Source organism: Papaver somniferum, unplaced genomic scaffold (genome assembly GCF_003573695.1).
Source record: "Papaver somniferum cultivar HN1 unplaced genomic scaffold, ASM357369v1 unplaced-scaffold_10, whole genome shotgun sequence".
NCBI lineage: Eukaryota > Viridiplantae > Streptophyta > Magnoliopsida > Ranunculales > Papaveraceae > Papaver > Papaver somniferum.
The window spans coordinates 6,815,374-6,923,919 of record NW_020618825.1 but is presented as its reverse complement, the minus strand read 5'-3'; the positions used below and the strand labels follow the sequence as shown (position 1 = coordinate 6,923,919).

General features: G+C 32.9%; 3 protein-coding genes and 2 long non-coding RNA genes across 7 annotated transcripts; 3 read left to right on the top strand and 2 right to left on the bottom strand.

Moving 5' to 3' along the window:
* The first annotated feature begins 3,842 nt into the window (after positions 1-3,842).
* LOC113326241 lies at positions 3,843-5,379 on the top strand. Its single transcript, XM_026574006.1, has 2 exons — positions 3,843-4,257; positions 4,643-5,379. The coding sequence occupies exons 1-2, from the start codon at positions 3,843-3,845 to the stop codon at positions 5,377-5,379; spliced, it is 1,152 nt and encodes a 383-aa protein (XP_026429791.1).
* Positions 5,380-29,779: 24,400 nt separating this feature from the next.
* LOC113326240 lies at positions 29,780-30,656 on the bottom strand. The gene is made up of 4 exons (XM_026574005.1): positions 30,534-30,656; positions 30,274-30,444; positions 29,953-30,051; positions 29,780-29,819 (listed from the first exon to the last, which is right to left on the bottom strand). Exons 1-4 carry the CDS (start codon positions 30,605-30,607, stop codon positions 29,780-29,782), a joined length of 384 nt encoding a protein of 127 aa, XP_026429790.1. The 5' UTR covers positions 30,608-30,656.
* Positions 30,657-31,459: 803 nt separating this feature from the next.
* Positions 31,460-32,020, bottom strand: LOC113326708. Its single transcript, XR_003348492.1, has 3 exons — positions 31,857-32,020; positions 31,695-31,772; positions 31,460-31,560 (listed from the first exon to the last, which is right to left on the bottom strand). It is a non-coding gene; the product is annotated as an uncharacterized LOC113326708 (long non-coding RNA).
* A 13,511-nt stretch (positions 32,021-45,531) lies between these two features.
* LOC113326608 (peroxidase 62-like) lies at positions 45,532-50,195 on the top strand. 3 transcript variants are annotated; one of them, XM_026574305.1, is made up of 7 exons: positions 45,532-45,667; positions 45,815-45,917; positions 45,989-46,827; positions 46,937-47,757; positions 49,314-49,430; positions 49,522-49,717; positions 49,882-50,195. In XM_026574305.1, the coding sequence occupies exons 4-7, from the start codon at positions 47,705-47,707 to the stop codon at positions 49,972-49,974; spliced, it is 459 nt and encodes a 152-aa protein (XP_026430090.1). In that variant the 5' UTR covers positions 45,532-45,667; positions 45,815-45,917; positions 45,989-46,827; positions 46,937-47,704; the 3' UTR covers positions 49,975-50,195. The 3 variants fall into 3 exon arrangements, 1 of the variants encoding a protein (XP_026430090.1); XR_003348415.1 differs by lacking the exon at positions 49,522-49,717 and having other exon boundaries at positions 45,989-47,757; XR_003348416.1 differs by lacking the exon at positions 49,522-49,717 and having other exon boundaries at positions 45,989-47,757; positions 49,818-50,195.
* A 10,918-nt stretch (positions 50,196-61,113) lies between these two features.
* Positions 61,114-61,680, top strand: LOC113326750. The gene is made up of 3 exons (XR_003348523.1): positions 61,114-61,238; positions 61,432-61,480; positions 61,651-61,680. It is a non-coding gene; the product is annotated as an uncharacterized LOC113326750 (long non-coding RNA).
* Positions 61,681-108,546: the final 46,866 nt, after the last annotated feature.

Here is a 108,546-nt window from a genome sequence, read left to right as displayed (position 1 = left end):
TTTATGACTGTGATTATGATTTTCTTAGGTTTTTCTGCTTGAGTGGTTATGCAATTCTGAAGTTAATCAAATAATTCTGATTCATGATAAATTGTAATGGTTTATTCTTCCATTTAAATGTGAAGCAATTTTTGTGTAAGTCTCTCGTTGAATAAAGAAAATGGTTTGGAAAGGTTGTACAGTCTTTTATCTGAAGCTCATTAGAATTGCAAAATGAAATTTATCCTAAAATCAGAATTGGGTTATCTGTAAGGGATTGTGTTTCCAAGGCAAGAATAAATTTTTTTAGTGAATACACATACTATTTATTTGAGCATTGAAAGTTTCAGTAATTTCCTTCCAGATGTATAGGTCCAATATAGTAGTGTGTTGCACTTGTATTTTGGAATAACTGTGGTGACGTGCATAAGCAAGTTGAGCATGGAAGATTTTTCCATAGGTCCGGCGGACACAAGCTTTGGTCATGAAAATGTAATCTCGGCGCACACAGAAAAAGTGTGATACCGTAGAGTTGTTCTTTTTCTGATCAAGGCTAGTATATAATCACCACCAACTATCTCAATTTATTAACATGTTTTATTTTTATAATTCACTTGATGCAGCAGTTGCAGCTTAAAGATAACAACATAACCCTAACCAGCGTATAACTACTACAACGAAGTAGGTGGGTACTCATTCGATTCAACCTCCCGGACTCAACGCCTATTAAAGGTATGTATTTACTGCAGAATATATTTTTCTTCAAATTTACTCATGGGAAGTAAAGAAAATGATTGTTGAATGCTATTTATAGGGAGTTATGCGACACCCTCTCTTCCATTTAAGAAGGTCACAGTGGACGAGGTAGAAAAACAAGAAAACTTCATTCCGTGGTTGGTTGAAAAGGTATGGCTTCTATCTGATGCGAAACATAAATGGTCATTATATTCATGAATAGTAGTAAGATTTAAACATAAATGCAACAAAATGTGAATCAACATGGAGATTCCCCTTTGCCTCGTTCTTTATTCTATGTTTTCATATTATTTTGTTTTCAAGGCTCTGCTTTGGTGATTTCCATATTCGAGTTCTTATCTAAGATAAGGTTATGTAACATTAAAGGTAAACACCAGGCTCAATTCTTAAAAATGTGTTTCCAAAAGTGCCACCCTAAACCCAAATCTACCAAAAGTGTCACTATATGACATTTCTGCCCCTGATATTAGAGGACCCTTAATTGTTTAATATTATTTCCAACTTTCAAAACTTAAAGTAAGTGTTTTTTCGTGTGGTTTTCAGTGCAAAGGTCCTGATGAAAATGTCAGGACACTCTACTGGACCCTAGCATATTTTTAAAAAATCTTATTTTTTGAAATGAAAATTTGGAAATCACATTTTTTTAATGGTATTTAAGTGTTTAGGGTCCCTAGACAGGGTCTGGACTCCGGACAGGACCTTTTTGGACCCACTCTAGTTTTCTAATAGAAAAAAATATTAAAATAAGATAATTTTTGTTAATATTTTGTTGTCAAGTTCCAGGACCCTTTAACTGGATTCTTGGATTATTAATAAAATAATCTTGTTAATGGAATTAAATAAGATTTGAAAGTTCTGGACCCTTGGAAGTAGGTGAGGACCTTAGTTTAAGGACCTTTTAAGTTGACCACCTAGGCGCCATGTAAGCGCCATGTAGATGACAAGTAGAACGAACGAGGTGAGGACCTTTTCTACCAGGGTCAGGACCTAATAATTATAAGTCGGGACCCTACGCAAAAGACCTTTCTCAACTCGACCACGTAGGTACCATGTAGGTGACAACGGGGATGAACGAAGTGATAACATTTTTACTAGGGTCAAGACCATCTAAGCCGGGACCCTAACGCTTCACCTTCCTTACACCCCCGTTACACCCCTCTTTTCCTTACATAACCCACCCAAGTTCATTCTTTTTTTTTTAGCGGTTCATCTTCTTCTTCCTTCTTTCATCTTTTTTTTTTTTTCATGGCAGCTGCTACACGATGAAAGCAAATCATCCAACTAAGATAGAGAAGGAATGATCTATAGGTGAGCTTAACTTTTAGCTCTTTCAAATTCGATATTAAATTTGGGTTAATTTCAATTTCAAACTCAAAGTTAGGGTTCTTAAATATGTATTGGGGATTCGAATCCATGTTTATTTATATGGTTTACAGTGAAATGAGGTATGGGTTATCTTTAATTTTGTGGTTTGGTTACTTAATTTATATAGGGTTCATGATATATGATGATCTTATAACTGATAGTATGTTATGTTTTGTGAAATGCAGTTGTTAATTTGTCGTCACCATAATGATAAGCAAAGCCGTTCTCATCCACTACGATGGAGAATAGGTGCACAAAGAAGGTAATGATAACTACAAAGGTATGACACATCTTTCAGGGGTACCTGATAAGTACACATTTGAGGATGTGAAGAAGGCAGCAATGGATGTTCTAGGTTTCTTGCACCAACCTTGTTTTAATGTGTATGGCCTCATAGATGTCCCGGAAACCGCATTTAAGCAAAGGATTAAGATTGTTAGGAATTGATTGGTAATTCACTTTTTGCTTAAGAAGCTTATATTGTATATAACTGATAGTATGTTTTGTGAAATGCAGTTGCTTTTAGAAACCTAAATTGTCGTCGCCATAATGATAAGCAAAGCTGTTCTCATCCACTGCAATGGTGAATGGGTGCACAAAACAGGTAATGATGACTACAAAGGTATGACACATCTTGTGGGGGTACCTGATAAGTACACTTTTGAGGATGTGAAGAAGAGAGCAATGAATGTTTTAGGTTTCGTGCACAAACCTTGTTTTGATGTGTATGGCCTCATAGATGTCCCGAGAACCTCATTTAAGCAAAGGATTAAGATTGTTAGTGAAGAAATGTTGATTTTTTATGTTGGCCAGACATGTGGAGTCCCAAGCTTTTACACAATCAAATATGGAGAAAAGAAGAAGTAAAAGTAGATATTCCTCCCGTGACTCCCAAAACAACTACTGGAGATTACAACGGATCGAAGATGCTTCCCCACACTCCCTTGACCCCTCTTAACAATATCACGTCGTGTTTCAGTGAGGATTATCAGTCCAAGAATGAAACCATCAAGGGAGATGGTGGTGTTAAAGGTACGTTTATTTGTCCCTCTTGTTATTGTACTTTTGTATTATGTTTTTCCTGACCAAATAGTCACACTAATGTTGAATGTTTTATTTTTTCAGCGAGTACTAGTGGTCCAAAGGCTAGGAGATGTCTTGAACCAGTAATGAGTCCATCAGCCAAGAAACTCCGATGTCTTCATGATGCGACAACAACTCCAGCGCCGGTTCTGGATATTCCTAAACCCCCGAAGGATATGAAGTACAATGATCTATGTATGGGTAACACTTTCAAAAGAAAGGGGGAGCTGAAACTTATACTTGCAATAGCCAAAGTAGAAAGAAATTTTGAGTACAAATCTTTTAAATCCGACAGCCAGAGGTTTATTGCCAAATGCAAAGACAAGACATGCGAGTGGCGTCTGCGAGCAGTTCCCTTAGATTCTTGTGGGTGCTGGAAACTCACAGTTGCAAACGATGTGCATACTTGTGAAAGCAACAAAAGGACTGACCCTGAATTAAGAACCAAAGCGGCCGCTACTGGAATTGCAGAGCTTTTCAAGCACAAATTCAAAGAACTAGATGCGGCATTTACGCCCAAACAACTGGTTAAGGACATAAAAAGGAATTATGGAGTGATTATCAATTACCGGCAGTGATACAGCGCTTGCAAGCGTGGTATTGAGCTGATCAAAGGTAGCCCTGATGAATCGTACCAACACCTCGTTGGTTATAGTCACATGCTTGGTGCTCGTAACAAGGGTACTGTTACCGAGATTGTAACTGATTCAGATGATTCTTTTCTATATTATTTATTTGCTTTTGGAGTATGTATTGAAGGATTCAAAACCTGTTTCAGACCCGCATTTGCGGTTGATGGTACACATCTTACAGGGCCACGCCAAGGAGTTCTACTGTCAGTCGTTGGAATGGATCCCGACGAGTCGATCTATCCTATTGCTTTTGTTGTTGTTGATTCAGAGAATAATGAATCTTGGGAATGGTTTATAAGAAAGTTAGTCGGAGTACTTGGCGATAAGTATGTTATGAATGAAGATGTTGTTGTGGCAACAGACAGGCACCCATCGATCGGTAGAGACATAAGGTTGGCATTTCCTTGTGCTAATCAAGTATACTGCATCCACCATCTTTCAGGTATTTAACAAGACTTTATATACTATAAACACACGAGTTTTGTGTTTAAATAGATTTGATGTTAGTTATCTGAATGGATACAACGTTAACCTTGATTTGTGTTTAGTATAACTTATCAGACTGTAGGTCTTTATGTGTGCGTATCTATATATAGTTATGAAGTCAATGAAAATAGCATCATATTGTATATAATGTCCCAACGGAGGTGGCAGAACAAGTTTTGTAGCATCAATAACATCATATTGCGTATATGTACAGTCCAAACAAGTTTTGTTGTCCACTCTGTTGTATGATACATTTCAGATATATATATATATATATATATATATATATGCATGCTTCATGTTGTACTTATAGGTCAATCCTGTAATGTTTGACCTTGCAGAAAATATCAGACAGACCTACCACAACGCCACGACTTCGGTGGCATTTATAAGAGCTGCAAAAGCGTTTAGCAATGATGAGTATGAACTTGCTATGAGAAACCTAGGTTTAGTGAGCCCCGCTGCTTTAAAATCTGTAGTGGATCTTGGACCGGAAATGTGGGCCAGGGTGAAGGCTAGAACAGGTCGTTTTACTCTCATGACTACAAACGCCTGTGAAACTTTCAATTCAAGAATAGCTGATGTTAAAGGTATTCCAATCTGTCATTTAGTCGATTACATTCGCAGGTTCCTTATGGAATGGTTATGCGAACGTAGACAACTAGCTCGTGATCGGCAAGATCTTTTGAGTCAACATGCACGGGATATAATCAAAGAATTGTGGGCTGTGGAAAAAAGGTTTGTTGCTTGCCATGTCGATGGGGACGAATATGAAGTGGACGAGGGTGACTATGAAGAGCAGCACACCGTCTATCTTGACCGAAGGTCTTGCACGTGCAAAGTGTTTGACTATCAGCATCTTCCGTGTCCCCACGTACTTGCAGTGTGTGAGACATATAAGATAAAAGAAGAAGGCCTTTGTGGGGAATATTATAAAACATCGGTTTGGAGATCTATGTATGAACCTAAAATATATGGTGTGCTGAGCCCAGAAACTTGGGATGTCCCAGCGGAGGTGGAAGAATGGGTGGTGCTTCCTCCAAAAACTACACCGGAAGTTGGTCGTCGGAGCATCTAGAGGAAAAGGTCTGCCATTGATAAACCTAAAAAGAAAAGAGCTTTTTCAAGGTGTCACCAGACAGGGCATTATGCTAACAGCAAACGTTGTCCCAAGGCTTAGAACTGGAGTGATTTTGGTTGCTGACATTGCTTACCTTGTTATGTTTGTTTGAAATAGTTTAGGCGGCATCATTAGTAGAGTGGATTTAGTCATATTTTCATCCTCAGGGTAAATTAGTTTTTCTCAGACTTGATATTAAACCTTAAATTTCGGAAAGTAGGTCTTTTGTAATTGAATTTGGGAATTACCCTTTGAAAAGGAATTCCTTAGTTATCTTATGTTTATTAATTATAAGTTCTACTGGCATGTTTCATGTGAACTGATTACAAGAATCAAAAATCATTTACTACCATGTTGTTTTAGTGATTGGTAGCTAGGTGATGCACTCTTTTAAACGTGCTAATGTTCATTTACTTTTCTTATTGAAACAACGAAAATTATATAGCCATAACTAGGACAACCTAGAAGTAAAAACAGTTCCATCGTACCTAATAAAAAAGACTTCAAATATAAAATAAACTAACCAGACATTATCTTAAACCATTCTTCATCACTTTTCTTTTCAAGTTCTGCGTTCTTGTGCCTTCGGATATCGCTCGTCATTGCACCATTCATCAGCTCAACAAGGGCAAGATCTTGAAACAAACTCTGTCCAAAATTCTCTTCTTTGATCCATACGCCGCTTCAATGATAAGGAATGATACATGACTCCGGGACTGAGATCCTTAACCTGTTGCATTCTTCACGTAACTGGAGATCCTCCTTTACTAACTCAAACCACTCGTTACAGAATTGGCTACCGTTTCTTGTTGTGTAGAAATTAGTTACTACACGCTTAGCAATAGGTTTTTTAGAGTCAACAAACTCATCACCATCCGACGCAACACCATTCCTCCCATATATGGTAGTATATTGATTTCTTGTTCGGGCAGTTGAATTAAGTGAGGTTACGTCAGATTGTTGAGAGGATCCTGCCATTGTTTTCAGATGATTTGAGATAAAAACTTGTAAACAAATGTACCTGATAACAGTGATTTTCCTTACCCTAGAGATTATTAAGCACAAACGAATCTGAATGATGTCCATTTATACTTATGTTGGCAAACATGTAGAATTTAATGCCAACTAAATATAGCTGGCGCCTCTCATGTTCTGCTGGCAGCTTACAGGTTGTGTTACCTTTCAAAAACAAAAGAGATAAGGAAGAAAAAAAAAAGCAAATTTAAAGCTTGTCCCATTCTTGGGTAATGTTTACACACATTGACAACATTCCCTTCAAATCCTCTCATCTGTACCTGAAAAGTGAAAACCAATTTCTTTTCATCACATTAGCCACAGCACCTCCATGCCATAAGGGGACAAACCGTTACCTCTATCACTATTAAAAATTGTGCATAAAAATGGTCCAATAAGGGACAAATTATTGTGGCGGCCTGTAGTTTATTTTAAGTCAAAGCAGGTGGGGGTGTGGGAGTTGGGAAGTAAATGCTTATTCAAATTTCAAAGCAAATGGGTGAGTCATTTAACATAACAAAGAAAAAAATTATAAACAAAAGGAAAATCAAACAACTTAGATATGAGTGAGGTAGGAAGATGCTTTCTCAATCTACAATTCTATACATACATATATATATATATGACATCCAACCCTTACGAGTGATTCCTTACAATTTAAACAACCCACTTCGATCACATGGGTTCAAGATCAGAGAGCAAATCATGTTTGGAAATTTTTTTTTCTAAAATTCCTTCAAAAAGAAGACGTCAAAGCAACCAACAAACAAACAACCTACCAAAACCAGCGGATGAGGGTTCTTCAAGTATGTCTTTAACAAATCTGGATACTTCTGCCAATGGAGTTATGTCCTGTGAGGAATGGTATGACGCGATTGAAGAAGGTCGTAGATTAAGAAAGGAAACAGCTGAGTTGGGTTTTCCAGTTATGCCGTTGCGACCTCTTGGAGATCTATTACACCATACATACAATAATCTGGTCAAATGTGTTAATTCTATAAGAGATGAGAATAAAGCACTTAATAGGAGATTGATTAATCGGAAGAAGTATTCTGCTGTACAGGGGACTAATATGTAACTGGAGTGGTAGTAAAATCAATCATTTTCTCTTGCAGTATTATGGTAAAAAAAAGTTTATTTAGAGCAATGTGTATGAGTGGTAATTTAGTATACCTTTTATCTTCTGTTCAGTCTACTTGGTAGTAACTGAAGTTGTTGTGCAAGTGCAATGCTGCAGGATAGTACTTCAGAGTATAAATTTACGAACAATATCGCAGTTCTCCAAACAACCCATTAGATTACGATGATAGTTATCAGTTTAATATCTAACACCATTAACAACCTTTAATATCCATTGCTACTTTGTTGCTCTCCCTTTGTATTCAGCGAGCTTCATACTGCACAACTGACGACAAACAAAACCATCAGCTTAGGTTTGATCCAGAACAAAACTACCAAAATACATCCCGAATCAGACGAACATACATTTTCATAAAATATAGAAAGGTATTTATCTACCATAATTCAACTTCTTCAACATAGTTTTCTAAAAAAACTAATGCATACATAATGTTCAAAATGTTACCATCTCAAAGGAGTTCAAACACCCATCAAAATTATATTTAGATATCCCTTTGTTAGCAGAAAAACCATAGTATCTTTTCTATAATTCATATATTGGTCAACGCGTAACTATATGCTGGGAAATCAACAATCATCACACAATAAGTATATATAACAATAAGGTATATATACTTCCAATAAGGAAGTATATACATATGCAGGTCTCACAGGAAACTTTCCACTAGTTAGTAGTTACAAAGTTCCTTCCAATAAGGTAACAAGAGGATTACACAGTCCTAGCAACTGCCACTTTTTGCTACGTAAGCATCTACATACTCAGCGGGTTGAGACACTGATGGGGTCATTTAACCCTTAAGTGGAGTTCAGGATCACCAGGCATTAAATCGCTATTATAAAGAGTCACATAAAGAACTCTTCAGGATTTCGACTTCTTTCCTTACATTCTCAACCTGCAAAAACAACAAACAAACAAAAAATATATATCATCAACACCAATCCACAACTTCCATATCAATTTCTCAGCTTCAATTGAAGTCCTTACATTCACTAGCTTCAAATTGGAGTCCTTCAATTTCTTCTCATCTTCAGTTGGGCGTGTTTCCATGTTCCTAACTTAGTTCTCTATTCATCTTCACATTCATTTTATTTCTTTAGGTTCTCAACCTGCAAAATCAACAAAAAAAAAAATCACACCAATACATAACTTTCATATCAAATTAAAGTTCAAGTCATTCAATTTAAGTAACTAACCTAAAAACAAACCGATAAATCCCATATTAAAACCTAACTCCATGCATCTGCATAAAAATACAAAAAACAAATAAAATTGGTTAAAATCAACAAGCCAAACCTAACATCAGTATTATACAAAAGGTAAAAATCACCTAAATCGAATAAAATCAAGTATACCCGATATGAACTGCGACTAAAGATGTTGAGATCCACCTGTAGAAGATCTGAACTGCAACTTAAGCTGTTCGATTTACCGGAAACCAACCAGAAAAAATAATTCTTAAACCCCCATTAAGAAAATCGACCAGTAAGAAATCAAGAAGAGAAAAAAAAAATTGATAAAAACCCTAACTGTACCTGCTGATTTTGTAAAATCAAACATAACTGCTGCACAATTGAGAGATGTTTAAGGTTAATAATCATAATGAAGTTTAATGAGGTTTTGTCATATAGGGGTTAAATGGTTGGTAATGGTGGAGTTCAAAGAAAGGAGGATATATTTTGTCTGGTCTGGTTCTCGTTTGCAAATGAACTGATGAAGAGAGAGGGGATACATCAGGTAAAAGTGATAATTAGGGTTATGGTTTGCTTATATTGGTGGCAACGGTTGTAATTACTGTGAATCTTTAGGGAAAATTCGCGACATTTAGGGTTTCTCCCTAAATCGATGGCCAATAACCATCTATTGTGTCTCATACGGATTAAGAATCCAATGGTTTACATAAACCTATTTTGTTCATACATATCATGAAGTTTGTGTTTCTTTGCTAAATTGTGTTTCTTTGCTAAACTCAATTCGTGTTTTCGGGGTATTAACAACCTTCATTATGACCAAGTATATTAATAAATGTCGTGTATATTTTAGTCCACGTCTAGATATGGATCATATTTCATATTGTCAGATTTCGAATTAATAGAGATGAAATATATCATATTTCAACATCTCGGGTTCAAAGTTTACTAGACTTAAAATAGAGGTTCTCATTTCGATGAACTGAATATGAAATCTATCGGATTTCGACATCTCGGGTTCAAAGATTACTAGAGTTAGACACGAGGTTCTCGTTCGAATTAACTGAGGATGGATTATATGAGTTCTTATCATCCCGGTTTCGTATATTACACGAGTGAGATTGGAGTCTATCACTCGGATGAACTGAGGATGGATCATATGAGTTCTTATCATCCCGGTTTCGTATATTACATGAGTTAGACCCGAGTCTCTCACTCGGATGAACTGAGGATGGATTATACGTATCTACGGACCTTATCATTTTTGCTTGAGTGTTAGCAATCTGCCCTAACGTCGCAGCACTCTCCCGAACATCTCCAGTCGAGCGGTTGCCACCATCTCCATCATTGTTAGAAGCCATGAAACAAGGATCAAACCTTTCTCTGAATCCAATTGACGCAGCGGTAATGATAAGAAATAGTCTTGAATCCACAAGGTGTGTTTTGAATCCACAAAACACTGTTCTGAATCCTGCACACAAGGTATAATCTCAAGAGATTTGTGTTTTGAATCCACAAGAACAACAAATAGAACACTTGAAAATACACAAACAGAAAACTAGTTCCTTTTAAAATAACAATCATCAATAACGTTTTACAAATCAGGATCCTAAGATTAAATACTAGTAGGTAGTTATAGGAAGTTAACACACACATTAGACACACAAGATAAGAAACTGAAACTAGAAACTGAAAATAACTATTAGATATTTTCTGAAAGTTGTAACTGTCAGGTGTGACTATCCTTGTTCTGCATCAGTCTCTCACTCGGATGAACTGAGGATGGATTATACGAGTTCTTATCGTCCCGGGTTCTTATATTCTTGAAAATACACAAACATAAATCCATTTATCCTCCCATATATTGAATTTCATTCTATCACCCATTTCCTAAATACTGTTTTGTTCAACTAAAATTATTCCTTTGTAGATACATTTCCACATCCAAGAGCTAGAGGAAGGGATTTTATCTCTAAAAGCAGAGTTTCTCTGTGTTCCATTTTTTCTACTATGCTTTCAAACAGTTTTATTTTGGTTTTATCTATAAATAGAGGTGTTTCTAGGTAAGAATCTTTCAGGGCTCACTATAACAGAAGGTGAAATTAGGGATTCAAGAGAATCCCCCCAAAAAGGCGAAGAAAAAGATAGTCTTCTTGCAATAGAGATATTATTATCAGATAAAGATGGGGAATCAGTATTTGGTACCGGGTCTGGAGAGTCCGACCCGAATCCGACTTCAAGAGTAGTCATGGGACCCGCATAAGCTTGGTTTTGTTTTTTTTTTTTTTTTTGAAAAGACCACCAGGGAAGGGATAGAAAGCCACAATTAATTTTGACAAATCAAGACAGAACTAGGTTGCATGCAAAACATATCATTCTGCCGCACGTCCTAGGTTAATTAAGACTGAGAGACTAGGAAGAGGTAGAGGAAACTCAGACAGCAAAAGAAGGAGACAAATCAGCAAAAAAAGATTATAGGATCCTGAGATGATCTCTCTCAGGATAGAGATAGAGACGAACTAAGCATGTTGAAAAGAAAAAGAGATTATAGGATATGCATGATGAAAATATGATTTACTATTCGGGAATGATTCGCAGAATTACTAACTAGGTTCTGTTGTATATTTTTACTACCTATGTATTCTATATTGTTTTTAAACTTTAGTGGATTTTTTATACACATTTTTGCTACATGTGTATTCTTAGTTTTTAAATTTCAAGTCACCCAAACCAGTGATCTTTAGCTGACACTAAGCTGCTAACTCCCTTCAAAGAACATGGAGTAGATAAAATATCTAAGCATCAATTTTTAGAAGCAGAGACAAGCCGCTATACATACATAACTGAAGGATCATAACATGATCAACAAAATATAAACAGATATATCCAGGGTATTAGAGTCCATCGCCACTAACTTATATTTAGAACTACAGCTGACATCGTTTTCAACTATACACATCCAAAAAACAGGGACCAACATGCTATCCAGGAATTATACTACAAGATCATATGATTACAGGTTACTGTTCACCACTTGTGCCATTCACCTCTATAAATTGTTTTTTGAATAGCTGCACCGCAAGTTCGCATCGATAACGAGTAGCGAAAGCAGGTTCGACTTCACAAACAGGAATCTTCCTGACCATATGCTCGATAAACTTGAAAGAAAACACCCCACAAGAGTTACTGCATATATAGTATATGGATCAATTCTCCAAATATAAGGTTAAAAATTCAAGGTTAAAAATAGATTTCAAGTAAGACTCACGTATCATTTTTCTTAGGGGTTTTTGAGTCATATCTACACCACCATGGACCGCGGTTGTATGGTTTCTCCAAATAATCACGAATTTGACCGACTTCCGGGTGAATTTTGCTTGAGCGATTGTTACGATTCGGTCTTAGAGAATCATAAATTATAATTGTCTTCTCCTTTACTTGAATGGAGACTGCGACCCAGTGAATATTTTCAATACAAACTACACCATATACGACATCAACCTTATCCCAAGAGGGTAAATGCTCACTAGGTGGTGAACCACGGCGTCCTGCTAACCCTAGTTTGAATCTGTCAACTTGGGAAAAATCACCATTCGCAAAATGTTGTTGTTTCACGAGCAAGGCAGCTCAGTCACAATGTATTCATGCAATAATATAAATAAGTAGAAAATATCCAATCTATTCTGCACAAAAACTTACCGGTAAGTGACTTTCAAAGTATGACCAGGTACCAGTGGATTTGTTAGAAGGATAAGACTTGTGCAAAAGCACCAATGCACTGTCAATAATCTGCAGGAAGACGAATAAACATAAAACTTCTCACAACCCAAATGATGTTCTCATTATTAGATTTAGTCGTCAATATCAAATGATGCAAATGACTCACATTACCGCATAACCAACCAGTTGAACGTAGTAGTAGTTTATACTCAGAGCAAGACAATAATGATGTACCATCACCATTATAGTTATCGCCATTTTCCTTCATACTGTGGTAAATTAAGATCCATTATAAGGCAACACCATGATTGTTAGTTTTCACATATACAACAACACAGAGAAACAAAAAGGTATACTAGGGAGAAGAAACAACAAGACACAGAAACAAAAGGGTATACTAGGGATGAGGCTAACCCGAGGTTTATGAATCTGTTCACATCATCTATATCCTGCTTCGTTATTTGCTGATCCAATGTGTCTTCTTCAAAATAATTCATGACAACAGGCTCTTCGCTTGTCGGAACCTTTTTTGCGTTCTTTTTCGCCACTTTCCCTGTAGGAGTATACGGGGGCAACATGGAAGGTGTAGGGTTTATTTTCCTCTTCGCCCTTCCCTGACCTTTTGTAACATCATCCGAAAGAACGATAATGGGTGCAGAAGGGCCACTGCAGGGTTTATTTTTCTGACGCTTTCTTTTTTTCCCTGTTGAGCTGTTACAAATGTTTTTTACCTACATATCCGACACAGTCAAAAAGTCATACCACGATAGTTTTGTGAAAAAAGTACAAAATATATACGTGCTAATGTAGCAACAAAACTAGAGATGCAACAAATACTTACAACAGCTCGACTCACATCAACTTCCTTATTTGGAGGATTGTACGGATATGGTGGATTTAATTCAATATTGTTGGATCCATTTCCAGGAGTCACATCTGGATTCTGCATTGTCGCACCATCAAAATCTCCTTCTTCGTTATGTCCTCCAGGTGGAGTCCCCTGTTCAAACAACATAAATATCAGTTCAATAAAACTTCGATATCAGAATAGATGTGACATTCTATCTATCTTAATACAATGAATTTCCAATTAACTCACCGTTTTTGTCTTTGACAATGCATTGTACGTCTTGGTTCCACCAATCTTATCCTTTATTGATTTGATCTCGGCAGTTAAACACTCCACATGATTCAACATTGTTTTATGGCTATTACTTACCTGGACACTTAACTCCTCCAACTCACCATTCACTGTACTTTTAAATACCTCCAGTTCACCAATCACTGTCATTTTCAAATCCTCCGTATGACCAATCATTGCATTTTTCACAAAATACTCGAAAGAAGCAATGACTGAAGTTGATTTCCTAGAACAAATAACATCAAGTTGGGAGCGAGGATGTGCCACACGTGCTTCTTCCTCATCCTTCTCAAACAGATCTTTTTCCTCCACCACATTTTCATTCCCTAACAGATCTTCTTCGTCCTCTTCATCATCCATGCTGCTCTTCTCTGGAACCTGTTCATCCACAAAAACATTTTCAGACTCTAACATATCTAATTCCTCACCGTTCTCAAACAGATCTTCGTTTTCCACCACATTTTCATTCTTTAACGAAACTTCTTCTTCGTCATCTACCAAGGGACCTTCACATAACCCCAACATTACCAAACGCTTTGCATCTTCTTTATGCCACATAATGTCATCACACACTTCACCCTGTATTTTATAAAGTCACTCGACCAAATTAACAATGTAGCAAACAAAAAAATAAAGTAACTAAGGTAGTTATTACTTCATACCTTTGACTCCTCCAAAATCGTAAGTAGAGGCTCATGGTGTATTACTAAATCGCATGTAACACTATGCATATGGGGGCGCCAATTTGCAAAAAATAGTCTTGCTTCCAAACTTATCAAGCACTTTCGGCAACACTTCCAGACCCCAAACCTTGGTGAAAAAAGGAAAACCTTTAAAACAACAATCACAAAAAATTAGACAACTAGAAAATATCAACCCAACTGATTCTTACCACCAGGACATGGGCCATTCCTTGACTCTTGTAAGTCACCTCACTTCCAACAGGCTTGTTAGCGTTAATCTGATAATCTAAGGCAGAATTGCTATTATCAATAGTTCTGCTGAACGCTATTTCAGCCCAAGGATAAGAGTTGAAGTCGACGAGGTTATCCACCAGGTACCAGTGATCATGCTCAACTACTTTTTCATCTACCTTTCCCAGGACATACCTGTGGACAACATATAGTAACGACAATTTCACCTTGTCATCAGATTCCAGTGGGACTTTGACAATTTCACATTCAGCATTAAAGTTGCTTGATTGGTGACATTCACGCGATATTTTTTCCTCCTCCTCCTTTTTGCTTGATCGGTGAAATTTCCTCGATTTTTTTTTCCTCCTTTTTGCTACATTTCTTCGATTTTTTTCATCGTCGTCCTCCTCCTCCTCCACTTTTCCAAAGTAATAATTTCAAACGTTTTCCAGTTACTGGTTTTCCTTCATCGGGGAAATGCTTCATCTTAAGGCAGGGCTTCGTGGCGGGACGAGAAAAATTATGGTCTGACTTCCTAAAACTAAGCCCCGAAATCAATGCGACTCTTTCTTTCCGAAGGAGAGTTCCTTTCCACAAACCATTACGCGCATTTCTTCACGGTTACCCTTATCACCTTCATCACCCGTGGAGATCTGACTAGCCAATAAAAAATGAAATAAGGCACTAGACCACGTTTTCATTGGCAGGTGCAGTAAGGGGCCAATTGTAGTTGACATAAATTTCTCTTGCTCGGCAGGAGACAGCAGGTTACGCACCCACTTCAAAACCTTCGGGCTCGAGTATGTTGTTACCTTGCACGTATAAGCCCGGTACCTGGCAGGGTGAACAAACATACTACAACATAGAAATAAATAGTTACACCAATCACAACATACAAGTTCTTAGAATTAAGTATTTGAGAGCGGAAAGCAGCAACATTGAAAAAACATAAATAGTCGTACATTCCAAATAATCCAATAACCACCTGTATTCAAGTTGTAAAAGTGACTCAACGAATGACCGGTCTAGTTTCCGTTTACAAGTATCTTATACCAAATACACCTAGAAAGAACAATGCAGCAACATGGAAAAAATAGGATTCGCATAGAGGCATCTAACTTTCTTTTATATATAAATAACTAAACTATTGTTATTGTTCAAATTTAACTTCTTAAAATAGTGAGCAGATAGGCAGTAGCTTGGGTTTTAGGCTATTAATGCATACATTTCAGCATTTGACAGGGAATGCTCAACGGTGGCACGATTACACTATACCATACAATCATCTATTAGAAGAAGTAGATTCAAAACTATATCTAAAAGTAAGTCTTCAGCTCTTCGAACTTTACTGATTATTATACTCAGGAAATATCTTATGTGAATCTCCAGCAATAAAAAAGAAGTGACCAGACACAGCACATAAAATGAATGGTTAGCCTTAACAGGATAAATGTCACCTATCTACCTTTCAACACCATCTGTAGATACCACTCTTTTGTCCTCAACAGTGGCATCCAACACTGTTTCATCCACATGAATCGCAGATTTCACTTTCCGAGAACACTTCTTCTTCTTCTTCCCTCCTACACCCATAACTTGGAACCTACAAAAATAATATAGTCAGGATTAGTAATAACATAGTAGTAATTCATATTCTTTAGTTACTCAAAGTACACTCCGCACACAAAGTTATAGTGATTAAGAAAAACTAAGTTTTATCTACCTAAAACTACATGCTCATCATGACATTATTATGACATTATAAACAATTCGCAAGTGAGGTTATTAGATTAGTTTGAAACTAAAACTTGTGCAAAAAACAAGTTTCCAAAACTGCCATCATACATTGAATGAATATCATCCATTGGCAGTGTACAATAATACGTATGAGAGTTTTTTTGAAACAATATATCAAGTACCATATGATAGCAAAACCTAAAATGGTACACCCATGAATTAAGTTGTATCAAACAAACACCATCATACCATCCGTGTAAATTTTACCACTATCATGTAACCGGGGAAAGCCTTACTGGCAGTTCCCTTACTGATTGACACCACAGATTGCAGGAAAAGCAATTACAACACCAATGAAAATTTACAGTGGATTACTTATCTGAGATGGTATACATTTAATTTTAACTATATATGATTCTTATTGTCTGATAAATTCTTGACTCAATAAGAATTTTCAGAAAAGTACATGATATATATATATATATCCAATGTTTTTAGGTTGACGTAGATGATAAATTTATCAAAGAAAAAGGTAATAACAAGGGAAAGAAAAAGGCCACCAATTATACTAAGAAAACCAATCGATTCGATGAAGTTGGAATCATACATCAAATCTAATTTACAAAACAATGGGAACAAATTCGATCTCTTGTTAGCAGGTTGGGATGAGAATATGCAGGTAAAAGGAATACACTACTCAGTAGTCTAGTGTAACTTAATTGGGATTTTGGTTCTATCTTAATTATATGTTGATTGGGTTAATATATTTTGTAATTTAAGCCGAGAAATGTCCATATTTAGAGCTAGCAGTGGTTAAATAGTTACTCATACAACATGTTACAACTATCCACAAATTTATGATTTAAAGCTATTGTTGAATCTAAAACAATGAAGCTTTTGGTGGCCATGACAAATCATAGGAAAACAAGGAAGATTACTAATTATGTAATGAATGACGAGTTTTACCTGCACTTAAACTTAGGTGGCACTAGTAAAAAAATCCCTTTTCATCACGGTTTTTTACCGTGACCAAAGATCTACGGTCACGGTATTTCAATTTTGAGAAACCGTGTCCAAAGCCTGCGAGGCCAAAAGTGTTTCCCATTTGGCCACGGTGAGTTTCGTGACCAATTTGTACATTTCACCGTGACCACAATTTCTTTGGTCACGTACTTTTGTTAGACACCGTGACCAATACGCACAATTAGACACGGATATCGTTCTATACCGTGACAAGTTCATGTTTTTAAACCCGGGAAACTAACATACACCGTGTCCAAATTTGATCATTGGTCACGGACAACATTTCATACCGTGACCAATCAGTGTAATGGTCACGGATCAGGAATACCCACCGTGTCTAGTCCAAGTATCCCCCAATGTTGACTACACATTTTTAGATCAATACTGTACCCAGAAAAGTCTTAAAATCCATAACTAACAATAAACTGAGTTTTTATTGAAATTAAAATATTATATCCATGACATAAAATTCAATAAACATATATAGCTTACTGTTAACAAGAATGAACAAGAAAGCATAATGAAATCCCTATTTACAATGCTGGTACCACTTGTAATGTCCAACTTAGACCACCAAAAAAGTCTTAAAAGCCATAACTAACAATAAACTGAGTTTTTATTATATCCATGACATAAAATTCCATAAACATATATAGCTTACTGTTAACAAGAAAGCATAATGAAATCCCTATTTACAATGCTGGTACCACTTGTAATGTCCAACTTAGACCACCAAAAATCTAATCACGGAGATGGAGACAACTCCCAACCTAGGCACTTCCATGTCAGTATTACTGGAAAGCATGCACTGTATTGATCCCAGCTTCACAGGCGAGGTTTATTAATCCAACAAGAAACTCATTGAGATCATAGCAATGAAATACCTTTACGCGAATATAGTTAGTGCGTTTAAGTCTCATGGAGCATCTAAGTCTCTGACACCGCATGTGTGGCATCTCCATTAGCACCTTGGTGTGCCTGAAATTGAATGCATATTGCCTCTTGCATATCCTTACACTTTTCCAGAAGTTCCTGAAACGTAACCAGATTAGTGTGGTTCACTGTTCTATCAGATTTTTAGATCAAACACTACAGCTAAATTATGGGTCTGATATATCAATGACAAAATGAAGGAAACAATTTGTTTGTCGTAAGTTCTGCAGCTTCAGCTATAAACGTAATGCTCAGACCTGTGCCAGTAGTTTTCCATTGCGGATAACCGTTGTAGGTCTAAATCAGATAGCCAGCCATTCACAAGTACTGCAGCCCCAACCACCTGAGAAAATACCAAAATCTATTTTAACTTTAGTTTGTTTAAGTTCTACCGAACACACCTCACTTAAGCACCCAAGTTGACTGTTTTATTCATTCTCTGGTCAAGGGTTGGTAGCTACAATCAATTCAACTAACGAGAACTACAGCCGTCAATAGGAAGTTGATCCATACAATATATTATGGGGACAGTATTTGATGCAGTACATTCAACAAAGACCAAGAGACACACAAGTCAAAAGCTCTTCCGAAATACTGAAATAGTTTCACGGAAGCATTCAAAAACTGGTTTACCTTTATCGGAGGGTACTTCGAGAAGGAAGCATGACCATGGTCCATGGGCCAACTCTACAGCAGTTTATCCCAAATGACCAGATATCAGCTGTGCAAGGTGTATAAACAAAGAAACTTCACAAGTATATAGTGGTTCTTATAGACATATGAGATAAGGGTTTTTCTGTGTATCAGTAGTTTTCATGGAAAAAATCGAGATCTGCCGAGTAAAAACTGTTATACAGTACAGTAAGAGATAAAAACAGCCACTCATTTGAAATCGTATCCACTTCCCGGCTGAAAAACTTCTAAGCCATCCCGTAAAATATGGGAATGTTTTCTAAATTCAATTGTGTACAGCGGTGAAGAATGAAAAAAGGAAAAGGAAGAAACAGAAGATTTTCATTCAGAAAAAACTTGTTAGAAGGAAAAAAAACAACTGACGAGCATGCAGTTCTTACAAAAGTATCCCTTGAGCGTTGCCTGCCACCCTTGTCAAATACACAAGCTGAAACACCGAAATCCCCAATCTTCACTATTCTATCGCTGTCAAGCACAAGCCTGCATAGATGCATTCCTTCAGTTCAATCAATCTCTCCAAATAAATCACAAAGGGAGAACATATGTATCTGTCTCGCTTCTAGTAAAAAGCAATAGATAAAAAACCTTGACGTCATTTCAGTTCAATCAGCATAATGTACTTACGCCATTTAAAGCCATACTATATACGTCACCTCCAGTCTAGTTTAGCTGTGCCTCGCTGAAGCAATCACAATAAACTCTCCAGTGTACCAGAAGGAAGAAACTCAAATCAGTAATGCATGTGGAATATCAATTCAGCCAAATTAATTAGAATTATAATTGATCTGAATTGATAAAAAAAGTAGAGTCGATAATTATAATACAGAACAAGTTAAACATCTAAGAGATAAAGGGTGCATTTGAATTGATTGACTTCCCAAAGATATTATACATTCACATTGAGAAATAATGTAATAGCTAGCATGATATAATCAGTGACCAAGACTCCAAACTTCTCATCTTACCGGCAAGATATTCACCTAATGATCCAGGATTAGAAAAACAAACGAACAACAAAGAAAAATCAAAATAGTATATATATAAAAATTACCTGATCAACAACCTCAGTGATGAAATCCCCAGCTACCTCCCTAGACTCCGCAACTCCTCAGCGATCCAATTCCTATTAGTTTCAGTAGTAGTAATGAAACTAGCATGTGTGAAAATCCTACATTTTGAGGTGCAAAATTCTAAATCACGAGACATGAGTACTTCTCCACATTTTGGTAAGTTTTCAGAAGTAAAAAATAATATGACCTTGGACGGTGGTTAATATTAACCAAAGAAGCATCCAACATGTTAAGCATAATATTTTCCAAGCCACTTAAAACAGTACTTGCCGTTAACCGAAAAATCTTCATCGCTTTTCTTTACCTCGCACAATGTAGTTTGTTTCCACAGGTTTTAAGAATTTAATGGTACAACCATACATGAATATATCCAACATAGATAATGGAAAGGTAATGAAAAGAAAAAAGACTAACCAGGGTTGGTATACCCCCAGCTGGCTACTAGCACATGACCGCTACTAGCACATGACCTTCATTGCCCTTGGTTCTTGATGCTTATGTACCTTGCAGAAAGTAGAGTAAAGGTCAACATCGTAAGTCTATGATGTCCGTTATATAGACAGAGTGTTACTGCCATAACACATTAAACAAGAAGTGGAGATTGAACTTCAATCATAGTCTTAACTGTAGAATCAAAAAAATCAATAAGAAAACACTGAAAAAACTAGAACATCAATGGAGATGACAGAATATGATGAACACTTTCTATTCATTTCAAGAAACCCTTATCTAGCATCAAAATTCTGCTGGTGATTCGAGCTAGTTATAAGATATTCTTGCCAAGGCAGTACAAACGGATTACAGAACATAAATAACAAGTAAACAGAATAAGAACTTAATTATATGTGCAAATAGAATGCCAGAAATGGAAGTAAACGATTTTGAATCTGCCGTAGCACGACAACACACAAAATCCACCCTCCCTTCATAATAACAAGCAGGAGGAGTTACCTGCAACAATAAAGCATGGATGAAAGATAATCAAATTTATGGGCACATTACCAGCTTGTGAAATTACAAACTGAAAACAAATCTAGCTTCTTCGAAACTGTACTGTTAACATACTGAAACTGGTGGGTCTCTTACCAGCTGTTGCTACCATCTTATTGTTCAAAGCAGGGATCAACATATATCCCCTGACCATCATCGCGAAAATAAGAAGTGTCAGAATCGTCGTCCACATAAAGTGAGCTCATATCTACTGCCATATTATCTTCTGGCCGACGATTCTCAGACATTAGCTCATCCTCAGCAATTTCATCGACATCATCATCATCCATATAGTCATTTAAAGGGCACGATATAACAACAGACCACCTTGGATCTCCTTGATCTTCTACATAAAAAACTTGATTAGCTTGGGAAGCTAAAATGAAAGGATCCTTTTTATGCCCTAATCTGTTGAGGTCGACTAGTGTGTAACCAAGTTCATCAGTTTTGACACCATAACCACTGTGTACCCAATCACACAAGAACACGGGTATCTTTACGCAGTGGTAATCAAGAACCCAAATCTCATTTATCACTCCATAATAGCGCGATGTAGCAATCTTTGGGTTACTGTCCTTCGCACTAGCAATGTGCATTCCTGACGCCTCCAGGCTAACCCCACAGTTTTGGTTTACGCCAACATCACGACTTTTAGTGCGATACCGGCATCCATTTATGTCATATCCATTGTACTTTACAACTAAATGACGCGGGCCCTGTGATATCCACCTAAGATATTTAGAGATCTTCTTCTCCTCTGCCATGATTTCATCTTCGTTCTCCAACTCCTTCTCGACCTACATAGTTAATGTTTTAGATTAGAAAGAGATGAAAATAGATGTACGTACTAATCAGGGATAGAAAGAGATGCCCAATTGATTAGAACATAGTTAAACTGCACAAATATACCTAAATGGAAAATTTGAAAAACCACTGAAAATTGATGAAATGATTACCTTTTTGTTCAACCATCGACGGAACGTTTTATTGTGTTCATTTTGCAGCCATACTTCATTTCTAGCTTTCTTTCCATACTGTTGCTTCAATTCGGACATGTGTTGGCTGGCAGTGAGAAAGAAGTTATTAGTTCCACTGACTTGAGTTAATAAACTTGTATGAAAGGAAAAAGAGGAGGACATACTCTATGTAGGGTTTTACTTCTTCAGTATTGTGTAACACAACGAGGTGGGCTTGGGACAATAATACGCCATCTACCACATCCTCCTGAGCACCTTGTAATGGTTTTCCATCTGATATTATACTTGAACCCTCCGAAGAACTAGCTCCAGTATACTTTAAAGGAGGAATACCGATTGTTTCCACGCCAGACAACCAATCGGCAGCAAACTCAACAAATTCCTCTAACTCGTTACAATTTACAATACAACCTTCAGCACGATTTTTATTTCGAATGTATCCCTTCAAAATCTTCATGTACCTCTCAAATGGATACATCCATCGAGTAAAGACTGGTCCACACAATTTCACTTCTCTGACTAGATGCACGGTGAGATGAATCATGATGGTAAAGAATGACGGTGGAAAATACTTCTCAAGTAAGCATAATGTCTCCACCAGGTCCCTTTGTATATTATCCAATTCAACAATATCAATCTTTTTTGCATATTGACTTGAAGAAGGATGACAATCTAATGATGGTATTTCTTACGTTCTTTGGAAGAATCGATCTAACCGCAAGTGGCAAGAATTGCTGCATAAGAACATGGTAGTCATGTGATTTGAGACCAATCAACTTGCTATCTTTTAGCGACACCAGACTGCTAAAATTAGAACAGTACCCTTGTGGAACCTTCAACTCGTACAATGTTTTGCAAAACTTCACCTTCTCTTCTTTCGTCAATGTGTAGCAGGCAGGAGGAAGATACATCCTTTTTCCTGCAACAACAGGTTCTAACTCAGGCCTTATCTTCAAATCATTCAAATCCATGCGAGCTTTATAACCATCTTTCGTTTTTAAAGGATCATTAAGCAATGTCCCTACTAAACTCTCGCACACATTCTTCTCTATATGCATCAGATCAAAATTATGTTGGACAAGATTGTATTTGAAGTATTCAAGCTCTTTTGCCCAAATTGACAATTTCTTCAGATTAGATGAATCCTCGTCCTCAAACTCCGACCTTGTTGATTTTCCCAATGTTCTACCGCCATTACCTTCTTTCCCCATGCATTTTCAATTGACTTCGCCTCTTCAAACCTTTGTAACCCACTCACTGGTTCAGGAGCCACACCGAATTCTTGATTGCCATCAAATGGCTTCATTTGATATCTGTAACGATGGCCAGACGGTAACCATTTTCTATGACCAGTGTATGAAACTTTTTTAGAGTACTTAAGCCATGTGGAGTGTGTATTCACACCACATGTTGCACAAGCATCATATCCACCAACAGTACAGCCACTCAAATTGCCGAGTGCAGGATAGTCACTTATTGTCCACAAAACTACAGCCCTTAATGTGAACCTTTCTTGTTTGTAGGCATCATACGCTTCGACCCCTTCATCAAACAATAATTTCAGATCATCAATAAACGGAGCTAAAAAAACGTCGATGTCATTGCCTGGTTCTTTTGGTCCTTGAATTAACATTGTAAGCATCATGAATTTTCTCTTCATGCATAACGATGGGGGAAGGTTGTAAACCACTGTTAGGATAGGCCAGCAACTATAACTTTTCTTCTTACCACGAAATGGATTCACTCCATCAGCTGACACTCCTAAGCGAATATTTCTAGGATCCTCAGCAAAATCAGGGTATCTTTCATCAATCGCCTTCCATGCTTCAGCATCTGCTGGATGACGCAGCAACCCATCTTTGTTTCTATCACGATCATGCCATATCAATTTTCTTGCTATGTACTTCACCAAAAATAAACGTTTCAGTCGTGGAATGATCGGGAAATACCACAAAACCTTTACAGGCACCCCCTTGCACTCCTTCAATGTTATCTTATCCTTTTTCCATCTTGATTCCCCACATGTTGGGCATACTTCTTTCTTTTCATGATCTTTCCTATATAGTATGCAATCATTAGGACATACATGTATCTTCACATAGTTCAACCCTAACGGATTAATGGATTTCTTAGCTTCATATGTAGAAGAAGGAATTTCATTACCATCAGGAAGCATCTCGTTCTTCAACAAATCTAAAAGCTCACCAAAAAACTTGTCTGATACTCCATGCTTCGCTTTCAAGTTGTACAGCTTGATTATTGCCGACAGCTTGGTAAGTTTCGAGTCTCCTGGAAATAAAGGCTTCTTAGCATCCTCTATTAACTTCTCAAACTTTCTACGATCACCTGGAAAGTCCTCTAGTATCGCGTCGACCATCTTTGTTGCCTCTGCAACATAATCTGGAGCATCATCTATAGTACTGTCTGGAATATCACCCAATGGCCCCTCTTCAAACTCATGTTCTGTAGAAGTATGAGTTTCAAAATTAACAGTACAGCTACTAGCATGAGGAGCATGAAGATTCTCTCCATGTTTAGTCCAACAAGTATAGCTCTGGTCAATACCATAGCGGAACAAATCATATCTTACTTCGCTTTCAGTTTTACGACAATGGTTAACACATATTTCACATGGACAAAAGATTTTCTTTAGTTTCCTTCTCCGTGCATCTTGAGTAGCAACTTTGATAAAATCGTTAACTCCTCTGTATTCGGGTGATAATCTATCCATTCTCATCCAAATTTTGTCCATTCTGAATGCTTGAGCTAATGCCCCTTCTTATCAAGTTTATTCTCGTAGATTCTGTGTAAATGAATGTTGTAGGACAAAACCCTAACAATCACCAAACAAACACCCAAATTAGATAAACAAAATCACAAATATTAAAATTTTAGAAAAGTAAAGCAAACTTTGGGTCACTTTTCTACCTGCGGTCCTTACTCTCCAGGACGTTCTGCACCCAAAATATTTACAAGGGCATCTGTATTAGCTTCACAGACAATTGTACCCTCTTTGATCTGTTTTGAGCAGTCATCCTGTCACAAAACCAAAATTTTGCACACATTACAAATTAGGATAACTACTTACTTTGTACAAACACGAATTTCATCGGTTTTATATTCCCAATTTTCATTTTGGCGTGCAAGTATCCCAATTTTAATTCTCGTGGAGGGGGTGCATCACCTGTTTTCTTTCTTTCCCTTTTCTGAACAACAAATACATTAATATCAGTATGATGCTTATGTTGAATAATACTATGTTTCATCTAAAATCTTATATCAACAGAGAAAAAAACAAAACTGAAGTTAGAAATTTCTGAAGGAGATACCAATCTCTAGTAAAAAACAGAAAAAAAAAATGAGAATCATGTATTCACAAGCTCTCTCAGCAATAAATTTCAACATTTTGCTAGAAAAAAAAAACAAGTTATGAACGCATACCTTAAAAAAATGATGAGTTAGGGGAATGATTAAGAGCTTATGCCTCTTCTTCTCAAGCACATTTAAGGGGATTCACGACCCTACAATAAAGTAGGAAAACCCTAACAATGAGTAAACAAAAACACAAAATTAGATAACCAAAAACTCAAATTTAAAACTTAAGAAAAGTAAATCTAATAAAGGGTTAGAAATAAGTCAGATCTAAAAGAAAAGATGAGTTAGATTGAAGATTTAGAGATTACCTTGTTGACGGAAGTTACAATGGAGACGATTTCACTGTAAAATTAAAAAACCCCAATACTATCACCATACGAATTCGAGTAATTCCAGTACTCGAAACAGGATGTTTCTAAGATGAAGAAATAGGAAACGAATATTAAGTTAAACTAAAATTAGTGGGGAAACTGGGGGGTGCCTTCTAGATTATTCGATCCGCCATTACAGGGTATAACGGGGAGGATTGAGAATACATTAATCACCACGATGAATTCTCTCCTAATAAAAGTAATAAAATAAAATAAATGGAAAGAGAATATAAGTACTATGCAGTTTACAGTAGAACGAGCACGTGTATAAGTATTTCATGGGACATTTTGGCAAAAATAAAAATTCTCACACCATGCACAAAATCCCACTTGTAATCCAAAATATTAAGGCATAAATATTGGTTGAAGAGTAAAGAAGGTCTCCAAACAACAATAAATTTATGGTTGGTTTGTTTTCAGAATTCACTGTTTCTAGGAATTAATAATCCTATGGGATTATAAATTTTGGATTCATGTAAATTTTTTGTGTGTTTGGTAACTCAATAAAAATTCCTAGAATTTATAGATGTGTTTGATAACAGAGAAAGGAAACAATTCCATGGAAAGTGTTTCCATGAAATCAGTTTCCCGGAGGAGGCAAGGAAAGACTTTCCATGGAATTCCACGGAATTGAGTTTAAAAAATACCTTAGTTCACGCTTTTATTGCACCAAATCCCCTAGACTCATAAATTCCACCTTTAAAATTCTACATCCAAACTCATCATTGACTTCAAAAGAAGTTATTAGAATTCGGTCGATTAGGGTGAATCTTAGTCAAAGAGATAAAATAATGTAGCCTCATACTAAAAATGGGGGAAGGAAACCTCTTGATTTCATTAATATGTCAAAATTGAATACATCAATTCCAAATACTTCAAAGATGGGAACAATAAAAATTTACATATATCTTGTTTTATAGATGAAACTGGTATTTGAAATATGGCATGTGAAATAAATTCCTGCCATTTGAATTTGTCTTCTACATTAAGATTAAAATTTCTCGGAGGAGAATAATATGCCCTATTTAATTTTTCTTATTCTTTAAGAGTAAAGTGTCCCAGAAGGGAATAGTATCCCCAAATCATCGCTATCACGATCACTTCTTGTTAGCCATGTACCTTCAGAAAATCATAGAATCATGGCCGCTTTTAAAAAAATACATATCATAATCATATTTACACCCTAAGATCGTTTGAGAAAACAGATGATTTATTTAATAATACTAGTAACTAATGGTTGTACCCGATCAATCTGGAAGATCTGAATAAATCAGATCAATTCCGATAGATTTGGATCAAAATTGAAATAAATCAGGAAGTTTGTATATCAGGAAGAGAAAAATGAGATTAAATCAGCTTACAGGATTTATATGAATGAGAATAGTACTTTGGAAGTGCTTGTTTTATATGGAAAGTTTGGTCAATTGATTGTCTTCCGAAAATAAAGTTCTTCATGTGGAAAATCTTTGCTCGATGCGGTCTGTTAATTCCTTTCTTAAGTTCTATAAGCCTTACATGGATGATAAATGTCCTTTATGCTAAAATGAGGAAGAGTTTGTTATGCATTTATTTATTAGTTAAGTGTCCCATTGCATCTCATATTTGGTTTGGGGTTCTCTGCAACATCTAGTTACTACTGATCTAGATTAGATTGATGAGTTATTTCTTTACTGGCATGATCATACCCTTGGCATATCCCCTTTTGTTATTAGTTGGCCAAGTTATGTGCTATTGTTATGTGGTTCATTTGGAAGTTAAAGTATGATGTAATCTTTCTAGTTGTCATTCTTTTAAAATTGTGTGTATTACTATAAGGCTTGTTAAAAAACAATCTAGCAGACCGACTTACACGTCGGGCTAGAAAATACTATGTCAAGGATATTTGGATCTCCTTTCCTTATTTTTTGGATAGCCTTGTTAGGAAGGAACCATTAACTGAAAGAAGTCTTAATGAACCCTTAATGAACCCTCCGCTTCGTTAAATCTAAGGTAACTTTCTCACCAAAAAAGAAGAAGGAATAAGTCCTTTGAAACCTATCACAGACTCGAAACTTGTGACCCATAATCATCCATGCAATACAAATTTTAAGTAATGTGACCCGAAATCCACTTTCTATCTCAAGCATTTCCTCATAACCCGAAACCTACATTTGAAATACAACATTGTGACATGAAACCTCTCACTTGACCGGAGATATGGTTATTCGAAAGTCATCAAGTGATTCAAAACTTGGACAATATAACCCAAAAAATAAACTTAGCTAGAGAATCTCCAATGCAATGGGCCAAGGTTTTAAAAAAGCATGACATATAGGATTTAATATCTTTTTCACCAAATTTTCATATCCAATGCAAGGATGAAGGTCATATAGAACAATGACATGACTAAGTGGGGGTAAAGTAGAAAGTCTGATCTAGACTTTCTTCATAACCCTGTGTCTTCAGTCTAAAATCTAAATCATCTTTTGTCTCTAAATTTAAATAAAAGGTGTTAATAAGACCTTGAGATTTTTTTCTCTTTTCTCTCTTTCTCTTCCCTTTATAAAAAACAACCCTAGAACCGTTTTGCACAAATTTGTTCCCTTTGGGCTAGATTTGAGCAAAGATTCTTTGTCTTTTCAAGTTTTTGGTAGTAGTAGGTAACTGAATAAGATGCGTTTACATCACTTTTCGTGTTTTTGACATATTTCTTCGCCGTTTTGGGGCGATTTTCTTCGTCGTTATGGGGAGAGTTTTTCAAATTTTAATGGTTGGTTCATGGCTTGCTATTCTCGAATAAAAACATCGACGATTCATTATGACGTCGTTTTCTATCGGCATCTGCGTTCGTGTGGATCGACAAGTTTATTCGAAAAACTACTCCTTTATTTTAGGAGCATCTCTTATCGAAGAAGAATATAATCAGATTAAATGGTCAAAATTTACTTGAGAACATAACATCATCTCTCCCTTATACATAAAAAGAAATTGGATATCATTACGGTTTATTGTTCTTTCTCTTCGCGATATACTTATAGATGTCTTATTTGTATTAGGGTCTTAATTATCTTGCATTTTGATGTTTTTGTTATTCTTGTAAGCGAACATGTAATCCCTATTTTGATTTGTATGTATTGAAATATGTTAATTATCTAAAAAGTCTTATCTTTATTTTGTTTTGCCATTTAGCAATAACTCACACTCAATTCCATGCTCCCAAAATTGAGCACTTTGACCAAAAATATTCTCACTCAATTAGTACATGCCTCACATGTGATCGAAACACATGTTGTCAGAATCTATCTTTGGTTTAAGTAATCACGGAAACCTGTTAAGTTTTCCTTCACACAGATCCCCCTTTTAAAGTTTCTCTCATGCGCAGTGAAGGATATCCTATTCAAAATGAATTATGAGCACCATTTGCATTATAAATTTAGATTAAAATTAAAACAAAAAGAAGAGAGAAGAAAAATGAACACAATATCAGACAGTTAAGACTTAGGAACACCATTTGCATCATAGCTGCACCAATCCTTTAAAGTTCAAACTAAAATAAGGAGCTAGGGAAGACAGTATTTAAAACGTCATTAAATTAATTAATTCAAACTAAACAACAATTTTTTTCTCAATACTTCTTAAGAATTGGTGAAAAACATCAAATTGTTTTCTCATACTTCTCAAGAATTGGTGAAATATAATCCATCCACTCCCTTTTGATTTCATCAATTTCTGTCGTACCATAGTTCATCCCCGACTTAAACATCTGCAGTCAAAGAGTTCAAACACATGTAAGCTCTGTTAAAAACATTTTTAGTATCACATCGTGGAAACATATTGAGCTGCATGAAGAAGTTGAATCACTACCTCCTTAGGGTTCCTCATTGAAGTGTCATAACTTTCTATAATGTGCTTCATATATAGCATCACAAAAATCCACACTCCCAATCTCCTTTTTGTTTAGGGTTGTGCTGCATGTATCAATTCTACGTATTTGAAACATACTCTTTAAGAGTTAACAAAATAATGGTAAAATAATGGTATTAATCTTAAGTTTCTTTTTCTTACCTTCACGTCCACCCAGAATACTTTCTCTTCAGATCTTGACACCTAATTTTCTTAAAGCTTTTGAAACACTGGTGAAGAACAAAGAGATATATTTATTAAAAACTGGATACTAGTTTCACAAATCGTTCAATGGAAGTGCCATGAGTTTAAGCATTTTTCCTTCTATGCATACAAAAAAGTTCAAACCCAAAATCAACTTACGTGCTCATTTGCTCCTCTAGTTTGTATCTACACTTCTCATCCAACGAATTTAAGTAATAAAATACCCCATCGAAAAATACAATTAGTACCCAATGAATTCTACAAAGTGAACAGAGAATAAGTTAGTATATGCAAGTATGCAAAAGCAATGTCAGCAACACCAGATGATATCAAAGAATACCTTAACTATGCTTCAAAAAAAAAACAAGGATACCCTAACTCTAATAGTTTTTTTTACTTGATATGCAAATTAAGGTTAAATTCTGAAGAAAAAAATATATCTAAATTCGAGATGAATAATGCAATGCATCTTCCGCTTACCCTGTATTACAAGGAATAAATATGTATTTTCGACTCGGCACTGAATCTTTCAGTCTATTTAATACACTTTTCACGAGTTCTGTTTTATTGACTGAAAAGTGAACTGCCGCTGGATTCATAAATCCGAACTTGGTTTTGCGTGCATCGCCATCCAATTTTTCATACAAAAATCTAGGAAAAATAAAAACACGAGTTCCAATAGCATACCATTAGCTAGTCAGAAAATTATATTATGAAAGCAACAATCAACAGAGACTTACCGGATGAATAAGACTATAGCATTGTTCGTAAGTTTCTGAGACGTGCAAACAAACTCAATATCTTCTAGTGCCATATGTATAGGCACATCTACAGTTTGACCAAACACATCGCGATGCAACTCAACTTTGATCGCCTGCTTCTGAACACTTCTTTTGCTCTCTTAACAAATTCATCAAATGCATCCAATCTCGTTCGCCCCTGCAATAAAAAAGTTCAAGTACAAGACGACCAACACCTAAAAGAGATATTAAACTACGCTGTAAATGATTTCATAATTGAAAAAAAATAGAGATTAAAATACATTTCCGACAAGGACCACCAAGTGTTTTGGCCATTGAACAACACTTTCACGGGCATCATACACAGTAACAATATCACCAGATGGATATGGAAGTATTGCAGTTTTTATCTCCACAAAATCCACCGACACACGCAAACAATCATCACGCATTTTTTTTCCATGAATCATTTTTGAGTCGCTGTGAATAACATGTCCCAGCGCAACAACCCTGCTGATTTTGTCGTACAATTCACACGGATGGCTCTACATGACAAATATAAAATTATATTTGGAGTTATCTAGTTTCAGATGAGAACGCCATTAGTAGGGGGTCTTTAGATTAAGAAACTTACCCTGTTAGAAGGCGGATGAGGTGGTCCTGTTGGTGGCTGCAGACGTCATATAATAACATATGAATGTCCTGCATAATCAATTAATCTGGTTTGATTTCTAACAAATTAAACAACTCACCTGTGCAACCACTTTTTTTGAGGACAGCATCGAATTAGGTACCTAGATAAATTAAATGAGTAACAAAATCAGGATCAACAAAATAAACTATGATTTATCACCATATCATAATTAGGTACAAGATTCCAAACATTTGAGGATAAAAAATGTAGAAAATAAACCGAATAAAACATCACTTGGGCGGGCGCTTTAAGAGAGGCCGGGATAGATGTACTGTTCAATTCTTGAGACGTCTTTCTAGCATCCAGTTTAGAGCTTTTGGCCCCATTATGTCTCTAAAAAATTGATATCCAACGAAATTTTTTTTATCATTCTCAATATATCCTGATTGGTTACTGCAACTCGATTACGACAAAGGTACTCGTACACAAGAACATAAGTATATGTCTAAAGTTCAATTTTGACAAACCCGAATATTTTGGGCCTTTCCTTTCGGATCGTGAACAGCTTCCCCCCAAGTTTCAGCTAAGTCCTTATCCTCAGCACCCTGAAAAATTTGCAATGCCATTTCCATTAAGGTGTTCAAAAACGATCAAACCAGATTAACCCAATAAACTAAAAAAAACCTCACTAAGGCAGGGACATTTTCTGAGGACATCATAGGTGGCTGAATCGTATCATATTGGGATTTGCCCAATAATTCTTTGAACTGAAGGAATTGTTTCTGCAATTTTCTCTCTGTGTCTAGTGACTGTTCCTCCAATTGTTGTTGGAATTCTTTTCTCAAGTTCTCTTCACTTATTCTTGCTTGTACATCTTTCACTCTTAGTTGCTCTTCCAGTTCTCTGATTTTATTAGATTATCTTTATTTGATGATCCACGCTGTCGAGGAGTGTCAAAATACTGACTATGGGTCACTCTTGTACCTGCAGCCCTTACTCTTCCACCCATGTTCTTCACCCAAAATCTTTACAAGGGAATCTGTCTTACCTTCACAGACAATTGTACCCTCTTTGATCTTTTTCGAGGTCATCCTGTTACAAAAAAAAAATTTGCACACATAAAGAGTTAAACTGGATATCTACTTATTTTAAAATAAACTTGTGTATAATTAAATTGAAGTTGTCTATCTTACAATTGAGCAGCAACTTCACCAATCTCATCAGTCTTACTCCCCATTTTCATTTGGCGTGCAAGTATCCATAATTCTCGTGGAGGGGGTGAATCACTGTACACTTTCCTTCTCTTTTCTGTACAGCAAATACATTAATATCAGTATGATGCTTATGTTGTATAACACTATATTTCATCTAAAAGCTTATGTTGACAGAACACAAAAATTGAAGTTAGAAAACTTTGGAACAGATAGCGAACTCAAGTAAAAAACAGATGGAAAAAAAATAGAATGTATACCGATCTCTCTCAGCAATTAATTTCAACATTTAACTTCACAAATTAAAAAAAAACAAAAAAAAACTTATGAATGCAAACCAGTTTGTCCTTTAATCCAGCATAGGTCCTTCGTCCCATCCTATGCGGATATTTGTGGTGAGCTTGTACCGTTTTGCCAATTTCAGACAACTCCTGAAAATTAAAAATGTATTAGCTCTATATAGTAACAAAATAATTCTCGACCCAATCTTGTTTAGCTCAATTGACATACCTTGCCTTTGTCGCTCAATCTCCGTTTTACAAACTCTTTCCATTCTTCTTGTTCTACAAAACCTCTTAAATCTGAAGGAACATTCTTAAGCTTTTTTCGGCTTTTTTGAATGGGGTAACATGCTTTGCAGCAGTTCGTTTCCTCCATCCTCGCCACAAGTCAGAAAATTGTCTCAATACATCTTTCCTCTTTGATTCGTCGAGATCAAACTTAAACTGGAGGTAAATAAACATCGACTAAGTGATATATATATATATAAAACATTGGTAGGGATTTTAACATTGGGCATTTCATTAATTAATACATACCGTTACGTCCTCCCATAACTTTTTCTTCACTACAGGTGGAACTTCTTTCCAACAGGTATACTTCAGTCCAAGACTTGGACCAACTTCGCTGCCTATGTAACTTGAGAGCAAGCAACCATTTTTACCGGTTGCTTGGTTGGCTTCATCATAAGTAACAGTCCGCCTTTCACCATTAGTATCCCTTAAAAGCTTTGGTAATCTTGTCTTACCCCGCTTTCCTTTATTTGCATCCACGTTATCTTCACTTGAAACTTGAGATAAAAAAAAACGAAAAGAAAAACGAATTGATAAGTGTTTGGCGCGGTACAACCTTAAGGATCTTTATATTGTCAAAATTTTTTGGTCGAATCAACCATGTATACTGCAAGAAAACACTTAAACAACAAACCTGATTGTTCGCTGTGGGAATCTGACTGCTGTTCGCTGTGGGAATCTGAATACTCTTGAAGCCCGCCATCAGACTCTGTGTCTGAAGTATCCATGAAATGAGCTGCAAGAACAGATAATATATACGCTGCTAGGAGCAAAAAATTACAAACATATCCAAGAACAGATAATATCTGAAGTTCGAGATTACTAGTAAAGACAATAACGAAAAATTACAAACATATCCAAGGTGCTATTACTAATGAGAGATCGGCTAGTATTTGCTATTACTAATGAAGTATTTGCTATTACTAATGAAAATAGATTTCTATTCGATTTTAGCATGAAAAAATGTGGTTAACTAATGAGAGACCGACTAGTATTTGCTAAATGAAGCGCTTTCACTATACCAAATATCATAACCATTCAAGCCATTTAAATCTTCCTTTTCTTCTTTAATTGTGGCCAATGCAGAGGTCTCCCTAACACCTGATATCACTAGCCCCTTAGTTAACTTATTCAAATCCTATAAAAACAACTATAAGGAAAGAGATGACGCAATAAATATAAAAGACAACAAATAAAGAAATGCAAAACCAAAGGTAAAGACAACACTTAATCTTTTCTTTCTAAAATATATTGCAAGTGTGAGAATCAGGCAGTATCCCATTATTTGACATTTCATCAAGCACCTTGTATGTAATACCCAATTCACCAGCCCATTGATCAGAGTAGTATAAGATACCGAATTCGGAGAATGACCCCAAAAAAATATAAGAGAATGCTTTAATTTTAGGAGGAGAATACCTTGTAATCAGTTGTTGACGCTTTCACCTTTTAATATATTAGTTACAGGGGAATGGAAGGATTTTGCTTGATTAACATCAGATAGAGAAAACAACTTGCAGTTGGCTTCATGTAATCCCTTCAACACTGCTGCGGTTTCAAACAAGGAAATAATGGAGAGAAAATAGGGAGTGGAGTAGTGTTGATCGTGGGAAACCAAAATTAGCGGTAAATTTGTAATGGGTATATCATAGGCGCGGGTATTAAGCAGTTGCATCAAACATGATTGAATGTAAGCCGTGTCCAATAAAAAATCTCCGTGAGACCTCATCGATCAATAAAATCTTCGGTAGAATTAGCTGAATGGATAAATAGAGATTGATAACAGTGGAGAATGAATTTTGTTTTCGAATTGTTGGCAACATAAACTCTAGGACTTAGGTTTTAGAAACGGCAGCTGTTCTTCGAGGCTAAAACCTTATCTCCTCCCTCTTTCTGATTTTGAACTTCGGTCATATCGAAACCAAGATCCAAAATCCAGAATCATATATCAAAGTGAAGACACGTCTCTAGAGATAGATAAACACGTATTAGGACTTGGCCAAAACGGAGTCTATTAAATAATAGGAATCTAGTGTCTCAGCTAAAATTAATGCCGGGACTAAAGATATAGTGAATAGTCCGGCAATTTTATATCCCTGAGACTAATTTGATTTTGGTCACGTATTTACATAAAACCGTGACAAGGTCAACCGTGACTAAAACCCCTTATTGTACTAGTGTGGACCACGTCAATGCTCTGAACTAGGATTCAAGTAACAACTCCAACTATCTCTGAGCACAGGATCCACAAGTATTACAAAATCTTTAGTATCCGATAAACAAGAATTAGAGAGAAACCCAACATAATACACCCAATTTTAAAACAAATAAATAAAAATTTCTCATTCACAACAAGCTACAGTGATGAAAGTATGAACCCTAATTTAACAAAAAAAAAAAAAAATCTATTCTGAAAAACCGAAGAAATCAAAACTGAAGCTAAATACTATTTTCCATGGAATAAATCGCAAAATTTTTCATTTGTCTTAGTTCTAAATACTCTAACGACGATGAACAGAAAAAATGAGATTTTAAAACCTAAATCATACCTTTTTTTTGTGCTCAGTTACCCTAAATCGTAAGTGAAGTTGATGAAAATATCTGTTTCATAATCTAGTAAACATCAAAATTTCTCAATCCATTGCTCTGCTCTTCTTTTCTCTTTTACAAACCGCACTAAGTTCTTATCTACCTAAAATAACGAAATCGATTAAACTTTCATTTCATACATACCCAAAATTGAATCCTCAATTCAAATTGATAACAAATAATTCTAAACCTTAAATCATACCTCTTTTTTTTCTTCTTTTTTTCTGCTGCTCGTTCGCATTTTGAAGTTGGGTTGATATGTTTGTATCCTGCACTCTCTAGGATCTCCCTTTATCAAAATCTTATTCCCTGATCTCTTCTTCCCTAATCTTTTCTTCAACTAATTTGTATTCTGGACGGAGATACTGCTGAGAAAGAAGAAAAATTTTTGACGAAGAAGAAAATGAAAAGAGGAACTACGAGAATAAGCGGTCGAAGATAACAAAGTCAATTTTTTTTTGACGGAATTAACAAGAGGACGGAGATAACGAAAATCTGCTGAGTTGATAGCTGACTCTGTCGGCTTTTTTTTTGCTGAGGTGGAAGTTGACTCAGTTCAGAGGGTCTGGACCTCTTCTATAAGGGTGGCAGTTTTGGAAGCTTGTTTCCAGGGGGGGCTATTTTTACACATTAAAGTGGTAAACACCATAGTGTTCTCAAGCGGCACAATTCCAAAGAGCATAGCATGAACCAATATGAATTTTTGTTGGATTTTTTTTTTACATTTCTGTTTACTGTTGTATGTGCATCGTATGATAGAATGGACCAATCATAACTTCACCAACAGCTATTTTATTTTTTACTAATTCTAGATTCCTTTCTTTTTCTTGACTTTTTTTTATCTAATGTTGGCTTATTATTCGTTTCTTTTGCATAGCTAGTGAAAGAGAGAAAAACATATTCAGTTTTGTGGCTGTTTGTTATGAGGCTATGTGCAGTAAGATTGATAAAGGGTGTATTATAGTCAAATACGAGAAGGAAAGTAACTATAGATGAACTTGATTTGAGTGTGTGTGGCCATTTGACTCATTTGCTTGAGCTTTATGGCTTGGCAAGTGTGTTGCCAAGCCACAATGTAATTGTATCCTTAACATTTTGTGCAACTGGAAATTTGAGTTAGCAAAAAGAGGGTTTCTGAACTTGGTACTTCTGGAGGTTTTACTTTTCTTTATTCATTCTTTAGGTTTTGTATATATAGATAGTAACGCATTGCTTCTCATTTACATTTCTGTTGAAGATACTTGCCAGAAGTCTCCTACAGGATTTTGTTGACGTTGATGTCTTCCACGATGCGAAGAAGGTCATTGATTTCCTTCAAATCTGGGTAACTCTTGGTGTGCAGAACAAATCCAGGTTGAGGTGTAAAATGTGGTAAGCTTTCCTGATGTCAGCGTGGGTTCTCTTCATCAATTGAGGTGGATTTATTGAAAAATTTCAATTTCTATGAGTTTGGTTTCTTTTTTGGTCTATCTTGATACCATGATCAGCAATACATGAAAATCAAGTCATCATATTCTGTCACTATGTAAGAATTCATTTCTCTAAACATCTCAGTTACCAAAACAAACATGTTAGCCTAGAAGATTATTCTATTGAATTTATAATCATTGGTCTTCATCTCAGTTTGAAATCGCAGTTTATGTGCACAAGTATTACTCCATGTTTTACTTTCCGCAACCTCTATCTTAAAATCCTTAGAAATATTGAATACCACGTACAGAACATATATGACCTGAACTCGTGGTGCAATGGTATCCAGGTATCCAATTAAGAGTTTCTCTGCCAATTTTTTTTTGGTACTTTTTATGAGTTTCTCCTTTTGTTTTTGTCAGGACACAAGACAAGGAGCTTGGATAGGCCTTGCCAAAAAAATGTTGTGGGTCCCTTGAACATAGTAACATTTATGTTATTACGTCAGCACTATTTTGAGCTTCTTCTTTCACTTTTTTTTTGTTTTTTTTTTTTTTGCTATTGTACGTTCAACTTTTCTATCTTCACAGAGATTTCAGTGGAAGCTCATGGTGTGACATCTGAGACAATTCGAGCTTTTCTTGAAACGGAACAAGGGTATACTTCTCCAGTGAAAGAAGACATTGCGACCACAAACTACCACCACTGCAAAGCTCAATTTGATCTCTGCCATTTTTTTATAACCGACCAAAGAATTACGTACTCCGTTACTGCTCCACAACTTATGAGAATATGTGCTAGTATTGGTTCATTTTTCCAAGTCAAGGTAATGTCGTCCCGGAGTCATTTTAACTTCATTTTCATTTCTTTATAGTGTTATTACTGGAAGGATTCTTCGTGTTCATAGTTAATGAACTTCGTTATAGTTGATGTTTCAGAGTGGATATAAAGCATGATTACATGAGTGACTAAATTGCAGGTCACTTTTTGTAGGTTAGCAATAAGGCCTAGTTTGGATGTAAACTTGCTTGAGGTCAGTATGGTTTCTGCACTTCTACTTGTTATAGTGTAAAATATGTCAAGCTTGCTTGATCCTGGAAAGATCTTTTAAATACTTGTTTTTTGTTTCCTGAATCAGGCGTACTGATCCAATGTCCACAGACATGGCTGATATTGATTCTATAATTGTATTTCCATCTCGATATCACTTGGTTTCCATAGCTGCTGTAATTTGCTAGTCGTCCTTGATGTCTAAAGCTCTCCAGATTTCTGTGAATCCTTGTCAGTGGGTTAGTCTCTCTCTCTGGCATGTTTACCCTACTGTCAAAATGAAATTGGATTTATCTAAGTGATTTACTAATCTAACTTAGTAAAATATAGCCCGTGGCATCGAAATATGCTTCATGAAGTTTTGTTTGTTTTACTTTAGAGATTTTGTGGGCTTAGCATGTGGCAGAAGTTGTTGGTGCTAAGATATAAAGCATAGTCCAAGGTTTTATGAAAATATTTGTTCAATTCACTTTTTGTGCTAGTTTGAGTTTGTTTGAGTGGTTAATGTTTTTGTAGGTGACAATTTCACTAGCTAATCATATGAATCTTGTAACTTTTACATGGTTCGTACTATCAACCTGTGGTGCAATGGTAACACGTCTAACTTCAAGTGAGAAGATGCGTGTTCGATTCACTCCAGGTCCAACCATTCGCGCCTTTCATTTTTACTCTCTTTGATTATTTTCAATTATATGGATTTGTAATTCGCGTGTGCAAGTTCTTGGTCAAAAATACATATTGGACGATTAAGTTCATTCTTAAAAATTTAGTCGGTCCTCGGTATTGTTTATTATTGTGATAATTTTCAGTTCGTTGGAAGCAAGGTGTAACCGGTCATAATCTACCTCGCGGGAAGCAAGGTGTAACCGGTTACAAGCTACTTCTGTTAAGCCGAACAAATCTTAACTTTTGTTGAGAATTCTGGTATAACCGGTCATAACCTATGTTATTTAGCTTGTTGTAATTGTCTACAATCTACCTTTGGAAATCAAGGTGTAACCGATCACAAGCTACATCGGTAAGCAAGGTGTAACCGGTTACAAGTTATGTGGTGCTTTCTTGTGTCTTTGTGAGTGACTAAATGTGTTTGTTGTTGACAAATTCGAAAGATAATCATATAATTCTGTAAATTGTACGTGTTTGAATACTAATTCTGGAACTTCGTAAGAAGGATGAATCACACCACTTACCTGTAAGATTCCATGGAAATATTCTAAGAAACCTTAAACACAGACCAATTCGTCAACTTCGAGAAAAAAACTGACAACGAGATCGAATCCTGGCCAGGAACTACTATAAGTCTGAAACTTCTTAAGAACGATGAATCACACCATTTACCAGTAAGATTCCTTGGGAATATTCTCAGAAACCTTAAACACACAAGAATTCGTCAACTTCGAGAAATAAACTGGTTCTGAGATTGAAACCTGGCCAGGAGCGGACTACTATAAGTCAGTAATTTTGTAAGAATGATGAATCACACAATTTACCTGTAAGATTCGATGGGAAAATTCTCAGAAACCTTAAATACACACCAATTCATCAACTTCGAGAAAGAAACTAGCTTCGAGATAGAAACCTGGACAAGAGCGAACTACTATAAGTCTGGAACTTCTTAAGAACGATGAATCACACCATTTACCGGTAAGATTTCATGGGAATATTTTCAGAAACCTTAAACACACATGAATTCGTCAATTTCGAGAAATAAACTGGCTCTGAGAGCGAAACCTGGCCAGGATCGGACTACTATAAGTCTGGAACTTCGTAAGAACGATGAACCACACCATTTACCTGTAAGATTCCATGGGAATATTCTCAGAAACCTTAAACACACACCAATTCATCAACTTCGATAAAGAAACTGGCTCCAAGATCAAAATAGGGTTTATTTAAAGTTTCGGGGAATATTCTGAAAGAATCTTACTTGTAAATGGATGGATTCATCGTTCTCACCAAGTTTTCGACATATTGTAGTCCGCTCACGGCCAGGTTATGCATACAATATGCCAGAATAGGGTTCATTTAAGGTTTCGTGAAATATTCTAACGGAATCTTATAGTAACTTAATAGTTCATTCTCCCATATTGAAGTTCAGATCGACACTGAGCTTCATATTTATCGATTTCAATGATGTATCATGCAAAGTTTGAAGTCATAACCCTCCCGAAGCTTTGTGGTTCATAGTTTTTATGTCGTTATACCATATTTGAATTTCGAATCAACACTGAGTTTTATATTTATCGATTTCGATGATGTATCATGTTAAGTTTGAAGTCAAAACCCTCCCGGAGCTTCTTGGTTCATAGTTTGTATGTCGTTATACCACATTTGAAGTTCGAATCGACACTGATCTTGGATGATATACCATGCTAAGTTTGAAATCAGAAACCTCCCGGAGCTTTGTGGTTCATAGTTTGTATGCCATCATACCATATTTGAAGTTTGAATCAACACTGAGCTTCATATTTATCAATTTCAATGACGTATCATGCTAAGTTTGAAGTCAGAACCCTCATGGAGCTTCTTGGTTCATAGTTTGTATGATGTTATACCACATTTGAAATTCGAATTGACACTGAGCTTCATATTTATCGATTTCGATGATGTATCCTGCTAAGTTTGAAGTCGGAACCCTGCCGGAGCTTCTTGGTTCATAGTTTTTATGCTTCTTGAGTCTACCAGTGTGAACTAAAGCTACTTCATGACTTGTTTGAATAGTTAAAAATGCTTCATGACTTATGTAACTAGTCGAAATTCAAACCGGAAGCACAAAGAGAACAGGAAAAAAAAACATTTGCCTTGATCCGTATGACAATCCCTAGCCAAATCTCTACCGTCCAAAGATATCCCTAATTTGTATGACATTCCGTAACTATATCTCTATCGTTCAATTTTTTTTATACAAAAACCTAAAGATGTTTTCTCCACTCACTTTCCCTTTTCTCTTTTCTTTTTCTCGGGAGGTTCTTCTCTCCAGCTCTGCCTCTATCGAAACCCTTTGATGTAAATTATTCCTAACAAGAAGAAGAAGATCTAATCAGTTGGAGCTACATCTGTTCAATTGGGTCTAATCAGTGAGAGATCGATCTGTTCAATTGGATCTTATGTTTCATTGAAGCCTTCAACTGTGATAGTGATTCTTGAGTTGAAGGATGATTTTCCTTGCTCTTTCTTCTCATGTATTTCCATTTTTACAGTCGTTTGTTTTGCATAGGACTCCTGTATTCTTTCTATCTTTTTTTATCAATAGTTTAAGAGTTTGAAACTTAATTTTTAAGGGGTTTCGGTAAGATTGATGACTATGGAGATCTTGTGTTGTTCATGGTAATAAAATTTTATCTAATCTTTGGTTTTTGAACCTTTTCTGTGGGTTTTAGTTCGTGTTTATGTTGGTATAATTTTTGATGTGTTTTGGGAAATTTTCCTGTTCATTTGCAATTTCGGATTTAAAGCTCAATTAAATTGAATATCCCTTTAATTTCATCATATAACAATGGGGGATTTGGAATGTACACTTTGATATTGCTGCTTTTGGTATCTGGTAACAAAACCGATTCAATTTTTAATTTCAATTTTTCTTCTTCATTTTTGTAATTTAATTTCTTGGGATTGTGGACTTGGGATTTTTGTAGGTCAGAGAAGACTAAGTGCATCAAGTGGACTTGTAGGAATATTGTCGTTCTTGCTTGGTTCAGATCTATTTACATACTTATTGTACTTTTGTTTTGTTTCTTTTTGTTTTAGGATTGCTACTGATTTCTTTTAGATTGATTGTTGTTGGCTTTAGGGATTTGGTTCACATTGCAATTTCCTGGAGAAGATTTGGAGTCGAGAAGGTACTCAGAGATCAAAACTCATACTAGCACCACCTTTTGACATGTTTTTATTTTGTTTATCACTTTATAATAATAAAATTAAATTATTGTTTTGGCTACTGATATTTTGTGGATGCAGGTGGATTTTGGCAATTTCTCTCTGCAATGCAGTTAGGCTATTGATTTTCTGGGTTGTGACAACAGCAAGATAAGTTTCTCTTGGATTTTACTTTGAGCACTCTTAAAGTAGCTTTGAATTATGGATGGAGATTGTTTAATGAAGTTTATGATGAATGATTGTGTTGTGCAGCCATTTGAATTGTGACATCGAAGAGGTGATGATAATGGCAATACAAACATTACACCAAACCAAATGAGGTATATAATAATGAGCATTTAAGGTTGTTAGATTTTTCTTTTTCTTTTTGCTCTTTATGGTTTCAAATCCAGTGAATGACTTTCCTAACTAAGTTTAAACACATTTTACTTGGTTTTGGAAGGAGTTCTGCTTGTTGAATAGCCTGAACTATGGTGCAACACTAAATGGGTATTCTACTAGTAGATCACTAGAGGATATTCTTCTGCTGGATCCCCAAACTGCACCTCTGTTTCAACCACTAAATCTCAGTACAAAGGGTGAATTGGTTTATTGTGTTGATGGTTCCCATCAAATCAACAACCTTCTGCAGCAAGCTCTCCTCCTCATGGGAGTCCTGTACCAGGTCTGTAACAAGAGCCACAGTTAACCAAAGCTCATCTTTTTTATGAAATGCATGGATGAAACTGAAGGGCTGTCAGTAGATACCTTATTTATTAACCATGAGTTGTACTAGCAATGATTTTCCCAATTAGGTTCCTGCTAGTTTTTCTTGAACCATTTCTTATGTATGATAAGTTCTTTTCCTGTAGAACTATAGTCATTTGGAAAAGTTCTATTTTTATTGGTTTTATTGGTTTGGTTGATTTATTGATAAAAAAATAAAATCCATTGATGCAACAACTAGTTGCAAAGAAAGCTACTCCTTGTACTAGTAGCAAATAAGCAAGATGATGATAGTTCAGATAACTCATTAAATATTTGGATTAATTTCAGAAGGTTACATAATAAGTAGCTGGTGTAGTAATTTGAAAGTATCATGAGTTTTTCGCAGATAATTTTGTATGCTAATACTTATCAGCACTTGTTCTAATGTAGGCACAAATAAAGGAACAAGCTGGGTTAGATGAGAATGGTAAGCAACAATTCACTAATCATGAAATCTATGTGATTGTATTACCTACATGCCGACATAAACTTGTAAGAACTATAGGAAATGGTCACTGACCTGCGTTCTAGTTCTGTTTGGATGCATTATGAGAATGTATGTGGTGATTAACAACACTGAGAAGAGTCTAGTGTATTTATATCCATCTTTATATGTATGTTGACTACACCTAACTTCTTACAACAACTGTGCAGGTACAAGAAACACCATCACCTAGTGTTATTCTGATGCCCATACATGATCAAGATTCGAATCCTTGTGATATTACAACTACTCCAGCGAGAGGAACCAGTTCACAATATTAATGAAGAAGTCTTCTTGCACTGAGAACATCGTTTACCTAGGGGTAGAGGTAATTTAGACTGATGATGTTGGAATACCAGTAGATTTGAATCAGGGATAACATCTGTCTATGGCACATGAACTGAATCAGTATTTTTTTACACTTGAATGTCTAGTATGTGTTTCATCCATTCAATTTGGTGAATGATTATTATTGTAAATTGTTGCTGAGTGTATTGTAGTTTCAGAAATAAGAATGGTTATAATTATTTGCGGTCTCAAAATTTGAATTTCAAAATATGGCTGGCTTGAAATTTTCATGTGACCGGTACTGGCATTCCTAGGTGACCGGAACTTGGATTCTCAGGTGACCCGTTTCCAGGCCAGGATCACCTGAAAGTGCCAGTATTTTTTTTATTAAAATCTAACGAATTCCTAACGTTGGAAATGAGTTAGACTATTCTGAAATAACAAGACAAATGTCATCTCCTTATTAGTAGCTTGAACTTTTATGTAAAGAGTTGGTAAAAATTGTAACAATCTCTACATTACAAAGTAAATATAAAGTGTAAATGTCAATAGTTAGGAAAAAAATTATAATGAAACATGTGTGTTACCCTATTTAATTTCTCTAATGGACTAAAAGAGTTAGATAAAATACTAACGCATTATATAACTTCTAATGAGTAACCATTTTTCTGTGTTTGGGAAATTAGCTCTAATTTTTTTGTAACGCTTTTTGTCTATAAGAAAGTCCTTGATTTGGTGTAGTGTTATAATGGTTACTTGTCTGATTAGTAAATAGGTACCCCATATCAACTAAAAGTATAGTACATAGTTGACCCTAGATTTATTAATAAATAAGGTTAATGAGATTTATGTATATATATATATATCTTTCTAGTACTGGAATAGGAGACATCTATTATAAATTTTTTAAGGGCGGCGACATGGGAAGTGAAGAAGTCGAACAATAACCTTTTAAAAGAACTCAGTGGTACTGTAGGCGGTAAGGAATTGATTTAAATTTTTTTGTCTTTCTCTTGTTATTGATCTAGACTTGTATTTATGATCTTTTTCTCTGTGTGATATTTTGGTATGTTTAGGGATTGATAGGCGAAGGAAATCCTACGTAGATTGATCAATTGCTGCTGGTCACGATCTCGAAAAATCCAATGCAAGTTTACTGCGTATTTCATGTTATGGGTAGATATAAAGGGTGTTGATCTGTTTGGTCAAAAAAGACAAAAAAATAAATAAAGAAATCATAATGTGTCTAGATTGTTTGATGTGTATAGACCACGCATGAAATTTTGGCGTTTTATGGTTAATCTCTTGATTTGTATTCATATGCTTTGTTGTGAGATTAATGAGTTGATGATAGCAGATAAATTCTGTTTGAGTAGGACTAGTTTATAGTTAGATAAGTGGTTGTTGTGTGTGTGGATGTGTTATGGTTGCAGTAGTGAAAAGTATCACTACTACATCTATATAATAAACTAAGAAATCATCACGAAGAACGAATATATAATCTTATTAAGTTTCGAGATGTATACAAGGAAGAATAAGATAAAACCCTAGCTTGAAGAAAAAATAATTTTCTCTCTTCTAAAACTCTACTTCAGCCCTCCTAAAAATCTCTCCTCAACACAAGGTTGGTTGGTCCTATATATAGTATTTTTACATAATGGAGGAAAGCTAATAAAGTCCTATTTTCGGCTCTGATGTGCGATCACTCGCACCTATATATTGGATCTTCTTGCACGTGCTCTTGAACTTCGCACTGGCTTCCCACTTTACTCGTGAGTTCATGACGTCATTGGTTCAGTCATCCAGGATACGGAACCTGCGAATTAGACTCGCTCCATTATAATGGTACCCTTTTGCATGATATACACGGGTGCGATATTTAACCCGTACATTTTGCCTCTTCTCTCAGCGATCTTTATTATGGAAAGAGCGATTAGAGAAACTACTCTTATAATCCTCCTCGCATCCTTTATGTGATTTTCCACACCTTATCAACTTTTCATATTCCTTCTAACCAACAAGTTTCCGGATTTTACGCATAACCGTTCACGCGTTCTCACTTTTTCACTTTTTACCGATACATCTCCTCTTCCACCTGGTACAACCGGTTATCTTCTTCCCTATTTAATCTTTTCAAAGGAGATATATTTCTTCTTCTTTAGTCTTTTCTTTTTCACGAAATTTTTTCAGTCGAAATTTTTTCAGTCATCTCCTCTAAATCTTCGTCTTCTTCCTTCCTGCCAGTGTTCAAGCTCCATGGATTCTTCACAAAGGTCTGTTTTATCTCTTCTATTACACTCTTTACTATGTATAGCCTTTGTTGTTAACCATCATTGTTATTCTGTTGTTACCGTTTTTCTTGTATCGCCATTATTCCTCTGCTGCTGTTATTAATATTTCTCATACTTGTGCTGTTGCAGCAACATTTCTTCCTCTGGAACTCGTTTTACCGTCCTAAACCCTAATTTCTCTTCATGATCTAAAGAAGACAAATATGTCAAGAGGAAGCATTCGCATGACAATGTATTAATAAACACCTTACTTCTTAAAATAACATTATTGCCTCTGTTTCTTATATGCCTTGTTATTCGCAGGATGATGCGAGAGAGAAAGAGAAGAAGTCTAGCTTACAATCTCAACCGCAACAACATAACTGATTGGGATCATCAATTTTAGGTTGAGATATTTTCTTCTGCTTTGGGTGGATGGAAAATCAGTGAAGTTTCATGCTCTCAAATTATTGCGAGGAATCTCCCTGCTCAGAATAATGTTGTTACGCGTAATGGTGTTTTGTATTGGATTGTAGGGAAAAATAAATTTCTAGCTTACAATCTCAACCACAACAACATAACTGACGGCGATCATCAATGTAGTTTGATCGACATGCCAGATGAAGAATTAGATGACAGATATATTAAAGTTGGATGTCGTATTCTCGGGGAGTCAGAAGGCTCTATCTGTTATGCGAGAATAAAACTTAGAAACTCTCAATTCATCTCGAGTGTTTGGGTGCTCGATGTGGACAACTGGCAGTTGTTGCACAAGGCCGTTGGATTACCCGATAACTTAGCATAAATGATTACTTCGACTGGTGAGGAAATGCTGGTCTTAGGCATCAGTCCATTAGATCGTGATGTTGTTTTGCTCGGTTGCAAGCAGTACGTCTGGGAATTCAATACTCGAACCAGAAGAGTTAAAGAGCTCTGCTATCCTTCATTTTTCGCAGACAATACTTTAACTGATCGTGATAAAATTATGATGCAAGCGCAGTTTGCGCTGAAGCCGATGTCAACAATACTTCCACAACATTCTTGGATCCAATGAAATCAAGATGATCTCTTTCTTTTTTCTAATGTTCTCAATTCTGCCACTTTTTATCTTCTTTTCCTTGTTTTTGTTCAATAAACTTTCAGACAATTACAACAAATAGTGGGTAATGATTTCATGCAGCATGCACCATTTGAAGATAATATGAATTCTTATTTTATGTCCTTTTGTCAGTTAACTTTTGCTTAATCGATCAAATTTTTTTTTGTGGTCAGTTGTTCGAACGTAGAGACTCATGGAGCTTCGGAAAGCTTATGTGTTTCTCTCACTCCTAAAGCAGCAGCCTGGTTCTGATAATGAACCATTTAGTCTCATTACCGCTCAGGGGATGCCGATGGAGTTTTTATGTCTTATCGAATTTTGCATTGTATGTTTATCATATGTTTGCGCAACTAAAGTACAAAAAAACAAGGATTATCTATAAATATAGGCCATTTTTTCACCCTAGGTTAAAACTCTAGACCACTTTCTTTTTGCATAACAAAACCGGGCCTCCATCCATGTTTCCATCCAAAAAAGTTAGTTAGGTCAATTTGTCGGTCAATTCGATCAATTTCTCCCCAGATGAGATGAGATAATGATGCCGAAATTACTCATGTACCCTTTATAAACGTGTCGTCGTTTTAGTGCTTGATCTATTAGTAGTGTTTCCCGTGAATAACCAACGGCTTAGATTAGATGAGATAGATATAAGACGCGTGTGCGGCAAATGCCACGTATTATTTGACTTGTGCCAATGGAACGTATGGGATTTTATTTGGCTGTGAGTTCTTAGACGTTCATCTCGATGAATATTTGACGGCTACGATTATTTGCACTTTGTAATTAACGATAGAAGGTACATAATCTTATATCAAACACCATTTTCATTTTTTTTTCCTTCTTCTCTCTGTTTTCCTTCCATCCACTCTGTTAGAAGATAGGTATACCTAATAGATCAAAGGAACCGAAGAAGTCTGATAGATTCAGAGGCTAATGTGAAGATGGGTAGAACTAAGAAATCAAATAAACGGCGAAGTAAACCACGAATTGAGAGGTAACTGACAAACCCTAACCCTAGATTTTGTTTCATTCGCATATTATTGTTTATTCCGTGATTTTGAGATAGTTTTGAGATTCAATTTCTAGGGTTTATACAGAAAACATAAACTTCTATGGGTTTTCCAAGGTTTGTCTTTGATTTTAATAAAATGGGTTTGTCTTTGGTTTTAATAGAATTGGTTTTTCTAGGGTTTGTCTTTGATTTTAATAGAATGGTTTTTCTAGGGTTTTTCTTTGATTTTAATAGAATGGTTTTAATAGAATTGGTTTTTCTAGGGTTTGTCTTTGATTTTAATAAAATGGGTTTGTCTTTGATTTTAATAGAATGGTTTTTCTAGGGTTTGTCTTTTGAATTCTAGGCCGATAGTTTATGATCCTAATTTTAACAGTGGTGTTGATTTTAGAAATAGTAGTAAGAGAAGGAAGATTATGGGACAGTTGGTTCACCAAATTATAAGAATGGTTCGAAAGAATTGATGTTGATGATGAGAAGGAATTCTCATTCTTGTTTTCCATGGGGTTTGAGAGGATTAAATAACCTGGCGAATACTTGTTTTATGAATTCTGTGTTTCATACACCTCCTTTAAGGAATTACTTTCTAAATTAATAACTTGATGTGATAGTAACAAAGAGGAATCTGAAGATGGAGAGGGTGAGAGTTTACTTGCCCATATCTGTTTTGTTGTACTGTACCCATATCTGTTTACTTGATGTGATAGTAATCTTCAATTTCTTCTTTTTTGTTGTGCTGTACCCCATATATGTAGGCTTTGCCTGCTTTGTTAAATCTTTAGTTTTCTGCAGCATTATTTTTTTGCTCTTTTACTTTGAAACTGAGTATGTAACTCCTTTATTTTCCTTGTAAAATATATGGCTAAAGGCATTGGTGGGTTGCTAGAGGATGGGTGTTGCCATAACTATGGACCTGAGGGTTCACAGTTTGACCTTTCACCAATTCAATCTGACCGCATACTTGCAGTTGGCTCAATAGAGAGACTAGTATTCTTTGATCACTTCAATAGGTCCATTGTAGCCTCACTGTGGATAGTGAAGATTCGCGAGTGTTGAGTGTGGACAGTGAAGCTGTGCCCACTGTGTGCAATGAATCTCTGAGTACTGTGAATAGTATGGACAGATAACATTCCCAGTTTCTCGTGGTTTGCTATTCTCGTGGTTTATATTGTTCGTAATATAAGATGTCCCTAAGTAGTTCAAATTATATGTACCAAATCTGGTAATGGTGAAAAACTTGAAAAATATAGATTGAAATTATGAACAAGGGAAGCTAGTTTTATGTTAGTGAACTATTGTGTCAAGTATGGGAGACAGCCCTTAGCCCACAGGGTTGTTCCAGTTAATTATTCACTACATGGAGTCAATAAGAGTAGGTCTGCCAAGCTTCAGTCTTATGTATGTTCAGAATCAAGCTGATTCCGGTTTTGATTTTGGTTTCAGTCTTATGTATGTTCTTATTTGTAATGCTTTGGAAATGAATTAGAAATTTCAGTTTCTTGTTTGTTTTTCTAATATGATTTGCTTGTTTCTTGTAGGAATGATGTTCAAGATGACAGGATACCTTTCAGAAGAAGACCAATTCCCAGAGCAGTGCTGGTTATATGTAATGATATATTGTTAAGGTCTGAGTATCTCTATAAACATGTTCCAAGGTGATCATCTTCACTACAACCATTTCCCATTTCAATGCTTAGTTAGGAGTTCTAATTAACTCTTTAGTAAGCATCAGTTAATCATGTCTAGGTTTCTCCCAATATTAGTTCTTGTTCTTGTTGCCTTAGACGCAACTAATGCACAAGGTCTGAAACTGGGATTCTACAAAAAGACATGTCCTAATGTAGAAACCATAGTTCGTAAGACGACTGCTTCATTCTTTTCTCAAAATTCTACTCTCGCCGCTGCGTTATTGAGGATGAATTTCCATGATTGTTTCTTCAAGGTATCTATATTATTTATGGAGTCGTTCAATACAAAATATTAGTGTATACTTGCTTTCGTGGTTAGTTGTGAGTTAATTACCAAGTATATATGTACTACAGTGCTGCGATGGTTCAATTTTAATGAATTCTAACGGTGGTTAATTACCAAAACGGCTAATGCTAGTTATCCAAGACCAATTCCCAGAGCAGTGTTGGTGAATCTTCTCAGCAAGGTGCAAAAGGAAAGGCTCAAGCAGAATCTTCTCCAACAATGTGAAATTACAGTGTCAGATCGGAATGGAAAGAAGAAGAAACCAAAGAATTACATGAAGCTTTGATTCATTTTCTTACTTTTATGTTTGTGGGTTTGTTTATGGATTTAACATGCTGAAAGACAATGTTTAGTGTAGTTTAGTTTCAATTTATGAAACTTTGGATGACTGTAGTATATTTTGAAGAACAAATTATGAATGTTTATATGACTCTGTTGAATCCAATTTTCTTTTCATTACATTTTTAGATTTTTCTTAAACTCATTGCATATTTCTGGCACTTTTCCTTTGAATGTTTCTTTTGTTTCAATTACCAGTAAATCTGAGGCCCATCTGAAGCGTGAAAAGCTTAGGGATTTTACTGACCCGTGGCCAGATTGATGACGTGAACAAATTGATTACGTGGGCAGATTAATGACGTGGACAAGCACACGTGTATGCCAACTCAGCTCCGAGTTACTGTTCCAAATCGGCGAGTTAGACTGCAACTCGACGGGTGGAAATATTCGAAGGGCTCATAAGTCTTTTTACAATACACTAACGGGACAAAAAAGTGGATTACCACCGTTAGCCATTTGGTCAAAAGACTCAAAACTGGTCTACTTTTGTTATGCGGCAAAAAAAAAAAAAAAGGTCTAGAATTGTAACCCTAAAAAAACAACAAGCCTAGATCGGTATTTCACACAAAAAAACAACCACAGCTGTAATTTTTGAAATGAGTGATACACTTTTATAAATATAAAATATCTTGACCTATGTGTGAACACTAAGGTTGGTTAACTAGATCAGAAAACTTTAGACAGTCGGTCTGTAAGGCTATAAAACAACCATGTACTTGTAACATCTTTACGAGTATATAAAAAAAAAAAATCATTCAAGTCCGAGAGTTTTCAATCTGAAGTGTGAGTTCTCTCTTCTATCACTAAACTAGACTCACAAATTCACCTAAATTTCTAATCTAAGATCACAACATTAATATTCTGACGCAGCAACTAAATAACGCAATTGAGTTCAAAATCTAAAGAAGTTCAACATAATACCTGCTCTACAAAAATAAAATAAAATAAAATAAATAACATTGTTTAGGGGCACTTGAATATTTGTGACTGATTCTAGGCATCTCTATGTTGGCTTTTCTTTGGTTCTTCCTTTTTGGGTACTTCTTTCTTTGGTTCTTCTTTCTTCTTTTCTGGTTCTCTTGCTGGCCCAACTAAAACCAATTCTGCATTACAATGTTTCCTCAGTTTGATTACAATATCTACAGGATCAATATCTCCGGTTATTGTCAGTTTCTTCCATGCTTCTTTCGTATCCCATGATATTGAATCAACCCCTGTGAAACTCGAAACAGATTTCATGGCCTTTAGTTTGTGTTTCTCATCAGTGATATCCATCTTCACTACCATCATTTTCTGTTATTACAAATAAAAAACACAATTAAAATTGGAGTACTGATGATCTTAACAGCAGAAAAAACTGAATATCAAACAAATATCGGCGGATTCAAATTCGAATGAATGAATGATAAGTTAGTTTCTATCAGAGTACATCCAACAACTAAAAAAAAAAATCGAAGATATAAATCAAACAAACCATGGATCTTACATTCATTATTCTATTGAGTTAATTTAACCGATGGTAAACAAAATTGTCAGTAGTGGTTGATGCAGGGTGATAAAAGGGAGAAACTAGTTGTATTTTATATTAATAGAAGATTGATTCGAACTACATTATTAATTTATTTTAAGAAAACTCCAAGCAAAATTCGAAATTTGCTATATTTAGGAAATTTTCCCTTTTATTTGTTAGCAAATTCCGGGTGCAGATCCCATGTCCCCTTCCTCCATGTGCCCTCGTGTCCCACTAGTTAGATTTTGACACGTGGCTTCATTTTTTTCCATAATTCAATTATCCTATTTACGGTTAAAGATAATTATGAAAACATAAAAGCATATATACTGTTACCTTTTTTATCTCCCGAACCAAAAATCCAAGCTTGAGGTTCCGAATGAATAACAAAGTTTTTGTATCAAAAAAAAATTTCATTAAAGGGAAACACATCTAATAGGTTAATGATCATCCAATAGTGAGGATGCAATTACAACAGGTATTTTACTGAACTTAGTTATATCATTTTCAAGTCCTTATCGCTGAAATCCTATGTTAGCACTTTAATTTATATGATTAAATTGTAAAACCAAAACTATTAAAAGGAGCTTAAAGTTTATATATTTTTTGATTTTGTAGGGTTTACACAACGGAGCTGAAAGTTTATATATTAAGAGAAGAAGAATGAGAGATGTAGATTTTTGGTTCGGGAGATAAAAAAGGTAACAGTATATATGCTTTTATGTTTTCATAATTATCTTTAACCGTAAATAGGATAATTGAATTATGGAAAAAAAAAGGAAGCCACGTGTCAAAATCTAACTAGTGGGACACGAGGGCACATGTAGGAAGGGGACATGGGATCTGCACCCGCAAATTCCTCCTGGAATATATGCTTAAAAAGGAATATTACATGAGGGTCCAGAAATGGTAAACTGGGGAGACAAATATATACACTGCGGTCGGATCAATACTACTGTTAAAGAAAAATTCTTAATTTTGAAAACTCCTAAACTAACTGATCAGATCGACTCACTAAATATTTGCCCTTAATTTAAGCATATATTCATTCCGTTTCTTTTTAATATGCTGATTTTGTTTTTAGAGAAATTTAAAGAAATTAAGAGAACTAATCATTAAAAATGGTCCTCATGACACTTGTCAATAAAAGAAATGAAATGGTCTCTATGATACTTGTGATCAAAAGAAATAAAGTGAAATGGTCCACATGACACTTGTCATTAAAAGAAGTTAACAGAAAAGTGGTCCCAGAAAATTAAAATAATATTTGACTTTCCCAACTAGAAAACCAGATTATTTTTTGAAACATTTATTTATATAAACCAGCCTATTAAAAAGTAACAAAGGGAATAAAATATATATAAGTAAACAATTGGATTTGTAGTTATCGAATATTACTGATATAACCTAAACTTTCTTAATCTACCCAAAATTAGGAAAGGAAATACCTTGATAACCAAATTATAGCTCTAAATTTTGGTTTACCAGAAACTAGGGAGGACAGTTTCATTTCAAGCGTGGATCCGCCACTGATGAGGGAGTTTCCAGACCGACTGAATATTTAGGTGCTGAGATTTCATAGCATGCATATGCTGAGATTTCATGGCATGCATATGATGACAGGACGGGAAGAAGATTCACATAGGTATGATTAATCAACAAATTGGACAACCAAAATTGAGTTTTGGTCAAAACATACCAAACAAGAAAAAAAGCCTGACGATAGATGCTGGAGGACTTAACCATTGCGACCGCAGGTCCGCAGGGAAGTCACTATGAGCCTATAACTAAACCTCCGGTCATAGATGTCAAGCATACTTCTAGGTTAATAGTTACGAAAAAATGTTTTTATTCTCGTATAATAGTAGCAAGTTAAGCCACATAGTACTCAAAAACTCAAACACGTTGATTAAAAAAAAAACTCAAACACAAAAATTTGATATAATAGGTAAATTGGCATCAGCAATAAAAGCTGCCTGTTTGTACCGATCAAAAATGTTGACAACATTGCTAGCTCTAGATTTGCACATTTTAGGTCTGCAAAGTGTAGTGACTGCTAGGCCTACTCCGAAATCAATAGCCTAAACCGTTATTTCTCCAATAAGTATTAGGGCTTTCATTAGCGCAAGGGCGGCAGTAGCAGTAGTGTCTTTTTCGGTTCTTTGTTCTTCTCATTTGGTTCTCTTTTCTTCCTTGGTTCTTCTGCTGGACCAACTAGTTGTAATTCTGCATGAGAATGCTTTCTTAATTTGGTTACAATATCAACAGGATCAATATTTACAGTTATTTTCAGTTTCTTATGTGCTTCTTGTTAGAAAAAACGGTTTTGTTATACCAAATTTGCATGAACTATGTTTTGATCTCTAGACCTATTGCCCACTAGTTGTTTTTTCATTTGAATAGATAAAACAATAGTCCCATATAGACTAAAATCTAAAGAGTTTTAGACTTAAATACCATAGAATTGGCTAAAAGGGCATGGCCCTTGGGTCAACACACTTTTGTGTGAGAAAGGAAGACCTAGACTAGGGCAAGGTTGCCTTTCCCGTACGCGCGGTTCTTCGCATAGAAGCACGCACGCCGCCGCCCGGTTGGGTGTGGGTTCATTAGATCCTATCTTTTTGCTGAAACTTTTGGTACGTGTTTTCCACACATGTAGAAGAATTTTTTTTGTCTGTACGTGTTTTGTCCAGACTTCTTTGTTTGTAAGTGTTTGTTTTGGCTTCTTTGTCTGTACGTGTTTTGTCCTGGCTCTTTTGGCTGTATGTATTTGGCTTGGCAGAAACACTCTGCTCTATGCCTGACAAAGCAGCATTTCTTGCACTGTTTTTAACCAGACATTACCAGTATTTCTGTCATAAGCATGGGTTTTCCTTCTTGTTTGTAACGATACAAACACTATATGAGACAGTAGTTTTAAGCTCAGAAAAAACACAACACAGAGAAATATCTCTTCTATTCTCCCCCTGTTTTCTGTAAACATCTCTTATCCTGTTTTAAGTTTTGCCAAGCTCTAAGGGTACCCTCATTGTATGCTACATTGAGGGGTACTAACTGTAGTTGTATCCTGGAGGCGACTCGCCAACTGCTGTAGCATCTCAGAGGAGTGGCAGGCGATATTTCCTTTAGGACAGCGTATCGTATACGTGCCTCTACATTTTCTGTGCATCTCCAGCAACATCAGCAACATTGGTTTGAGCTAAGTATCTTCTCATCAGTTACATATTATTTTTATTCAACAATCTAAAGGCAATATCCTCTTTGCTATATTTTTTGTAACAACATGGGAAAGAGTACTGTATACAAACCCCCAAAGTTTAGTGGCAAAGACTTTAAACGATGGCAGTCCAAAATGTTATTCTTCTTAAAAGACAAAAGGCTAGATGAAGTTGCCTTAGAAAGACCCTCAAGAAGGATTCATGACCGTGGTTATGAAGATAGACTGGATAGGTGGACTAGGAAGAATTACATGTGCAAAAACCACATTCTTAAATGTCTGGATGACTCCTTGTACGACTTTTATAATGCAAAGGAGAATTTTACTGCTTTTGATTTATGGGAAGCCCTAGAAGAAAAATATCTTGCAGAGGCTACTGGAAGCAAGAAGTTCTTGGTGGCTAGGTTCCTGGAATATAAGATGACTGATGAAAATCCTGTTGTAGAACAATTCTTCGAACTCCATCTACTTAACAACGAAATTCTTGCTGAAGGCATGAATATTGATGGATCTCTCCAAGTATCTGCAGTGATTGAAAAGCTACCACCCTCATGGAACGAGTACAAGAGGAGGCTGCGACACAAGAATCGCGAAATCACCATGGTGGAGCTGGGGAAAAAGATCCAGGTGGAGGAACTTCTGTGCTGCAAGGACAAGAGCCTGATGTTCAGCAAAGACATGTCCAACAAAGCTCATGTCCTGGACGATAATGCCGCGTAAAAGAAAAGGCACGGAGAATCCAGCAAAAATGGTAAACGAAACAAACAACGTAACTCCAAAGGTAACCATCTTAAACCAAAGGGTGGTGTCTCCAAAAACACCATCAAAGGCGACTGCTATAACTGTGGGAAAACTGGTCATATGGCCAAAGAATGTAGGGCACCTAAAAATACCAAAAATGATCCTAAACAGAAAAATAAGGCAAACATAGTAGATGATTCTGGATATTTTACTGGCATGGTGTCTGAAGTCAACCTTGTCTCTAATGTGCCCAATGTGAGAGACTGGTGGCTTGATTCTGGAGCCACCAGGCATGTCTGTAAGTTCATAAATGCTTTCTCCTCCTATAACAAAGTAGGAGACGATGAGAAATTGTTTACGGGAAACTCCTCTACCTCTAAAGTGGTAGGAAAAGGTAAGGTTGAATTGAAGCTCACTTCAGGAAAAACTCTCGCATTGAATGACGTGTATCACGTCCCGGACATATACAAGAATCTAATCTCAGAAACCATCTTACTTGGGAAAGGTTTTAAATTTGTAGCTGAGTCTAACAAAGTTGTAATCTCTAAGGGTGGTGACTTCGTAGGAAAATGATATGTCACTGAAAACATGATTAAGCTTAGTGTACTTTCTTTGAACTTGAATGATAATGCATCTTCTTCTGCTTATGTTTGTGACTCCTCACATGTTTGGCATGATAGACTAGGACATGTTAATTTCAAATCCGTTGAACGACTTGCTAAATTAGGATGCATTCCTAAAATAAACATTAACAAAGGTCATAAATGTGAAATTTGTGTTGAATCTAAATATGCAAGAAAACCCTTCAACAAAAGGGTTGAAGTAGTACAACTCCCCTAGAATTAATCCACTCGGATTTGGGAGATTTGAAATCAACACCAACTAGAGGTGGTAAAAATGGTACATCACTTTTATAGATGATCACTCAAGATATTGTCAGGTTTATCTTCTTAGAAGTAAATATGAAGCCTTAGACGCTTTCAAATTATATAAACTTGAAGTAGAAAACCAAAGAGGTGTTACTATTAAAACTCTTAGGTCAGACCGAGGCGGTGACTATGTGATACCTATAAGAGAATTCTGCAAACTTAATGGCATCATTCATGAAACTACTACACCTTCTTCACCTGAGTCGAATGGAGTAGCTGAAAGGAAAAACCGAACACTCATAGATATGGTGAACGCTATGTTAGCTAGTTCAGGGCTACCTTCGAACCTGTGGGGGGAACCAATTCTCTCTGCATGTTATATCTTGAACCGAGTTCCATTTAAGAAATCCGAAAAAACTCCATATGAGTTATGGAAAGGAAGACAACCGTCCTATGCATACTTTAAAGTGTGGGGGTGTTTGGCCAAGGTGGCCACTCCTCGTTCCAAGAAAACCAAAATAGGACCTAAAACTGTAGATTGTGTTTTCCTAGGATATCCTGAGCACACTAGTGCTTATAGGTTCATGGTAATTGGTGAGAACACCATAATGGAATCCAGAGATGCAGTGTTTTTCGAACACATTTTCCCTTTAGGGTCTGGACCTCATAAAAGGGTCCGCGATGATCTCTCAGATGTTCCTTCGACTAGTCAACCCCCGTCTCTAGATGCTGAAACCGAACCTAGAAGAAGTAAGAGGGTCAGAACCGAGAAAGGTTTCGGTCCAGATTTTGTGACTCTTACGGTAGAGTCTGAACCCCAAACCTATAAGGAAGCTATGACTTCTCCGGAAGCTCCCTTCTGGGAAGAAGCTTCAATAATGAGTGGGATTCCATTCAACAAAATGAAACTTGGGAGCTTGTAGACTTACCTCCTGGTAGTAAAACCATAGGTTGCAAGTGGGTCTTCAAAAGGAAACTTAGAACAGATGGAACTATAGAAAAACACAAAGCTAGGTTGGTAGCTAAGGGGTAGACAACAGGAAGGATTATTTCTTGATACCTATTCACCGGTCACTAGAATCACTTCTATCCGGATGCTGATTGCTATTGCTTCTATTTATGATTTGCATATACATCAGATGGATGTTAAAACTGCTTTTTTATATGGTGAATTGAATGAAGAAATTTATATGGACCAACCTGAAGGTTTTGTTGTGAAAGGTTTGAAGATAAAGTATGCAAACTGAAAAAATCTTTGTATGGTTTAAAACAAGCACCTAAACAGTGGCATGAAAAATTTAATCATGTAATGATATCTAATGGCTTCAAGGTTAATGAATCTGATAAATGTGTTTACATTAAATCTGTGGATGATTCTCATGTTATTGTGTGCCTATATGTTGATGATATGCTCATATTAGGTAGTAACCTTGATAGTATATAATACCACTAAAAGCATGCTTAACGAAAACTTTGACATGAAAGACTTAGGCCCTGCTGATGTAATCTTAGGGATGAAAATCAGAAAGATGTCTGATGGATATAGTCTTAGTCAATCTCATTATGTTGAAACTGTGCTTAAGAGATTTAATCATAAAATTAAACCTGCAACTACTCCTTATGATCCCAATTGCAAATTGAAAAAGAACAAGGGTGAGGGTATTTATCAACTTGAGTATTCTCGTGTTATTGGCAGTCTTATGTATTTAATGAACTGTACAAGACCTGATATTGCCTATACTGTGAGTAGATTAAGCAGGTACACTTGCAACCCTGGGCAGGATCACTGGAATGCTCTCTACAGAGTTCTACGGTACCTGAGAGGAACTTCAAACTATTGCTTAAGTTTTGGGAAGTATCCTGCTGTGCTAGAAGGGTATTGTGATGCTAACTGGATATCAGACTCAGATGAGTGCAAATCCACTAGTGGGTACATCTTCACACTTGGTGGTGCGTCTGTGTCATGGAAGTCTACCAAACAGACATGTATAGCTCGATCCACCATGGAGTCTGAGTTTATAGCCTTGGAGAAAGCTGGAGAGGAAGCTGAATGGATACGAGGTTTCCTGGGTGGAATTCCACTCTGGCCCAAGCCTGTGTCTTCGATCGCAATCCACTGTGACAGTCAAGCTGCTATTGGATGCGCAAAGAATAGTGTATACAACGGAAAGTCTATACATCTTCGAAGAAGACACAAGACAGTGAAACAACTACTCTCTACTGGCATCATCTCTATAGACTTTGTAAGGTCTAAAGAGAATATTGCAGATCCTTTGACGAAAGGGTTATCTAGAGAGGTAGTTAGATCCACATCGAAGGGGATGGACTCAAGCTCATAGAATAAATCGCCATGAAGGACACTCAACCTTGTGAATGGAGCTCCAAGATCAAGGTTCAATGAGATAACTAATTTTTGGTGATGACGAGAGAGCACTATCTTTGTCCCTCCCTATGGTGTAACCGTATGATAGTGCTGCCTGCATGTTTTAGGATGATCTGTCAAGATCTTAATGAGTTCCATGGCTTTGCTTAAAGCGGAGTGTGGCAGGACACTCTTAATGGACTCACCTATGTGGATGTTGGAAGTGGGGCCGCTTCCTATGAGAATTTGAGCTTTTTCTCTAGAGACATTCATTAAGTCCGGGATTTAGCCCACGCCAAAACGGGCACAACGGCAAGAGCTTGGCAGCTTTCTTTTTCTTTGAGACATCAAAGTGTGGTTGTTATTTCTGAATTGCACTCACTGTTGACGGTTCAAGACATTGTGTTCACCGTAACAATAAGCAGTTCCGGTAACCTCTCACTAAGTTAAGGTTCAATCTCTGGGACACCTTAGCCTAATATTGATGTATTATGTTTTCTCGTATTTCGTCGATATGTTTTATCATTCATGTGGGGGATTGTTAGAAAAAACGGTTTGGTTATACCAAATTTGCATGGACTATGTTTTGATCTCTAGACCTATTGCCCACTAGTTGTTTTTTCATTTGAATAGATAAAACAATAGTCCCACATAGACTAAAATCTAAAGAGTTTTAGACTTAAATACCATAGAATTGGCTAAAAGGGCATGCCCTTGGGTCAACACACTTTTGTGTGAGGGGGGAAGACCTAGACTAGGGAAAGGTTGCCTTTCCCGTACGCGCGGTGCTTCGCACAGAAGCACGCACGCCGTCCGGTCGGGACGGGCCGGGCCGGGCTCGGGTTCGGGTGTGGGTGTGGGTGTGAGTGTGGGTTCATTAGATCCTATCTTTTTGCTGAAACTTTTGGTACGTGTTTTCCACACATGTAGAAGAATCTTTTTTGTCTGTACGTGTTTTGTCCTGACTTCTTTGTTTGTAAGTGCTTGTTTTGGCTTCTTTGTTAGTATGTGTTTTGTCCTGGCTCTTTTGGCTGTATGTATTTGACTTGGCAGAAACACTCTGCTCTATGCCTGACAAAGCAGCATTTCTTGCACTGTTTTTAACCAGACATTACCAGTATTTCTGTCATAAGCATGGGTTTTAAGCTCAGAAAAAAAACACAACACAGAGAAACATCTCTTTTATTCTCCCCCTGTTTTCTGTAAACATCTCTTATCCTGTTTTAAGTTTTGCCAAGCTCTAAGGATACCCTCATTGTATGCTACATTGAGGGGTACTAACTGTAGTTGTATTCTGAAGGCGACTCGCCAACTGCTGTAGCATCTCAGAGGAGTGGCAGGCGATATTTCCTTTAGGATAGCGTATCGTATACGTGCCTCTACATTTTCTGTGCATCTCCAGCAACATTGGTTTGAGCTAAGTATCTTCTCATCAGTTACATATTATTTTTATTCAACACTTCTTTCATATCCCATGATATTGAATCAACCCCTGTGAAACCCTAAACAGATTCCATGGCCTTCAGTTTGTATTTCTCATCGATATCAATCTTCACTACCATTATTTTCTGTTATTACAAAAAAAAAAAAAAAAAAAAAAAAAAAACATATTTAGATTCACATTAAAATGGAAATACTGATGATCTCGTTAACATGTGAATTAACGAATAAGCGAACAGTTACTATCTTTCTTTATTAATTACCTTCATTGTTTTCCTAGGTTTTTTTTATTGATTATGGTCTTGTTGCACACGGAATATATTAAAGGAACGTATAGCCTTAAACCCTTAAACTTTAGACAACTGCATTCCATATAACTCAGCATGTTAGGTTTCTAGCTGGGTTTCCATTTTTGTTTTTTATCCTGTTCCTAAAGTTATGATACTTGGAATCCAAGTCATTTCTTGAAAACTCTCCCTGTAACCGGGGTATTCCCAGCCCAGCAACCCCGTTTACTCTGACACTCAGCCTCCGACCAACCTCTCAACCGCTTCAACAACCTGAATTTAACACTTACCTTCGCAATCCTGTCTCCTGCCTCTTCCGCATAACGGTTAGCGAAACTCATAGACCTGTTATCGCACTCTTGGATCCCAACTAACTTTTTTTTTTTGATCGGTAAATTAAATATATTAAAGAAAGGAAAAGGCTCACAAAAAGTGAACACAAGTATTACAGGAACCGACCAAAAAAGGAAGGAAGAAGACAACAAGCCATATTAATTTTTGCATTTCCTCTACGACGTATCTTCCTGCACCCTTTCTTCCATCCAAAAGAAACTTTGCGTAAGTACTTGAAATATCTTTTTCTTTTTCTCCCCATGGGTTTCCAATGTCATCCCCAACAGCGTGTGTGATGACATGCCTGGCAGAAAAAGAAGTAGAGTACGAACTTGTCAATGTTGACCTTTCCAAAGGAGAACACAAGTTCCCAGCTTATCTCGCCAAAAATGTATGTTTTGTTAGCCGTTATAACTCGCACTGAAACATGATTTAGCTGCGACCGTGCCTTAATGTTGTCCATCGGCACCGGTTTAATTCCATGTAAACAGTCACCCGATACTTGGTCGAAACTTGTTTTTACATGTTCTTTTTCTAATTTCTCAAGTTTTTTTTTGTTTTTCTTTTTGTTACTTGGTTTACAGCCATTTGGTCAGATACCAGTTTTGGAAGATGGATCTGTCACACTTTTTGGTGAGTTTTTAGATTCACTAGCTATCGTCTAAAACATATACTATATAACCAGGTGCATGCTTATACATTCTTTGTATATACTCCAAAAGAATAATGCATGAACCTTAAATTTTTTATAGGAATACTCAAGATCCGATTTACTCATATCAATCAAACTTAAATTTGAGCAGAATCTCGTGCACTTACCCGATACATAGCCCATAAGTACGAATCGGATGCAGATTTATCTAGAAATGGAAACAACGAAGCCTCAGCAATGGTTGGGGTATGGTTAGAAGTGGAATCCAAACAGTTCAACCCTGTTATGAACGCTATCATCTTCGAACAGTTAATAAAGCCATTATTTTATCACCAAACTCCTGATCAATCAGTAATTGATGAAAACCTCGCGAAACTGGTTCCGGTGCTTGATGTTTATGACACTAGGTTGAGCTATTCGAAGTACTTGGTGTTAAGATATGGTCGTGATATCATATATCTTGACATTATTGTGTTGTTATTTGGTTGTAATTGCATATATATTCTTGATGTATATATCCTAGATATTATTAGGTGTATATTTTATTTGCCATATCTAGTTATGTAAAGTTGGATATATCAGGCCATTGCCTATCAATGAAATACAGAGAATTATTCTCACGTCTACATTAGAATCTCTATGCTCATGTTTATCATGGCATCAGAGCTAGGAAAGATCTGAGAACCAGTTTCCGCTACAATACAACCCAGAGAAAATACAACCCAAAGAAAACATAGTAATCATGTCAAGAGAAGATTGTCAACCTATCACTGTTCATTTTGATGGAACCAACTACAATCACTGGTCAATATCATGAGGAGTTTTCTTAAATGAAAGAGTATGTGGAAGTATGTTGATGGTACAGAAAAAGCCCCTACAACAAGCAGTTCTAATGAGAAAGAAAAAGAAGTACAAACAAAGGATCCAAAAGAAGAATGGGAGATTAACAATAACATGATTCTCACTTTGATTGTAAATACGGTTATTCCTTCGATAAGCATGCAACTCTCTAGTTTTGAGGTAGCCAAAGATGCATGGGATTTTCTTTCAAAAAGGTACACTCAAGTCAACTTTGCTCAGAGATATAAACTTAAACAAGATATTAGATCTATGAAGCAATCACATGATCAGACTGTTTCTGTTTTTCATTCTGAGATGTCTATAGTCTGGAATCAATTAGCACTTATGGAACCAAAATGGACTATAGAACTGTGGCAAAAATATAGAGAGGAAACATGTTTAGTTCAACTTCTAATGGCTTTACGTGATGAGTTTGAGTCTGTTAGAGCATCTATTCTTCATTGATCACCTCTTCCAACTGTGGAAGCTGCTTTGTCTGAACTTATTGCAGAAGAAACGAGAAAAAGGATCACACCAGAGATATTAGGAGTGTTTGTTGTGCCTACACGCTCAAGTTCAAATAACTTTTCAAGAAATTCAAGTGCTTCAGTGCAACGTGATGTCTCTCAAGTACAGTGTCACCATTGCAAGAATTTTGGGCACTTTGCAAGGAATTGGAATATTCCATCAGCAAAAACCTCACCTTCTACAATAATACCTGACACACTCACAACACAGTGTGGGTACTGTAAGGAGCTTGGTCATTCATCCATATTTTGCACCTCACCAACTTCAAGAAATATGAGAAGAATCAATGCTAATGGAGGAAACAAATCCAGTGCACCAACCAGACTTATGGATGCCCCAATCTCACATGCGTCAATATCAAACTCATCTGCATTAGATATACCTGGTGGTATTTCTGCACCAAATCTTGCTGATATTCAAGAGATGATTAAACAAGCACTCTCAATTGGTAACAATCCTACAGCTACATCTGCCTTCTCTATCTCCTCAGGTATTTATTCAACTGAATGGTTTCTCGACTAAGGAGCATCAAACCATATGACTTTTAATCAAAAGTTTTTTGAAAGTCTTCATCCTGTCATCACCCCTAAGATTCATACTGTTGATGGATCAACAGTAACTGCAAGCCATATAGGATTGGTCAACAATTCAAATAACTTTTATGTACCAGATGTGCTTCATGTACCAAATATTACAATGAATCTTATTTCAGTTTGTCAACTGTGTGATCAAGGTTATAACACATATTGTTTTCCTTTTGGTTGTTCTATACAGGATCTCAAAACCGGGAAGCTAGTTGGATAGTCCATAGAGTTGGTCGGTTCCTTCAATCTCTTGTTCTCTCAGTAGAATCTAAAAGTCATGTCTTAGTTGCTACTCCCACTGCACCTGTGTCAATATATACCTTCATGTCTTGGTATTCTAGGTTAGGTCATGTTTCCTTTTCTCGTATTTCATATATGATCAATAAGGGTTTACTAGGAGATACTCAGTTACATAAAGAACCAAATTGCATCTCTTGTAAACTGGCAAAACAACCAGCTCTTTCTTTTAATCTTAGCACTTCTATCTCAACTGAACCTTTTGCTCTTATACATTCTGATGTCTGGGGTAAATCTCCAATTATGTCAATAGGAGGTGCTTTGTATTATGTCAGTTTTATTGATGATTATTCGCGTTATACATGGGTATATCTATTCATCTCAAGAGCAGATTTTCTTACGCTATATGTTGATTTCTCAACCATGATAAAAACTCAGTTTAGTAAAGTGATCAAAGTTTTCGTGCTGATCAGGGTGGAGAATATATTTCCAATCAATTCAAAGAATTTCTTAAAACTCAAGGCACCATTCTTCAATTATCATGTACTGAAACTCCGGAATAAAATTGAGTTGCAGAACGTAAACGCCGTCATATTATAGAGACAGCTAGAACCCAGTTAATTTCTGGGGAGAATCAGTCCTTACTGCAGTTACTATTCATGAAGACTCCGTGGACAGATATGATCAAATCTAGGGCTAATGTCAGGGAATGGGAGGACATTTCAGCTAGGCCATCTTTTATTAAGGTTTCTCAGATGATTGAGAGTCAGGCATGATAAACGGTTGATTGATTTTCCTGGGTTTTTTAACAATTGAAGTAACATTTTGAGTTTTATATTCAAGCTCAAATTTTATTTTGTTGTAAGGTTTCTTGAGAAATAATCTAATAAATTGAGGTTTTGAGTGCTGCTTTCATGAGTAATTTAAGGATATCACCGCTCTTGCAACATTCCAATATTGCATTATTGGTCTAAGGAGTTGTGTTCAATTTGGTTTTTATTTACATTCATTTGGTTAGTAGTTACTGGCCATACAGGCCATGCCTTATTCAGAAAAAAAATAAAAAAAGATAAAAAGATTTATGAAGATTTATTAGAAAAAAAGAGCAATGGATGGGGTATTAGTAAAAAGAGAAATTACATTCTAAAGAAAAATTAGATTCCAACTCAGTAGAGTATTAGTACTATAATGAAGCATTCAAGCCGTGTTTGAACAATGAAGCTCAAGAGAAAAGGACACTCTAGCATTTTGACAGACTAATTTTGCATCCTTTGCTTTCTCATCGAACATTCGGGAGTTTCTTTCATTCAATGTGCTCCAAAGTGCACATGCAAGTAATAAAGACCATTCTTATGGATAGCTAACTTCTTTCCGTCTTTTCATGTGATGACCCGTCCATGTGTAATTTGTTGGGCGGAGAAAGTTTTTGAACCATCTCGATGAATCTTTAGGATATCTTTTCAATCCATCTTTCCTGTCAACATGGTACAAACCAAGCATGACGGAGTATCCACTTGTGAACTCATAGTTGTCCATCAAAGTCCATGCAAAATAACCTCTAACATCAACACCCTCCTTAATCGCTTGCTGAAGGTGATAGAGATGTTGAATGTAGTAGTTAACCCTCTTAGCATCAGTTATCGAATCTTCAATTGGTTCTGTACCGTTAGTTGCATACCCATTCTCAGTGATATATATAACTGGACTCTTGTATTGCTCTTTTATATAAAGGAGTATCTCTTTGATCCCTGGTAGGTATACGTTCATCCAACGAGTAGCAGCCGTAGGGCCAATAACATCTTCATTCCGCCATTTACTTTTTTAGCTTGAGGATCAGTATCGTAACTTATTTCTGTAGCATTTGTTGGTGGATTATTGGAAATACAACTTGTGATGTAGTTATTCAATCCAATAAAATCAAAGGATCCTTTCACTTTCAGATACTCGTCATATGTAAATACCGGTAGAAGGTTTATTAATATTTTTGCCATGTTTCTTGGATAATGACCGTAAACTAAAGGTTCCAAAAACCACCCCAAAGCGAAATCTAGAGCTCTCTTTGTAGCCAAAGCGTTTTCTTATTTTGTAGAGGCAGGAACCATCCAATTTGTATTAAGCGTGATTCCAATTATACCCTTTTGAGATGCTTGGTATTTTGTTGGAAAATGGGTTCAAAATAGAGGATGAAATAAACACAAAAAAATTGTTGTACTCGTGACTTTCAAGGCTCAAATAGATTTCTTTTAGACGATTATTTGTACCCTCCCAATATCAATTGGCGATTGCAACAGGTATGCGAAATAATGTCTTCAGGATACAATGAAAGCCCTAGAACATAAAAATTGGATTCAAAGTTTGCACCCCCTTGACCCAATCAAGAACACACGAGAGTGATTTCTGATGATGCTTTAGATGGAGAGAAAACAAGTTGAATTGATTGTTAAGAATGAGAGAATGCCTTCACTATTTATAGGGATATTCATGCCTGTTAGAGATGCCTCTTCACTTCCAAAAGACACATAAGATGGTTGTGTCTTTTATGAACCATCACACCTATTAGAGGTGTCTCTTCATCTCCAACAACATCCATTGTGTTTATTTAACACATAACACTTCCCCGTCATAGCGGCAAACCGAAACCGAAAACCATTTTATTTTCTAAGAGATTTAAAATATCCAACAATCTACCCTATTTTCAATAACAAAAGATCAAAGTAAAAAACTTTAAAATCAGAGTGGCTGCATCACTCAAGTGATTTCCTACGTACCCGAGTGGGATCAAGCCAACGTAGTTCAAGCTAAATTGAGACTAAGCATCATCGTTGAAATCAATACATAAATGATAGGTATCTTTTGGATTTGAACCTTCACTCAGTGTAAGAAATTCAAAGCCTTATCGAGGTTCTATGGTGAAACTAGTCTTGAACCAAGTACCCCTTATGATAAAACCGGAATCTCCACACATATTGATTTCATAAAATCATGTGTTCTATAGCTCAGCACGTTAATATCCATGCGCTTATATCCTGTATTCATGAGTCTTCTTTAGAGAACGGTCTTCTTCTCTAGGAAGCGGCCTGATTTCCACACCCATATAGGTAAGTATCGAAGGTGTTTCTGCGAGACACCTTGTGATAAAGTTAAGACTTATTAAGGATTTTCATCCGTCATGTTTTCTTGCAGAACCCAGCACTAATTATAAATGAGAATTTTTATATTAGTGCCCCATAATCTCTTTCATAACTTGTTGGTACCATATTGAACTTTGTTTATCTTTTTCAAAACATAGGTTGGGTTTCTGCTATGGGAGATCAACCTTCCTTCACAGATCTTAGTCCCATTTCTGTAAACTTCATTGAAAACATTTCCTTTGGGGGACTCTTCATAAGTAGGTCTACCAAGTTTTTCTCCGTTTCAATAGTTAACTGCAATTACTCTTTTCTTGAATAATTGACTTACCGTTCAGTTTCTAAGACTTTCATGTCTTACCTTTTCATTATAAGTCTCGCCAGAGACGTTATAGATCATAGCCCGATTCCTAAATAATCAAGACTGTTTGAGATGGCTTCTTCCAAAATTGAGATCTCTACAACTTAGTTTCTAACCCATTCTTCCTCATTAATTGCATCCATTTATGCAATCAATTTTGACAACCTTTTTAAAAATGTTTTTATTTAATTTTACAAAATAATTGTAACTTCTCTAGGAATCATAATTAACATTCACAGTTAATTCACATGAAGTCATTATAGACTTGCTATCTCAACAAGTATAATACCATATGATGAGTAACTCCTCTACTCATGCACAATCCTCTGCAAATTTATACCCAAATACATAAACAATGTCTATTTAACGCATCGGTAATATAGTGACACCTCAATGTTGGATATTTGGTCGACCGCCCAATCTTCCAATACATTACATGTTAACCGGTATTCCAATTCTTTCGATGTCATTTAAGACATACCAGTTTCCAAAATTTGGAACCTATAATTCATATCACAAGAATTATACTCATATCATATAATTTGTTATCTAAACAATTATTGATGATCTTGGTTATAAAATAACATGCCAACTAGAAAATTTTATATGGCAATCTCATAAAATTTTCCCCCATTTCATGATAATTTTCAAATGCATAAATGCAACTAAATGTCATGAAACACGCTTTCGTTTAGAAAACTTTTTATGCATCATTTCCTTGGCATTAAATGGCATACAAGTCCTAAAATGGGAGAATATCTTATGTCTCCTGTTTTTTTTTTAAAAAAAATCTACAGAAATATAAATTTTCTGGTGCATGCATACATATGTGACCAGTAGTCTTCACATGATCTCCCAGTGTTCTTTGGTAAGTGACTATACAGCAAAGGACTTCTCATTAAAATGATACCCCACTCAAACGAGCATATGAAACTCAATTTTAAACAGTCAGGGAGAAATGTTCATGTGCAAGTTAAAGCACGTCTAAACTAGTTCCATTTTTCTTACCAAGGTAATGTAGTAAAGAACAATCCTAATGATCTAATGATCAATTCTCACATAAAAATGACAAAGAACCACATCCCAAGAATATAGTAGATATATCATACAATACACTATGAGAGGATCAGATGCTATGAGGCTTAACTTATGCCACAAACAAAACTGCACGTCATTAGAAATGACATGGGATTTAATCATCCCTCCTCTGAACTAGGCAGACCACAATTATATAGTTAGACTAGTCCAGGTAGGGGTGTAAATTCGGGCAGGCCGGGCCGTCCGGCCCAAAAACTAAGACAGGTCGGGCAGGGCAGACTTAATATTTATGAGCCCGTAAACAATTTCAGGCCGGGCAGGCCGGGCAAAAGTATATAATTTGCTACCCAAAGACCGTCCAAAGCCCGCTTTTTATACGGCCAGGCCAGATCGGGCCGGACATGCCACTATTTTTTTTTTCAGTTTAAATTTTCAAATGAACGATATTAAATTTATTTATTTTTAATACGATATCCTTTCCTTTCTAACATTGCATACCGTAAGTGATAGTATTATTTTATATTTAAATTAGAATGACAAATTTTAAATTTTAGCCTATAATAATTAATTAATTAGAGTATAGTAAACTTTTTATAATAAGAAAATATATAATCATTAATGTTTTGAAAAGGTTAATTATAAGTAAAAACAACTATATACTTTATTTTTCTTGACACAAAATTGACAATTATAAAGTTGTAACGTTTAAGTCTTTTTAAGAGGATATTAAATGATTAATGGCACATAGAAGGTTTTCTGGCCGGGTATCAGGCCGGGCATCATAATTAATTGCAAAGCCCGAGACCCCCAATAAATTAATCCAGGCCAGGTCGGGTGACCCATGACGGGCCATAACAGGCTTTGGGCTACTTCGGGTACAGGCGGGCTCGGGCGGGTACAGGCAGGCTAAGTATTTTCGGGTATTACTTACACCCTTAAGTCCAGGAACATTATTTCCACCAGAAATAGTATCAAACAGTTCATGTGCATTTTGAATTATCCGCAGGATTCAAAGAGATTCAAATCCATAATAAGAAATGCTGACATCTCTATGTGTGTATGCATATACAATTTCAACATGGATTTGACATATAGACAATGAAATGAATAGAAATCATCGAAACACCATGCTAAATCATGCATCTATGATAAGTATATAAATTCATTTATACTAAACGTTTTTCTTTGCTGCTCGCATCTCGACCAAATCAATGGAAGGATCACCATTACATGAATCCAAATATTCATATCTTCAAATCCGATATGGATTTGGCTCTATTTTGGCCGATTTCTTTGTGCGTCGTCCACCCTTCAACGGAACACTATGAAATATCCAAAGATTAATTAATAGAGGTAAAACGACTTATCTTTGTGATGCAGGGCGGAAGCGTTGAATAAAATTAAAATCTAAAACCACATATTTCCGAGAGACCACTCTCAAGGAAAATACTACTTTTCAATTAATCAAAATCTTCTCTTCTAATATGAAAACATGGAGCTCTTTATATAGATAACTCCCAGACAAATAATCAAAATACTTATTCCTTAAAATACGAGATTTCTAAACTAATATATAAAATCCCTAAATAAACAATTATATTTCTAAAATATTATTAATAAATGAAAACATCTTAATTAATTACAATGTATCTTTCTAGATAATTAAAATATATTAAATAATAATGAAAATATCCAAGCATATTTTCATCCCATGAATACTCCACCATTCTCCCCTTCTCAGAAAAAATTCTCCCTCGAATTTTGCCAGTATTAGTTATTGTATAAATAATTCGTCGATGAAAATATTTATAATCCGTCGGCTTAAATAATCTTGGCATAATTGCTATTGGACTCAAAAATATTTGCGCTTTGAAAATGTGAAGTTGATGTCGTTGATCCACCTGACTACATAAAGCTTTTAGAGAGTATGAATCAACATAACTAGAACATAATATGATCTCATCATAAGGATAAATATCATAAATTGGTGGTAGATTCCAATCCACGGCAACATTATTTTTCTCAACCACAGAAAAAGAAAAAATGCCATCAAACCTTGGGATTTCAAGCTTTAATCCGGACTCCAACGAATCTCGTGGATCATGTGCAACTCCTTGAAATCCTTCTTCCTTGTCGCCAAGGAAGTTTTTTTGTTCATCACCGGTCACTTCCTCCACTCGCTGTAGGCTAGGACCATGATGGGGCTCTTGCTGATGATGCATTTCAGCCAATTGGAGGGTGAGCGCCTTAACCTTCCGGTCTAGATCCTCTATTACCGCTTGCTCTTTCTCATCGCTGAGAGCGGCTCTTCGAACAACATCATAATTTCTTCCTCGAAACATGATGCAGGAGCGTTGACTGTCTCTGAACCAACTGATGCAGGGCGGAAGCGTTGAATAGTATTAAATCCAAAACAACATGTTTCCGAGATACCACTCTCAAATAAAACACTAATTTTCATTAATCAAAATCTTCTCCTCTAATATCAAAACATGGAGCTCTTTATATAGATAACTCCTTATCAATTAATAACCAAATATTTTATTTAATTATTAAAAATACTTACTACCTTATCTAATGGATATTTTCTAAACTAATAAAATACTAAAATAAATACTATTAGATACTTCTAAAAGTTACCTAAATAAAAAGAGAAATATTAATTAATTAAATTATTTGCTAAATAAAATAATAAATCAAGAAAAAAATAACAATAAACGAGTATATTCACTTTCCCTAAATACTCCACCATACTGATGCAGGGCGGAAGCGTTGAATAAAATTAAATCTAAAACCACATATTTCCGAGATACCACTCTCAAGGAAAATACTAATTTTCAATCAATCAAAATATTCTCCTCTAATATCAAAACATGAGCTCTTTATATAGATAACACCTTATCAATTAATAACCAAATATTTATTTAATTATTAAAAATACTTACTACCTATCTAATGGATTTTCTAAACTAATAAAATACTAAAATAAATACTATTAGAAACTTCTAAAAGTTACCTAAATAATAAAGAGAAAATATCTTAATTAATTAAATATTATTTGCTAAATAATAATAATAAATCAAAGAAGAAAAATAACAATAAACGAGTATATTCACTTTCCTAAATACTCCACCATACTGATGCAGGGCGGAGCGTTGAATCAAATTAAAAATCTAAAACCACATATTTCCGAGATACCACTCTCAAGGAAAATACTAATTTTCAATAATCAAATCTTTCTCTAATATCAAAACATGGAGCTCTTTATATAGATAACTCCTTATCAATTAATAACCAAATATTTTATTTAATTATTAAAAATACTCTACCTTATCTAATGGATATTTTCTAAAATAATAAAATACTAAAATAAATACTATTAGATACTTCTAAAAGTTACCCTAATAAAAGAGAAAATATCTTAATTAATTAAATATTATTTGCTAAATAATAATAAAATCAAAGAAAAATAACAATAAACGAGTATATTCACTTTCCCTAAATACTCCACCATTCTCCCCTTCTCAAAAAAAATTCGCCCTCGAATTTTGCCAGTTTGTAGTTGGGTAAATAATTCTTCGATGAAATTCTTATAGTCCTTCAACTTAAATATATTGACATAATTACTATTGAACCGGAAAATACTGCGCATCGAAATAGTTAAGTTGATGTCGTTGATCCACCTGATTACATACTGCTTCGGAGAATATGGACCAACATAACAAGAATATAACATGATCATCATCAGGGTAATCATCATAGATTGGTGGTAGATTCCAATCCACGGCAACATTATTTTTCTCAACCACAGAAAAAGAAAAATGCCATCAAACCTTGGGATTTCAAGCTTTAATCCGGACTCCAACGAATCTCGTGGATCATGTGCAACTCCTTGAAATCCTGTTTTCCTTGTCGCCAAGGGAAGTTTTTTTTGTTCATCACCGGTCACTCCTCCACTCGCTGTAGGCTAGGACCATGATGGGGCTCTTGCTGATGATGCATTTCAGCCAATTGGAGGGTGAGCGCCTTAACTTCCGTTCTAGATCATCTATTACCGCTTGCTCTTTCTCATCGTGAGAGAGAGCGGCTTCGAACAACATCATAATTCTTTCCTCGAAACATGATGCAGGAGCGTTGCCTGTCTTTGAACCAACTGATGCGGGCAAGAAGAAGAAGCGTTGAATAGTATTAAATCAAAACAACATTTCCGAGATACCACTCTCAAATAAAACACTAATTTTCATTAATCAAAATTTGCTCCTCTAATATCAAACATGGAGCTCTTTATAGAGATAACTTCCTTATCAATTATAACCAAATATTTTATTTAATTATTAAAAAATACGACACTTATTAATGGATATTTCTAAACTAATAAAATACTAAAATAAATACTATTAGATACTTCTAAAAGTTACCTAAATAATAAAAGAGAAATTCTTAATTAATTAAATATTATTTGCTAAATAATAATAATAATCAAGAAAAATAACAATAAAACGAGTATATTCACTTTCCCTAAATACTCCACCATTACTGATGCAGGGGGGAAGCGGTGAATAAAATTAAAATCTAAAACCACATATTTCCGAGATACCACTCTCAAGGAAAATACTAATTTTCAATCAATCAAAATCTTCTCCTCTAATATCAAAACATGGAGCTCTTTATATAGATAACACCTTATCAATTAATAACCAAATATTTTATTTAATTATTAAAAATACTTACTACCTTATCTAATGGATATTTTCTAAACTAATAAAATACTAAATAAATACTATTAGATACTTCTAAAAGTTACCTAAATAATAAAAGAGAAAATATCTTAATTAATTAAATATTATTTGCTAAATAATAATAAATCAAAGAAAAATAACAATAAACGAGTATATTCACTTTCCCTAAATACTCCACCATTACTGATGCAGGGCGGAAGCGTTGAATCAAATTAAAATCTAAAACCACATATTTCCGAGATACCACTCTCAAGGAAAATACTAATTTTCAATCAATCAAAATCTTCTCCTCTAATATCAAAACATGGAGCTCTTTATATAGATAACACCTTATCAATTAATAACCAAATATTTTATTTAATTATTAAAAATACTTACTACCTTATCTAATGGATATTTTCTAAACTAATAAAATACTAAAATAAATACTATTAGATACTTCTAAAAGTTACCTAAATAATAAAAGAGAAAATATCTTAATTAATTAAATATTATTTGCTAAATAATAATAATAAATCAAAGAAAAATAACAATAAACGAGTATATTCACTTTCCCTAAATACTCCACCATTACTGATGCAGGGCGGAAGCGTTGAATAAAATTAAAATCTAAAACCACATATTTCCGAGATACCACTCTCAAGGAAAATACTAATTTTCAATCAATCAAATCTTCTCCTCTAATATCAAAACATGGAGCTCTTTATATAGATAACACTTATCAATATAACCAAATATTTTATTTAATTATTAAAATACTTACTACCTTATCTAATGGATATTTTCTAAACTAATAAAACTAAAATAAATACTATTAGATACTTCTAAAAGTTACCTAAATAATAAAAGAGAAAATATCTTAATTAATTAAATATTATTTGCTAAATAATAATAATAAATCAAAGAAAATAACAATAAACGAGTATATTCACTTTCCTAAATACTCCACCATTACTGATGCAGGGCGGAAGCGTTGAATCAAATTAAAATCTAAAACCACATATTTCCGAGATACCACTCTCAAGGAAAATACTAATTTTCAATTAATCAAAATCTTCTCCTCTAATATCAAAACATGGAGCTCTTTATATAGATAACTCCTTATCAATTAATAACCAAATATTTTATTTAATTATTAAAAATACTTACTACCTTATCTAATGGATATTTTCTAACTAATAAAATACTAAATAAATACTATTAGATACTTCTAAAAGTTACCTAAATAATAAAAGAGAAAATATCTTAATTAATTAAATATTATTTGCTAAATAATAATAATAAATCAAAGAAAAATAACAATAAACGAGTATATTCACTTTCCCTAAATACTCCACCATTCTCCCCTTCTCAAAAAAAATTCGCCCTCGAATTTTGCCAGTATTTGTAGTTGGGTAAATAATTCTTCGATGAAAATTCTTATAGTCCTTCAACTTAAATAATATTGACATAATTACTATTGAACCGGAAAATACCTGCGCATCGAAATAGTTAAGTTGATGTCGTTGATCCACCTGATTACATACTGCTTCTGGAGAATATGGACCAACATAACAAGAATATAACATGATCTCATCATCAGGGTAATCATCATAGATTGGTGGTAGATTCCAATCCACGGCAACATTATTTTTCTCAACCACAGAAAAAGAAAAAATGCCATCAAACCTTGGGATTTCAAGCTTTAATCCGGACTCCAACGAATCTCGTGGATCATGTGCAACTCCTTGAAATCCTTTTCCTCGCCAAGGAAGTTTTTTTGTTCATCACCGGTCACTTCCTCCACTCGCTGTAGGCTAGGACCATGATGGGGCTCTTGCTGATGATGCATTTCAGCCAATTGGAGGGTGAGCGCCTTAACCTTCCGTTCTAGATCATCTATTACCGCTTGCTCTTTCTCATCGCTGAGAGCGGCTCTTCGAACAACATCATAATTTCTTCCTCGAAACATGATGCAGGAGCGTTGCCTGTCTCTGAACCAACTGATGCAGGGCAGAAGCGTTGAATAGTATTAAATCCAAAACAACATGTTTCCGAGATACCACTCTCAAATAAAACACTAATTTTCATTAATCAAAATCTTCTCCTCTAATATCAAAACATGGAGCTCTTTATATAGATAACTCCTTATCAATTAATAACCAAATATTTTATTTAATTATTAAAAATACTTACTACCTTATCTAATGGATATTTTCTAAACTAATAAAATACTAAAATAAATACTATTAGATACTTCTAAAAGTTACCTAAATAATAAAAGAGAAAATATCTTAATTAATTAAATATTATTTGCTAAATAATAATAATAATAAAGAAAAATAACAATAAACGAGTATATTCACTTTCCCTAAATACTCCACCATTACTGATGCAGGGCGGAAGCGTTGAATAAAATTAAAATCTAAAACCACATATTTCCGAGATACCACTCTCAAGGAAAATACTAATTTTCAATCAATCAAAATCTTCTCCTCTAATATCAAAACATGGAGCTCTTTATATAGATAACACCTTATCAATTAATAACCAAATATTTATTTAATTATTAAAAATACTTACTACCTTATCTAATGGATATTTTCTAAACTAATAAAATACTAAATAAATACTATTAGATACTTCTAAAAGTTACCTAAATAATAAAAGAGAAAATATCTTAATTAATTAAATATTATTTGCTAAATAATAATAATAAATCAAAGAAAAATAACAATAAACGAGTATATTCACTTTCCCTAAATACTCCACCATTACTGATGCAGGGCGGAAGCGTTGAATCAAATTAAAATCTAAAACCACATATTTCCGAGATACCACTCTCAAGGAAAACTAATTTTCAATCAATCAAAATTCTCCTCTAATATCAAAACATGGAGCTCTTTATTAGATAACACCTTATCAATTAATAACCAAATATTTTATTTAATTATTAAAAATACTTACTACCTTATCTAATGGATTTTTCTAAACTAATAAAATACTAAAATAAATACTATTAGATACTTCTAAAAGTTACCTAAATAATAAAAGAGAAAATATCTTAATTAATTAAATATTATTTGCTAAATAATAATAATAAATCAAAGAAAAATAACAATAAACGAGTATATTCACTTTCCCTAAATACTCCACCATTACTGATGCAGGGGAAGCGTTGAATCAAATTAAAATCTAAAACCACATATTTCCGAGATACCACTCTCAAGGAAAATACTAATTTTCAATTAATCAAAATCTTCTCCTCTAATATCAAAACATGGAGCTCTTTATATAGATAACTCCTTATCAATTAATAACCAAATATTTTATTTAATTATTAAAAATACTTACTACCTTATCTAATGGATATTTTCTAAACTAATAAAATACTAAAATAAATACTATTAGATACTTCTAAAAGTTACCTAAATAAAAAGAGAAAATATCTTAATTAATTAAATATTATTTGCTAAATAATAATAATAAATCAAAGAAAATAACAATAAACGAGTATATTCACTTTCCCTAAATACTCCACCATTCTCCCCTTCTCAAAAAAAATTCGCCCTCGAATTTTGCCAGTATTTGTAGTTGGGTAAATAATTCTTCGATGAAAATTCTTATAGTCCTTCAACTTAAATAATATTGACATAATTACTATTGAACCGGAAAATACCTGCGCATCGAAATAGTTAAGTTGATGTCGTTGATCCACCTGATTACATACTGCTTCTGGAGAATATGGACCAACATAACAAGAATATAACATGATCTCATCATCAGGGTAATCATCATAGATTGGTGGTAGATTCCAATCCACGGCAACATTATTTTTCTCAACCACAGAAAAAGAAAAAATGCCATCAAACCTTGGGATTCAAGCTTTAATCCGGACTCCAACGAATCTCGTGGATCATGTGCAACTCCTTGAAATCCTTTTCCGTCGCCAAGGAAGTTTTTTTGTTCATCACCGGTCACTTCCTCCACTCGCTGTAGGCTAGGACCATGATGGGGCTCTTGCTGATGATGCATTTCAGCCAATTGGAGGGTGAGCGCCTTAACCTTCCGTTCTAGATCATCTATTACCGCTTGCTCTTTCTCATCGCTGAGAGCGGCTCTTCGAACAACATCATAATTTCTTCCTCGAAACATGATGCAGGAGCGTTGCCTGTCTCTGAACCAACTGATGCAGGGCAGAAGCGTTGAATAGTATTAAATCCAAAACAACATGTTTCCGAGATACCACTCTCAAATAAAACACTAATTTTCATTAATCAAAATCTTCTCCTCTAATATCAAAACATGGAGCTCTTTATATAGATAACTCCTTATCAATTAATAACCAAATATTTTATTTAATTATTAAAAATACTTACTACCTTATCTAATGGATATTTTCTAAACTAATAAAATACTAAAATAAATACTATTAGATACTTCTAAAAGTTACCTAAATAATAAAAGAGAAAATATCTTAATTAATTAAATATTATTTGCTAAATAATAATAATAAATCAAAGAAAAATAACAATAAACGAGTATATTCACTTTCCCTAAATACTCCACCATTACTGATGCAGGGCGGAAGCGTTGAATAAAATTAAAATCAAAACCACATATTTCCGAGATACCACTCTCAAGGAAAATACTAATTTTCAATCAATCAAAATCTTCTCCTCTAATATCAAAACATGGAGCTCTTTATATAGATAACACCTTATCAATTAATAACCAAATATTTTATTTAATTATTAAAAATACTTACTACCTTATCTAATGGATATTTTCTAAACTAAAAAATACTAAATAAATACTATTAGATACTTCTAAAAGTTACCTAAATAATAAAAGAGAAAATATCTTAATTAATTAAATATTATTTGCTAAATAATAATAATAAATCAAAGAAAAATAACAATAAACGAGTATATTCACTTTCCCTAAATACTCCACCATACTGATGCAGGGCGGAAGCGTTGAATCAAATTAAAATCTAAAACCACATATTTCCGAGATACCACTCTCAAGGAAAATACTAATTTTCAATAATCAAAATCTTCTCCTCTAATATCCAAACATGGAGCTCTTTATATAGATAACTCCTTATCAACTAATAACCAAATATTTTATTTAATTATTAAAAATACTTACTACCTTATCTAATGGATATTTTCTAAACTAATAAAATACTAAATAAATACTATTAGATACTTCTAAAAGTTACCTAAATAATAAAAGAAAATATCTTAATTAATTAAATATTATTTGCAAATAATAATAATAAATCAAAAAAATAACAATAAACGAGTATATTCACTTTCCCTAAATACTCCACCATTACTGATGCAGGGCGGAAGCGTTGAATAAAATTAAATCTAAACCACATCCGAGATACCACTCTCAAGGAAAATACTAATTTTCAATCAATCAAAATATTCTCCTCTAATATCAAAACATGGAGCTCTTTATATAGATAACCTTATCAATTAATAACCAAATATTTTATTTAATTATTAAAAATACTTTACTACCTTATCTAGGGATATTTCTAAACTAAAAAATACTAAAATAAATACTTAGAGACTTCAAAAGAAATAAAGAAGGTAAAGAGAAAAAGAAAAAATTAAAAAAGATTGAAAATAAAATAAATCAAAGAAAAGAACAATAAACGAGTATTCACTTTCCTAAAAACCACCATTACTGATGCAGGGGGGAAGCGGAATAAAATTAAAATCTAAACAACATAGGCCGAGATACCACTCTTAAGGAAAAACGAATTTTCAATCAATCAAAAATCTTCTCCTCTAATAAAAACATGGAGCCTATAGATACACCTTTCAATTAATAACCAAATAGATTTAAATTAAAAGATACCGACCTTATCTAATGGATAGGGGCTAAACGAAAAAATACTAAAATTAAATACTATTAGATACTTCTAAAAGTTACCTAAATAAAAAAGAGAAAATATCTTAATTAATTAAATATTATTTGCTAAATAATAATAATAAATCAAAGAAAAATAACAATAAACGAGTATATTCACTTTCCTTAAATACTCCACCATTACTGATGCAGGGCAGAAGCGTTGAATCAAATTAAAATCTAAAACCACATATTTCCGAGATACCACTCTCAAGGAAAATACTAATTTTCAATCAATCAAAATCTTCTCCTCTAATATCAAAACATGGAGCTCTTTATATAGATAACTCCTTATCAATTAATAACCAAATATTTTATTTAATTATTAAAAATACTTACTACCTTATCTAATGGATATTTTCTAAACTAATAAAATACTAAATAAATACTATTAGATACTTCTAAAAGTTACCTAAATAATAAAAGAGAAAATATCTTAATTAATTAAATATTATTTGCTAAATAATAATAATAAATCAAAGAAAAATAACAAAAACGAGTATATTCACTTTCCCTAAATACTCCACCATTACTGATGCAGGGGAAGCGTTGAATCAAATTAAAATCTAAAACCACATATTTCCGAGATACCACTCTCAAGGAAAATACTAATTTTCAATCAAAAAATATTCTCCTCTAATATCAAACATGGAGCTCTTTATATAGATAACACCTTATCAATTAATAACCAAATATTTTATTTAATTATTAAAAATACTTACTACCTTATCTAATGGATATTTTCTAAACTAATAAAATACTAAAATAAATACTATTAGATACTTCTAAAAGTTACCTAAATAATAAAAGAGAAAATATCTTAATTAATTAAATATTATTTGCTAAATAATAATAATAAATCAAAGAAAAATAACAATAAACGAGTATATTCACTTTCCCTAAATACTCCACCATTACTGATGCAGGGCGGAAGCGTTGAATCAAATTAAATCTAAAACCACATATTTCCGAGATACCACTCTCAAGGAAAATACTAATTTTCAATTAATCAAAATCTTCTCCTCTAATATCAAAACATGAGCTCTTTATATAGATAACTCCTTATCAATTAATAACCAAATATTTTATTTAATTATTAAAAATACTTACTACCTTATCTAATGGATATTTTCTAAACTAATAAAATACTATTAGATACTTCTAAAAGTTACCTAAATAATAAAAGAGAAAATATCTTAATTAATTAAATATTATTTGCTAAATAATAATAATAAATCAAAGAAAAATAACAATAAACGAGTATATTCACTTTCCCTAAATACTCCACCATTCTCCCCTTCTCAAAAAAAATTCGCCTCGAATTTTGCCAGTATTTGTAGTTGGGTAAATAATTCTTCGATGAAAATTCTTATAGTCCTTCAACTTAAATAATATTGACATAATTACTATTGAACCGGAAAATACCTGCGCATCGAAATAGTTAAGTTGATGTCGTTGATCCACCTGATTACATACTGCTTCTGGAGAATATGGACCAACATAACAAGAATATAACATGATCTCATCAGGGTAATCATCATAGATTGGTGGTAGATTCCAATCCACGGCAACATTATTTTTCTCAACCACAGAAAAAGAAAAAATGCCATCAAACCTTGGGATTTCAAGCTTTAATCCGGACTCCAACGAATCTCGTGGATCATGTGCAACTCCTTGAAATCCTTCTTCCTGTCGCCAAGGAAGTTTTTTTGTTCATCACCGGTCACTTCTCCACTCGCTGTAGGCTAGGACCATGATGGGGCTCTTGCTGATGATGCATTTCAGCCAATTGGAGGGTGAGCGCCTTAACCTTCCGTTCTAGATCATCTATTACCGCTTGCTCTTTCTCATCGCTGAGAGCGGCTCTTCGAACAACATCATAATTTCTTCCTCGAAACATGATGCAGGAGCGTTGCCTGTCTCTGAACCAACTGATGCAGGGCAGAAGCGTTGAATAGTATTAAATCCAAAACAACATGTTTCCGAGATACCACTCTCAAATAAAACACTAATTTCATTAATCAAAATCTTCTCCTCTAATATCAAAACATGGAGCTCTTTATATAGATAACTCCTTATCAATTAATAACCAAATATTTTATTTAATTATTAAAATACTTACTACCTTATCTAATGGATATTTTCTAAACTAATAAAATACTAAAATAAATACTATTAGATACTTCTAAAAGTTACCTAAATAAAAAGAAAATATCTTAATTAATTAAATATTATTTGCTAAATAATAATAATAAATCAAAGAAAAATAACAATAAACGAGTATATTCACTTTCCCTAAATACTCCACCATTACTGATGCAGGGCGGAAGCGTTGAATAAAATTAAAATCTAAAACCACATATTTCCGAGATACCACTCTCAAGGAAAATACTAATTTTCAATCAATCAAAATCTTCTCCTCTAATATCAAAACATGGAGCTCTTTATATAGATAACACCTTATCAATTAATAACCATATTTTATTTAATTATTAAAAATACTTACTACCTTATCTAATGGATATTTTCTAAACTAATAAAATACTAAATAAATACTATTAGATACTTCTAAAAGTTACCTAAATAATAAAAGAGAAAATATCTTAATTAATTAAATATTATTTGCTAAATAATAATAATAAATCAAAGAAAAATAACAATAAACGAGTATATTCACTTTCCCTAAATACTCCACCATTACTGATGCAGGGCGGAAGCGTTGAATCAAATTAAAATCTAAAACCACATATTTCCGAGATACCACTCTCAAGGAAAATACTAATTTTCAATTAATCAAAATCTTCTCCTCTAATATCCAAACATGGAGCTCTTTATATAGATAACTCCTTATCAATTAATAACCAAATATTTTATTTAATTATTAAAAATACTTACTACCTTATCTAATGGATATTTTCTAAACTAATAAAATACTAAAATAAATACTATTAGATACTTCTAAAAGTTACCTAAATAATAAAGAAAAATATCTTAATTAATTAAATATTATTTGCTAAATAATAATAATAAATCAAAGAAAAATAACAATAAACGAGTATATTCACTTTCCCTAAATACTCCACCATTACTGATGCAGGGCGGAAGCGTTGAATAAAATTAAAATCTAAAACCACATATTTCCGAGATACCACTCTCAAGGAAAATACTAATTTTCATCAATCAAAATTCTCCTCTAATATCAAAACATGGAGCTCTTTATATAGATAACACCTTATCAATTAATAACCAAATATTTTATTTAATTATTAAAAATACTTACTACCTTATCTAATGGATTTTTCTAAACTAATAAAATACTAAATAAATACTATTAGATACTTCTAAAAGTTACCTAAATAATAAAAGAGAAAATATCTTAATTAATTAAATATTATTTGCTAAATAATAATAATAAATCAAAGAAAAATAACAATAAACGAGTATATTCACTTTCCTAAATACTCCACCATTACTGATGCAGGGCAGAAGCGTTGAATCAAATTAAAATCTAAAACCACATATTTCCGAGATACCACTCTCAAGGAAAATACTAATTTTCAATAATCAAAATCTTCTCCTCTAATATCAAAACATGGAGCTCTTTATATAGATAACCTTATCAATTAATAACCAAATATTTTATTTAATTATTAAAAATACTTACTACCTTATCTAATGGATTTTTCTAAACTAATAAAATACTAAAATAAATACTATTAGATACTTCTAAAAGTTACCTAAATAATAAAAGAGAAAATATCTTAATTAATTAAATATTATTTGCTAAATAATAATAATAAATCAAAGAAAAATAACAATAAACGAGTATATTCACTTTCCCTAAATACTCCACCATTACTGATGCAGGGCGGAAGCGTTGAATAAAATTAAAATCTAAAACCACATATTTCCGAGATACCACTCTCAAGGAAAATACTAATTTTCAATCAATCAAAATATTCTCCTCTAATATCAAAACATGGAGCTCTTTATATAGATAACACCTTATCAATTAATAACCAAAATTATTTAATTATTAAAAATACTTACTACCTTATCTAATGGATATTTTCTAAACATAAAATACTAAATAAATACTATTAGATACTTCTAAAAGTTACCTAAATAATAAAAGAGAAAATATCTTAATTAATTAAATATTATTTGCTAAATAATAATAATAAATCAAAGAAAAATAACAATAAACGAGTATATTCACTTTCCCTAAATACTCCACCATTACTGATGCAGGGCGAAGCGTTGAATCAAATTAAAATCTAAAACCACATATTTCCGAGATACCACTCTCAAGGAAAATACTAATTTTCAATCAATCAAAATCTTCTCCTCTAATATCAAAACATGGAGCTCTTTATATAGATAACACTTATCAATTAATAACCAAATATTTTATTTAATTATTAAAAATACTTACTACCTTATCTAATGGATATTTTCTAAACTAATAAAATACTAAATAAATACTATTAGATACTTCTAAAAGTTACCTAAATAATAAAAGAGAAAATATCTTAATTAATTAAATATTATTTGCTAAATAATAATAAATCAAAGAAAATAACAATAAACGAGTATATTCACTTTCCTAAATACTCCACCATTACTGATGCAGGGCGAAGCGTTGAATCAAATTAAAATCTAAAACCACATATTTCCGAGATACCACTCTCAAGGAAAATACTAATTTTCAATCAATCAAAATCTTCTCCTCTAATATCAAAACATGGAGCTCTTTATATAGATAACACTTATCAATTAATAACCAAATATTTTATTTAATTATTAAAAATACTTACTACCTTATCTAATGGATTTTCTAAACTAATAAAATAAAATAAATACTATTAGATACTTCTAAAAGTTACCTAAATAATAAAAGAGAAAATATCTTAATTAATTAAATATTATTTGCTAAATAATAATAATAAATCAAAGAAAAATAACAATAAACGAGTATATTCACTTTCCCTAAATACTCCACCATTACTGATGCAGGGCGGAAGCGTTGAAAATTAAAATCTAAAACCACATATTTCCGAGATACCACTCTCAAGGAAAATACTAATTTTCAATCAATCAAAATATTCTCCTCTAATATCAAAACATGGAGCTCTTTATATAGATAACACCTTATCAATTAATAACCAAATATTTTATTTAATTATTAAAAATACTTACTACCTTATCTAATGGATATTTTCTAAACTAATAAAATACTAAAATAAATACTATTAGATACTTCTAAAAGTTACCTAAATAATAAAAGAGAAAATATCTTAATTAATTAAATATTATTTGCTAATAATAATAATAAATCAAAGAAAAATAACAATAAACGAGTATATTCACTTTCCCTAAATACTCCACCATTACTGATGCAGGGCGGAAGCGTTGAATCAAATTAAAATCTAAAACCACATATTTCCGAGATACCACTCTCAAGGAAAATACTAATTTTCAATTAATCAAAATCTTCTCCTTAATATCAAACATGGAGCTCTTTATATAGATAACTCCTTATCAATTAATAACCAAATATTTTATTTAATTATTAAAAATACTTACTACCTTATCTAATGGATATTTTCTAAACAATAAAATACTAAAATAAATACTATTAGATACTTCTAAAAGTTACCTAAATAATAAAAGAGAAAATATCTTAATTAATTAAATATTATTTGCTAAATAATAATAATAAATCAAAGAAAAATAACAATAAACGAGTATATTCACTTTCCCTAAATACTCCACCATTCTCCCCTTCTCAAAAAAAATTCGCCCTCGAATTTTGCCAGTATTTGTAGTTGGGTAAATAATTCTTCGATGAAAATTCTTATAGTCCTTCAACTTAAATAATATTGACATAATTACTATTGAACCGGAAAATACCTGCGCATCGAAATAGTTAAGTTGATGTCGTTGATCCACCTGATTACATACTGCTTCTGGAGAATATGGACCAACATAACAAGAATATAACATGATCTCATCATCAGGGTAATCATCATAGATTGGTGGTAGATTCCAATCCACGGCAACATTATTTTTCTCAACCACAGAAAAAGAAAAAATGCCATCAAACCTTGGGATTTCAAGCTTTAATCCGGACTCCAACGAATCTCGTGGATCATGTGCAACTCCTTGAAATCCTTTTCCTCGCCAAGGAAGTTTTTTTGTTCATCACCGGTCACTTCCTCCACTCGCTGTAGGCTAGGACCATGATGGGGCTCTTGCTGATGATGCATTTCAGCCAATTGGAGGGTGAGCGCCTTAACCTTCCGTTCTAGATCATCTATTACCGCTTGCTCTTTCTCATCGCTGAGAGCGGCTCTTCGAACAACATCATAATTTCTTCCTCGAAACATGATGCAGGAGCGTTGCCTGTCTCTGAACCAACTGATGCAGGGCAGAAGCGTTGAATAGTATTAAATCCAAAACAACATGTTTCCGAGATACCACTCTCAAATAAAACACTAATTTCATTAATCAAAATCCTCCTCTAATATCAAAACATGGAGCTCTTATATAGATAACTCCTTATCAATTAATAACCAAATATTTTATTTAATTATTAAAAATACTTACTACCTTATCTAATGGATATTTTCTAAACTAATAAAATACTAAAATAAATACTATTAGATACTTCTAAAAGTTACCTAAATAATAAAAGAGAAAATATCTTAATTAATTAAATATTATTTGCTAAATAATAATAATAAATCAAAGAAAAATAACAATAAACGAGTATATTCACTTTCCCTAAATACTCCACCATTACTGATGCAGGGCGGAAGCGTTGAATAAAATTAAAATCTAAAACCACATATTTCCGAGATACCACTCTCAAGGAAAATACTAATTTTCAATCAATCAAAATCTTCTCCTCTAATATCAAAACATGGAGCTCTTTATATAGATAACACCTTATCAATTAATAACCAAATATTTTATTTAATTATTAAAAATACTTACTACCTTATCTAATGGATTTTCTAAACTAATAAATACTAAAATAAATACTATTAGATACTTCTAAAAGTTACCTAAATAATAAAAGAGAAAATATCTTAATTAATTAAATATTATTTGCTAAATAATAATAATAAATCAAAGAAAAATAACAATAAACGAGTATATTCACTTTCCCTAAATACTCCACCATTACTGATGCAGGGCGGAAGCGTTGAATCAAATTAAAATCTAAAACCACATATTTCCGAGATACCACTCTCAAGGAAAATACTAATTTTCAATTAATCAAAATCTTCTCCTCTAATATCAAAACATGGAGCTCTTTATATAGATAACTCCTTATCAATTAATAACCAAATATTTTATTTAATTATTAAAAATACTTACTACCTTATCTAATGGATATTTTCTAAAAATAAAATACTATTAGATACTTCTAAAAGTTACCTAAATAATAAAAGAGAAAATATCTTAATTAATTAAATATTATTTGCTAAATAATAATAATAAATCAAAGAAAAATAACAATAAACGAGTATATTCACTTTCCCTAAATACTCCACCATTCTCCCCTTCTCAAAAAAAATTCGCCCTCGAATTTTGCCAGTATTTGTAGTTGGGTAAATAATTCTTCGATGAAAATTCTTATAGTCCTTCAACTTAAATAATATTGACATAATTACTATTGAACCGGAAAATACCTGCGCATCGAAATAGTTAAGTTGATGTCGTTGATCCACCTGATTACATACTGCTTCTGGAGAATATGGACCAACATAACAAGAATATAACATGATCTCATCATCAGGGTAATCATCATAGATTGGTGGTAGATTCCAATCCACGGCAACATTATTTTTCTCAACCACAGAAAAAGAAAAAATGCCATCAAACCTTGGGATTTCAAGCTTTAATCCGGACTCCAACGAATCTCGTGGATCATGTGCAACTCCTTGAAATCCTTCTTTCCGTCGCCAAGGAAGTTTTTTTGTTCATCACCGGTCACTTCCTCCACTCGCTGTAGGCTAGGACCATGATGGGGCTCTTGCTGATGATGCATTTCAGCCAATTGGAGGGTGAGCGCCTTAACCTTCCGTTCTAGATCATCTATTACCGCTTGCTCTTTCTCATCGCTGAGAGCGGCTCTTCGAACACATCATAATTTCTTCCTCGAAACATGATGCAGGAGCGTTGCCTGTCTCTGAACCAACTGATGCAGGGCAGAAGCGTTGAATAGTATTAAATCCAAAACAACATGTTTCCGAGATACCACTCTCAAATAAAACACTAATTTCATTAATCAAAATCTTCTCCTCTAATATCAAAACATGGAGCTCTTTATATAGATAACTCCTTATCAATTAATAACCAAATATTTTATTTAATTATTAAAAATACTTACTACCTTATCTAATGGATATTTTCTAAACTAATAAAATACTAAAATAAATACTATTAGATACTTCTAAAAGTTACCTAAATAATAAAAGAGAAAATATCTTAATTAATTAAATATTATTTGCTAAATAATAATAAATCAAAGAAAAATAACAATAAACGAGTATATTCACTTTCCCTAAATACTCCACCATTACTGATGCAGGGCGGAAGCGTTGAATAAAATTAAAATCTAAAACCACATATTTCCGAGATACCACTCTCAAGGAAAATACTAATTTTCAATCAATCAAAATCTTCTCCTCTAATATCAAAACATGGAGCTCTTTATATAGATAACACCTTATCAATTAATAACCAAATATTTATTTAATTATTAAAAAACTTACTACCTTATCTAATGGATATTTTCTAAACTAAAAAATACTAATAAAATACTATTAGATACTTCTAAAAGTTACCTAAATAATAAAAGAGAAATATCTTAATTAATTAAATATTATTTGCTAAATAATAATAATAAATCAAAGAAAAATAACAATAAACGAGTATATTCACTTTCCTAAATACTCCACCATTACTGATGCAGGGCAGAAGCGTTGAATCAAATTAAAATCTAAAACCACATATTTCCGAGATACCACTCTCAAGGAAAATACTAATTTTCAATCAATCAAAATCTTCTCCTCTAATATCAAAACATGGAGCTCTTTATATAGATAACAGCTTATCAATTAATAACCAAAAATAATTATTAAAAATACTTACTACCTTATCTAAAATATAAACTAAAAAATACTAAATAAATACTATAGATACTTCTAAAAGTTACCTAAATAATAAAAAGAAAATATCTTAATTAATTAAATATTATTTGCTAAATAATAATAATAAATCAAAGAAAAATAACAATAAACGAGTATATCACTTTCCTTAAATACTCCACCATTACTGATGCAGGGCAGAAGCGTTGAATCAAATTAAAATCTAAAACCACATATTTCCGAGATACCACTCTCAAGGAAAATACTAATTTTCAATCAATCAAAATACTTCTCCTCTAATATCAAAACATGGAGCTCTTTATATAGATAAACCTTATCAATTAATAACCAAATATTTTATTTAATTATTAAAAATACTTACTACCTTATCTAATGGATATTTTCTAAACTAATAAAATACTAAAATAAATACTATTAGATACTTCTAAAAGTTACCTAAATAATAAAAGAGAAAATATCTTATTAATTAAATATTATTTGCTAAATAATAATAATAAATCAAAGAAAAATAACAATAAACGAGTATATTCACTTTCCCTAAATACTCCACCATTACTGATGCAGGGAGAAGCGTTGAATCAAATTAAAATCTAAAACCACATATTTCCGAGATACCACTCTCAAGGAAAATACTAATTTTCAATTAATCAAAATCTTCTCCTCTAATATCAAAACATGGAGCTCTTTATATAGATAACTCCTTATCAATTAATAACCAAATATTTATTTAATTATTAAAAATACTTACTACCTTATCTAATGGATATTTTCTAAATAATAAAATACTAAAATAAATACTATTAGATACTTCTAAAAGTTACCTAAATAATAAAAGAGAAAATATCTTAATAATTAAATATTATTTGCTAAATAATAATAATAAATCAAAGAAAAATAACAATAAACGAGTATATTCACTTTCCCTAAATACTCCACCATTCTCCCCTTCTCAAAAAAAATTCGCCCTCGAATTTTGCCAGTATTTGTAGTTGGGTAAATAATTCTTCGATGAAAATTCTTATAGTCCTTCAACTTAAATAATATTGACATAATTACTATTGAACCGGAAAATACCTGCGCATCGAAATAGTTAAGTTGATGTCGTTGATCCACCTGATTACATACTGCTTCTGGAGAATATGGACCAACATAACAAGAATATAACATGATCTCCATCAGGGTAATCATCATAGATTGGTGGTAGATTCCAATCCACGGCAACATTATTTTTCTCAACCACAGAAAAAGAAAAAATGCCATCAAACCTTGGGATTTCAAGCTTTAATCCGGACTCCAACGAATCTCGTGGATCATGTGCAACTCCTTGAAATCCTTTCCTTGTCGCCAAGGAAGTTTTTTTGTTCATCACCGGTCACTTCCTCCACTCGCTGTAGGCTAGGACCATGATGGGGCTCTTGCTGATGATGCATTTCAGCCAATTGGAGGGTGAGCGCCTTAACCTTCCGTTCTAGATCATCTATTACCGCTTGCTCTTTCTCATCGCTGAGAGCGGCTCTTCGAACAACATCATAATTTTTCCTCGAAACATGATGCAGGAGCGTTGCCTGTCTGAACCAACTGATGCAGGGCAGAAGCGTTGAATAGTATTAAATCCAAAACAACATGTTTCCGAGATACCACTCTCAAATAAAACACTAATTTTCATTAATCAAAATCTTCTCCTCTAATATCAAAACATGGAGCTCTTTATATAGATAACTCCTTATCAATTAATAACCAAATATTTTATTTAATTATTAAAAATACTTACTACCTTATCTAATGGATATTTTCTAAACTAATAAAATACTAAAATAAATACTATTAGATACTTCTAAAAGTTACCTAAATAATAAAAGAGAAAATATCTTAATTAATTAAATATTATTTGCTAAATAATAATAATAAATCAAAGAAAAATAACAATAAACGAGTATATTCACTTTCCCTAAATACTCCACCATTACTGATGCAGGGCGGAAGCGTTGAATAAAATTAAAATCTAAAACCACATATTTCCGAGATACCACTCTCAAGGAAAATACTAATTTTCAATCAATCAAAATCTTCTCCTCTAATATCAAAACATGGAGCTCTTTATATAGATAACACCTTATCAATTAATAACCAAATATTTTATTTAATTATTAAAAATACTTACTACCTTATCTAATGGATATTTTCTAAACTAATAAAATACTAAATTAAATACTATTAGATACTTCTAAAAGTTACCTAAATAATAAAAGAGAAAATATCTTAATTAATTAAATATTATTTGCTAAATAATAATAATAAATCAAAGAAAAATAACAATAAACGAGTATATTCACTTTCCTAAATACTCCACCATTACTGATGCAGGGCGGAAGCGTTGAATCAAATTAAAATCTAAAACCACATATTTCCGAGAACCACTCTCAAGGAAAATACTAATTTTCAATCAATCAAAATCTTCTCCTCTAATATCAAAACATGGAGCTCTTTATATAGATAACACCTTATCAATTAATAACCAAATATTTTATTTAATTATTAAAAATACTTACTACCTTATCTAATGGATATTTTCTAAACTAATAAAATACTAAATAAATACTATTAGATACTTCTAAAAGTTACCTAAATAATAAAAGAGAAAATATCTTAATTAATTAAATATTATTTGCTAAATAATAATAATAAATCAAAGAAAAAAAACAATAAACGAGTATATTCACTTTCCTAAATACTCCACCATTACTGATGCAGGGCAGAAGCGTTGAATCAAATTAAAATCTAAAACCACATATTTCCGAGATACCACTCTCAAGGAAAATACTAATTTTCAATAATCAAAATCTTCTCCTCTAATATCCAAACATGGAGCTCTTTATATAGATAACTCCTTATAAATTAATAACCAAATATTTTATTTAATTATTAAAAATACTTACTACCTTATCTAATGGATATTTTCTAAACTAATAAAATACTAAAATAAATACTATTAGATACTTCTAAAAGTTACCTAAATAATAAAAGAGAAAATATCTTAATTAATTAAATATTATTTGCTAAATAATAATAATAAATCAAAGAAAAATAACAATAAACGAGTATATTCACTTTCCTAAATACTCCACCATTACTGATGCAGGGCAGAAGCGTTGAATCAAATTAAAATCTAAAACCACATATTTCCGAGATACCACTCTCAAGGAAAATACTAATTTTCATTAATCAAAATCTTCTCCTCTAATATCAAACATGGAGCTCTTTATATAGATAACTCCTTATAAATTAATAACCAAATATTTTATTTAATTATTAAAAATACTTACTACCTTATCTAATGGATATTTCTAAACTAATAAAATACTAAAATAAATACTATTAGATACTTCTAAAAGTTACCTAAATAATAAAAGAGAAAATATCTTAATTAATTAAATATTATTTGCTAAATAATAATAAATCAAAGAAAATAACAATAAACGAGTATATTCACTTTCCTAAATACTCCACCATTACTGATGCAGGGCGGAAGCGTTGAATAAAATTAAAATCTAAAACCACATATTTCCGAGATACCACTCTCAAGGAAAATACTAATTTTCAATCAATCAAAATCTTCTCCTCTAATATCAAAACATGGAGCTCTTTATATAGATAACACCTTATCAATTAATAACCAAATATTTTATTTAATTATTAAAAATACTTACTACCTTATCTAATGGATATTTTCTAAACTAATAAATACTAAAATAAATACTATTAGATACTTCTAAAAGTTACCTAAATAATAAAAGAGAAAATATCTTAATTAATTAAAATTATTTGCTAAATAATAATAATAAATCAAAGAAAAATAACAATAAACGAGTATATTCACTTTCCCTAAATACTCCACCATTACTGATGCAGGGCGGAAGCGTTGAATCAAATTAAAATCTAAAACCACATATTTCCGAGATACCACTCTCAAGGAAAATACTAATTTTCAATTAATCAAAATCTTCTCCTCTAATATCAAAACATGGAGCTCTTTATATAGATAACTCCTTATCAATTAATAACCAAATATTTTATTTAATTATTAAAAATACTTACTACCTTATCTAATGGATATTTTCTAAACTAATAAAATACTAAAATAAATACTATTAGATACTTCTAAAAGTTACCTAAATAATAAAAGAGAAAATATCTTAATTAATTAAATATTATTTGCTAAATAATATAATAAATCAAAGAAAAATAACAATAAACGAGTATATTCACTTTCCCTAAATACTCCACCATTACTGATGCAGGGCGGAAGCGTTGAATAAAATTAAAATCTAAAACCACATTTCCGAGATACCACTCTCAAGGAAAATACTAATTTTCAATTAATCAAAATCTTCTCCTCTAATATCAAAACATGGAGCTCTTTATATAGAACTCCTTATCAATTAATAACCAAATATTTTATTTAATTATTAAAATACTTACTACCTTATCTAATGGATATTTTCTAAACTAATAAAATACTAAAATAATACTATTAGATACTTCTAAAAGTTACCTAAATAATAAAAGAGAAAATATCTTAATTAATTAAATATTATTTGCTAAATAATATAATAAATCAAAGAAAAATAACAATAAACGAGTATATTCACTTTCCCTAAATACTCCACCATTACTGATGCAGGGCGGAAGCGTTGAATAAAATTAAAATCTAAAACCACATATTTCCGAGATACCACTCTCAAGGAAAATACTAATTTTCAATCAATCAAAATCTTCTCCTCTAATATCAAAACATGGAGCTCTTTATATAGATAACCTTATCAATTAATAACCAAATATTTTATTTAATTATTAAAATACTTACTACCTTATCTAATGGATATTTTCTAAAATAATAAAATACTAAATTAAATATATTAGATACTTCTAAAAGTTACCTAAATAATAAAAGAGAAATATCTTAATTAATTAAATATTATTTGCTAAATAATAATAATAAATCAAAGAAAAATAACAATAAACGAGTATATTCACTTTCCCTAAATACTCCACCACACATGATGCAGGGCGGAAGCGTTGAATCAAATTAAAATCTAAAACCACATATTTCCGAGATACCACTCTCAAGGAAAATACTAATTTTCAATTAATCAAAATCTTCTCCTCTAATATCCAAACATGGAGCTCTTTATAGATAACTCCTTATCAATTAATAACCAAATATTTTATTTAATTATTAAAAATACTTACTACCTTATCTAATGGATATTTTCTAAACTAATAAAATACTAAAATAAATACTATTAGATACTTCTAAAAGTTACCTAAATAATAAAAGAGAAAATATCTTAATTAATTAAATATTATTTGCTAAATAATAATAAATCAAAGAAAAATAACAATAAACGAGTATATTCACTTTCCCTAAATACTCCACCATTACTGATGCAGGGCGGAAGCGTTGAATAAAATTAAAATCTAAACCACATATTTCCGAGATACCACTCTCAAGGAAAATACTAATTTTCAATCAATCAAAATCTTCTCCTCTAATATCAAAACATGGAGCTCTTTATAGATAACACCTTATCAATTAATAACCAAATATTTTATTTAATTATTAAAAATACTTACTACCTTATCTAATGGATATTTTCTAAACTAATAAAATACTAAAATAAATACTATTAGATACTTCTAAAAGTTACCTAAATAATAAAAGAGAAAATATCTTAATTAATTAAATATTATTTGCTAAATAATAATAATAAATCAAAGAAAAATAACAATAAACGAGTATATTCACTTTCCCTAAATACTCCACCATTCTCCCCTTCTCAAAAAAATTCGCCCTCGAATTTTGCCAGTATTTGTAGTTGGGTAAATAATTCTTCGATGAAAATTCTTATAGTCCTTCAACTTAAATAATATTGACATAATTACTATTGAACCGGAAAATACCTGCGCATCGAAATAGTTAAGTTGATGTCGTTGATCCACCTGATTACATACTGCTTCTGGAGAATATGGACCAACATAACAAGAATATAACATGATCTCATCATCAGGGTAATCATCATAGATTGGTGGTAGATTCCAATCCACGGCAACATTATTTTTCTCAACCACAGAAAAAGAAAAAATGCCATCAAACCTTGGGATGTCAAGCTTTAATCCGGACTCCAACGAATCTCGTGGATCATGTGCAACTCCTTGAAATCCTTCTTCCTTGTCGCCAAGGAAGTTTTTTTGTTCTCACTTCACGGTCATTTTCCTGTCGCTGTAGGCTAGGACCATGATGGGGCTCTTGCTGATGATGCATTTCACCCAATTGGAGGGTGAGCGCCTTAACCTTCCGTTCTAGATCATCTATTACCGCTTGCTCTTTCTTCATCGCTGAGAGCGGCTCTTCGAACAACATCATAATTTCTTCCTCGACAAACATGTGCAGGAGCGTTGCCTGTCTCTGAACCAACTGATGCAGGGCAGAAGCGTTGAATAGTATTAAATCCAAACAACATGTTTCCGAGATACCACTCTCAAATAAAACACTAATTTTCATTAATCAAATCTTCTCCTCTAATATCAAAACATGGAGCTCTATATAGATAACTCCTTATCAATTAATAACCAAATATTTAGTTAATTATTAAAAATACTTACTACCTTATCTAATGGATATTTTCTAAACTAATAAAATACTAAAATAAATACTATTAGATACTTCTAAAAGTTACCTAAATAAATAAAAGAGAAAATATCTTAATTAATTAAATATTATTTGCTAATAATATAATAAATCAAAGAAAAATAACAATAAACGAGTATATTCACTTTCCCTAAATACTCCACCATTACTGATGCAGGGGGAAGCGTTGAATAAAATTAAAATCTAAAACCACATATTTCCGAGATACCACTCTCAAGGAAATACTAATTTTCAATCAATCAAAATCTTCTCCTCTAATATCAAAACATGGAGCTCTTTATATAGATAACACCTTATCATTAATAACCAAATATTTTATTTAATTATTAAAAATACTTACTACCCCTTATCTAATGGATATTTTCTAAACTAATAAATACTAAAATAAATACTATTAGATACTTCTAAAGTTACCTAAATAATAAAGAGAAAAATATCTTAATTAATTAAATATTATTTGCTAATAATAATAATAAATCAAAGAAAATAACAATAAACGAGTATATTCACTTTCCCTAAATACTCCACCATTACTGATGCAGGGCAGGGCGGAAGCGTTGAATCAAATTAAAATCTAAAACCACATATTTCCGAGATACCACTCTCAAGGAAATACTAATTTTCATTAATCAAAATCTTCTCCTCTAATATCAAAACATGGAGCTCTTTATATAGATAACTCCTTATCAATTAATAACCAAATATTTTATTTAATTATAAAATACTTACTACCTTATCTAATGGATATTTTCTAAACTAATAAATACTAAAATAAAACTATTAGATACTTCTAAAAGTTACCTAAATAATAAAAGAGAAAATATCTTAATTAATTAAATATTATTTGCTAAATAATAATAATAAATCAAAGAAAAATAACAATAAACGAGTATATTCACTTTCCCTAAATACTCCACCATTACTGATGCAGGGCGGAAGCGTTGAAAAATTAAAATCTAAAACCACATATTTCCGAGATACCACTCTCAAGGAAAATACTAATTTTCAATTAATCAAAATCTTCTCCTCTAATATCAAAACATGGAGCTCTTTATATAGATAACTCCTTATCAATTAATAACCAAATATTTTATTTAATTATTAAAAATACTTACTACCTTATCTAATGGATATTTTCTAAACTAATAAAATACTAAAATAAATACTATTAGATACTTCTAAAAGTTACCTAAATAATAAAAGAGAAAATATCTTAATTAATTAAATATTATTTGCTAAATAATAATAATAAATCAAAGAAAAATAACAATAAACGAGTATATTCACTTTCCCTAAATACTCCACCATTACTGATGCAGGCGGAAGCGTTGAATAAAATTAAAATCTAAAACCACATATTTCCGAGATACCACTCTCAAGGAAAATACTAATTTTCAATCAATCAAAATCTTCTCCTCTAATATCAAAACATGGAGCTCTTTATATAGATAACACCTTATCAATTAATAACCAAATATTTTATTTAATTATTAAAAATACTTACTACCTTATCTAATGGATATTTTCTAAACTAATAAAATACTAAAATAAATACTATTAGATACTTCTAAAAGTTACCTAAATAATAAAAGAGAAAATATCTTAATTAATTAAATATTATTTGCTAAATAATAATAATAAATCAAAGAAAAATAACAATAAACGAGTATATTCACTTTCCCTAAATACTCCACCATTACTGATGCAGGGCGGAAGCGTTGAAAAATTAAAATCTAAAACCACATATTTCCGAGATACCACTCTCAAGGAAAATACTAATTTTCAATAATCAAAATCTTCTCCTCTAATATCAAAACATGGAGCTCTTTATATAGATAACACCTTATCAATTAATAACCAAATATTTTATTTAATTATTAAAAATACTTACTACCTTATCTAATGGATATTTTCTAAAATAAAATACTAAAATAAATACTATTAGATACTTCTAAAAGTTACCTAAATAATAAAAGAGAAAATATCTTAATTAATTAAATATTATTTGCTAAATAATAATAAATCAAAGAAAAATAACAATAAACGAGTATATTCACTTTCCCTAAATACTCCACCATTCTCCCCTTCTCAAAAAAATTCGCCCTCGAATTTTGCCAGTATTTGTAGTTGGGTAAATAATTCTTCGATGAAAATTCTTATAGTCCTTCAACTTAAATAATATTGACATAATTACTATTGAACCGGAAAATACCTGCGCATCGAAATAGTTAAGTTGATGTCGTTGATCCACCTGATTACATACTGCTTCTGGAGAATATGGACCAACATAACAAGAAATAACATGATCTCATCATCAGGGTAATCATCATAGATTGGTGGTAGATTCCAATCCACGGCAACATTATTTTTCTCAACCACAAAAAGAAAAAATGCCATCAAACCTTGGGATGTCAAGCTTTAATCCGGACTCCAACGAATCTCGTGGATCATGTGCAACTCCTTGAAATCCTTCTTCCTTGTCGCCAAGGAAGTTTTTTTTGTTCATCACCGGTCACTTCTCCACTCGCTGTAGGCTAGGACCATGATGGGGCTCTTGCTGATGATGCATTTCACCCAATTGGAGGGTGAGCGCCTTAACCTTCCGTTCTAGATCATCTATTACCGCTTGCTCTTTCTCATCGCTGAGAGCGGCTCTTCGAACAACATCATAATTTCTTCCTCGAAACATGATGCAGGAGCGTTGCCTGTCTCTGAACCAACTGATGCAGGGCAGAAGCGTTGAATAGTTAAATCCAAAACAACATGTTTCCGAGATACCACTCTCAAATAAAACACTAATTTTCATTAATCAAAATCTTCTCCTCTAATATCAAAACATGGAGCTCTTTATATAGATAACTCCTTATCAATTAATAACCAAATATTTTATTTAATTATTAAAAATACTTACTACCTTATCTAATGGATTTTTCTAAACTAATAAAATACTAAAATAAATACTATTAGATACTTCTAAAAGTTACCTAAATAATAAAAGAGAAAATATCTTAATTAATTAAATATTATTTGCTAAATAATAATAATAAATCAAAGAAAAATAACAATAAACGAGTATATTCTTTCCCTAAATACTCCACCATTACTGATGCAGGGGGAAGCGTTGAATAAAATTAAAATCTAAAACCACATATTTCCGAGATACCACTCTCAAGGAAAATACTAATTTTCAATCAATCAAAATCTTCTCCTCTAAGATCAAAACATGGAGCTTTATATAGATAACACCTTATCAATTAATAACCAAATATTTTATTTAATTATTAAAATAATTACTACCTTATCTAATGGATATTTTCTAAACTAATAAAATACTAAAATAAATACTATTAGATACTTCTAAAAGTTACCTAAATAATAAAAGAGAAAATATCTTAATTAATTAAATATTATTTGCTAAATAATAATAATAAATCAAAGAAAAATAACAATAAACGAGTATTCACTTTCCCTAAATACTCCACCATTACTGATGCAGGGGGAAGCGTTGAATAAATTAAAATCTAAAACCACATATTTCCGAGATACCACTCTCAAGGAAAATACTAATTTTCAATCAATCAAAATCTTCTCCTCTAATATCAAAACATGGAGCTCTTTATATAGATAACCTTATCAATAACCAAATATTTTATTTAATTATTAAAAATACTTACTACCTTATCTAATGGATATTTTCTAAACTAATAAAATACTAAATAAATACTATTAGATACTTCTAAAAGTTACCTAAATAAAAAAGAGAAATATCTTAATTAATTAAATATTATTTGCTAAATAATAATAATAAATCAAAGAAAAATAACAATAAACGAGTATATTCACTTTCCCTAAATACTCCACCATCACTGATGCAGGGCGGAAGCGTTGAATCAAATTAAAATCTAAAACCACATATTTCCGAGATACCACTCTCAAGGAAAATACTAATTTTCAATTAATCAAAATCTTCTCCTCTAATATCCAAACATGGAGCTCTTTATATAGATAACTCCTTATCAATTAATAACCAAATATTTTATTTAATTATTAAAAATACTTACTACCTTATCTAATGGATATTTTCTAAACTAATAAAATACTAAAATAAATACTATTAGATACTTCTAAAAGTTACCTAAATAATAAAAGAGAAAATATCTTAATTAATTAAATATATTTGCTAAATAATAATAATAAATCAAAGAAAAATAACAATAAACGAGTATTCACTTTCCCTAAATACTCCACCATTACTGATGCAGGGCGGAAGCGTTGAATAAAATTAAATCAAAACCACATATTTCCGAGATACCACTCTCAAGGAAAATACTAATTTTCAATCAATCAAAATATTCTCCTCTAATATCAAAACATGGAGCTCTTTATATAGATAACCTTATCAATTAATAACCAAATTTTTATTAATTATAAAAATACTTAACCTTATCTAAGATATTTTCTAAACTAATAAAATACTAAAATAAATACTATTAGAACTTCTAAAAGTTACCTAAATAATAAAAGAGAAATATCTTAATAATTAAATATTCTTGCAAATAAAAATAATAAATCAAAGAAAAATAACAATAAACGAGTATATTCACTTTCCCTAAATACTCCACCATTACTGATGCAGGGCGGAAGCGTTGAATCAAATTAAAATCTAAAACCACATATTTCCGAGATACCACTCTCAAGGAAAATACTAATTTTCAATTAATCAAAATCTTCTCCTCTAATATCAAAACATGGAGCTCTTATATAGATAACTCCTTATCAATTAATAACCAAATATTTTATTTAATTATTAAAAATACTTACTACCTTATCTAATGGATATTTTCTAAACTAATAAAATACTAAAATAAATACTATTAGATACTTCTAAAAGTTACCTAAATAATAAAAAGAGAAAATATCTTAATTAATTAAATATTATTTGCTAAATAATAATAATAAATCAAAGAAAAATAACAATAAACGAGTATATTCACTTTCCCTAAATACTCCACCATTCTCCCCTTCTCAAAAAAAATTCGCCCTCGAATTTTGCCAGTATTTGTAGTTGGGTAAATAATTCTTCGATGAAAATTCTTATAGTCCTTCAACTTAAATAATATTGACATAATTACTATTGAACCGGAAAATACCTGCGCATCGAAATAGTTAAGTTGATGTCGTTGATCCACCTGATTACATACTGCTTCTGGAGAATATGGACCAACATAACAAGAATATAACATGATCTCATCATCAGGGTAATCATCATAGATTGGTGGTAGATTCCAATCCACGGCAACATTATTTTTCTCAACCACAGAAAAAGAAAAAATGCCATCAAACCTTGGGATTTCAAGCTTTAATCCGGACTCCAACGAATCTCGTGGATCATGTGCAACTCCTTGAAATCCTTCTTCCTTGTCGCCAAGGAAGTTTTTTTGTTCATCACCGGTCACTTCCTCCACTCGCTGTAGGCTAGGACCATGATGGGGCTCTTGCTGATGATGCATTTCAGCCAATTGGAGGGTGAGCGCCTTAACCTTCCGTTCTAGATCATCTTTACCGCTTGCTCTTTCTCATCGCTGAGAGCGGCTCTTCGAACAACATCATAATTTCTTCCTCGAAACATGATGCAGGAGCGTTGCCTGTCTCTGAACCAACTGATGCAGGGCGGAAGCGTTGAATAGTATTAAATCCAAAACAACATGTTTCCGAGATACCACTCTCAAATAAAACACTAATTTTCATTAATCAAAATCTTCTCCTCTAATATCAAAACATGGAGCTCTTTATATAGATAACTCCTTATCAATTAATAACCAAATATTTTATTTAATTATTAAAAATACTTACTACCTTATCTAATGGATATTTTCTAAACTAATAAAATACTAAAATAAATACTATTAGATACTTCTAAAAGTTACCTAAATAATAAAAGAGAAAATATCTTAATTAATTAAATATTATTTGCTAAATAATAATAATAAATCAAAGAAAAATAACAATAAACGAGTATATTCTCTTTCCCTAAATACTCCACCATTACTGATGCAGGGCGGAAGCGTTGAATAAAATTAAAATCTAAAACCACATATTTCCGAGATACCACTCTCAAGGAAAATACTAATTTTCAATCAATCAAAATCTTCTCCTCTAAGATCAAAACATGGAGCTCTTTATATAGATAACACCTTATCAATTAATAACCAAATATTTTATTTAATTATTAAAAATATTACTACCTTATCTAATGGATATTTTCTAAACTAATAAAATACTAAATAAATACTATTAGATACTTCTAAAAGTTACCTAAATAATAAAAAGAAAAATATCTTAATTAATTAAATATTATTTGCTAATAATAATAATAAATCAAAGAAAATAACAATAAACGAGTATATTCACTTTCCCTAAATACTCCACCATTACTGATGCAGGGGGGAAGCGTTGAATAAAATTAAAATCTAAAACCACATATTTCCGAGATACCACTCTCAAGGAAAATACTAATTTTCAATCAATCAAAATCTTCTCCTCTAATATCAAAACATGGAGCTCTTTATATAGATAACACCTTATCAATTAATAACCAAATATTTTATTTAATTATTAAAAATACTTACTACCTTATCTAATGGATTTTTCTAAACTAATAAAATACTAAAATAAATACTATTAGATACTTCTAAAAGTTACCTAAATAATAAAGAGAAAATATCTTAATTAATTAAATATTATTTGCTAAATAATAATAATAAATCAAAAAAAATAACAATAAACGAGTATATTCACTTTCCCTAAATACTCCACCATTACTGATGCAGGGGGAAGCGTTGAATAAAATTAAAATCTAAAACCACATATTTCCGAGATACCACTCTCAAGGAAAATACTAATTTTCAATAATCAAAATCTTCTCCTCTAATATCAAAACATGGAGCTCTTTATATAGATAACACCTTATCAATTAATAACCAAATATTTTATTTAATTATTAAAAATACTTACTACCTTATCTAATGGATATTTTCTAAACTAATAAAATACTAAAATAAATACTATTAGATACTTCTAAAAGTTACCTAAATAAAAAAGAGAAAATATCTTATTAATTAAATTATTTGCTAAATAATAATAATAAATCAAAGAAAAATAACAATAAACGAGTATATTCACTTTCCTAAATACTCCACCATTACTGATGCAGGGCAGAAGCGTTGAATCAAATTAAAATCTAAAACCACATATTTCCGAGATACCACTCTCAAGGAAATACTAATTTTCAATTAATCAAAATCTTCTCCTCTAATATCCAAACATGGAGCTCTTTATATAGATACTCCTTATCAATTAATAACCAAATATTTATTTAATTATTAAAAATACTTACTACCTTATCTAATGGATATTTTCTAAACTAATAAAATACTAAATAAATACTATTAGATACTTCTAAAAGTTACCTAAATAATAAAAGAGAAAATATCTTAATTAATTAAATATTATTTGCTAAATAATAATAATAAATCAAAGAAAAATAACAATAAACGAGTATATTCACTTTCCCTAAATACTCCACCATTACTGATGCAGGGCGGAAGCGTTGAAAATTAAAATCTAAAACCACATATTTCCGAGATACCACTCTCAAGGAAAATACTAATTTTCAATCAATCAAAATCTTCTCCTCTAATATCAAAACATGGAGCTCTTTATATAGATAACACCTTATCAATTAATAACCAAATATTTTATTTAATTATTAAAAATACTTACTACCTTATCTAATGGATATTTTCTAAACTAATAAATACTAAATAAATACTATTAGATACTTCTAAAAGTTACCTAAATAATAAAAGAGAAAATATCTTAATTAATTAAATATTATTTGCTAAATAATAATAATAAATCAAAGAAAAAATAACAATAAACGAGTATATTCACTTTCCCTAAATACTCCACCATTACTGATGCAGGGCGGAAGCGTTGAAAAATTAAAATCTAAAACCACATATTTCCGAGATACCACTCTCAAGGAAAATACTAATTTTCAATCAATCAAAATCTTCTCCTCTAATATCAAAACATGGAGCTCTTTATATAGATAACCTTATCAATTAATAACCAAATATTTTATTTAATTATTAAAAATACTTACTACCTTATCTAATGGATATTTTCTAAACTAATAAAATACTAAAATAAATACTATTAGATACTTCTAAAAGTTACCTAAATAATAAAGAGAAAATATCTTAATTAATTAAATATTATTTGCTAAATATAATAATAAATCAAAGAAAAATAACAATAAACGAGTATATTCACTTTCCCTAAATACTCCACCATTACTGATGCAGGGCGGAAGCGTTGAATCAAATTAAAATCTAAAACCACATATTTCCGAGATACCACTCTCAAGGAAAATACTAATTTTCAATTAATCAAAATCTTCTCCTCTAATATCAAAACATGGAGCTCTTTATATAGATAACTCCTTATCAATTAATAACCAAATATTTTATTTAATTATTAAAAATACTTACTACCTTATCTAATGGATATTTTCTAAACTAAAAATACTAAATAAATACTATTAGATACTTCTAAAGTTACCTAAACTAATAAAAGAGAAAATATCTTAATTAATTAAATATTATTTGCTAAATAATAATAATAAATCAAAGAAAAATAACAATAAACGAGTATATTCACTTTCCCTAAATACTCCACCATTCTCCCTTCTCAAAAAAAATTCGCCCTCGAATTTTGCCAGTATTTGTAGTTGGGTAAATAATTCTTCGATGAAAATTCTTATAGTCCTTCAACTTAAATAATATTGACATAATTACTATTGAACCGGAAAATACCTGCGCATCGAAATAGTTAAGTTGATGTCGTTGATCCACCTGATTACATACTGCTTCTGGAGAATATGGACCAACATAACAAGAATATAACATGATCTCATCATCAGGGTAATCATCATAGATTGGTGGTAGATTCCAATCCACGGCAACATTATTTTTCTCAACCACAGAAAAAGAAAAAATGCCATCAAACCTTGGGATGTCAAGCTTTAATCCGGACTCCAACGAATCCCGTGGATCATGTGCAACTCCTTGAAATCCTTCTTCCTTGTCGCCAAGGAAGTTTTTTTGTTCATCACCGGTCACTTCCTCCACTCGCTGTAGGCTAGGACCATGATGGGGCTCTTGCTGATGATGCATTTCAGCCAATTGGAGGGTGAGCGCCTTAACCTTCCGTTCTAGATCATCTATTACCGCTTGCTCTTTCTCATCGCTGAGAGAGGCTCTTCGAACAACATCATAATTTCTTCCTCGAAACATGATGCAGGAGCGTTGCCTGTCTCTGAACCAACTGATGCAGGGCAGAAGCGTTGAATAGTATTAAATCCAAAACAACATGTTTCCGAGATACCACTCTCAAATAAAACACTAATTTTCATTAATCAAAATCTTCTCCTCTAATATCAAAACATGGAGCTCTTTATATAGATAACTCCTTATCAATTAATAACCAAATATTTTATTTAATTATTAAAAATACTTACTACCTTATCTAATGGATATTTTCTAAACTAATAAATACTAAAATAAATACTATTAGATACTTCTAAAAGTTACCTAAATAATAAAAGAGAAAATATCTTAATTAATTAAATATTATTTGCTAAATAATAATAATAAATCAAAGAAAAATAACATAAACGAGTATATTCACTTTCCCTAAATACTCCACCATTACTGATGCAGGGCGGAAGCGTTGAATAAAATTAAAATCTAAAACCACATATTTCCGAGATACCACTCTCAAGGAAAATACTAATTTTCAATCAATCAAAATCTTCTCCTCTAATATCAAAACATGGAGCTCTTTATATAGATAACACCTTATCAATTAATAACCAAATATTTTATTTAATTATTAAAAATACTTACTACCTTATCTAATGGATATTTTCTAAACAAATAAAATACTAAATTAAATACTATTAGATACTTCTAAAAGTTACCTAAATAATAAAGAGAAAATATCTTAATTAATTAAATATTATTTGCTAAATAATAATAATATCAAAGAAAAATAACAATAAACGAGTATATTCACTTTCCCTAAATACTCCACCATTACTGATGCAGGGCGAAGCGTTGAATCAAATTAAAATCTAAAACCACATATTTCCGAGATACCACTCTCAAGGAAAATACTAATTTTCAATTAATCAAAATCTTCTCCTCTAATATCCAAACATGGAGCTTTTATATAGATAACTCCTTATCAATTAATAACCAAATATTTAATTATTAAAAATACTTACTACCTTATCTAATGGATATTTTCTAAACTAATAAAATACTAAAATAAATACTATTAGATACTTCAAGTTACCTAAATAATAAAAAGAAAATATCTTAATTAATTAAATATTATTTGCTAAATAATAATATAAATCAAAGAAAAATAACAATAAACGAGTATATTCACTTTCCCTAAATACTCCACCATTACTGATGCAGGGCGGAAGCGTTGAATCAAATTAAAATCTAAAACCACATATTTCCGAGATACCACTCTCAAGGAAAATACTAATTTTCAATTAATCAAAATCTTCTCCTCTAATATCCAAACATGGAGCTCTTTATATAGATAACTCCTTATCAATTAATAACCAAATATTTTATTTAATTATTAAAAATACTTACTACCTTATCTAATGGATTTTCTAAACTAATAAAATACTAAAATAAATACTATTAGATACTTCTAAAAGTTACCTAAATAATAAAAGAGAAAATATCTTAATTAATTAAATATTATTTGCTAAATAATAATAATAAATCAAAGAAAAATAACAATAAACGAGTATATTCACTTTCCCTAAATACTCCACCATTACTGATGCAGGGCGGAAGCGTTGAATAAAATTAAAATCTAAAACCACATATTTCCGAGATACCACTCTCAAGGAAAATACTAATTTTCAATCAATCAAAATATTCTCCTCTAATATCAAAACATGGAGCTCTTTATATAGATAACACCTTATCAATTAATAACCAAATATTTTATTTAATTATTAAAAATACTTACTACCTTATCTAATGGATATTTTCTAAACTAATAAAATACTAAAATAAATACTATTAGAAACTTCTAAAAGTTACCTAAATAATAAAAGAGAAAATATCTTAATTAATTAAATATTATTTGCTAAATAATAATAATAAATCAAAGAAAAATAACAATAAACGAGTATATTCACTTTCCCTAAATACTCCACCATTACTGATGCAGGGCGGAAGCGTTGAATCAAATTAAAATCTAAAACCACATATTTCCGAGATACCACTCTCAAGGAAAATACTAATTTTCAATTAATCAAAATCTTCTCCTCTAATATCAAAACATGGAGCTCTTTATATAGATAACTCCTTATCAATTAATAACCAAATATTTTATTTAATTATTAAAAATACTTACTACCTTATCTAATGGATATTTTCTAAAATAATAAAATACTAAAATAAATACTATTAGATACTTCTAAAAGTTACCTAAATAATAAAAGAGAAAATATCTTAATTAATTAAATATTATTTGCTAAATAATAATAATAAATCAAAGAAAAATAACAATAAACGAGTATATTCACTTTCCCTAAATACTCCACCATTCTCCCCTTCTCAAAAAAAATTCGCCCTCGAATTTTGCCAGTATTTGTAGTTGGGTAAATAATTCTTCGATGAAAATTCTTATAGTCCTTCAACTTAAATAATATTGACATAATTACTATTGAACCGGAAAATACCTGCGCATCGAAATAGTTAAGTTGATGTCGTTGATCCACCTGATTACATACTGCTTCTGGAGAATATGGACCAACATAACAAGAATATAACATGATCTCATCATCAGGGTAATCATCATAGATTGGTGGTAGATTCCAATCCACGGCAACATTATTTTTCTCAACCACAGAAAAAGAAAAAATGCCATCAAACCTTGGGATTTCAAGCTTTAATCCGGACTCCAACGAATCTCGTGGATCATGTGCAACTCCTTGAAATCCTTTTTCCTTGTCGCCAAGGAAGTTTTTTTGTTCATCACCGGTCACTTCCTCCACTCGCTGTAGGCTAGGACCATGATGGGGCTCTTGCTGATGATGCATTTCAGCCAATTGGAGGGTGAGCGCCTTAACCTTCCGTTCTAGATCATCTATTACCGCTTGCTCTTTCTCATCGCTGAGAGCGGCTCTTCGAACAACATCATAATTTCTTCCTCGAAACATGATGCAGGAGCGTTGCCTGTCTTTGAACCAACTGATGCAGGGCAGAAGCGTTGAATAGTATTAAATCCAAAACAACATGTTTCCGAGATACCACTCTCAAATAAAACACTAATTTTCATTAATCAAAATCTTCTCCTCTAATATCAAAACATGGAGCTCTTTATATAGATAACTCCTTATCAATTAATAACCAAATATTTTATTTAATTATTAAAAATACTTACTACCTTATCTAATGGATATTTTCTAAACTAATAAAATACTAAAATAAATACTATTAGATACTTCTAAAAGTTACCTAAATAATAAAAGAGAAAATATCTTAATTAATTAAATATTATTTGCTAAATAATAATAATAAATCAAAGAAAAATAACAATAAACGAGTATATTCACTTTCCCTAAATACTCCACCATTACTGATGCAGGGGGGAAGCGTTGAATAAAATTAAAATCTAAAACCACATATTTCTGAGATACCACTCTCAAGGAAAATACTAATTTTCAATCAATCAAAATCTTCTCCTCTAATATCAAAACATGGAGCTCTTTATATAGATAACACCTTATCAATTAATAACCAAATATTTTATTTAATTATTAAAAATACTTACTACCTTATCTAATGGATATTTTCTAAACTAATAAAATACTAAATTAAATACTATTAGATACTTCTAAAAGTTACCTAAATAATAAAAGAGAAAATATCTTAATTAATTAAATATTATTTGCTAAATAATAATAATAAATCAAAGAAAAATAACAATAAACGAGTATATTCACTTTCCTTAAATACTCCACCATTACTGATGCAGGGCAGAAGCGTTGAATCAAATTAAAATCTAAAACCACATATTTCCGAGATACCACTCTCAAGGAAAATACTAATTTTCAATTAATCAAAATCTTCTCCTTTAATATCCAAACATGGAGCTCTTTATATAGATAACTCCTTATCAATTAATAACCAAATATTTTATTTAATTATTAAAAATACTTACTACCTTATCTAATGGATATTTTCTAAACTAATAAAATACTAAAATAAATACTATTAGATACTTCTAAAAGTTACCTAAATAATAAAAGAGAAAATATCTTAATTAATTAAATATTATTTGCTAAATAATAATAATAAATCAAAGAAAAATAACAATAAACGAGTATATTCACTTTCCCTAAATGCTCCACCATTCTCCCCTTCTCAAAAAAAATTCGCCCTCGAATTTTGCCAGTATTTGTAGTTGGGTAAATAATTCTTCGATGAAAATTCTTATAGTCCTTCAACTTAAATAATATTGACATAATTACTATTGAACCGGAAAATACCTGCGCATCGAAATAGTTAAGTTGATGTCGTTGATCCACCTGATTACATACTGCTTCTGGAGAATATGGACCAACATAACAAAAATATAACATGATCTCATCATCAGGGTAATCATCATAGATTGGTGGTAGATTCCAAT

What these genes read in the sequence shown, in the direction of transcription:
- LOC113326241 (XM_026574006.1), top strand. Translation starts at nt 3,843, where the DNA reads ATGCTTGGTGCTCGTAACAAGGGTACTGTTACCGAGATTGTAACTGAT. An exon ending in CTGCATCCACCATCTTTCAG is followed by an intron (nt 4,258 to 4,642) that starts GTATTTAACAAG and finishes TTGACCTTGCAG; the next exon opens with AAAATATCAGACAGACCTAC.
- LOC113326240 (XM_026574005.1), bottom strand. Translation starts at nt 30,607, where the DNA reads ATGGCACTAGAAGATATTGAGTTTGTTTGCACGTCTCAGAAACTTACG. An exon ending in GCTATAGTCTTATTCATCCG is followed by an intron (nt 30,445 to 30,533) that starts GTAAGTCTCTGT and finishes TATTTTTCCTAG; the next exon opens with ATTTTTGTATGAAAAATTGG. An exon ending in CTAGAGGAGCAAATGAGCAC is followed by an intron (nt 29,820 to 29,952) that starts GTAAGTTGATTT and finishes GTTCTTCACCAG; the next exon opens with TGTTTCAAAAGCTTTAAGAA.
- LOC113326608 (XM_026574305.1), top strand. Translation starts at nt 47,705, where the DNA reads ATGGGTAGAACTAAGAAATCAAATAAACGGCGAAGTAAACCACGAATT. An exon ending in AGTAAACCACGAATTGAGAG is followed by an intron (nt 47,758 to 49,313) that starts GTAACTGACAAA and finishes TGTTTCTTGTAG; the next exon opens with GAATGATGTTCAAGATGACA. An exon ending in CTCTATAAACATGTTCCAAG is followed by an intron (nt 49,431 to 49,521) that starts GTGATCATCTTC and finishes AATCATGTCTAG; the next exon opens with GTTTCTCCCAATATTAGTTC.